At 41.2% G+C, this 140,714-nt stretch overlaps 14 protein-coding genes, 1 non-coding gene and 1 pseudogene across 21 annotated transcripts in view; 10 read left to right on the forward strand and 6 right to left on the reverse strand.

Annotated features, from left to right (window-relative positions):
* The first annotated feature begins 15,362 nt into the window (after positions 1-15,362).
* Positions 15,363-17,533, forward strand: LOC115677245 (L-type lectin-domain containing receptor kinase IX.1-like; annotated as a pseudogene).
* A 10,098-nt stretch (positions 17,534-27,631) lies between these two features.
* On the forward strand, positions 27,632-31,109 carry LOC115665239 (G-type lectin S-receptor-like serine/threonine-protein kinase At1g61370). The gene is made up of 7 exons (XM_030587114.2): positions 27,632-29,121; positions 29,197-29,304; positions 29,415-29,626; positions 29,709-29,919; positions 30,016-30,253; positions 30,417-30,564; positions 30,636-31,109. The coding sequence occupies exons 1-7, from the start codon at positions 27,822-27,824 to the stop codon at positions 30,936-30,938; spliced, it is 2,520 nt and encodes an 839-aa protein (XP_030442974.1). The 5' UTR covers positions 27,632-27,821; the 3' UTR covers positions 30,939-31,109.
* A 12,401-nt stretch (positions 31,110-43,510) lies between these two features.
* On the forward strand, positions 43,511-45,505 carry LOC115676995 (polygalacturonase-like). Its single transcript, XM_030600043.1, has 4 exons — positions 43,511-43,978; positions 44,292-44,581; positions 44,910-45,135; positions 45,287-45,505. Exons 1-4 carry the CDS (start codon positions 43,511-43,513, stop codon positions 45,503-45,505), a joined length of 1,203 nt encoding a protein of 400 aa, XP_030455903.1.
* Positions 45,506-46,217: 712 nt separating this feature from the next.
* Positions 46,218-64,504, reverse strand: LOC130139532 (type I inositol polyphosphate 5-phosphatase 12-like). 3 transcript variants are annotated; one of them, XM_056316713.1, is made up of 11 exons: positions 64,132-64,504; positions 51,308-51,560; positions 49,854-50,670; positions 49,208-49,332; positions 48,808-48,892; positions 48,486-48,651; positions 48,343-48,383; positions 47,953-48,220; positions 47,667-47,790; positions 47,231-47,591; positions 46,218-46,587 (listed from the first exon to the last, which is right to left on the reverse strand). In XM_056316713.1, exons 1-11 carry the CDS (start codon positions 64,301-64,303, stop codon positions 46,234-46,236), a joined length of 2,766 nt encoding a protein of 921 aa, XP_056172688.1. In that variant the 5' UTR covers positions 64,304-64,504; the 3' UTR covers positions 46,218-46,233. The 3 variants fall into 3 exon arrangements, with proteins under 3 accessions (XP_056172688.1, XP_056172687.1, XP_056172686.1); XM_056316712.1 differs by lacking the exon at positions 64,132-64,504 and adding an exon at positions 52,757-53,631; XM_056316711.1 differs by lacking the exon at positions 64,132-64,504 and adding an exon at positions 52,757-53,631 and having other exon boundaries at positions 48,343-48,651.
* On the reverse strand, positions 54,451-60,637 carry LOC130139533 (probable thiol methyltransferase 2). Its single transcript, XM_056316714.1, has 8 exons — positions 60,381-60,637; positions 57,399-57,529; positions 57,214-57,300; positions 56,225-56,325; positions 56,028-56,127; positions 55,558-55,604; positions 55,336-55,414; positions 54,451-54,829 (listed from the first exon to the last, which is right to left on the reverse strand). Exons 1-8 carry the CDS (start codon positions 60,607-60,609, stop codon positions 54,776-54,778), a joined length of 828 nt encoding a protein of 275 aa, XP_056172689.1. The 5' UTR covers positions 60,610-60,637; the 3' UTR covers positions 54,451-54,775.
* Positions 64,505-72,268: 7,764 nt separating the features above from the next.
* On the reverse strand, positions 72,269-78,210 carry LOC130139420 (probable thiol methyltransferase 2). 2 transcript variants are annotated; one of them, XM_056316362.1, is made up of 8 exons: positions 78,053-78,210; positions 75,199-75,329; positions 75,014-75,100; positions 74,025-74,125; positions 73,828-73,927; positions 73,359-73,405; positions 73,137-73,215; positions 72,269-72,630 (listed from the first exon to the last, which is right to left on the reverse strand). In XM_056316362.1, the coding sequence occupies exons 1-8, from the start codon at positions 78,153-78,155 to the stop codon at positions 72,577-72,579; spliced, it is 702 nt and encodes a 233-aa protein (XP_056172337.1). In that variant the 5' UTR covers positions 78,156-78,210; the 3' UTR covers positions 72,269-72,576. The 2 variants fall into 2 exon arrangements, with proteins under 2 accessions (XP_056172337.1, XP_056172338.1); XM_056316363.1 differs by lacking the exon at positions 78,053-78,210 and adding an exon at positions 75,570-75,657.
* Positions 78,211-82,682: 4,472 nt separating this feature from the next.
* Positions 82,683-91,697, reverse strand: LOC130139405 (probable thiol methyltransferase 2). Of its 2 annotated transcripts, none has more exons than XM_056316281.1 (8): positions 91,539-91,697; positions 85,459-85,589; positions 85,275-85,361; positions 84,437-84,537; positions 84,240-84,339; positions 83,770-83,816; positions 83,549-83,627; positions 82,683-83,032 (listed from the first exon to the last, which is right to left on the reverse strand). In XM_056316281.1, the coding sequence occupies exons 1-8, from the start codon at positions 91,639-91,641 to the stop codon at positions 82,979-82,981; spliced, it is 702 nt and encodes a 233-aa protein (XP_056172256.1). In that variant the 5' UTR covers positions 91,642-91,697; the 3' UTR covers positions 82,683-82,978. The 2 variants fall into 2 exon arrangements, with proteins under 2 accessions (XP_056172256.1, XP_056172255.1); XM_056316280.1 differs by lacking the exon at positions 91,539-91,697 and adding an exon at positions 86,644-86,926.
* A 2,188-nt stretch (positions 91,698-93,885) lies between these two features.
* On the forward strand, positions 93,886-101,565 carry LOC115667052 (inositol 1,3,4-trisphosphate 5/6-kinase 4-like). The gene is made up of 12 exons (XM_056316795.1): positions 93,886-94,088; positions 94,475-94,510; positions 95,005-95,203; positions 96,517-96,608; positions 96,724-96,792; positions 97,191-97,393; positions 97,809-97,962; positions 98,178-98,291; positions 99,413-99,475; positions 99,996-100,141; positions 100,264-100,420; positions 101,117-101,565. Exons 1-12 carry the CDS (start codon positions 93,957-93,959, stop codon positions 101,252-101,254), a joined length of 1,503 nt encoding a protein of 500 aa, XP_056172770.1. The 5' UTR covers positions 93,886-93,956; the 3' UTR covers positions 101,255-101,565.
* A 1,163-nt stretch (positions 101,566-102,728) lies between these two features.
* On the forward strand, positions 102,729-102,802 carry TRNAI-AAU (transfer RNA isoleucine (anticodon AAU)). Its single transcript has one exon. It is a non-coding gene; the product is annotated as a tRNA-Ile (tRNA).
* Positions 102,803-103,378: 576 nt separating this feature from the next.
* Positions 103,379-106,785, forward strand: LOC130139577 (outer envelope pore protein 37, chloroplastic-like). Its single transcript, XM_056316812.1, has 6 exons — positions 103,379-103,789; positions 104,056-104,145; positions 104,746-104,916; positions 105,085-105,179; positions 105,867-105,987; positions 106,443-106,785. The coding sequence occupies exons 1-6, from the start codon at positions 103,394-103,396 to the stop codon at positions 106,572-106,574; spliced, it is 1,005 nt and encodes a 334-aa protein (XP_056172787.1). The 5' UTR covers positions 103,379-103,393; the 3' UTR covers positions 106,575-106,785.
* Positions 106,786-113,610: 6,825 nt separating this feature from the next.
* LOC130139550 (uncharacterized) lies at positions 113,611-115,971 on the forward strand. Its single transcript, XM_056316755.1, has one exon. The coding sequence runs from the start codon at positions 113,624-113,626 to the stop codon at positions 115,769-115,771; it is 2,148 nt and encodes a 715-aa protein (XP_056172730.1). The 5' UTR covers positions 113,611-113,623; the 3' UTR covers positions 115,772-115,971.
* Positions 115,972-118,777: 2,806 nt separating this feature from the next.
* Positions 118,778-122,861, reverse strand: LOC130139396 (probable uridine nucleosidase 2). Of its 2 annotated transcripts, XM_056316245.1 has the most exons (10): positions 122,798-122,861; positions 122,568-122,683; positions 122,318-122,377; positions 121,430-121,615; positions 121,216-121,320; positions 120,785-120,881; positions 120,111-120,218; positions 119,885-120,020; positions 119,267-119,350; positions 118,778-119,140 (listed from the first exon to the last, which is right to left on the reverse strand). In XM_056316245.1, the coding sequence occupies exons 1-9, from the start codon at positions 122,844-122,846 to the stop codon at positions 119,287-119,289; spliced, it is 921 nt and encodes a 306-aa protein (XP_056172220.1). In that variant the 5' UTR covers positions 122,847-122,861; the 3' UTR covers positions 118,778-119,140; positions 119,267-119,286. The 2 variants fall into 2 exon arrangements, with proteins under 2 accessions (XP_056172220.1, XP_056172219.1); XM_056316244.1 differs by lacking the exon at positions 119,267-119,350.
* Positions 122,862-125,995: 3,134 nt separating this feature from the next.
* Positions 125,996-128,514, forward strand: LOC130139576 (uncharacterized). Its single transcript, XM_056316808.1, has one exon. It carries the CDS (start codon positions 126,029-126,031, stop codon positions 128,096-128,098), a length of 2,070 nt encoding a protein of 689 aa, XP_056172783.1. The 5' UTR covers positions 125,996-126,028; the 3' UTR covers positions 128,099-128,514.
* A 5,424-nt stretch (positions 128,515-133,938) lies between these two features.
* Positions 133,939-134,708, forward strand: LOC130139418 (uncharacterized). The gene has a single exon (XM_056316351.1). The coding sequence runs from the start codon at positions 134,205-134,207 to the stop codon at positions 134,556-134,558; it is 354 nt and encodes a 117-aa protein (XP_056172326.1). The 5' UTR covers positions 133,939-134,204; the 3' UTR covers positions 134,559-134,708.
* Positions 134,709-136,377: 1,669 nt separating this feature from the next.
* On the forward strand, positions 136,378-137,439 carry LOC130139539 (uncharacterized). The gene is made up of 2 exons (XM_056316732.1): positions 136,378-136,859; positions 137,051-137,439. Exons 1-2 carry the CDS (start codon positions 136,525-136,527, stop codon positions 137,385-137,387), a joined length of 672 nt encoding a protein of 223 aa, XP_056172707.1. The 5' UTR covers positions 136,378-136,524; the 3' UTR covers positions 137,388-137,439.
* A 1,913-nt stretch (positions 137,440-139,352) lies between these two features.
* The window catches only part of LOC130134381 (thioredoxin-like fold domain-containing protein MRL7L, chloroplastic), a 2,963-nt gene continuing 1,601 nt past the window's right edge, over positions 139,353-140,714 (reverse strand). Inside the window, exons 3-7 of one of the 2 annotated variants that reach the window (XM_056316729.1) lie at positions 140,713-140,714; positions 139,947-140,028; positions 139,719-139,830; positions 139,544-139,634; positions 139,353-139,453 (exon numbers count right to left, since the gene is read on the reverse strand). The exon at positions 140,713-140,714 is cut by the window's right edge and continues 540 nt beyond it. In XM_056316729.1, coding sequence (XP_056172704.1) covers positions 139,417-139,453; positions 139,544-139,634; positions 139,719-139,830; positions 139,947-140,028; positions 140,713-140,714 — 324 coding nt within the window. In that variant the 3' untranslated portion in view covers positions 139,353-139,416. Of the gene's footprint in view, positions 139,635-139,718; positions 139,831-139,946; positions 140,029-140,712 lie in introns of both variants that reach the window. The other variant, XM_056316730.1, reaches the window with a different exon arrangement.

The following is a 140,714-nucleotide window of genomic DNA, read 5'->3' on the forward strand; positions in this document are numbered from 1 at the left end:
AGTGTGGTTGGTGTTTGAGCGGTTGTGATGTGCTATTTAATTACTATTATTGTATTATCACGTTGTGACTAACGTGTAGAGTTGGCATGGGCTTGATGACGAGGTAAGTACAATGATGCGAATTTTATATATTATGGGGTAGATTGCGTGTGCGACTTGTCTGGGTACGCATTGGCCTACGTGGGGTATAGGGGGTTGCTTATTGAGACTCGTTCTCACGGTTATTATATAACCATTTCAGATCCGCGACCGTGATCGATTCGGAGATGCCGCCAGAGCTCCACAGGAATTGAAAGATAGATCATTTACCCTGTCTTTTGAGTACCTTTTGTAGAGGAGATAAGTTTGTTAACCACCGCCCCCTTTTGAAAATTGTGGCTTTAAATTTGGTAGACTGGGTTATTGTTTTGTAATAGTGACTGATTTATGATGTATGCAATTACTGTTGCGTGCTATCCCTTTGTTATTGTTTATTGTCTGGGTTAATTAATTTCGCTTCCGTTTGCCTTTATTGTTGGGTATTTCGTTTGGGTCGGCGACGCGTCCTGGGACGTCGCGTTCAATACGACCGTGGAAGGGGTGTCGCGAGCCCGTTGGGGTTCGGGGCGTGACACTTACTCAGGGTGTCGATGTGGAGTTAGGTCGAATGGCCTTGTACGCTTTGTACAAGGGCCTAACTGACGCACAATCTTCATTATTTAGTGCGCATCCTGACCCTTTCATTGGTCCGCTGTGGATATTGCACGGTTGGATTCGATCATATTTTCCTCATCTATTCACATCTTATGGTTCTACACCCGTCGACTGGTATGATGCACATAAGCAGCCCATTGAAACTGTTTTTGGACCTTGGAAGTTCTGCAGCATTTTCTCCAGACAATTGGAGGACTTCCGATCTTAGAATACTTTATGGGTATTCTGCTTACCCTGAAGGACTTTACTTTTCATAAGTTTGGCGTGAACTTCGTGTGTGATCCATCGACCGTGGAACATGATACCTCGATATTTTGGGCGAGCATCCTTGTTCCTACCGATCTTCCACTGGAATTCACTTTTGGGGGAAAATTTTCCATTGGCTTTGAGGCATACAACCCTCATTACTGTGCCCGTCAATTTGGATTGGTGCAGGGTATTCCCATGCTAATTGTCTACTCGATGAACTTCCCTTATCTTCCGTCTCCTCAGAATGATGCTCTGTTATGCTACCATGAGGTCGCCAAATATATCCTGGGACAGTTCAAGCTTGTCGACAATTTTGGCACTCCGTATGGTTCGATATCATTTAATCAATGGTGGGATGAATACAAGATCTTGATTTTTCCTGAAGACTTAGATTCTGCCTTGTCGAGGATAACCCTGCTCCCAGTGGGGTTGCTTCATCCTTTCAGGAGGTTTCCTACGTCAGATATACCCTTATCTCCGAGCACGCCATCATTATCTTTTTCCGACGTGGATGAATTTCTAGGCGAATCGATGGATGAAGTGAGCTCTACTATGGATCATTCTTCCTTTAAAACTCCTCAAGTTAACAATATTAAAGTCATTGGAGGTAAACGTTTGGTAAGCAACTCTTTTCCCCTTGCCAATCATGATGAAGTCCGCTCGAAGGGGGCTCAACTTTGTGAGCTCCTAAAGGAAGGGTATGACGTCATTTGCGACGTCCCGAAGGTAGAAAGCAAAGTCAGGTCCTTGCTTGACTATCTGACTACTTTACCATACCCTTTACCTTGTAGAGCTTTAGATTTCGCACTCCATGAATTATCTAATTCACTTGATATGACTATAAAGGCTTTTAAGGCAGGGCTTGAATACATTAATCTCATCGAGGGCAAAGAGAAAACCTTGAGTCTTTAAGAAGAAGAACTAGTCGAGGCCCGCAAGGTCTTTGAAGCACTCCGTGTCAATGAAAATATTTCTCTGTCGACGCTCTTTGACCGAAGCAGGGCGATATTAGGCCTCGAAGCGACCATAAAGCAGCTGAGCACTGAGGTGGAGGACAGTCAAGCCAGAAAGAATGAAATTCTAGAATTAAACTGTGATCGAGAAGTCCAACTTCACGGCTTTGTTCTAGGCCTTGAACAACATTTCACTTAGTTTTCGACTAGTGTCACCTGTTGCTTTCCTTTCCCATGTCATTAATGCCGAGAATGGCCTTGATGTAAATATCTTTATTGCTCAGCTTTTCCTCTCCTCTTATCCGAATAATCATAGTCTGCACATGCTTTGATGATCTGTATGGCACTATTGACCAAACTACCCTCTCTTTATATCTTTGAAAAGACGTCTGTGCACAATCTTCTGTACTTGCATTCAATGAATCAGTACAATACGTAATCACTTTATATCGGTGTGATTTGCTTCCGCCGTCGTATGGATATCCGTCTGAGTAGTATTTAAATCCCATCGGTACACGTGTAAATCATCGGACGGCTACGAGTAATTATCGGCACGTTTTTCCTCGAATCTTGCTTCGTAATTTTCAAAGAGTAAATACCCATTACTCACAACGTTCCAATCCCTATATCTTGAACTGATCAATCGGATACGATCGTGTCCTCCGAGATATTCGTCACGTCAGTCTATCTTCTCGTACCGATTCGTGATGATTTCGGGGTTCGAGTTGCGGGCTATAAATAACGCGCCTATTGTGATCAGGACTTCACCATTCGACTTTGAATTTCAACCCCTTAGCCTTTAGAAAAATCTCCTTTCTTTCATCGTGCCGATCATCGATGGAATCCAATGCCTCGTCACCAAGCTTGAGTGCTCGGAATTTCAAGGCCTTATGGAAGGAGATCATCTCCTACCTGAGCCTAACCTATGCCGCTCTGGTGGTCAAACCCCAGGCGGTAACCAAGGTCGAGAAGCTGCTTCGCAAGGGGAGACCCAATGACCTGCCCCCTGATCATCCTTTCCTGATTGACTATGACGAGTTCGTCACTGTCTTCGAGCACGGGGTGTCCCAGTTCCAGGACAACGGGAGGGCCATCCGTACGTACCTTATTATGGACCGCTTGTCTGAGAGCATCAAGGAGGAAGCTCAGCATGTCGATGTGGTATACAACACACTTTGTGACGCGCAGGGCCAACTTCACTCCTCCCATGAACATCTTAACAAATACCGGGAGCCGTTTGTTGAGCGGATCCGAGGAGCGGAGAAAAAACTGAGGCAAGGAATTCCCAGCCCTAAAAAGGATGAACTCGAGATGGACGTCTCGATGGACTCTCGTTGCGAAACCTTTATCACCTCCGCTTCCACATCCCTGGGCCGAATGGCCGAAAATTCAGATGAACTGGTGGAGTCCCACCTTGAAGTTATCCGAAAGCTCAACAAACGGCTGTCGAACCTGGATGAGATGCTCCCCAAACTCAAGGAGGCCAAAGAGCGGGCCGAAGTGGCGAATCAGCGCTTAGAGGAGCGGATGCAGTACTTCGTGGTCCGTTTTAGAGAGCACGTCGGTCTCGACTTGGGAGAATGAGGATGGCTAGCAGGTCTGGGTTCGGAAGGAAAAAAGGAGAGAAGGGAGGAAGGAAAAGAAGAAGAAGGAAGAAGAAGAAGAAGAAGAGGAAGAAGGAAGAAGAAGGAGAAAAAGAAGGAAGAAAGAGAGGGAGAAGGAAATGGACGCAGGGTTTTTTTTTTTTTAAATATGTTTTTGGCTTATGAATGAAACCTACTCAGAGTTTTCGGTCTCCTCTTCCTTCATATCTCGCATTTCCCACATAGTGGGATAATACTTCTTCAAATACTTGCCATTAATAGTACGAGGAAATTCCTTTCCGTCGATATGCATTAGTCGATATGCATTTCCAACAAATGCTTCGGTGACCATAAATGGCCCTTCCCAAGTTGGTGACCATTTACCAAACTTTTCGTTGTCCAAACTCATCGATAGAATGGTCTTCCATACTAAGTCGCCAATTTCAAACTGTTTACACTTTACATGTTTATTATATACTTTAGCGACCCTATCTTTCTGGAGGATTAGCTTTTCTAAGGCAATCGCTCTGTTTTCCCCCAATTCATCGACGTTGGCAAACATTAACTCGTCATACTCCTCCTTGGCTAAGTCATTCTGAAGACTGAATCGTAATTTCGACAGGGAGAACTGCTTCTTGTCCATAAGTAAGCATATATGGGCTAGTTCTGGTAGCAGTCTTCTTAGACGTTCTATAAGCCCATAATACAGTCGACAACAACACATCCCACTCTTTGGGATTATCCTCCAAATGTCGTTTAATTAATGCAATGATAGCTTTGTTGGAGGCTTCAGCTTGACCACTGGCTTGGGCATAATAAGGAGTTGAATGAATCATTTTAATGCCTCTAGACTTGGCGAAACTAATCACCTCCTGCCCAGTAAAAACCATGCCTTGGTCCGTAGTTATGGACTCTAAAATGCCAAATCGATGAATAATATGCTCCTCGATGAACTCTTTCACTGTTTTTTGTGTTATATTCTTATACGAGACCGCTTCAACCCATTTGATGAAATAATCAGTAGCAACCAGAATGAAGCTATGTTTTCTTGATGAAGGGGGGTAGATTTTTCCTATTATATCCATAGCCCAGTCCCTAAGCGACCAAGGTTTGATAATAGGTTTCATTACGACTGCAGGAACATGTTGAATAGGTCCATACCTTTGGCAAGTTTCACACCCCTTAGCATAACTTATGCAATCTCGAGTAATAGTTGGCCAAAAATAACCATGCCGACAGAGTAACCACTTCATTTTTATCCCTGATTGATGGGCCCCACATATGCCTTCATGAACCTCAGCCATTGCTATCACAGTTTCTTGTCGTCCCAAACACTTGAGCAATAGCCCATCCGTAGTCTTACGATACAACTCGTCTCCAATCATTAAATAATTGAAGGCTTTTCTTTTAAAATTTCTATCAGTAGAGACTGGGTTTTTGAGATACTCTATAAATGGGGTTCTCCAATCTTGGATTACCATTTTGTCGACAGTTATGTCGTCGACAAGAATTTCTGTCGACTGTGTAAACATGACTCTATTGTCCATTGATGGCAAGACCTTGGTTTGAGTAATCATGTGGTCAACAAGCTCTTTTGATATTTTATAACCGGAAGCCATTTGTGCCAAATCATTGGCCTCCGTGTTATGTTCTCTTTTAATATGGATCAGCTCAAAATCGTCAAAGTGATTTAGGAGCTCTTTGGCCAGTGAATAATAAGATATGATATTCTCATTAAGACACTGGTACTCCCCAGATAATTGCTTTATCACCAATTGAGAATTCCCTATAACTTTGACGAAACGTATTTTCATATCGGCCAATATATTAAGCCGACAATTAAGGCTTCATATTCGACCTGGTTATTGGAGCATTCAAAATTCATTTTGAACATAAGTTTTGTTTTCTGTCCATGATGGGATATTATCATGATCCCAGCTCCAGCAGATCCAGGGGTACTGGATCCATTGAAGTAAAGCTTCCATGGGACCACGTGAACGTCTCCCTCCCAACTTTCATTTCGAGCTCCGGGGTATTCCGTAATAAAGTCTGCTATGGCTTGTCCTTTTATTGCTTTAAGTGGCATATAGACCACATTTATTTCGGTCAAAGCAAATGCCCACTTGGCAATTTGGTCTTTAACAATAGGCCGAGTTAACATGTACTTAATCACGTCTGTTTTACATATCACATGTACCGTAGTCGGCAGCATATAATGACGTAATTTTGTACATGCATAAAACAATGACAAGCATAGCTTCTCAATCGTAGTGTAACTTGTTTCAGGATCATTCAACATCCGACTCAAATAATACACCGCTTGTTCTTTGCCTTCACCATTCTCCTGTGCCAGCATACATCCGATGGTAGTATCGGTGGCGGCCAGGTACAATTTCAATGGTTGACCTGCTCTTGGCGGCATCAAGACTGGCGGATTAACCAAGTACCGTTTCACTTGATCAAAAGCATATTGATGTTTGTCTTCCCATACAAACTCTTCATGACTTTTCAACTTCAACAATGGGGAAAACACCTCAATTTTTCCTGACAGGTTAGCGATGAATCGACGCAAAAAATTTATCTTCCCTAAAATTATTTGAAGTTGCTTTTTGGTCGTGGGGGGTGGCAGTTCTAAGATAGCCTTAGCTTTATTCCTATCGATTTCAATCCCTCTCTGATTAACCAGGAACCCTAAGAAGTTGCCAGCCCTTACTCCAAAAGCACATTTTAATGAATTCATTTTCAGGTCGAATTTTTGCATCCTAATAAAAGCTTGCTCTAAATAGTTTAAATGACATACCTGGTATGATTTGACAATGATGTCATCGATGTAGACTTCCATAAATTCTCCAATCATGTCATGAAAAATAAAATTCATGGCCCTTTGATAAGTTGCTCCTGCGTTCTTTAATCCAAATGGCATAACGAGCCATTCAAAGTACCAATAGCCCCAGGACACCTAAACACAGTTTTATGGGCGTCCTCTTTAGCAATGAATATTTGATTGTAGCCTGAATGACCATCCATTAATGACATAACTTCGTTTCCAGAAGTTGAATCAACTAGCATATCCGCCATTGGCATCTGAGACTCATCCTTGGGAGTAGCTGCATTTAAGTCTTTGAAATCAATGCAGACACGCAGCTTTCCATTCTTTTTCTTTACCGGGACTATGTTAGACAACCATTCCACGTACCAGGTCGTCCTAATGAAACCTGCTACCAGCAATCGCTCGACTTCGTCTTTTACTTTAAGGATTACTTCCGGGGCGAATCGCTTGGGCGGCTGTTTATGAGGCCTGAACCCCTTTTTTATGGGTAGTCGGTGTTCGACGACATCTCTGCTTAATCCTGACATTTCTTTATAATCCCAGGCGAAACAGTCCTTATACTTCTTCAAGAGTCTTATCAACTGAGCTTTGAAGTTGTCATCAATCAATGAACTTATGTAAATAGGACGGTGTTCGTTACCTATCCCAATATTGACTTCTTGCAACGGGTCTTGAGCTTCAATCGATTTTTCACTTTCTTTTATGGGTGACTCTTCAAATTCAAGGATCCCGTCAACAACTTCTGCGAATTACTCTGCAAGTTCGGCCCGATAGGCCGAGTACCTCTCAATGAGGTCTTTTGATAATATAAGGTTCTCCATAGACAACCTCATTTAATTGTGCTGCCAGTTGACTTTTTGGGACCCACTCAACGATCCCTTTGTCGAAACAGCAGAACGCAATACTATTGGGGTCAACGAGAGGTGGCTTGTTGATGGATATACTGTCTTCCTGTGCTGATTGACGAATTGGAGATGCATAAGTTACCTGTGATTTGGTGTTCGCTTTGACGTACTCTACCTTATCCCCATTCCAGAATGCTAGCATCTGATGGAGGGTCGAGGGTACGCATTGATTACCATGGATCCAATTTCGGCCCAATAGTAAATTGTAAGATCCATCTGCATCAACTACGCAAAAAGACGTCCTAGAAGTTTTGGTACCCACAGTCAAGTCAGCTATGAAAATACCTTAAACTTCAGAGATTTCTCTAGTAAAGTCGGACAATTGAATGTTTGACGGGATAATCTCTTCATCTCGTCTTCCTAGTTTCTTGTAGAAACGATATGGGATGAGGTTCAGTGTAGATCCCCTCTCTACCAATACTCTAGACACCGGTCGACCACTAACTTTTGCGTTGATATTGAGAGCCCTTAAATGATTTGAATCCTTGGGTGGAGGTTTTTCAAATTCCACTACCTCCTCAATGTCAAAGTGGAATTCTGCTTTTTCTTTTTCTTTCATGGTACCCTCTGGCAGATGATCTGATTCCATTGTCATTACTCGAAGGTTCGATAGAAGACATACTCGAACCATACAAGAACTCAATGATGACATTGATCTTGACAATTGCTGAGGTTCGTACCGTGCAGACTCACTATCTTGTTCTGGTGAAGGTTGCTGACAAGATATCGACGCTTGAATTCCTGATTTTCGTTTCCAGACTAGATTTCCCTGCTTAGGATTTTTTGGCCTGGCTTTTTGCTCGGCAATCAAGATTGGTTTCACCTGCTTGATATGAACTTGATTTACTTGCTGTTGGAGCTGATATTCTTTTCTTTTCTGCAACATTCTCCTTTTTTGAGTCCGCGTTAGGTTTGAACTGTGATTTCGAGTTTGGGTGGCCTCATACCATTGACCTACAAGTAGGTCTCTTGGCACCTTCAGAGTTCGTCGATATGGTGGGTGAGAGTCTTTGCGAAGATCTTCCCGATCAAGGAAATCAGGACCCCATCCACTTGGCTCGATCTTCGCATTGTATGAAGGTGGTTGAGCATAGCTTACATAATAGTCATATTTACCACTGGGCTCTCCCAAGGTACCAATAGTTGGATCACCTTCCTCGTACCTTTGCTTAAATGACTTAATGACCTTATTACGGGCTCGACGAGCTCTATGATGATTAGCACCCTTAGAAAGTATTCGTCCATCATACGAATCAATGAGTGTCATATCACGAAATTCGTCGACAATCTTACTAGGCGGACCTTTTTGACTTCTGGAGCAATGTTTCTCTTGTTCCAAAAATCGTTCACACCTTTCGCAAAAACGGCGTGGCTGATGCCCCTTGGTCTTGGTTCTTAATGATACCATTCCTGCCATTACGGGAAAAGGATCGACATCAACTTCCATTGGGGACTTGCCTTTATCTTCAGAGAATTTTATCTTCCCTTGTTTAATAGCTTCTTGGACGTTTCTTTTAAATACAAGACAGTCGTTGGTGGCATGGCTCCACGAATGATGCCATTTGCAATACTTCTTTCCCACTAATTCCTCTTTGGTGGGTAAAACCTGACCCTCTGTCAGCCTGATCTGTCCATCAGCTAATAATAAGTCGAATATTTCCTCTGTTTTGTTGATATCGAAAGAATAAAAAATGGGTTCCTTAGCCTTTGACATGAGGTTAGATTTTTCTCTAACTCTTGCTGGTTTTAGAGCTTTGCAGATGTACGGCTTATCAATCACCATTTTCGCGAGAGCCATATCCGCTATATCTATTGATTCGGTTTCATCCTCACTCTCATCAGCATCGGCCCAACGAATTTCACCCCATCGACCATACCTTTTGTCTTTTTCCTGGAGGAGACTTTCATGCTTAGTAGCTATGGTTGACAACTGGAACAGATCCGAATATGGTTGTCCAACCAATCTTTCTCGGATTTCAAACTTTAATCCATTAAAAGCAAGGTCCGCAAAAGTCTTTTCGGGTAAAGGGACTAAACACTTATTCCTTGCCCTCTTAAATTTGGAAATGAACTGATCGACAGACTCATTAGCTAATTGTTTCATGGTTGAGAGGTCAGCTACAGATAAATTCGGCACGGCCCTTTGAAATTAACAATGAAATAACCGTTTCATTTGTTCCCATGACGTAACCGAATTCGCAGGTAAAGCAGTATACCATGTAAAAGCGGTTTTTGACAAGGACAAAGGAAATAACCTCAATTTCCAATAATCAGCATGAGCCGCATCACCACATTGAGCCAGAAAACGATTAACATGTTCAAAAGTGGACTGGTCTTCCTCTCCAGTGAACAATATAAATTCTGGCATTTTAAAACCTCTTGGATATGGTATTGTATCCATCCAATCAGGATATGGTTTTCTATAAATGTTTTGGAGGTATCCCACATCATAGCCATATCCCCTCATTACAGGGTCCACTATCAATTGATTTCGTACTGGACCAGCGACGGGAGCAGGAGCTACCACATAATTGGGTTGCAATGGCTGATTTAGATTTTGATAAGGTAATTGGTAGAGCGGCTGCTGTGGTAACTGTGGCTGCTGTTGGGGTGGTACGTTATGAGCGACCAGAGGTGGGTTAACTGGTAGGTTTAACTGTACTGGCAATGGTTGCTGGACTTGAACATTTAGACCCATAGGGGTGGAAAATGCTTATTCGCGTTAGGCACCACAGGTTGGGGCGCCTGACGTTGTGGTTGGATGTTTATCTGTTGAATTTGTTCTTGGCCCCTAGGGAATGGCGCTATAAGGTTCTAAGCATCTAGGACTACAGGTAAAGGACTTACCTGGATAGCAGATGGGCCTTGTGTCTGAGCAACCTGATGTCCTCTTTGGAGGTTTTCGTCTATCACCGACTGTCGAGCAATTACTCCATTCGGGTATGCACTAGCGTGCAATAATCCTTCGCTGGTTGCTATTGGCAAAGTTTCACCTCTTGGTAATATACGAACGGGTGGGATTGTAGAAGTAGTTTGCATCACCGTTCCGAACTGTATAGCAGGACCCCCAATGCTGATGGGGACCCTGTTCTCAGTTGGATTGGTGCAATGGACCCTCCATGTTGACCTTGTGTGCATTCATGATAAGTGTTAATGATCAAAGGCCTAACCACTTCAGTCATACGCCTTACCACATAATCAGCAAGCTCGTTCTGAGTTTCCTCAATAGTTCGCCTCATGGTAGAAAGCGCAACTGGTATGAGCTCGGTTTGCCTTCTTTCGTCAACACGCTGCCTCGGTATGTCGGCGACCTCTTCTCGAGACTGGTTTGCCACCTCGGTATGAAGAAATTGAGCAGATGATGTCTCAGCACGGTTATTATCTTCCGCCATCGATACAGCGTGCTCGTCAGTAGCATTATCCGAGTTGGTTCTACTCCGGGTGCATGGCATAGCACTCTCTCGACTTAACTCAATAGTGGTCCCACCAGGCGTGCCAAAAAGATGTTTCGCCGGTTTGTTACTCCGTCAAAAAATCTTTCACCGAACGCAGCGTTTCGGATTTTATTAGAGGAGACTAGGGTCTTGAGTTAAGCTTGGACAGAGAATGTCAAATGCGTTTATTAATCCCAATGTAGATCTTACACCCTGACTCGATATGATGTCGAACTCGACGTGAAACGAATGTTGAAATTAAGCTATGTCGGAATTTAATCAACGACACAACTTCAAAGTACGTCAGAATTTAATCAATGACGTAACCTGGATGAATACGGCTGGAATCTAATCAATAGCTATACCCCAAGCACAGCGCCGGAATTTAATCAACGACACTGAGCTAATGGCTCAACACTGGAATTTAATCAACAATGCTGAACCTGATAAAGACCCTCGTCGGAATTGAATCTACGACGCAGAATCTGAAGATTATGACTAATGCTACTCTTAATGTGCTTAAAGATAAATGCTAAATAAATGATGTGTTGTATTGTTGAAGAAGTCCCTTCTACGTTGGAAGTCCTTGAGTATTTATAGAGCAGCTTGGCAACCGTTCCTTGAAAGTCGTTTTGCACTTCCTTACGTTTCGTGCTTTAACTGTTTCCTGACTTGTCGATATTGCTTACGCTCCTTGGGCTTCACGTAATAGCTAATTTTCTTCCACGTGTCACTTTACTTCTTGTCATTCTTGATGCCCACGGTCGTGTCTTTACCTTTTGACACGTGTAAATGAATGTATTACCATGATTTTGCACAAAACTCGCGATTCCGAACTTTGTCGACATTACGTGCAAAGCTCGTGATCTGGGATTCGTCGACGTCACGTGCAAGGCTTAGATTTGTCGACATCACGTGCAAAGCTCGTGATTTTAAACTTGTCGACACCTTTATGACGTGTCCTGTCGACAACTGCCTCTAGGCCTGACTTGCGGCCTTTCTAATATTTTTCCCATGTGGGCCGTAATTTATATCTTCTGTAACTTGTGGATGACCCATTTCCACCAGGGGTAATTTTGGGTGTCAACAAAATATTTTTCATAAAATAAAAGGGTGAGTAGGGGCGAATAACGTACCCCGCTGGGGGTTTACTATAAGGGTTTCGTCTCCCGTTATAGAATGTTTAAATTGAGTCAAGACTACTGACTTCATCCATAGGTGTGCGAGCCACCGTAGCACCACCGCATGCTATTTGTATAAGATTGTGATTGACAATCGCGGCATGCATTTACAATTTTGACTTTGACAGTCATATACAATCCGTTGAGGTAGCGTTTGAAGAAAAGACTAGAATTTGTGGATTAGCCGCACGCAAAGGTCTGATGTCACACACCTCCAAGTGCAAATTATCCATGATTTAGGCCATCCAACCGGACTTTGAGTTATGCCTTATCGACTCTATGAGGTTAATGCAATATTTTATCGACTCGGGATTTACGCTGCCTAACTTGGGCTTTTAACTCCTATGCTCTTGTCATAAATAATACTGGATCTTGTTTTCTTTTGGATTTTAGTGCAAGTTATGTTATCTTTGTATTACACTTTTCAGTAAATGTAAATCACGCAAGTTTGGAGTAGCATGCAAATGATTTTTTCCCTGCAGTTCTTAAAACACATAACGATATGTTTTGATAATGTATACCTACATATATTTTTTGTTAAAATAAGTGTAGCTTCCGCTTCATTAAAAGGATAATCAAAGACGTGCATAACATTATATGCTAGAGAAGCAAAGAAAAAGAACCGAGAAAAATGAGAAACATAAGAAGGCAATTGGCTTTTAACACCTCGCAGAAAAGAAGAGTGAAATGGGGATGCGATCTTATTCATGTTTACTATAAGAAGAATTGATAATGGAAATTGAGAATGAAAAACTCTTCATTACCATGTTTTTATTAAAGGTTAATACCACGAAAAATCTCAAATTGGTACACTTGTGATCAATTCACTCCACACTAAGTTTTTTATCACGAAAAATTTCAAATTGGTACATCGGTGACAAATTTATCTTCCGTTAGTTTTCATTAAATTTTACTTTCAAATTACTAAATTAGATGAAACATGGGAGTTGACGGGTGAACTAATTTAGGGTTTTACCTTTCATTTGTCAAGGGTGTATCGGTTTGTAGTCTTTCGTGGTATAAATCTAATTTAACAGAAATTAACGGAGGGTAAATTTCTCACAAAGGTACTAGTTTGGGATTTTTGGCTGCCAAAAAATTAGTTTTGGTTATATTTATCACAAGAGTACCAGTTTGGGATTTTTTGTGGTATTAACCATTTCACTAAAGTGTGGGAGCATGGGAATGAATAAGAAGGATTGTCTATGACTTAACAAAAATGGATTTTTTTTGTTATAAATTGAAGAATAGTTACAATAAGAAAACAACAAAATCAAGAAATATGGCACAATTGTTTTTTTTTGTGGGGTCGAAATGGCACAATAGTTCTCTCGTTCCTTTTTTCACTTTCTTCTTTGGCAACTTTTGAGATAAAATTCGCACGGGATACGGTATGCCTTCCTAAAGAAGAAGGAGGTCTTGGGATCCGCAGACTTACTGAATATAATAGAGCTATGATGCTCAAACACATATGGCTTCTTTTCACCGATAAGGAGTCCATGTGGTGCAAGTGGATACACTCGAACTTCATAAAAAGCTCTAATTTCTGGATTGTTTCTAAGCCCACTTTTTGTTCCTGGACGTGGAAGAAAATCCTTGACCTACGAGACTCTGCTCGGACTATTTTTCGATGGAAAATTGGTCATGGTCGGTCGGTCTCATGGTGGTTTGATTGGTGGCACGACAAAGGCCCCCTATACCTTCTGTTCAGTGATGCGGACATTTATCAGTCTCGTATTCCCCGGGACACGTCTGTTCGGGCCTTTTATGACTCAGTATGGCAGCAGTCACATACTTTGGATACTATATTGAATTGGACGGAACCTCCACCTATTTTTGAGGATGACATTGAAGATGAGCTGATCTGGGCTCCTCAACCATCCTCTACCTTCTCGGTGGCGATAGCTTGGAACCATATAAGAAGAAAGGGACTCCCCGCTCAGTGGCATTCCTTCATATGGGATCATCATTTTGCTCCACGCCACTCCTTTCTTCTATGGATAGTTTCCCTTGGTAGATTGCCTACACAGACTGCGCTTATTCATAATAGCAGGATTGATTCCGCTCTATGTGCGTTTTGTGGTACTACTCCGGACTCAATCAACCACCTCTTCTTTCAGTGCTCCATTACAAGAAGCTTGGCGTTTTTTTTGGGCAACTAAATGCTATCTTCCATGGCGTAACCGGCCATGGCATGAGCATATAACATGGGCAATGAAGGTTTGTGGAGGATCATCATTTGCTCATCGTCTCTCCAGGTTCTCATTTGGAGCCCTTTGTCATATAATATGGACTGAAAGAAACAACTCTATTTTCCGAAACAAGAGTACTTTCATCCCTGGTATACGCAATCATATGATCAAAGTGGTGAAGGATAAAGCCTCAACCCTTGGAAGAGTTGCAGACACACCATTGAATAGGAGATTACAAAGGAGTTGGGGGCTCTCACCATCCATTTTTTCTTAAATGGGCTGGGTTGGCCCTTTGTATAGCTTTCCCTTGTTTCCTTTGTGTTTTTGTGGTTGAGCTTTCCGTGTTCCTTTGGCTTGTACCTGCTTTGTTGTTTGTAGGTCTTTTGGTTAGCCTTGTTGGGTGGCCTTCTTCCCTCTTGTTCATTCGGGGCCCTGGGGTGTCCTTCGCCTTGTATAGTCTTGCTTTGGACCTCTCTTGACCCTATATGGACGGGTTATGTCCTAATAGGGTCGAGGACTTGGTTTGAACTTTAGCTTGTATTTGGTGTTTGAGAAAGTTATATATACACTTACCTTTACCAAAAAAAAAACTTTTGAGATAAATTTCTATTGACTTGCTTGTTGTTATTGTAAATTGAAATCATATTTCAAATCACAAAAACCTTATCGATTATGGTAATTCTAATTTTATTTATCAGTCCGACTACTTGGCATTACTCCAATTCGTTTAAATTTAATTTTATTCCGATTAACCGAATGTGGGGGTACAAACAAAAAGAAAAGGCCAGAACTTAATAAAAGAATGAAAAATAAAAAGAAAGGAACACAAAGGGAAAATTTTTCTTTGACCTTGGCAATCACCCAAGCAATGGTAATGCTGAGTTTAGATTAGATCAGATAGTGACATACATATGTTTCATAGTAGATCAAAGTCAAATTGACTTTGCATCTCCGCGGCCTTCGTCTCCAATCCATGGTCTGCCGACTCATTGAACTCGGGTTGGTCGGCTTTCGTCTCGACGGTCCTGTAATATCCCTCAAGAGAGAGACATTGACAAGATGACAGTAATAACTTTCGTAGGACGGCCCTAAGCATAATGTAGTTAGCATAATGTAGTTATGAGAAAATGACAGAGACCATGTTGATATAAAAAACTATCTTGTTGGATAAATAATTAAGAAGGTCTCCCTTGTCCACAAAGAATCTTCAGCGGAAACAGCGAAGAAGCCGTCATCGATCTGTCCACCTTGTCGAAGCGGCTGTTCCGAACATTTGGTCCGCTATAAAGCACCCCGGTAATGCGCCGATCTCAAACCAGTTCAGCAACTGAGTGCGGACCTCGTCCTCGCACTTGCATAAACCATGTGTAGCATGCAGCGTGCGACCTGTTGTTCTCTTTCTCGTCATGCTCGCTTCATTGTCTTCTTCCTTGTCTGCTACCCTATTATCCCCTTTGTCAGTCCCGTTCAGTTCAATATAAGTAGTTTTGACTGCAACTCAAACGACATAATCTACGAAGGAGTTGCGGAAGCGCATGGAATTGTTGACCTAACACCCCAGGGAGACGATCCACAGCTGTTTCAGGTAGGCCGCATTAAGTATTCCAAACCAATCCATATAGGGGATTCTGTAACTGGGAGACAAGCAGACTTCTCTACCCATTTTTCTTTCACCATCGAACCTTTCCATTCCAAAAATTACAGTGACGGCTTGGCCTTTTTTCTTGCTCCTACTGGCTTCACATTCCCACCCAACTCGGCTGGTGGGTACCTCGGATTGTTCAATTCCAGCATAGTCAATGATGGGCCTTGGAACCAAATCGTGATGGTTGAGTTCCATACTTTTGTGAACCAGTATTTTGGCCCTCCGGGGCGGCACACAGGAATCAACATAAACTCGCTCTCTTCACTTGTTCATTCCAGTTGGGATCCCGAACCACACGGAGGTAATGCAACTAATGTTGCGGTGACCTATAATTCTACTAGCAAGAATCTTAGCGTGTTCTGGTCGTTTGATGGCGAGCTGGTTTCTTCGGACAAGCAAAGCCCCTCGCTTGATCTCACCGACTCAACCTTGCTAAAGTTCTTCCTGAATCGGTAGTAATTGGGATTTCAGCTTCTTGTGGCATCCATGGGAATAGACACATCATCAATTCGTAGGGGTTTACTTCGGACTTGGATGTTGTACGCCCCCCATCGACCAATTCCGAGAAGGTTGTGGGCCCTACAGGATCTGAATGGGCCAAACTCCAGGAACTATAGGTTGTGGGCAAACTACAGGATCTATAGGTTGTTCACATTTATCACGGCTCCTATAGCAACTCTAATGCTGATTATTTCAACAGGTTCTTGCCTATATATGATCAAAATGAGGAAAAAATATGAGCTTTGAGCTCTGACCGACATTGAGAAAGAGATTAGAGCATTGCCGCTCAAATTCTCTTATCGAGAGTTGGTTGTAGCGACAAGTGGCTTCTCACAGGATCGAAGACTCGGCCAAGGAGGGTTTTGCCATGTCTATAAAGGACTTGTGAACAGTTTAGATTGCCAAGTTGGTGTCAAGAGAATCTTCATGGAATCCAAACATTCCGAGAAGGTCTTCATCAACGAAGTGAAGATATTAAGCCGTGCGATACATCGAAATCTGGTGCAATTCATTGGATGGTGTCAAGAGGAAGGTGAATTTTTGCTCGTTTATGAATACATGCCAAATGGTAGCCTTGATAATCATCTCTTCAGAGCTCGAAAAGTTCTTCCTTGGGATGTAAGGAACAAGATAGCTCTAGGCCTGGCATTGGCCCTTAATTATCTCCATGAAGAACTAGAGCAATGCATTCTTCACAGAGATATAAAAGTGGCCAATGTATTGCTAGACACGAATTTCAACACTAAGCTCGGCGACTTCGGTGTATCTAAGCTCATCGACCCCCGATTCAGGACTCAAACGACGGATGTGGTGGGGACATACGGTTATCTGGCACCAGAATATCTTGATGGACGAAAGGCTACTAGAGAGTCTGACACGTTCAGCTTTGGGGTCGTGGTTCTAGAAATTGCTTGCGGTAGGAAGACCTATCAGGATGGAGAATTTCATGCCCCACTATACAAGTGGGTTTGGCAGCTTTAACTTGCTGGAAATATGCTTGAAGCAGCGGACGAGAAGCTGGGCTCGAGCTTCGATAGAAAGGAAATGGAATGCTTGATGACGGTGGGACTGTGGTGTGCGCATCCAGATCCCAAGAGAAAGCCAAAAGCAGGACAAGTTATCAGGTTTCTTCAGCTAGAAGTCCCGGCGCCAGAGCTTCCACTCGCCGCATTCGAGGCTCCCACATTATTCCAGCCACCCGCGCTAAGAATAGGATCTTCTTCTTCTAGTCAAGAAATAGTTGTGTTAAGCAAGATAGACCGTGGCTCCTAAAGCCACACGACAACACATGTTGGATTTGTGGATGGAGGAGGACTAACCTGAGAGCCAGTGAAATGGTTCCTCCTGCACAGTCCTTTTACCCGTAAATAAGACTCGGGGCATTGACCATTTCTACTCGTTCATTGTTCATTTTCTCCGGTCGTTTGTCTTATAAATGCGTTGTTAGCCCGTCTCCTCGTTGAAAAGCTTTTGGGCGAATATGGTTTGTCTTAACACCTGCTATATATATTTTCTACCCAATTCGTGGCTAGAAATTGATGAAATAGACACATCCGTAAGATTGGACAACTGTTTCGTCGGAATTTCTCCCGCGACGAAATATCTTTTACCGAAAGTCGTTCTTCGGCTTCTAAATAAAGGAAACAGGTCCCGTGACAATTCCGGATAGGAAATATCTAAGCAAATTAGGGGATCAACAATTTCACTTCAAAGTGAACTGTAGGCACGCAAGCCGTGCCATAATTTAATCGACAAGAAGGCTTAGAAAGTTAAGTAATTACAAATGTAAACAAAATATATTGGAATTTAATCGATGATAAAACCTTAATACACTATGATATCATGCCGAAATTTAATCAACAACGTAACACCCGGGCTAAAAATACACGCCGGAATTTAATCGACGACATGAATCTAAAAACTATAGCTAGGGGCAATTTAAAGTACAATGTAGGAAAGCCAAAGATAATTGAAAGATAACATTTTGTTTGATTTGTGCAAGGGACTCTTCTGATGGACGATTGGTGGTATTTAAAATGGTTCTAAAGTAGCTGCCTGGTTTCCTGCGGTTGCATTTCCTTGAGTAACTTCCGTCAGTTGCCTCCACGTTCCTATATCTCCACAAGTCTCCTTCATATGTTTTCAAATGGTTGTCCTGCCGTATGTGAACTGCTCCATGATCTTCTTTTCTTGTAACGATGGTTGTCCCACGAACCTGCTTTTAAGCGATAACCATTCCCACCAAAAATGTGTGCCCTTGACCTCAACTGTCTTGCCGATTTTAAGTTTCAAAACGGCGTTTCAATGTCCTTCCAATAATCATTCATCGCCATTGCTTACATTAGTGGCTACTGACTATCCGTCATCGCATTTAGATAACTAGATACGTGTCATTGATGAAATCCGATGTCAATCAACACATGTTAATCTCTATGTCTGTCGATAAGCTAGCATATGTGCAATAACACTCATGTACCATGCACGTGATTGTCCATATTCGTGAGCTATTCGAGTGTTTGTTCTCATTCACGTGATAGGCATGTGCTTATCGATGACTGGATTATTTTTTGTGTCAACAACAATAGAATACCTGCATAAATATGAACGGACATTCTCAATTTTTTAATATTTAAGGTATTGGTTACTATAATAATCTTGTAATGTAATCCTTCAAAGTTAATTCACTTTGTCTGCATAGGCATGAACGGGCCCGGTTCCCGCCTAGTGCTTAATAATTATCCGGTAACAAACGTCAGAAAATGGTTTCCATATTATTTGTAAAGTATTGCCAAATGTAGACGTTTTCCTTTCAAATAAGTTCTTTTAAAAATACATTCTAACAAAGTTCATATTTTGTAAAACAAACGGAATATAAAATTCATATAATATTGAAACTTGAAAGCGCGCCTACAACAACAACAACAACAAATGCACACCAATAAAAAACACTAATAAGCAATTATAATATTTTCCTCTAACCATGCCTCTGTTTAGTGGGTCATAGGTTATGCACATTACCCATATATAGATTTATAATAACCCATTACCAATATTGTCCACAGTCCACTTTTTTTATTATCATAGGCATTTTTATTTGAGAAATATTTTTTTAATTAAGATTGGTCTACAAAAGTAGTATACTAAGTTATATGTCATACTGCTCTTAGTTATTGTTTAAAGGTCCACCCACAATCTGACAGATCATTCAGTTAATTGATTTTGCATATCGATGTAAGAAAACCTCTCATTGTCCTTGTTACTTTCATCAATTTTGTTATACTCGTCAAGTTTGCCATATGATCCAAAAATCTTTCATATGGAGCAAGAATATGTTTAGGTCAACTCTTCATGAGTAAGCCCATTTTCCCTTTTCATGAAGTGGGCTTGAGTCTTTGGAATATTAAGGACACTTGGCCCAACTTAAATCAAAGAAGAGGTGGGTTAGCCTGTAGCTGAGATCCCGAGATCTACAGTTAAATTTTTTTTTTGGGCAAATCAAGATCCACAGTTCAATTAGTGATTTACCACATTTCACAAAGAGCTCAACTTAAATTAAAAGAAGAGGTTGGAATCTTACTATTCAATGAGGTTCCGCGATTTTAACGGATCGACATTTCAAAATCTTCTAAGATTGGCTGTGGATCCGATCGATGTGCTTACGTCAGCATGATTAGAATAACATCTATAAATTTAAAAAATTTGAAGTAGGGTTAAAATCTAAAATCTGGGGGGAAAAAACTATTTACTCATTTTACCAATAGAATAAGAACAAAAAAGAAATGGTTTAGCACGGGCTAAGAATGGGCTCTTTCTTGCTTTTGCTGAGAGGTGACCCATCATATGTATTTGAGCTATGACTATGAGCCTCATATAAGCCCAAATGAAACCACCGGTCCAACTGAATTAAGTAAAGGGGTTAGCGGGGACGATCAATGTAACCCTTTAAGGGATACTATAAGAGTTCGCCACTCGCACAAAATGTTTGAATTGAGCCGTAACTGCTGAGTCCAGTTGTAGGTGTGCAAATCATCACCGAAGCGCCACCCCAGGCTGTTTGTTTAAGTCAACATTGTGTATTACGACTGTCAAATACAAACTACTGAGGCAACGATTGAGGAAAATACTAGTATTTATGGATTAGGCGCATGGCAAAGGGTTTGATTTCACAAACCTTCAAGGGAAAACAGTTCATGTTTAGGCCATCCAGCCGGACTTTGATTTATGTCTTATCCTAATTTTGAGGTTGATAAGATATTTCATTGCCTCAATTAAACACCCCATTTTAGTTAAAAAGGTCGTATTTTAGGGAAGGAAATCCGTGCGCAGATTGGTTAGCAAATTGGATCATTCGTAGTCATGCGATGTAAATGTCACTCCGGCATTAGATAGGTCACCACTAGATTTGATTCCCCCGTTGATAGGAGATCAGTCCGGTTTAAGCTTTGTTAGACAAGTATTAAAGTATTGCTCGAGCTTTGCCCCTTTTTCTTAAAAAACAAAATGTCTTTTATATGGTGGCTTGTACGGTTGCAAAGATTGGCGCTCCTTTTTCTTCTTCGGAATCTTTTCATGCCTCACATGGCCTTCCTCTACACGGACATGAACGTCTGAATATACAAAAGTGAGCTCATGGGTGTGTGATTCATCATCGAAGGAACACTAGAACATGCGCATTCAATTCCTTGGCGATGTCAAGAAACTCCGATGCTAAGCAACCTCTCACACAGTTGTCTGCCTTGTCTCCAGGACCGGAGATATCAAGTGTCCTCCGTCGTTCTCTGATAACTTCAAACTTTTGAAACGAACCGCCGCGCCACGCACTTGACTCCTGGATGGTACTAGGACAAGCATGTCGAGGTCGATTTCTCGACCCTTCTATCTGTATATGGATACGCTTCTTTCCGTGTCTTTGGTTTCCGCAAATCCTCATATCGAACACATATTGGGTGCATTTCAGGGTTTTGTCCCCCTATCAAGTGCTAGGCGTGAAAGCTTGAAGATATAAAACGTATTCCGCATCGTCCTGTCTAAATGACTTATGATCTGTGACACCTTGTGATCGTTATTCCTGAACAATATGCAAACTTCATCGGCCAATTCCTCTAGGATGTGCTTCTCCGAGTTTGCATCACGTTCTTGCCTTCAACAATCAATGCTCGGTTCGCAAACTTTTGTCTTGGCCATTTTATTTGATACAGCTCACTCACATGGACTTCCTCAAAGCACATATCACATGAACATATATGCAAGAAAAGACAGCCCAGAACCCCCGTACGTCGCATGCAATTACGTCCAGTACGTAATAACGTGAGCGTAGCATCAAATTCACTTGCACTCTACTCATTATATACATGCACCATCGATGGAAATATAAAAATCCATAATAATAGTGCGATATTAGCATTTTAACATGTGAAGACGCATCTTATGACATACCACACCGTGGGTTATAAGTAACCTCCTCCTCTTCTTTTAACTCGTCGTTGACACTTCCCATCAAATCTTCAAGAAAATGGCGACGTCGTCTGTCGCGATTAATAGCTCCACAAACAGTTCATGGCTTCTTCTCCTAGTTTCATTCTCTCATTGTGGCCACGTCTCTAAGACAATCAGAAGCGGCCGTGTATAACGTGCTGAGCTACGGAGCGAAGCCGGACGGGAGGTCCGACTCGACCCAAGCGTTCCAAAGAGCGTGGTCGTCGGCCTGCATGTCGGTCACGCCGGCCACCGTCTACATCCCGCAGGGCAACTTCGTGCTGGGCCCGGTGGTGTTCACCAGGCCGTGCAAGAGTTGGATCTTGTTTCAGATCGCAGGGACTCTGGTAGCGCCATCAAATTACTGGAGTTTGGGGAATTCTGTAACAGCCCGAATTTCGATGTAGTTCCGGGATTAATAAAACTGATATTAATTCGTATTTCATTTTAGTGAGTCTCGCCCGGAGCTGATCACTCCTGAGATACTAACCAATGGGGTATGGCTAACTAGAAAATGGTACGTGGACCAGAGACCCTATCGTGAAACGGACACCGATCACGAGAGACGCTGAGGGAATATTTTGAGTCAACGTGGGCCGATCGTAGGAAAGGGTAATGGATTGGGTTTGGCTAAGGCCTACGATGTACAATAGGGACGCAGGTGATTCTGCAAGACCGAAAGTACACTTGGCCAATCAGTCCTGAACTTGAACCGACAATCGTGACCTCTGGAACTAGTGATAATTTCTCATTCTCTCAATGATCGAGACCATTACGATACGGATAGCCCTAGGTCGATACGCGTAACCTCTAAACTGCCGCCCGTTAGTGAGAGACTCTGAAATTGAAAGTTTAGCGAATTTTATTCACGGAATTGGGCTCGGATTTCGAGGTCGATTTTCAAAGGCTTAAGAGACTATTTTTGGGAATCTGACGTCATATCACGTTGGCCACACACGTTTGGAGTTAGTACGAGTAAAAATTGGAATTTCGATCCGAGGGTGAAAAATTACGATTTTGCCCCTCGGGACGCCAGCGTTGCTTTTCGAGGCCAAATGAGGTTATTTTTCGAGGCCGACGCCATTTTTGGGTGGCCACACATACCAGGAGTCGTTATGGCCAAAAATTGGAATTTCGACAAAAATTGGAAAAATAATATTATTTTATTCCCAGAACTTGGCAGTCGATTTTCAAGGGCTTAAGAAGCTATTTTCGCAATTCCGACGCCATATTATGTTGGCCACACTCATTTGGGGTTGATCTAGCCAAAAATTGGAATTTCGCCCCGGGACCGGAAAAATGACCATTTTGCCCCTGGGCTATTTTTGGTCCGAATTTTTGGAAAATTATTTGGGATAATTAAAGTTAATTATCAGCTGAATTATTGGCCCTATTTACCACTTTGCCCTCAATTATTGGATAGGATTAATCGAGGACCGTCGGATTAGGGGTATTTTGGTCAAATCTCCCGGATCGGCGACACGCGGCGCCCTTGGTTCACCATATTTGACTGCTTGGACCAGCCCACTCTCTCTCCTCCTCATTCTGGCCGGTTCACTCTCTCTCTCTCCTCCCGAAATCTCTCTCTCCCTCTCTTGTTCTCTCTCGGCCAAGCTTGGCCGGAGCTCACCACCGGCCACCGGAGCACCGCAGCCGGCCACCGTACCTCACCGCCGACCACCTCAGCCCCCAACCTCAGCCTCACCCTTGTCCGGCCCCTTTCTCTCTCTCCCTCTCTCTCTTTCTTTTCCTTTTTCCCTCCCGAAACATCACCGCCGCCGCGTCGGAGCCTTGCCGCCGCCGCGCCGGAGCTCGAATCGCCATTTCGTCGCCACCTAGCCGTCCAGCCACGCTGTACGACGCGCGACCGTACCTGTCCCGTACAGCATCCCCGTACGGTCGGTACTGTAGCATCTGTACGGTCCGCCGTCCGTACGGCCGTCGCGTGGGCCACCGTCCCCCGCTCGTCCGTACAGTGTCCCGTACGAGGGTGTCTGTACAGGTCCGTACCGTCGCCCGTCCGTACGCCGTGTCCGTACACCGCCGGTCGCCGTCCATACCGTCGCCGCCGGGAACGCCGCCGCCGGTTCCACTGTTCACCAGTGATCGGCCGCCGTTCCTTGTCGTCGTGACCTTGGATTAAGTGAGTATACCTCCTAAACCCGGATTAGGACTGATAGTGCATTTTTCCGGACTGGTTCAGGTATTATCTGTGTATAATTCGGACTGGATTGAGGACTGATTGGTGGAAATAAAATCCGAGGAATTTAGTGGGATTATTATAGATAATTATTGGGTCCAGATTGAGAAAATAGCGGCTGTCCATATTTTTGAGGAATGTACCGAATTATAATGGACAGCAAGAATTATTAGCTGAATGGCCGGGATTACCTAAAATGATTGGCTGTTGATTGATTGGTGATCAATTGTGTTTAATTGTGAAATGCCATATTGCGTGCTTGTGTGGCTGAATCGTGCGGAGTGTGATTGGCCAATTGATGGCTTGAATTGTGTATTTGGAATTAGGCCGCACGGTATTAATAGGCCAAGTAAGCACGTGGCTTGTGAATTAGGCACTGTGGAATGACTCTGATTGAACTGTGTGCCTGTGCCTATGTTATGTGGATGCTTATGTTGCATTTCATGGCACGCATTATGAATACCGAGAATGAGGCTTGTGATGAAATTGTGTGAGACTGCGTGCCTGTCATGAGCATGTGATCACCTAAAATACCTTGATGCGTGTTACGCGGGGTTCAGATAATACTGGGTTGTGTGATCACCTAAGGGCCTTCGGGTCGTGACCTTCGGGTCGATACCGTCCTCATGCACTTTGAAGCAGGACGATGCCCGGTACGTCCGGAAGACGACCATCCTCATGCACTTTGAAGCAAGCTCTGGTTCGTAAGGAGATCAGTGTTGCGCCTCATGCACTTTGAAGCAGGCTAGAGACACTGGGCCAGATCGATTGCTGCGCCTCATGCACTTTGAAGCAAGCTAGACGCACCGGGCCGTGAATGTTGTTGACTCGAGTCGTAATAAATAATAAATTAGGCGATTGCCAGTGTGGGCCAGTGGGCCGGGAAATGCACGTGACATGTCGACGACATTTGCATGCATGAACATGCATAGACTGGCATGCGAGTGTGTGAGACTCGGTGCATGAGCATGTGATTGACGTACGTGTGATAATGTGTGCCACGTACATGCCGTGATTATTATATATTGAACTGCCTAACCTGCAGGGTCAGAATTATTTGATTGTTGTTGCATTATGATTTCAAATATTTGTTTCCGGTCAGGAGATTGCATGCTAGCCTAGCCTAAGTTTAGGGGTTATACTCGCTGAGATTCGTCTCATGGTTGTTATAACCCAACATTTCAGACCCCCAACCGTAGAATGCCGAGGTCACCACCTCTTTTTGGGATACCGCATCACATTCAGCGGTCGTCGAGCGTGCACCCTTGTGGAGACGGAACAGCTTATGTGAGATATTACTCTGTACTGTTTACTAATGTGGGAGAGTCGTACTATCATACCCAAGAATATGTGGCTTGGTGCTACAGAGGAACCGACGGAGTAATCGGACCCCCGCTCAGAACCTTCGATGTCCCGGTGGACGTGGATGATATCATGATCCCGCAGATGGTAAGTGGTGAGATTTCAAATCCTCCAACCCCGCCTGATTGGAGCAGCCAGGGCGAGACCGTGGACGGACCTGCTGCCATGATCGAGGAGGTTGAAGAGCCCGAAGTGCTGTATGCTGATCCAGAACCCTTAGACCATCAAGACGAGATCGAGCCGGAGCCGATGGAATTAGACCCGGAGCAAGACGGAGAAGTGGCGGAGATAGGATCTGATGAGGAGATAGGAACCGAGGACGAGAGAGTAGCAGCAGCAGATATGGAGTCAGAGGAGCAGTCGGATGAATCCTCGGAATCCTCAGATCCTGACTAGAATCCCTAAGAGCACCCTGAGCCATAGCTAGCAGTGGAGGGCATGTGACTTTTTGACTGTAGTCCTCCTTGAGTAGTTGATCTCACCCTAGCCACTTACCCTTTTGACCCAGTGGCTGTTGACTATTGTAAGAAGGGTTTTCTATAGTAATGTAAGTATGTACATATTTTCTGCTGTGATCGTGTTTATTGCTTGGCTATCATTGGCTCGTATTTTATAATAGTCAGGGTTGTTTATTTAATTCCTTCCGCTTGTGCTTTACTCTCTATTTGGGTGTTGGGTCGGCAACGCTTCCTGGGAGCGTTGCACCATAATCGATCAAGGTAGGGATGTTAGCGCTTCGTGGGGTACGGGGCGTGACAAATTCTGGGTATTGGATATTGTTCATTAAGGTGACAAGGGTTCAGGTTTATGGGGGGACTCTCAATGCACAAGGTTCTGGTTACTGGGCTTGCAGGAGCTCTGGCAAGAGTTGCCCTGTGGGAGCTATGGTGAGTTATACTGACTTTTGTGTGGATTAACTCGCGCATGCACGGTACATATATTTATATAGTGATTGATTTTCATTCCGCTTGAGTTTCTATTCTTTGATTATTTGGCTATTGCTCTTGCTAGTTTGTAGTGTGAATGATATATCGGCCTCGTTATTAGCTAATGATCAGCAAATGACAATCGTCATATGGCTAAGTGAATGTAAGCACCTCCTGACTTGCTTGGTGGTTTTCGACATATTGCAGTAATGGTTAATTAGCTGCCCAAATGACACATAATAATCATATTGCTCGTTTCCTTGTCTTTTTGGGCAGTCGATATCGTTCCAATGGTCGAGTGATGTCGTGATCAGTGGCATAACCTCCATGAACAGCCAAATGTTTCACATTGCGATCGCCAACAGCGCAAATGTGCTTATCCTGAACGTGAAGATAAGAGCGCCGGCACAAAGCCCCAATACCGACGGCATCCACATCAGTTCTTCCACTAGAGCAAACCAATTTGTTGCAATTTTTAAAAGTTTTAAGGCTCGATTATACTTTCTTGATAAGTTTTAGAACTTCCAGTACACTTATCCCTAAATAATTATGGAATTTGTTCAAGGGTGGGGTTACTTCCACCCCTTCGTTGACCAAAACACCAGTATTATTATTAATTGACTTACAAATCCCTTTAATTTACAGGTTCGTTTGTTTTGCGGAGAATTCGTGTTTTGGAAAATATTTTCCTAAAAATGATTGTTTGCATTTCTTAAAATAATTATTCAATAAAATATTTTCATTACCTATAAGTTTAAACATTTTCGTGGACGATGAAAATATTTGTCGTTTATACATTTTTATAAGCAGTACAAATGGTCAAGTTTAGAAAAATATTTTTCAAATCATTTATTTTCCATAAAACAAAATGATCCTAAAAGTTTAGTCAATTATCAACTCAACTTACCTCTTCTCTCTTACCTTCTCTCTCCAACTTAATAGTAGTAATCCTACCAAATTTGCTCGATTTTGAAGTCCTTCCTCTACACGACATCTACGAATCGCATGTATCCTCCATCGCCATCGACGGCTTCGGAATCTCGCGCTCCTTCACCCACCGTTGACTATCGTCCAAGCATAATTTTTGCCTCGCATCTACGCCTCTTTATTTCTGATGTCAATGAGACTTCTTTCTAAAATGATGGAAAATTAACGAATCATCTTTCTGCTAATGGTTGCATCAGCGAAAGCTTGGAAGCTGTTGATTTCCTTTTTTTGTAGCAAATTTCTTGAACTTTGAATTCCAAGTTCCTCTCTTCTTGCATGGTCTTCACGCGTAATGCAGCTCTTTTTGTGGAGGAAGAAGATTCAACTGTAGAGGCCAAGTCAAATTTGAAGAGTGGCGAGGAACCATCCCTCGTTGAATCAGTCAATGAAGACATGCTTCTGGAAAAGATTGATTTTTTAGCCACCCTTTTGATTCAAATGATTGTGAGGTCAATCTTGATCTTTTGGGTCATTTTGGGCATGCAGTTGTAATCTGAGACAGGCATTACCGGCGACCAGGATTCTGCTTAGTTTGTGCACGAAATGAACTTTAAACAAACACAGTAAAAGGACTTAAAAGACGTCCTACCTAGAGCACCAAGGGTTGACTCTCAGAAAATCTTCTTCATCAATTCTTGTTCCGGCCAGAAACTGCAGAATCAACCGACCCACAGAACTCGCTAGGGTCGTTCAGTCATTCTTATTATGCCACTTATGATTTGTTGGTGCTCTTGCTTGGTCTTCTTCATCCTACTTCAGGCAAGTCAAATAGCCAGCGGCGTGGTTTACAATATCACGACATCGGAGCCACTCTTCCCGAACCAAACTCTTGTCTCCTCTGGCCACATCTTCGAGCTTGGGTTCTTTACGCCGAATGGCTCAGAAAATCAGTATGTTGGGATATGGTACAAGAACTTCACGCCTTCTAAAGTCGTGTGGGTGGCCAATAGGGATTTGCCGCTCATGTACACGGATCAGTCTGCGAAATTAACGATAGGCAGTGATGGGAACTTGAAGCTCGTGGATGGACAACAAAATATAGTTTGGTCTGCCAATGCCTCTGGTCGGTCTGATTATACGTCAGCAGCGCTATTAGATAGTGGAAATTTTGTACTGCAAGATGCAAATTATAGTGAAATATGGGGAAGCTTCGATGATCCGACAGACACTCTTCTTCCGGGCATGAAGATGGGAGTAAATGCCAGGACTGGGGAGAAACACTATTTAATTTCCTGGAGAAGCGACAGTGATCCGTCCCCTGGAAGTTTCTTGACTGGGATTACATCGGAGACGCCGCCTCAAACTTTCACTTGGAATGGTTCAACCCCTTACTGGAGAGGCGGGCAATGGGACAAATCGAAATTTATCGGCATACAAAACATGGACCAATCGTACTCGAGTGCGGTCAATGTCCAGCAAGATATTCAGCAGGGGACCACTTACCTTTCTATCGATTACAAGAGCTCGTTCTTTGTATACATATTTGTTTCGCCTGGAGGATCTCTGAAGATAATGGAGTGGGATGATGGAGCTAAGGTGTGGTTGACAGATCAGGCAGAACCGAACAATACTTGCGATATTTATGGAACTTGTGGTCCTTTTGGAGTTTGTAACTCAATGAATTTGCCTATTTGCAGATGCTTAAATGGGTTTGTGCCAAAGTCAAATGAAGAATGGAAGAGTGGAAACTGGACCGGAGGATGTGTAAGGGAGACAGAATTGAATTGCCAGAAAGACACAAGCACATTGGCTTCAACAATCGTAAAGAAAGATGCCTTTTGGCAAATGAGCCGGATGAAACTACCTGACTCTGAGGACTATTTATCAGACATTGGAGATCAAGAAGGATGTTTAAGCTGGTGCCTGAGCAACTGTTCTTGCTTGGCTTATTCTTATGTCAGCACCATCGGGTGTATGGTTTGGATTAAAGAAGACTTAATCGATCTTGAGGAATTTTCCACAGCTGGAGAAGATCTATTTGTTCGAGTTGCACATGTAAAAAAAGGTTAGAAATGGTTTCATTGAGATGCGTTTGAGTCAACATCAATCGTCTTTTACATAACTCTCTTTCCCTTTTCAGGAGGATCGCCACAGAAAGCAGTTATCATCAGCCTGAGTACTGTTGCCGGGATTATGTTCTTTGCAGTATTTGTTTTTGGTCTTTGCAAATGGAGAGCTAAGAAAAGAGGTACTATTAAAGAACCACATCAGTGTTTTCAGAGGATTGTGCTTCTATTTTGTTTAATCTTCCATCGCTATGAAGATAGTAAGCTGATTCTTCACCAATAATGAACACAGGAAACTTCAGAAAAACTTCAAGGCCCCTTGACTCTGTAGATAAACCTGAAAAGCCAGGTGAACTGCTACAAGGAAATGCATGGAAAGAGCAGTTGAAGCAAGATGATGCACTGGAATTGACCCTTTTCAGTTTTGATAGCATACTACTTGCTACAAACAAGTTTAGCACGACAAGTAAACTCGGGCAAGGAGGGTTTGGCACTGTTTATAAGGTAAAACCATTCTGCAGGACATTCGTTAAATGAAAATATAGAGATAATTCAAGGTCTAAAAGCTATGTGAATTGCGAAACAGGGAAAGATGGATGATGGGAAAGAGGTAGCTGTGAAAAGACTTTCTAGTAGCTCGGCCCAAGGCGTTCAAGAGTTCAAGAATGAGATCGTCCTAATATCGAAACTCCAACATCGAAATCTTGTTAAACTCATTGGTTGCTGCACTGAAGGAGATGAAAAGATTTTGGTATACGAGTACTTGCCAAACAAAAGCTTGGACACCTTTCTTTTTGGTTAGCTTTTTCTCTCCGAATAACTATTTTTTGGTAATGTAATTTTCGAAATAGCACTAACACTTGAAAATTGTTCTTGTTTGTCATGTTTGTTAGATTCAAGAAAGAAGGCAGAACTCAACTGGGGCAAACGATTCCAAATTATTGAGGGAATTGCAAGGGGACTTCTCTACCTCCATCGAGATTCTTGTCTTAGGGTCATACACCGTGACTTAAAAGTGAGCAATATTCTCCTAGATGAAAAGATGAACCCGAAAATTTCGGATTTTGGGCTGGCACGGATGTTCGAGGGCACTCAAGTTTTGGTGAACACTCACAAAATTGTTGGAACACTGTAAGTTCTCTAGTCCTACTTGAATTATCAATCCTTTGAGTCAATCTTTTGAAGTAGACAGAAATGATTGATTTACCACAATGACTCTGTCACTTTATATATGTTTCATCCCATTGTCCTTCAATACAATTAAAGAGTACAAAATCTGTTCAACTCAATGCAGTGGCTATATGTCTCCTGAGTATGCCATGGGCGGGATATTTTCCGAGAGGTCTGATGTCTATAGCTTTGGAGTGTTGCTACTGGAGATCATTAGTGGCAGAAAGAACACGACCCTGTATGACCAGGGTTATCTCAATCTCCTTTCCTATGTAAGTGCCAAATTCCAACCTTAATCGATATTGTAAGTTCCCTGCAATAGTATGACAGTGTTCTCTTGTAGGCATGGCAATTATGGAGTGAAGGCAAAGCATTGGACCTAATGGATGAAGCAATTGCTGTTAGCTTTCCATTGGAGGTAACAAGATGCATCCACGTCGGGCTTCTCTGTGTTCAGGACCATACCATGGATAGACCAAACATGACCAATGTGGTTCTGATGCTAAGTGGTGAATCAGATCCCCCTCAGCCGAGACAGCCTATATTCACTTTCCAAACTGAAATGCCAAATCGTTCTATTCCATCGCAGCAAGAAAGCATCTGGTCTGTTAACACTGTCACTAATACAATGTTCGAAGGAAGATGATGGCTTTCTTATTTTTTATTTTCCTTTGTCGGCAGATGATTTTGTTGTTATTTTCCAAGGCATTAGTGTTTATTCGATTCAAGAATGGCTTTAGTCTGCTCTATGCAAAAGGTTGAATGAACTGCTCCACTTTTACATGGATTTTAGGCTGTAAATCAGGGGCTTGGAATAGCCGGAACTGTTGGTATTATGAAGGAGATACAACAAGTAATCACCTTCAGGTCTCATCACAGTTGCGTTATGAAGATTTTTATGTTATGGCTTTTCAGATGAAAGACGTCATTATCAAAGCTAGACTAAAGTTCCCAATAAGAATCCTTAGTATTGGCACAGCAAAAGTATTTCCAGTTTCAGTATTGTTAGAAATATGATAAGGAGGGTAGAATTGTAATATTGTGTTCAGAGGGTTTCACGTTATGTTAAGCATATATATTGTAATTCCTTCATTGAATAGAAACTAGAAACAATTTATTATCCTCTCAAATATGGTATCAGAGCTTCGCTCTTAACCCTAGTCCACTTGCCACCGTCGTCTAGCCGCCGGAACCGTCGGCCATCGTCGCCGCCGCCACCGCGGCGGGCTCCACCTTCACGCGACCCTCGTGCGCATGATCCTCGCGCTCTGCTTGTGCGAACCTCATGCTCGCGCGTGCTCTTCTTCTGCTCGCGCGTTGCTCGTGCGACACTACTCGTTGTCTCTGCTTGCACTGCCTCGCCATCACTGACCATGGTTGCTGGATTCTTCGTCTCCCCATGAATTAATCTGATCCATCTGTCACCAAGTCTGTAATCTTTTGGCCAACACATGAATACCTGAAGTCGCTTTTGTTAAAGTATTGCACTGGATGTCACTGGATGTTGTGGGTGTCGGATGTTGTGGTGCACTGAGGAAACTTGTCGGCAATGATAGAGTTTGGAATTAAGAGGGTTTCCTCCTCTCTTTTTGAGATTCATGGGTATTGCGTTGAAGTGAATTTTAGGTAATGGTTGGTCTTTTAATCGGTGGTGTTTGTGGGTCGTGGAGAATTACAATTGCATTGGGTTATTGGTCGGTCGGCATTCCTCCACCGAGTATTGTGTTCAAGTTCGATGAAGGCGCCCGTTTTGGTCGTGCGGCTACCGTGAACAGTAGCTAGGTTTTTCCGAAAAAAAAAAAAACAGAACAGGAGCTATATTATCCAATGCAGCGATGACCACAGTCCAGTAGCTACAGTACCTCGGAATATTCAGTCCTCTCTTATGAAAGTGGTTACTCTTCAACATTGACTCGATGGTTATATGATTTTTCCATGAATTGTCATGACTAGTTGTGATTCGATTGAACCCTCATATTGGTGATTACGTTTAGCTGATTGTGTTTTGGAGACTGTTATTGGAGTTGAAGTCTTAGTTGTTGTGACATTGTTTGTGGGTTCAATCATATATTTAGCTTATTAATGGCTACTGTTGGATTACCACATTTACAATTGACTTCAGTCAAGTTAGATGGTAACAATTATGCATCCTGGTCTAAAGCTGTTGAGGTTTACCTTACTGCTACCAAACAACATGATTATCTTACGTCTGAGGCCCCATCAGATCAGAGTAAGGTTGCTGATTGGATTGCTGGTGATGTCTTGATACGTACATTGTTATGGAATAGTATGGACTCGAAGATTCGTCCTCATTTTATTCAATGTAACACAGCTAAGGAGGTTTGGGATAAATGTGCCTTACTGTATTCTGGACAAAATAACATGACACGAGTTTGTGATACATGGGAGGCACTCTTTGATCTTAAGCATAGAGATCAGTCATTATCTGAATATTATGCTCGTTTCACGACTTTATATAGACAGTTGGACACTTATCTTCCAGCTTCAGACAATGCCGCCACTCTTACCAAAAGACAAGAGGATCTTCGGGTAATACTATTTCTCAAGGCTTTGGGACCTGAATATTCTTCATTACGTCAACAAATTACTTCTCAGAGCTCTCTTCCTACAGTAGATGAGGTTTTCTCTCGGGCTCTTCGTTCGACGCCTACTGAGAAGATTTCAACCTCAGCTTTGGAGACTAGTGCTATGGTTTCTCATGGCACTATTGGACGTGGAACCTGAGGTCACGGTTATAGGGGTCGTGGACGAGGTTTTGCTATGATTGCTGGTCGTGGTGGTCGTGATGGTAGTATTGGTGGTCGTGGCTCTCGCTATTGCACCCATTGTCAAAGAATAGACCATACAGAGGCTTATTGTTACAATCTTCATCCTGAGCTCTGACCTACTGTTGCTGCATATGTTGATTCTCCAGCATTAGCATCACCAGAACCTCCTACTATGCATGGTACATGTGACACCATCACATTGTCGCGAGCTGAATATGATGCATGGGTTCGCTCTCAACAGGTGACAGGCTCTTCAGCTCCCACTGCAACTCTGGCACAGACTTCCCAAGGTAGTTCATCTTGTTTAATGTCTACATTGTCAGACTCCTGGTCATAGACTCTGGAGCTACTCATCATATTATGGGTAACCCTAAGCTACTGTCTTCTTTTCATTCTACATCTCCTAGTGTGTCTAATTCTGTTACATTAGCCGATGGTTCCCAATCTCATGTTAATGGTACTGGAGTTGCTCAATTAAGTCCTTCTCTCTCTCTTTGTCATCTGTCTTACACCTCAAATCTCCATATAACCTGATTTCTGTTAGCTCATTGACCAAGGAACTGAATTGTTCAGTAACCTTCTCCGCGTCTCGTTGTGTTTTTCAGGATCTGAGGACTGGACAGATGATTGGTAGGGGACATGAATCAAATGGCATGTACTATCTTGATAAACAGATGGTTGCTGCTGCAGTTGGAAAGCGAACATTATCTGATGTGTATCGCATGCATTGTCGAGCTGGTCATCCACCACCGAACATTCTTCGACGTTTATTTCCAGAGTCTATGTCTGTGAGTTCATTTCAATGTGAAGCTTGTCAGTTCGGTAAACATCATAGGGCATCTTTTCCTTCTCGTTTTCAGAGTCGTGTTTCTAGTCCATTTGAGTTAGTTCACTCAGATGTGTGGGGTCCGTGTCGTATTTTTGATACTTTTGGTTTTAGATACTTTGTTACATTCGTGGATAATTTTTCCCGAATGACTTGGTTATTTTTAATAAAAGATCGTACTGAGATTTTTCATTGCTTTTGCCTATTCTATTCTGAAGTATTGAATCAGTATAATATCTCTGTTAAAACTTTACGATCAGATAATGCAAAAGAATATCTTGCCTCCACTACTGGTTTTAAATCCTTCCTTGATTCTCATGGTATTATTCATCAAACATCATGTTCAAACACTCCACAACAAAATGGTGTAGCCGAACGCAAAAATCGTCATCTCCTTGATGTTGCTCGATGTCTTATGTTTCATATGCATCTCCCTAAACATTTTTGCGGTCATGCTGTACTTACAGCTTGTTACTTAATTAATCGCCTTCCAACTTCTGTTCTTCAGGGGGAGACACCATTTTCTATCTTACATCCGGATCATCCCCCCTTTGCGTTACCTTTGCGTGTCTTTGGTTGTGTTTGCTTTGTTCATCGTCTTACTCCTGGCTTAGATAAGTTAGATTCTCGTGCCGAGAAATGTGTCTTTGTAGGATATTCTCGTACTCAAAAGGGCTATAAATGTTATAGTCCTACTCGTCGTCGTCTTTTTGTGTCAACTGATGTAACTTTCTTTGAGGATCAGGCTTATTATGATACTAGATCTGTACCTATGGTGGCTACTGAGGGTAGTGAGTGTGTCCTCCCTGCACTTCCTCCACTCTCTGTACCTCCAGCACCATCAACAGGATTTCAGTTTGCTGAGCGCACATATCATCGGCGTAATGCAGTTCCTACCATGATGGTATAGGTCCCACAAACATGTGATTCATCTGTTCCTCCACCAGTTGTCGCACCATCCTCCGATCCTGATCAACCCATTGCTCTTCGAAAAGGTACAAGATCTTGTGTTGGTCGTCCTAGGGATCGCTATGCTCACTATTCTGATCTTTCTTCCTGTCTTCGTACTCATCATCCCATGTCCAATTTCATATCATATGATCGTTTGTTTCCTACCTTTTCTACCTTTGTCTCTTCTTTGTCCTCTATCTCTGTGCCTAGCAGTGTTGCTGAAGCTCTTGCTCATCCTAGATGGCGGCACGCCATGGAAGATGAAATGAAGGCACTTCTTGAGAATCGTACTTGGCAACTCACTCCCTTACCTAATGGGAAACAACCTGTTGGTTGTCGTTGGGTTTTTACTGTTAAGATTCACCCTAATGGTACCCTTGATCGATTGAAAGCTAGGTTGGTTGCCAAAGGATATACTCAAACATATGGTATTGATTATGATGATACTTTCTCACCTGTTGCCAAAATTCCGTCTCTTCGTGTTTTTATATCCCTAGCAGCACACTTTGGTTGGCATCTTCATCAATTAGACGTCAAAAATGCCTTTTTACATGGCGATTTAGCTGAAGAAGTCTATATGGAGCAACCACCTGGGTTTGTTGCTCAGGGGGAGAATCTGGTATGTCGTTTACATTGTTAAGGAAAATTCCCAATAGATTTTGAAGTTGACAAAACTGTCCATGAGTGTTTTGTAAGTCTGATAAATGCTTTGAAGTATTTTGATTCAGGAAGTTATTTTTGGAAAAAAGCATATGTCAATCTTGATCTAGTTCGTGTTCAGATTGTGAAAGAACTTCAAGCAAAAGAGATTCAGACTCAGAACGAGAAAGTTCAAACTCAGAATGAGAAGTTCAGACTTTACCGAAGACCCACACTAATCTAAGTTCTGAAACAGACGTAGACGCAGAAGTTATGCAGACGCAAACGCAGAAGTCTTTCAAACGCAGAAGCAAAACTCATTCAGAACGAAACATAACAGCTAGTGATCTGGTATGGATTTCACAGAAGGAAAGTTTTGATTGTTTCAATCTAAGGCTATAATTGATTGACAATCAAATACTATGACAAGTATGCATTACAACGGATAAAGCTCTACTTATGGAAACCAAGATTCTGATTGTATGGGCGACCAGAATCAGCGGGATTCAAATTTTATCAACCAACGGCTACTCAATCCATTTTATACAAATCTGTCCAAAGGTGAATATTGGAAGATGATCCTCTGAAGACTGTCCAACAGCTAGTTTGGAAGTTGAGGAGTATAAAAGGAGATCAACGAGGAGCAGAAGAGAAAAATCGAAATCAAGAATCAACAAGTCCAAAGTCTGAGCATACTCCGATTCAATCTCTTGTCTTTCGTGAGCTTAAACGTATAATCATTTGAGAGGTATAGACAGTGTTATAAGTGTGTGCTTAGGTGTGAGATAGCGTGATATATCGGCTTGGTATAAGCAGCACCAGCTTCGGGGAGAAGTGCTTGGGTTTAAGCGGCACAACTTGCTATAACTTCTCATTGATTTGATTAGTGGAATCCAGCCAGTAGGCTGTTAGCGTGGGAGAGTGGACGTAGGCTTACTATAAGCCGAACCACTATAAACTTGTGTGCAGTTTTCTCTATCTCTAATATCTTATTATATTGTTGATACTGCTCACAAGAAAATTTGTCACAAAGTCTGATCAGAATCTGCTTGTTGTTCAGATTTTGTTCTTGATCTTTTACTTCCGCTTTAAATTGGTAAAGAATTTATTTAGATCACCTATTCACCTCCCCCTCTAGGTGATCCTTGCTAGCTACATCAATTGGTATCAGAGCAGGTTACTCGTTTATTGAAATGTTTTACTGCTGAGCTAACGATCTATATGGCTAGCATGAGTGCTCCAGGTCTCATTGAAGGACAAAGCAATTCCAGGCCACCATATTTCGATGGCAAAAAATATAGCGTCTGGAAAAACAAGATGAAGGCATTCATCAAATCAATTGATCACATGTAATGGGATGTTGTCATCAGAGGAGTCAATCCAAAACATTCCGTATATGCTTCAAAAGAGAAGCAAGATGAAAGCAAATCAACAAATCCTTCATTATCTCAAACTGAGATAACAAAAAGAGAAGCTTTAGATTCAAAAGCAATTTATTCATTTTATTGTGCTTTATCACCTGTTGAGTATAAGAAAATTGCTTCTTGTGAATCAGCAAAGAACATCTGGGACACCCTCTACACCACATATGAAGGAACAGATCGAGCGAAGGAAACACAGATCAATCTGTTGCTTGGACAATATGAATCCTTCAGAATGAAGACAGGAGAATCAGTTGCTGATATGTATGACAGATTTGCTGACATAGTAAACGGTCTTGCATATCAAGGACAACCAGTCTCAGATGCGATGAAAGTCAACAAACTTTTGAGAGAACTGTCAAAGCAGTGGGACAACATCAAAACCTCACTTCGAGAGACTCAAAGGATCATGCCACTATCAGTGAATGAACTAATTGGAACTCTTCAATCATATGAAGTAGAACGTATACATGAAGAAGATCCAGAATGTAAGAAGTTAGTTGCCTTAAAATCTAACATTGATTCTGATGAAACAGATTTTGAAGGAGATGAAGAAGACGACGATGAGGAGATGAAGTTGCTGATCAAAAGATTTCAACACCTTATGAGAAAGAGAAGAAACCCCAAAGAGAAGAAGCCAACAAAGAAATCTGGAGAAAGACAATATTTTAAGAACAGAGACGACAATGAAGGTAAGGATATAATATGTTTTGAGTGCAGGAAAATGGGTCACATAAAACCCAATTGTCCTTTATTCAAGAAAAGGAAAGGGACATTCGAAAAGGAGAAGAAAGCTCTAAAGGCCGAAACATGGAACGACACAGAGTCTGAATCCAGCGATGATGAAATCTATGAGCAAGGAAATCTATGCTTAATGGCGGACATTGAATCCGAAGAAGATGAGGTGATTTGTTCAGATCCTATTCTCGATGATGATGATCTTTTTGAAGAGTTATGCGCGGAACATGAGAATGCGTTGAAGAAGATCTCCGAGTCGAAAAAGGAAGTCTCTAAATTGAAGCAACAAAATATTACGAATGAGAAAAGGATCATTGAGCTTGAAAAGGAGAATTCCTCTATCAAGGAAGAGAAGGATAATTTGCAAAAAGAAGTTGATTCCTATAAGGAAGAAATTTCGAAGATTTGCAAAAAATTTGCTCTTGGCTCAAAGACATTGGAGCATGTTCTATCCACTCAAGTCCCCTATTACAACAAATCCGGCCTCGGTTTCGAAAATGAAAATGAGATCAAGAATGACTTTCCAAAGGTTAAGGAGAGATTAAAGCGTAGACCTTCAATCCAGCATTATAGAAATCATTTTGGTAAGCAATTTGTCAAGCCTATTGGATTTCAATATTATAATTGCTCGAACTCGAGTGATCCTAATCATTATAAGCAACAATGTCCAACTGATTGGAAGAAATCCAAGACAATCAATTGGAGATTTGATGCTTCTTCTAACCAAAAAGGACCCAAGCATATTTGGGTACCAAAGAATAGATGAGATTGCTCTTTTTGCAAGGAATAAGAAAAAGAGAAAGAAAAATGGGTAAGTAAAGTGCAGGCAAGTTTACAAAGGAATCGTAATTGTAAACCTACGCAGATCTTGATGCAATCAAAGAAGGATCTTAAGTGAGGAATTCTTTTCTAAAAAGGAAAGGTATATTCTGCACATGCATATTGGGATATGAATCAGTAATTTCTATTGCCATGTGTGTAAGATGTTGCATAAATTTAATGCTTGAAATATCTACATTCCTTTTGCGAAATTCGTTAATGTCATATAATCTTTATGCTTATGAGATTCACGCTTAAGGAAAATTCCTACAATCTTGAATCACTTGCTATATTCTTAGAAGATTTTTTTAAATAGCAAGTTTGATCCGCAAATCAGAGCAAGGTATGTACGTGACATTCTCTATATTTTGCAAAGATTATTATCTCTCTTACAAGTATTTGTAGGATGTAAAAGAATCTTTCCTTGTGAAGTTTGGAAAGCTTGATCCCAAAATCGTGGAGATTTTGCAATATTTTCGAAGGATAAAGAAAATTCCACTTTGTGCAATATTCTGACAAATTATTGGAGACATGTCAAAACACGATGAGCAAACGCTTAATGCGTCGTACGAAAGGATAAGTTGCTTCAGGTTTAAATATTTGATATTATTTTAATTGCTAAAGAAAATGCATTACATATTATGTGAGATATTATATCTTTAACTGCAAATTTGTGCAAAAGGTTTGTTGAGTTTATGCAGTTTGAATCTGAGACGAGCTTGATGGAAGAAAACAAATTTCTTTCTCGAATTTCAAAATGCAAACAAATGTGGCGGATGTTCCTGCTACAAAGAAAATAGAGGAACAACAATTTGTTCAAAGTGCACAAGCTGCAATGAAAGTTATTTGCAAAAGCTGTCTGGATGACAGGGGGAGAAAAACAAAAAGTGGAAAAATGCAAAAGAAAGGGGGAGAATCATCTCAAAATGGTATCAAATTGAGGGGGAGCGTAAATCAAGTATGAAAATCAATTTAATTTCTGCCCACTCTTGATTACTATGAAAGAAAAGGTAATGTATGTTAGAACTTGCTAAGTTCTACACAATCCGGGTTAGTATTTCTTACTTTTTGTCATTAACGAATCTCTTATTTATATTATCGTTTTTTCATGACAAAAAGATTGTGAAATTTATTATGTGCATACGTGTTCGTTGATATATATGATATTTGATTCTTCAGAACATGAGCTATATTGAATATATGTTATGTTCGCGAAAGATGATATTTTTTTAAGGTTGTGTTTCATGTCAAATATTTTTTTGAAGATGAGTTAAATTTATATTCTCTACGTGATACCCTTTCCATTACTATCACTTTTTGATTATGACAAAAAGGGGGAGAGAATGTAAATATGCATATGTGCTTAGTGGTTAATTCTACTTAATTGTTGCATAATATTGAGTTGTGATTATACTTCCATATATTGTCATAATCAATATTGTCATATTGAGTTGTGATTACCTTGCTGGAAATATGCTTGAAGCAGCGGACGAGAAGCTGGGCTCGAGCTTCGATAGGAAGGAAATGGAATGCTTGATGATGGTGGGGCTGTGGTGTGTGCATCCAGATCCCAAGAGAAGGCCAAAAGCAGGACAAATCATCAGGTTTCTTCAGCTAGAAGTCCCTGTGCCAGAGCTTCCACTCGCCGCATTCGAGTCTCCCACTTTATATCAGCCACCAGCACTGGGGATAGGATCTTCTTCTTCTTCTTCTTCTAGTCAAGAATTAGTAGTGTGAAGCAAGATGTACTATGGCTCCTAAAGCCACACGACAACGCATGTTGGATTTGTGGATGGAGGAGGACAAACATGGTTCCTCATGCACCGTCCTTTTACCCGTAAATAAGGCTCGGGGCATTGACCATTTCTGCTCTTCCATTGTTCATTTGGTGCTCCGGTCGTTAGTCTCATGAATTCGTTGTTAGCCCGTCTCCTCGCTGAAAAAGCTTTTGGGGGAAAATGGTTTGTCTAACACCTGCAATATATATATTTTCTGCTCAAGTCGTATCTTAAAGTTGATGATATAGATACATCCGTAGGGTTGTACAACAGAAAGCCTGCATAGATATGTAACGGGCATTCTCAGTTTTCTGATATTTCGGATATTGGCTGTTATAATCATCTTGTAACGTAATCCTACAAAGTTAATTCACTTTGCCTGCATAGGCATGAACGGCCCCGATTCCCCGCCTAGCGTTTAATAATTTTCCTGCAACAAATGTCGGAAAATGATTTCCATATTATTTGTAAGGTATTGCCAAATATAATCATTTTCCTCAAAAAGAAGTTCTTTTCAAAATACTTTCCAACAAAGTCCATTCTTCGTGGAACAAATGGAACCTAAAGTCCATATAATATTGAAGGCACGCCTACAACGACAACCACAAAAGCACACCAACAAAAAATGCTAATAAGCAATTGTAATATTTTCCTCTAACCATACCTCTGTTTAGTGGGTCATAAGTTAGAGGCATTACCCACATATAGATTAATAATAAGCCATTAGCAGTATTCTCCACAGTCCACGTTATTTTTTTATCATAGGCGTTCTTATTTGAGAAATTTTTTTTTTATTATGATTGGTCTACAAAAGTTGTATACTAAGTGACGTGTCATACTTCTCTTGGTTATTGTTTAAAGGTTCGCCCACAACCCGACACATCATTTAGTAAATTGATTTTGCATATCGATGTTACAAAACCTCTCATTGTCCTTTTTACTTTCATCAATTTTGTTATCCTCGTCAAGTTTGCCATATGATCCAAAATCCTTCATTTGGAGCAAGACTATGTTTAGGTCAACTCTTCGTGAGTAAGCCCATTTTCCCTTTTCATGAAGTGGGCTCGAGTCTTTGGAGTATTAAGGATACTTTGCCCAACTTAAATCAAAGAAGAGGTGGGTTAGCCCGTAGCTGAGATCTCAAGATCTACAGTCCAACTAGTGATTTACCACTTTTGGCAGAAAGCTCAACTTAAATCAAAAGAAGAGGTTGGAATTTTACGATTCAATACGGTTCCATGGTCTTAACGGATTGACATTTCAATATCTTCTAAGTTTGGCTGTGGATCCGGTCGATGTGCTTACGTCAGCATGATTAGAAAACCATCTAAAAGTTCTAAAAAATTTGAAGATTTAGGGTTAAAATCTAAAATCTAGGGGGAGAAAAACTATTAACTCATTGAACCAACAGAACAAGAACAAAGAAGAAATGGTTTCGCTGAGAAGTGGCCCATCGTATGTATTTGAGCTATGACCATGAGCCTCATAGAAACCCAAAATGAAACCAAACACCGGTCCAACTGAATTTAATTCGGTCTAGACCAATTGTTTTGATGGGTTTGACTGGATTATTTTAGAACGACCGGTTCAATCTAGTTGAACCGGCTGGTCCATCCGGGTTCAGACACATTGGCTGTTTGATTAAAATCTTGTTTGATAAAGTAAAAGCGTGAGTAGGGACGATCAATGTATCCCTTTAAGGGTTAATATAAGGGCTCGTCACTCGTTACAGAATGTTAGAATTGAGCCATAATTACTAATTTTAGCCGTAGGTGTATAAACCATCATCGCAGCGCCACTGCAAGATGTTTGTTTAAGTCAAAATTGTGTATTGCGACTGTCAAATACAATATATTGAGGTAGTAGTTGAGGAAAAGACTAGTATTTATGGATTAGGCGCATGACAAAGGATTTGATTTCACACACCCCCGAGTGTAAACAATTCATGTTTAGGCCATCGAGCCGAACTTTGACTCATGTCTTATCCTATATTCGAGGTTGATAAGATATTTCGTCACCTTGGTTAAACACTCCATTTTAGTTAAAAAGGGTTGTCTTTTATGGAAAGAAATCCGTGTGCAGATTGGTTAACAAATTGGATCATTCAGTCATGTGATGTAAATGTTATTCCAGCATTAGATAGGTCATCGCTAGGTTTGCTTCCCCTATAGATAGGAGATCAGTCCGGTTTAAGCTTTGTTAGACAAGTATTAACGTATTACTCGAGCTTTGCCCCTTTTTCTTTAAAAAAAATGTCTTTTATATGGTGGCTTGTACGGTTGCAAAGATTGGCGCCCCTTTTTCTTCTCCGGAATCTTTTCGTGTCTCACATGGCCTTCCTCTACGTGGACTTGAACGTCTGACTACACGAAAGTGAGCTCATGCGTGTGTGATCCATCATCGAAGGAACACTAGAACATGCGCATTAAATTCCTTGGCGATGTCAAGAGACTCCGATGCTAAGCAACCTCTCACACAGTTGTCTACCTTGTCTCCAGGACCAGAGATATCACGTGTCCACCGTCGTTCTTTGATAACTTCAAACTTTCTAAACGAACCGCCGCGCCACGCACTTGACTCCTGGATGGTACTAGGACAAGCATGTCGAGGTCGATTTCTCGACCCTTCTATCTGTATATCTTCTTTTGGTGTCTTTGGTTTCCGCAAATCCTCATATCGAACATGTATCAGGTGCATTTTAAGGTTTTGTCCCCCTATCAAGTGCTAGGCGTGGAAGCTTGAAGATATAAAACGTATTCCGCATCGTCCTGTCTAAATGGCTTATGATCTGTGACACCTTGTGATCGTTATTCCTGAACAATATGCAAACTTCATCGGCCGACTCCTCCAGGATGTGCTTCTCCGAGTTTGCATCACGTTCTTGCCTTCAACCATCGATGCTCGGTTCGCAAACTTTCATCTTGGCCATGTTATTTGATACAGCTCACTCACATGGACTTCCTCAAAGCACATATCACATGAACATATATGCAAGAAAAGACAGCCCAGAACCCCCGCACGTCGCATGCAATTACGTCCAGTAAGTAATAACGTGAGCGTAGCATCAAATTCACTTGCACTCTACTCATTATATACATGCACCATCAATGGAAATATAAAAATCCATAATAATAATGCGATATTAGCATATTAACATGTGAAGACGCATCTTATGACATACCACACCGTGGGTTATAAGTAGCCTCCTCCTCTTCTTTTAACTCGTCGTTGACACTTCCCATCAAATCTTCAAGAAAATGGCGAAGTCGTTCGTCGCGATTAATAGCTCCACAAACAGTTCATGGCTTCTCCTGGTTTCATTCTTTCTCATTGTGGCCACGTCTCTAAGACAATCAGAAGCGGCCGTGTATAACGTGCTGAGCTATGGAGCGAAGCCGGACGGGAGGTCCGACTCGACCCAAGCGTTCCAAAGAGCGTGGTCGTCGGCCTGCACGTCGGCCGCGCCGGCCACTGTCTACGTCCCGCAGGGCAACTTCGTGCTGGGCCCGGTGGTGTTCACCGGGCCATGCAAGAGTAGGATCTTGTTTCAGATCGCAGGGACCCTGGTAGCGCCATCAAATTACTGGAGTTTGGGGAATTCTGGGTATTGGATATTGTTCATTAAGGTGACAAGGGTTCAGGTTTATGGAGGGACTCTCAATGCACAAGGTTCTGGTTACTGGGCTTGCAGGAGCTCTGGCAAGAGTTGCCCCGTGGGAGCTATGGTGAGTTATACCAACTTTTGTGTGGATTAACTTGCGCATGCATGGTACATATATTATATAGTGATTGATTTTCATTCCGCTTGAGTTTCTATTCTTTGATTATTTGGCTACTGCTCTTGCTAGTTTGTAGTGTGATTGACATATCGGCCTCGTTATTTGCTAATGATCAGCAAATGACAATCGTCATATGGTTAAGCGAATGTAAACACCTCCTGACTTGCTTGGTGGTTTTCGACATATTGCAGTAATGGTTAATTAGCTGCCCAAATGACACATAATAATCATATTGCTTGTTTCCTTGTCTTTTGGGTAGTCGATATCGTTCCAATGGTCGAGTGATGTCGTGATCAGTGGCATAACCTCCATGAACAGCCAAATGTTTCACATCGCGATCGCCAACAGCGCGAATGTGCTTATCCGGAACGTGAAGATAAGAGCGCCGGCACAAAGCCCCAATACCGATGGCATCCATATCAGTTCTTCCACTGGAGTAACCGTTGTCTCCTCCTCCATCATGACCGGCGACGACTGCATCTCCATCGGTCCAGGCTCCAAGAACGTCTGGATCAAGCGTATTGTCTGTGGCCCCGGGCATGGCATCAGGTACACCGAAATAAAATCCTTTACAAAAGAAGAGATCGATATACTTTTGATTCCTGTCAAGTTTTCAGTATGGAGCGGTTTTATTTCTGTTATCATCGATTCGATTTCTCTGTAAAATAGTTTACCTCCAAAAGGACTGAGGGTATCTCTAATTTACTATATTCTGTAGAATGTGGTTCAATATTCTCGTGTTCGCAACATCGGGTAACTGCATACTATCCAATACCGAAATCAGTAGCCCAACTGATCTACTAAATTTCTTGTAATTTTCGTGTTGTTGTACATGAACAAATATTAACGTGTGGAATTCGACAAAAACAAAATGCAGTGTTGGAAGTCTGGGAGTGAATGCGAATGAAGATGGAGTTGAGAATGTGACAGTAACAGGTGCAGTTTTCACAGGAACTCAGAATGGAGTGAGGATCAAATCATGGGCAAGGCCAAGCAATGGATTTGCTAGAACCATTTCTTTCAGGAACATCCTCATGAAAAATGTGTTCAACCCCATCATCATAGATCAAAATTACTGTCCCAGCACAAATTGCCCTAATCAGGTACTTGCTTAACCCTCCAGCAGATCTTAATCGAAGAAGATATTTGTTTGAATTGGATAAAATTTGGTTGACCAGGATTCTAACAAGTTCTCGTCGACCTCACTTGACTTTTTTTCTGTCATTTATTTCACTCGTACTATTCTCTTTGCAGAATTCAGGAGTGAAGATTAGCCGAGTTACGTACAAGAACATCAAAGGAACATCGGCCACACAGGTTGCGATGAATTTCACTTGCAGCCCGACGAATCCATGCTGGGGCATTGCATTACAGAACATAGAACTCACGTATCTTACTAAACAAGCCACTTCTTCCTGTAAGAATGCTGGAGGCAGCAGCAGTGGAATTGTTGTACCGAGAAGTTGTTTCTGAATTTAAAATATGTTCTTTTGGTCGAGGGTTGCATTTTTTTTGTTTCATGCTAGTTTGTATGTAAATAAGCACATTTCATGTTTTCTTTGATTACACCCATCATCCAATTGAAAAAACCACCATTGCAAAACAAAAACACCTATGACTTCCACTGGACTTGAGCAATTTATCGCCTTTGACTTAATCTTTCAGTTAGGTGAACCAATTATAATAGAAAGACAAATTGCGCAGCAGGTAACCGGAATTTTTCTGGCTAAAGCTGAAAATTGCACAATTTACTGATAGAATATGCTCTGTACAGAAAAAAGATACATAATGGAAGCTCAAAAAGTCATTCCTTTCATATACTTGAGGAAAGATTTTGCATCTCTCCAGGAATTATACACAAACAGTATAATCATACACCCAAAATTATCTCCCGATTACTTTCCACATTTCCACCTCTATTATATAAAAGAAAAAAGAGCTATTTTGCCGACAACATTATACAGCCTTGACTAACATGCCATTAGTTAAAGAATTAGAAGACGACCAATCTAGTTGAAGAAATATCTGAAAGCATGGTAAAAGAATTTGAACCTGCTCCTAGAAGCAAGAAGCTGAGTATTTACATCCGGATATTGCCTGCTTCGCATGAATCTGAGGAAACCTTCAGCATCAGAACCGAATGTGCAGTTGGCAAGGGTGCATAAGGTCCCAAACAAATATCCCATTTCCCGCTCAAGCATTTAAGGGTTGTGCAAATTCCGGAAGTCATCAACGTCAGTAGAATTGCTGTGCTGCCGATGTTCAGGCAGGTAAACTGAACCACCTTGACTTTTTCTGGAACTGGTCAACTTTGAGTCCACACGAAGCATCTTAGATGAATAGCAATGATGCACCCGGATCCGGTAGCTCTGTATTTCGGTGGAGCAACTTCCTTGAATTATCAACTTTAACATCACTTCCTTATCCTGGGTATCTTCAGACCACCAGTTCTGTGGTATTCCCTCAACCAAGTCCTCCAGCGTATGCAATTCTTCATGGTGGACCGAAACCTCCACAAATTGTTCCGGTTTTATTATGCCACCAGCTGGCATCACCTGTATTGCGATACAACCAAGATTACCTCAACTTGGGATGGTAGATATGTATCTACAGGAAAGATATTCATGAATACTAGCGGAAAAGTAAGAATTTGCTAGGAATACGAACACATATTCTCCTAATAACCTGAATCACTTATAGTGTTCCTCCTCCATCAGAAACCAAATGGATCCCTTAAGAAGAAAGACCCATAGAATGAGTTTGCCGATGTCTTAAAGCATGCTTGCATAATTTTTTAGATTGATACACTAAGACATTATTGTAGATATACCTGGCTAAAATAATGTCTTACAAAACTTTAGTTGATATAGATACAAGGTACTTTAAGCTGAGCGCACAATTTGAAGGGACCACATCCATTGAGGCAATGATACAACCCAATTCTCCAGGATATGACAGGGGAGACCATGGGAAGTGTTGGAATCAACTATCAGACGAATGTTACTAGATGGCAATAATCTAGTGAAATTGGAACACCTCCTACCGCTGGACCAAATGTGGATCCACTGAAGGTCAGGCTGCTACCAAACGTAGTTAAGTTAATTAGATGGCTAATCCTTGGCTTAATCGGGAAGAGGCTTCTCGATATTGATATCTAATTGTTGGTCTTTTCATTCGGCCAACGCAGAGAAAAAATACCTCAAGCCATCGTGGGAAGCCGAAGGAACCTCTTGGACGTTGATCTGATGAATGAGCATCCTCCTTCATAGCAGACTGACCTTCACAGATAAATCTAAACACGGCTTTGTCATCGACACATCTGTTGGTGATCCTTAAAACATAAGTGTCCTGGTTCTTCAGAAGTATGCTGTCAGTGCTCACAACAGTTTCAGGAACACGACGCATTTCTGCTAGCATGGTCCTGATGTTTTCATTTGATTTCACTATATTCCCAAACTCTTGTCTCCTAACTGATCGATCAACATGAGCAATTTCAGCACTGAACTTACAGCGTACAGGTTTGTGATCACTGTCGGTCACATCCATACAAGCCTCATACCTTCAAAAAAGAAACAACATTAATTTTACACTGAATTCCCCAATTGTAAGTAGGCACAGATGAGGTGGAACGTACTGTAATATAGATGTGACAATGGGACACTCCAAGCTGCATTCTGACACTGAAGAGGACCGGTTGTCATGATAGAGGATTCTGTCGCACCAAGCAGGAATGCGCTTCTTCTCTCCAGAATCATATCCTGATACATAAAAGCAACTGCCTTCAACACCAATAACAAAACAAGAACTAATAAAAAGCAGGCACAAGAGCTCCATTATGGGGAACCTTCGGTTAGCTATCTGGTTCCATGTACTTTGCAACACTGGCAAGAAGCTATGGTCCTAGTTTATTAATCCTTTACCTCCTAAACCTGCTTGGTGACGTTCAAACTTGTAAGTTGGAGGAAATCTGATGAGTGCCTCACGCATTCCTTGGAATACTTTCCCTGCCTTCATTTCTTCTCTCAGTTGATCCTTTTCTCTAAGCCAATCAAAGCTTCTCTGGGAAACAAAGTCCCTTGCTTCATCATAAGATATACCAAATAGTCTGTAGTTGAAATCACCAAGAAACACCACCATATCTGCCTCTGACAGATCAGGTCTTCCCTCCTCAGAGTTGTGACCCGTGTTCTGTGAAACACCAGTCCTTGTTACTTCAATCTAATAAATCTAAATATATCCATTTGAGTGGCAGGAGGAGTACGAAGGCAAGAAATGCCATTTGAGAGTAAATGATTGAAAGAACTACTCACACTCATACTGCGAGGCATCTGTGCCGAAGAGGAGACACCAGCTGCAACAGAGAGCACAAATGGCAAGCCAGAAGAATAGAGTAGCCAAAATGAATATATGCACAAGGCAAGATAGCAAGACAAAATCAGGTATGGGACCATACCAGCTGCAGCATTGAGTACATTATATGATCGGCTGAATGCCATAGTTCGGTAGATGTGATCAAAATCAGCATTCCGCCGATTGACAGCTTCCAAATGTGCTGCCAAGTGACAGTTCACAAAGCATATAATCCGATCATAGACACGGATTCTCAAACCTACACCACCCTGATCAACCAGACATGGTCATATCAGTGAATGTCATGTAGGAGGCTATCGAGAGTACACAAACTCCGAGTTTAAAATTATCTAAGTCTGCTTCTGCAAACATGATAAACTCTAACTTCAAATAAACTAGGAGGTTTATGGAGGAATGGGACAAACCTTATTACCAATTGCACGACCAAAGCCACATGCAACTGCTGCCACATCAACATCTCCAACGTGTGTTCTGAGATTCTTTCTAACCCTGTACCAAGTACAGAAAAAAAGGAGGTCAGAGACCCTAGGATGTATTGGGAAAATATCTGGGGTTAGGGATATTGAATGTTGACCATTTGGAAGTTAAAAAGTAAGACCAAATTAAGCTGCATTCGCAAAATACTAACATAATAAAACCAGAGATACGGCATAAGGGCTAACAAACTAAAGGACATCAACGAAGGTGAAGTCAGATTTGTAGTACCATGGATTGGCAAATAGAGCTTGGGTATTCCGAATTGGAAAAATGCCCTAATCATTGACCCGTTAACATCGCATTTACAGTTATCCTGCAAGGACTTACCAGAGAGCTATGAGCAACCCAGCCAACTGCCTAGACCCCATACGCTCGAACGTATTTCCTTCATCCAAAGTCTTCCCAATAGTATCCAGCCACCAATGTCCAATTGAACTCCCTTCAAGCCCTACCTAAAATGGGCAGACTATGTGAGAACTCATTTTAAGAAAAACTCCAACAAGTATGCATCAAACACATGCTTGAACAGGCATGCGCCCAAGTGCCAAGCAGCAAGTGGATGAGGAAGGAAAAGATGGAGCAAAGAGAAAACATATCTTCAAAGTTAACTAGAGGTTCATATGATTGAGAGGGACCATCTTAGAAATTGACTCAGGAGTTTCATCAAAGACTAGAGGATCATATGAATGGAAAAACTGCAACAACTATTTTGCTAAGAAATATCTGCAGAAAAGAAAGAAAAGATATTTCCGTTAAGGGATTTGATCAAATTCGTTAATTGGCTGATGGTGTCAGCAATCACCAAGTGTTCTCTGTCAAATGATGGAGTGACTTATTGGGTAACCAGAAGGATAAGTCCTAGAGAATGAGGACTTGTCTATTTTTCACATTTGCTATCAATAAACAAAAGAACCTTGAAGCATAGCCCAATTGACCCATAGTCAATCATCAATAGAAGTCAAAGAAATCATACAGTTTCTTTTGCGGCTGACATCGCAAGAAACCCGGCACCCATCTCCACTTCTTGGCACCCAATAACAACAATTCCAACATCTGAGGCAGCAGAACCTAACCACAATGAAAGCGACTCCTGAGAAGCTCTTCCCTGGCCAACATTCCACGTGCCAACCAATATTTTGACATTGTTTTGTCTTGTGTATATTTCTTCTTTTGCAGCCAATTCTGACCGTATAATGTTGTCAATAGGTCCTGGGGATGTTATATTCCACCCACGTATGCCACCATGAGTGGCTAAGCTATATATATAATTTCTTCCAACTGCCAGTTTTATCACCGGGCTGCTGTGAGCAATCCACCCTGCAACTACATTTCCCTCGAGGTCCAAGACCTGGATTAATCCACTGATATAGCCTACATAAATTCGTGTTCCAAGAGTACAGAAGCATAGAACTGCACAAGCATGGTGATTAAAATCTTGCAAACGGGTTCCCCGTGTATCCCACTGCACCAGTAAACCATTTGAGCATCCAGTCCAAATCATTCCATCGGCAGTTTGAACAAGTGCTTCTGTTTTCTTGGTATTTTCTTCCGTAAATGCCCCAGCACCCTTTGTAGCCACTCGGCGAACTGCATCAGCAGCTCCCATTATGGCATTACGAGACCGCTGCAAAAAACTAGTGCTCTGAGATTTCTCCTTTTTCGATGTAGAGACAAATTTAACTTTCATTTCATCTTCCACCGCTTGATCTGGTACTGAAGCAACATCAACCCGGTTCTCGATCTGACCCTCTATGTTAAAACATTTCAAAAGCTCTTTAGTGCGAGCATTCCTGCAAACAATTACCATGTTGAAACTAAATATCTTCAAAAGCAAGATGATTGTCCATGAAATGATTTTTATACCGAATCATTTCTACATTATCTCTTGAAGATGTTATTAGTCTTCATATGCTAGAATGCTCAAACTACATATATCCCTGTTTTAGTTTTCTAACCATTCTTAAATTCCTTCATCTGAAACCTCTGACTGCATATATCCAGAAGCCCCAAAAATATATATTGGGAATTTGAAGCTAGCTAGCATCAAATTCAACTTTTTAAATCAATAGCTACCAAATAAAATATCTACATATTTACGAGCATAAAGCAATATTTTTTTCAACATAAGATCCAAATAAAAGCTAAGCTAGCTAGCCTTGAAATCAGATTTCCCGCCAATTCATCTTGCAGTTAAACAACACACAATTGGAAAGATACTAACATCATCCACAGAAAAGTACTTCCAGAAAGCCTAATAATAATTGAACAGCATGCAATCTAGAATCGGTAACTAAGTTTGACAATTGACTACTACCTTTTCTCTTTGAGCCATTTCATGTAAATTATCCTTGTCAACTAGTTATCCCAGAGATTTTCATGAGAAGACACAAGGCCAGTCCCAAAGAAGAGATGTCTCAAGACACATACCATTTTGAAAACGAGAGTGCTCCGACAGCCCAAACTTTTCCTCTAACATTATCTGCTAATAAGCACTTCACGTCCGAAGAAGAAATGCTACAAACACCGTTGACGGTGACTTGGCTCTTTAGGTCAATGAATGATCTCTCCACCAGTAGAGCAGCCATGTGTTTTTCCTCTGGTGATAGAGAGAGAGATTTTTCAATGGTTTCCCAAGGCCATATTTTAATAACGCCACCTTCGAATCCAGTCCAAAGATCACCTGTATGAATTAACATTAATAGGTCAGCACGCAAGTTTCAAATTCTAATGCATCATAACAGTAAAAAATGCAGATGCAGGCAGAAATCTTTACAACAGCAAACTGTCCATTCCTGGTCATGTAGACTGTCCTTCAAGAGCAAGATAACTCCGAAAGAACAACAGGACAGTAAAAGCAGTAGAGCTTCACAATTGATGCAGTTGACTGATACAACCATTTCTATTTTTAACATTACAAAAAATTCGGATTGGGCACATGCTGCAGTCACTTGGGACTGGAATCATAGATGATTACAACTGACAAAACAAGCCTTCAACTTGGCAGTTGAACATGACCCTCACATTGACCTACTTTCATCTCCATGTCACCAGCAAGTTCCGTCAATCATGCCTGCTCTAGTTCACTGAAAATAGTTCCCTGGAAATTAACATACTTGTTCACAAAATCAAGTACGGAAACTGTTTAAATGTCTAAATCGAAGACTTAAGCTGATGGGTGGAGGGAGACTACATGAATATAAGGCATATTGAAACCCCATAGACAAGCAATGTGGGATATTAAGGCTTTCTTCCTAGTGCAAACTAGACTAAGAAGGAGACGTGGAAATGACAATCGGGGAGCCTCACAAGGAGTAAATCTACAGAATTTGATACTAATATCATGTTAGAAAGGACCTAAAGGCTTAAACTGGTAGAGGAGGACCACATGAATATAACACCATGGGACCCCCATAGACAAGTGATGTGGGATATTTTCGTACAAACAACTAACTTGAATTGCCAGAGATGCGCCACATGCACAATATGGATAATAACCGAGAAAATGAATATTCACCATCGTCCAGATGCTGCATAACTACAGTGTCAACCTTTATGAGCGACCACTTTGGCCCGGAAATTAATCAAGCACATCCAAAACTGAACTGGAAAATCGCGAGGCCAAAAGAATATATAGGGTGACCATTACGCTCTCTCTGTCTTGATTACAAGGGGGGTTGGGCAGATATCCGAGTGAACTCCTAATGTCCTATATTAGCTAGTGAAATGTGAATATCAAGCACCGAGTCAGAACCAAAGAGCACATTATTAATTGGCAAGTTTTCTCTAGGCCAAACTAAAAGCATGCAAAACTAAGACAACAAGCAGTGTCACAAAGAACAAGTACGCTGGTCGAATCATTCAATCACACTCTCTTACCATAAGAAGTCATGACCATCGAAAGCACTGGACCGCGATGCGCCTGCCACGACAAGCCTTCCTTGAAAGGAGCATCCTGCTCAAATGGCTGGTCCATCTTCCAGGATCTGATCTTCCCATCCTTATGACCAGTCCACACCAGCCTATTCCCAGAATCAACTATCAAACACATTGCGGGTGACGTTGTCACCGACTCATGGAACGGCGCGGCATCCTCATCGCCTCTCCGGGTCCTACCCCCGAGCCCTGACCCGACCTCAGACACCTTCGTGAGATCCCAAACCCTCACTCCGCTCTCCTGGCCAGCCCAAAGCTGAGTATCCGTACAAGCAATGTTCCTGAGGAACTTACCCACCTGAGTCTCCTTCAGGGGATGCGGCCTCAGCTCCAGACACGGAGGCCGGCTCGGATGCACGGCCGAGCGCGGCGGCACACGGAAGATCCCTGCTCCGCCGCCACTCGCGACGAACTCCGGCATTGGATGGAGATCCTCCCTGGCGGGGGCGTCGCCGGCAGCCGCCTTGTGAGAAGCGTAATCAGAGTCGTCACCGCTGGCGGAGGCGGTGGAGGAGTAAGGGAAGAAGTCATCGGCGTCGTCATCAGAGGAGGAGCGATTGGTGTAGAACTGGTCGATGCTGGAAGGGATGCGGTCATCGTCGAGGCTGTGCTTGCGGATCTGGTGGCGCTTCTTGTGGGAGGAGGAGGGGGTGCGGAGCTGCTGGCTGTAGGAGTGGATCTTGCGCGGCGGAGGGACGGAGCTCAGGGAAGCGATCGCGTCCCTGTCGCCGTCTTCCATTCTCTCGCCCTCCATTTCATGTGATTTTTTTCCGCAGAGGGATTCGTTTGCGCTGATAGAAGAGAGAGAGAGAGAGAGAGAGAGAGAGAGGTGGAGATCGGAGAAAGTTTCAGAGAGAGAGAGAGAGAGAGAGAGGAGAGAGAGAAGCGAAGGATGGGAATGGGAGTGAAGAGCGAGAAGAGAGGCGAGGTTGACGGAAGCGAGGGGACAAGAATGAAGACGAAGCAGAGGGAGCGAGACAGAGAGAGAGAGACAGAAACAGACAGTTTCAAGTTCGTTGGTAGTTGTCGTGGCCACACACGTGTGGCGTCGCTCGTGTGGCTTTTCCCGCGAAAATTTGTCAAAATGACAATGCCAGTTCAATATCTCTCCCTTCACTTCCCCAAGACAGGACTCGCGCACATCGTGCTGGAAATTTCCACGAGGTGGTTCACCGAAATGAGAAAAATAAGGGGAAAATTTCACAAAGTCAATTCGATTGTCAAGCATGGAAAAAAGAACAAAAAAAAAAAAAAACAGTCAGCTATCCGTGGTTCAAATCCTGGACAACTCGAGCCTCCTATCCTGAAAATTACTGATCGGCGATGTCATGAGATCATCGCCTTATGAGATTACCCCGAATCTCTAAAAGGTCCGAAAGTATGACAATCGTAACAGCAGAAAGTCAATCGTCCAACTCCTTTCAATTTCGACGGGCATATCTTTCTCTCTCAGCATAGCATGATATAAGACATTGACTGATTAGGATGAGCATTTGGCAGCTTGAACAATGGCTTCAACAATAAAACCTTGCTCGATGCTGTTGTTGGGAATCGGTAAAAACTTAAAACTTACGTGAACAATTGCATTGATGGAATTTGTGGTGGTAGGTAGAACTGTAAAAGTTTCGAAGTTAGAGGATGCAATCAGGTCTTGCTCCTTCTTTTTAATCAAACTTTGGAAAGTGCTTTTCTTACTCAACAACAAGCTCACACCCTTCTAGCAAAAAAAAAAACACAAGCTCACACCCGAGCACCCAGCTCATTTTTCAAGCTGAATCAGTCAGCATGCTCGGTAATCAAGTCCAGAGTATTTGTACATATAGAAGTACCAAAAACCATAAAGACTGAAGGAGAAATGAGGGGAAAGAGGGAAAGCAAATTGCCTCCCAACTTTTACTTCTTGCTTGTAGTTTCTCGGATTGATGTACGATGAGATTGGAGGATTGAGAATGTTGCAAGATATCACACCGTGGAGTTCTTTATTATCTTCTTCCACCTTCCAATCTTTTCCTTTCCCTGGAAAACAGAAAAGTCATGTTAGAGCCCTTTTATATATGAGCGCGCATCCTGACACACGTAATGAGACAGCAACCTTTTCACTCTTCTGTATGCAACAGGAAGAGAAGTGTTGCATACACTGCCGACAAATCTTTGCATTTAACAGTTTCGGTAAAGCTTCATCAACTAATCAAAGTCTAGACGATAAACCAGCGAGAAAGGATATCACCACCAACAACGCTACTACACTGCTTGTCCCACCTTGAACAGCTTAACGAGATCGACCCAGCCTATTTGGAGACTAGAGTTCTCAAATAGCGGTATAGAGTTTTTGTCCCTATTCGTCTTTGGTATGCCTTTTCAATATGAACTTTTCCAATTCTATCAAGTATCAATCAAGTGAATCGACTTAGAATGTCTCACAACATTACAAAGGCAGGAACACAACAAATACCAAAGGTTCATCTAATAGAATCAACAACCATAAGTTCATGTCAAGAATAGAAGCAACCATCTAGACATACCTTGCGGGGTCCAACAGCCAGTTCATTATCCATAATGGAGATAGCCTTGAAGCCCAAGGGACACAATACCTCCTCATAACTGTACAAATACAAGTTAGCCTATTTTGCAGCCATAAAGCTAATGGCATGGCATTTGCTATTAGCTTATATTACGCAGCATTCTGCTCATGACGCACTTATAAACTACACTGGTATCTAGACCACTGAAAAATGAGTGCTTACTCTGATATTGATACTTTATAAGGAGGTCCATCAATGAGATCACCGATCTGCACAACCAACCAAGAACCATAAGATACATAGATATAGCCTGACATACACTTCAACAATCAATTATATCCATTGGATTTTCCAAGACCTATCATGGAGCATCCTACAATCAGTAGAAAACTAGAGATTAATATCAGAAACCTTGTCAATTATAGAAAAAGCTGAAAACTTCTTTCTATGAGAGAAGGAAAAAGAAAAGAGAGGAAAAAGGCGACAAAGACAAGAAACAAGCAAAGTGAAATGTCCTATTATTCTTTCACATCCTTCAGCCGTCATAAGAATGTGGACCTTAATAGCATTCGCCAATTTCCCAAGTCCATTCAGAGACTGATTTACAGAGTCAAAGTATTTCTGTTCGATTGCGAAAAGAAGCATCGATAGAAAGGAAAAAGAAAAGCATATTAGACAGTTAAAATTAGAACCGGAAACATCAGGGTGATGAGCTCGCCATCTGGTCCCAATAATTCACTCATTCGCTCTGCCCATGCTGCTCTTATTTCTGGCTCAATTGCACAAAAGAACCTGCTCGTTGGGGGGAAAGGAAAAATTTGATCACCATTGATTTCCTCACAGAAATGGAAGAAGATGAAAAGAACACAAATGGCTTAATTTGACTTACGTATAATCAAAAATAAGATCAAAGAGCTCTGTTGGATTCCAAGTGAAGAAATCCTCCTTCAGGAAGATGAAATGATTTGCATTTGGTGATGAAGAGAATAGCTGCCTCATGCATAAGATGTTGAATGAGACTTTGGAAAAGAGAATCAGCTAAACAAACATCTCACTACGGAACACGAACTCAAGTACCAGACCACATCAGCCTTTTTAAGCGCATGAAACACACTAACTGGAGAGAAAAACCATACAAAGCATGTTCTGGCACGAGAGCTTCACTTTGGAATTTAAAGGCATCCTTCACCAATCTCAAGAATAAAATAGAAGTTAGCATGCTATATGATTGCCTAATTAATGAACCAACCGAGCACAAAAGAGCTAATCCGCTATTATAAATGGATAATACAATAAACTAAATGGTACTCTGGTACCAAATCTTATGTGAAAACATAGAAGAGATATCCTCCACTCAAATGGCTCTCTGTTAATGTCTATCTACAGCTAAAGTGACATCACTAGCAAGCAGCAAAGCGACGATCTCTTGGTTCTTAGCATGTCACGGTAGTCTAACAGTCATAATTATGTGACAAAATTATGCAGCTGACATGCCCCGTGATACTAAAGAAGGAAATGCGTCATTTCTAGTCCCTAGCATTTTTCGTTGATAGCAGCCACAGAAATTTATAGTCCCACAAGGGCAACTTGGAGCAAAAGGAAAAGGAAGGTGTCATATCATCACCTTCATGGGATACTGAAATGAGTTGCTACATACAGGAAAGCAGAGGAAAACACAGTACATACTTATAATCAAAGAAATTGTGCTTGAATAACTTCTACCACTTCAAATTATTTTGGATTGGCACGTTGTCAGCTGTTGCGGAGCCTGTATGTGCTATATACAGAAGAAGAGATAATCCACCCCCAGAGAAAGCAAGTATGCAACGCCCAGTCATCAGCATGATGCATAAATTCAAGCCCAAGAAGTGTTATTACCTGTATTGCTCTCTTTATGGCACCTTCTGATATGTCTATTCCCACAACATAGCGTTCGGGACAGGCAATAGATGCCACATCATAGCCCTGTCACATGCAGGGAACTTCGTGAGGGCCAAAAACAGCAGTATTTGCTTTGGATCTCAAAGGTAAGCTCAAATAATGGAAGAGATGGTACCACTTACAGAGCCACATCCTGGAACAAGAGCCCTGCCTTTTGGAAGAGCACCCATCTGGTGAAGCTGCTGAAGTATTGGGGTCGGTTGTCCTAAATCCCAGGGGGTCAACCCTTGCTCCCAGCACTTCTTCCAACCATCTAGTAAGAAGCCAGGGACTCGAGTTATTATAGTACCATACCGATTGTAATTCGCAAGTTTGACAGCCCAACATAACCCTCTAGCGCCCACCACCCCGCATAGACATAGGCGTACGAAGCAACAAAACGGCGGCTTCAACTCGGCCGACCCAACACAGTCAACGCGCGGAAGAAGCAGAATCACCGGAAGAAACGAAGCAAACGCGCGCACGGAAATCGAGAGAGAGCTCCGAGGAGTACCGGCCGACTCTCCGTGGACGAGTTGCTTGATCCGATCGACGTGGGTGGCGAGCTTGGACTTGGAGGCGGCGGCGACGCCGTCGCCCCCCTCCCCGCCGCTCGCGGCCATCCCCCGGGTGGCGCCGCCGGCGCCGGCGGAGGCGGCCTCCTCCGCCCTCGCGCTCGCGGCGGAGGCCGCTGTACGGAGACGGTGGAAACGGAATCGCCCGCCGCAGAGCTCGGATCGACGGCGCCACAACGGAAGCTCGGGTCGGGTATTAAGCCCGAAATTCTTTTTACCCGAGCCCGTTCGCGATTTTGAACAATATTAATTATTTATTTGGACTCTCTTAGTAGGTCCCTCGTCCATGTAAGATAACTTTTCTCTTGACTCATATTACTTTTACGAGCGAGGCTCGGCGGTCGGCCAAAAGGCAGAAGAAAGTTAAAAGAATTAAAAGAAAATTAGAAGAATTGTTTCAAAAATCGACAAAAATGTATTAAATTTTATTAAGAATTATCCCCGTCAACGTCAGAGGTATTACGTAGATCGGTCGATGTTTACATTAATAATATCCTATTAAAATTGACTGAAAAAACTGAATTGATGTAAAAAAAAAGATTTGAAACTTAATTAGTATAAAAAAAATTTAAGATTAAATTGGTATTAATGTAAAATATTTAAGATTTTTTTGATATATTTTTCTATAAATAAAGGGGTATGATGGAACTTCCTCGTAAGCCGGGAAGAAGGGGAGATTTGATGGGCTAAGTCCGCGTCATGGGACCAGCGCATCATAAACTTAATTAAAAAAAACGGCAAAAAGAAAGAAAAAAGGGTTTGAACGTTAAGAGAGAGAGAGAGTATGTTCGCTAAAGAAACGAAAAAAGAAATAGATGCAGACAGGGAGAGTGCACCTTTAAAGAGGAGAGGGGATCACATTCAACGATAAAAATCTTGTCGAATTGGTTGGAATTTTAGTAAGTTGTTCGTGAGATCGAGATCTACAAGTTGATCGTTTCTGTTTGTTAAAGTCCTTCTCCAAATTGTCTCCAATTTTTACCTTTAAAGAGGAGAGGCGATCAGATTCAACGATAAAAACCTTGTCGAATTGGTTGGAATTTTAGTAAGTTGTTCGTGAGATCGAGATCTACAAGTTGATCATTTCTGTTTGTTGAAGTCCTTCTCCAAATTGTCTCCAATTTTTACCTTTAAAGAGGAGAGGCGATCAAATTCAACCATAAAAACCTTGTCGAATTGGTTGAAGATCGAGATCTACAAGTTGATCGTTTCTGTTCGTTGAAGTTCTTCTCCAAATTGTCTCCAATTTTTACCTTTAAAGAGGAGAGGCGATCAGATTCAACCATAAAAACCTTGTCGAATTGGTTGAAATTTTAATAAGTTGTTCGTGAGATCGAGATCTGCAAGTTGATCGTTTCTGTTTGTTGAAGTCCTTCTCCAAATTGTCTCCAATTTTTACCTTTAAAGAGGAGAGGCGATCAAATTCAACCATAAAAACCTTGTCGAATTGGTTGGAATTTTAGTAAGTTGTTCGTGAGATCGAGATCTACAAGTTGATTGTTTCTGTTTGTTGAAGTCCTTCTCCAAATTGTCTCCAATTTTTCTGGCCGTACCTAGATCTTCTTGCTTCTTTGTATTAATCTACCTTTGTGGTAATGAAATACTGTTGTGTTGTTGATGTGTTGTGTATCAACTCAATCCGACAAGGGCGGGGACTATTTATCGAGACCAGAGGGTTCGAACAAGAAGCGACTCTTAACAAGTTTTTATAATAGTGAAGGGAATGAGAATGAACCGAATTGCGCACCGAATAGAGGGAGGGCGTTGTTGGGATATACATATGAAATTGGAATTAACTCACAAGAGGCGCCTTTTGATGTAATGACAATGTTTAGAATTTAAATTTCAATCTTAATTGTGCTCAAGTGAGAGCACTACTAGAATGAGTGACCCTCTTGGAAAAGTGCCCACCAATACGTCAAAGGACAAAGCCATGAGTCTCGCCATACGACGGGTTAAAGCGAACAATGCCTCGAGAGAGTCAATATAAAGGTGTCACAACATGACATTAAAGCGGAGCCTTCTCCAATAGGTGTGTGGTTTGGGGATGAAAAGCTGATAGGTTTTGTAAAGACCCAATCTGACAAACGTTAAGAGTCTTCACTGAGGTTGAAATACCGTTCCAGCGGTTGCTGGTAGCCTTTTATGAAAATTCTAATTCTTTTGAGTTAAATGAGAATTAGCCCTTCACCGTTTAGGACACCATAATCGTCACTACACAGCGATAACTTCCCGACACACAAATTCCCAAAAAATATATATATGGGTCGAGTACCGACGTTCCTTGGCCCAGGTGGTAAGGAGCCTACCTAGGTTCCCTTAAGCAAGGTCTCGAGTTCGAGCCTTTGTGTATGGAGCAAACGGCGCTGGGAGAGCCACCCCCTTGCGGGTCCGACAGTGCTCAATTCCGGATTTAGTCGGGAATACCACGGATACCGGAAGGTCATAGACAAAAAAAAAAGGAAAGAAAGAAAAGAAAAGAAGAAGAACAAAGGGGTGACTCTTACCAAAGGTTTTTACACAACCGGAGAGCAAAGGGGATTAACGTACCTTCACGGAAGCTGTGGATTAGCTCTTGGAAGGCTGATAAATTCGGATATATCGGTGTCGCCTCGGTCTGCTCTGTTTCTCCTTGCACTAGTTCGGTCGCCATCTTTCGGAACCCGCTGCGAACACACAAGGAAATGCCTGTGAATGTGGGATGTGAATGCCGAAGGGCCGGCGTACATATAAACGGACTTGAGCGAGAGGGGGGGCCCCTTGATGAGCCAAAATTCATGGACCATGTCGCCCCGCGGTCTTACGAATTGTATAATGGCATTGCCCGTGGTATTACGAATTGTGTAATGGTATGGTTAGACTTATATGTTGAGAGGCGTACGAAGGAAGAGGGGACCGCTTGATGAGCGATTGCGAATTGTGTAATGGTATGGTTAGACTTATATGTTGAGAGGCTTACGAAGGAAGAGGGGACCGCTTGATGAGCAAGCCAAAATTCAAGGACCGTATCGCCCGTGGTGTTACGAATTGTATATAATCGTAGAGTTGGACAGTGGACTAATATGTTGGGAGGCGTACAAAGGAGCGTCGCGTGGTTGACAGCGCCCCAATCCACTTGCCAACGGCGACACTCTATCCACTTCCGAACGGACAGGACCACTCGGATCAGACTATCGGACTAGACAGGACTACTCACTACTTCGGATTAGGAATCGGATGGACAGGACCACTCCAATCAGAGCGCCTCCTTTTTTTTTTTTTTTAAAGCAAACCCTAATTAGTAAATTATATTTTTTTTGTTTTACTGTTGGGACTCCTATACTTGCAAGGAACAGAAGAACAAAAGAAGAAGAAGAAATCACCAGTTCCACAAAAAATTGTGAACCAATCTTGCCCAGTCCGGTTCCACGAAGGGAACCCATCACACCTAGGATGTAATAATTCCACACCGTCCAGATTATGCTCGATTCGTCGTTCGAGCAGCACGACGAATTCAAGGATATAGCTCAAAATGGCTGCATTGAAACATTGACCGATATAGCTCAGAGACATGTCGACATTTCGTAAGGAGCCAGAATTCAAGGACCGTTTATCGATTTTCGAACACGAGAAACACGGGAACGAAGGCAACTTGCGATATTTAGAGCGCCCCCTTGGATCATCACCACAAACACAGCTATCCGACCGAAAACCTTCATTGGAATCATCTTCTCTGTTAGCCTATGTTGATGTTCATGTGCTGTGGCTATCTGATCCGGAAATGGTCTGCGTCTTGTAATGGTCCCGGAAGTCCAACCGGTCCCTTTTCAGCACTAATGCACCGGAAAATCGTCCGTCGAGCTCACGTAGAAACAAGAAATGTTCAGAAGAAATGCTTCGTCGAAATTTCGTGCCCCGTGGAATAATTTCATTCGAGATCGAGTCGAGTCCAGAAGACCACGTTCAGGTGGGATAGAGAGTCCTATCTGCGGGCTGTTCTCGTGCTAACAAATTTCTCTTTTCTGGAGATTATGCTCGTCGTTGTCGCGAAACTGGAGCAATGTTATCACACAGCGGACGATGAAGGTTGCCGAGACGCATGATTTGAGCGCACGGGAATCGACGTCGGCTGTTCCGGCAGCTGAGTTTTTTGGTCCTAACAGTGTAACGAGTGTTAGAGCTAGTATGCTCTCGTCTCGTCTGCAGTTCCAATACAGTTTCGACTCTCGCATTATATGATCGAGCGACCCTGACATCGCTTTTGATTTATGAAACTTGGGTTGTGACTCGGATGTGGAACCAGATCGACAAGGCGGAATTCAAGTAAGGCGGCCGCGAATGAATCGGAGATGGGAGCAGACACTGAAGCACAAGAAAGAAATCGAGCCGGCACGTACGTCCGACGAAACCGGGGAGAGCGGCGACCGATCGAGCCTTATGTTATCCGTTTTCGCTTTTCTTCATGCGATGTGTACGCACGATGAGATCGCGGTTCGTGAAAAGCGCGTCGCTCCGCACATCGAGTCCGGGAAGTCGATGCTTCCTTTGAGCAGTCGACACAGGATAAAAAAAAAAAAAGCGATTGCAGCGTTAGCGAAGGCCGCGAAAATGAAAGACGTAGCTCCGGTCGGGAATGTACGGCGGTCGCTTCTGTGCGGAGTGTCGAATATCTAAATTCGATCCTATCAACGATGCAAGAAAAGTAATGAAAATTCGCACAACACAAGAATTTACGTGGTTCAGCAGGGAAGATGTTCCGTCTACTTACGTCCGCGGGTAGAAGAGATCCGTTTCACTAATAACGTAGAAAAGTGTACAGCCATTCTTTCTCACCCCCTACCTCTATTCTAGAGACCCATTTCGCCCTAAAATATATAGCAAAACCCTACATGGCACAAATTACAAAATTGCCCACATAACCTAAAATATTTAGCTTTCCCATAGAGATCCTTCTATGACTGAACATAAAACTAGAGATCCTTCTATGACTGAACATAAAACGCCTCTGACGGCCCGGGGGCGCTGCCCCCACGACCCCCGCCGGGGAGGCCCCCAGACCCCCGCCTGCTCACCGGGGAGTGGGACCCCATGCTGTCCAGTCATCAGGGGGCCTTTCGGAATCGCCTCAGGATCTCTTGGATAACAGAATACAAGACATCAACCTCAACACGGAGCACCTCGTAAATGAAACCGAGTTTGGCCGATGCTAAACTCAACGCATCCTCCGTAGATCCCTTGCGAAAATTTGAGTTCAGCAATGAGCTCGTGATTTAACCATAGAGGCAGGAAACCTATCTTTCTAGCGAACGTTCTTTGGACAATCGATTAAATGACACTTTTGAATAGTTAAAAAGATTATTTTCTCTCAATATTACAAAAAAGTAATAATCGATTTAATATAAAATGTCGTCATATAATTACGATAATTAAGGATGTTTCTAGCCGTTTTCTTTCTATGTTATATATAAATGCATAATATCAATTAAGAATCACACCTTCATTTTGTTCAAAAAAGAAAAATTTACATGAAATAGGATACAATTATCGACCAAAAAAACCAACAATTATCGATCAAGTACGGAAACTGTTTAAATGTCTAAATCGAAGACTTAAGCTAATGGGTGGAGGGAGACTAGATGAATATAAGGCATATTGAAACCTCACAAACAAGCAATGTGGGATATTAAGGCTTTCTTCCTAGTGCAAACTAGACTAAGAAGGAGACGTGGAAATGACAATCGGGGAGCCTCACAAGGAGTGAATCTACAGAATCTAATACTAATATAATGTTAGAAAAGACCTAAAGGCTTAAACTGGTAGAGGAGGACCACGTGAATATAACGTCATGGGACCCCAATAGACAAGTGATGTGGGATATTTTCGTACAAACAACTAACTTGAATTGCCATAGATACGCCACATGCACAATATGGATAATAACCGAGAAAATGAATATTCACCATCGTCCAGATGCAGCATAACTACAGTGTCAACCTTTATGAGTGACCACTTTGGCCTGGAAATTAATCAAGCACATCCAAAACTGAACTGGAAAATCGCGAGGCCAAAAGAAAATGAAGGGTGACCACTACGCTCTCTCTGTCTTGATTGCAAGGGGGGTTGGGCAGATATCCGAGTGAACTCCTAATGTCCTATATTAGCTAGTGAAATGTGAATATCAAGCACCGACTCAGAACCAAAGAGCACATTACTAATTGGTAAGTTTTCTCTAGGCCAAACTAAAAGCATGTAAAACCAAGACAACTAGCAGTGCCACAAAGAACAAGTACGCTGGTCGAATCATTCAATCACACTCTCTTACCATAAGAAGTCATGACCATGGAAAGCACTGGACCGCGATGCGCCTGCCACGACAAGCCTTCCTTGAAAGGAGCATCCTGCTCAAATGGCTGGTCCATCTTCCAGGATCTGATCTTCCCATCCTTATGACCAGTCCACACCAGCCTATTCCCAGAATCAACTATCAAACACATTGTGGGTGACGTTGTCACCGACTCATGGAACGGCGCGGCATCCTCATCGCCTCTCCGGGTCCTACCCCCGAGCCCTGACCCGACCTCAGACACCTTCGTGAGATCCCAAACCCTCACTCCGCTCTCCTGGCCAGCCCAAAGCTGAGTATCCGTACAAGCGATGTTCCTGAGGAACTTACCCACCTGAGTCTCCTTCAGGGGATGCGGCCTCAGCTGTTGGGATTTTGGAACCAAAATCCCATAGAATTGAATGAGAAGTGTGTGGGTGAAAGTGTCCCACATAGGGTAGAAGAGAGATGGGAGATGGGTTCAAATAGTTGAGCCTCACAAATGGGTTTGGGCCCCAAGGGGTACCCCCACCTCCCGCGCGCGCCGCCGCCGCCGTCCGTCCGGCCGGCTCGGCTCGGCTCGGTTCGGTTCCGGGTCCACTCTCTATCGGTTTTTTATTTTTTTCGAACAGACACGTTGTTTAGAATTTATTTATTTATTTATTTATTTTTGGACAAAAAAAAAACATGTTTGTTCGTGAGGTTCGGTTCGCCCGAACAGAAAATCGAAGCCCTTCTCGCGACTGTTCATGAACCGAACCGGTTCAAGCGAACCTTCGCTACTATTCACGAAAACTCGCGACTCTTCATTTTTCGTCACTTGAATAAGACCGAACAGTTTAGTTCGGAATAGAAATATCACTTCGTGGCATTCATTTTTCCTAGACGCACTCTACGCATATTCACTTCATCATTGTCATTTGGTGCGATTGTTACGCAAAATTGCGTTCGTTGGAGTCCTCCGAATACGTACCGCCGGAGGAACGAGATCCGTTCTATCCTGGGAGACGATTGTCCAATATCCTCGGTGCGATTGAGGGGCCAAATTCGTCTTAAGGACACGACGTTAATTCGTTGGGCTCGGATCAACATTCTGCTTATTTGGTTGTACTGCTTTCAGGTCAGTTTTCCTAACGCTTGATTTTAATTTCTGATATATACGAACTTAGCCGAACAACAATCTTAAGACGAATTTTGCTTCGGTTCTGTTCGTATATTCTTATGCGTTGTTCATATCAAATATCATATTGCCGTTTCTTTAATTCGAACTTTTGTATAGTTCGTATGTTCCTTGTCATATCGTATAGAATACGATTCTATTTGCACATTCTGTTCGTTAACGAATTTTTCGAATATTGTTCATATTAGAAATTTTCAATTCTGTTCGTGAATATGGTATGTGTTTATATTTCAGAAATGGCTTCGACTTCGGTTAATCCTGTTCCGAATCACGGAGAAAAGCCAGAAAAGTTCAATGGTACGGATTTCAAGAGATGGCAACAAAAGATGTTGTTCTATCTCACGACCTTGAACTTGGCTAGATTCCTCAATGAGGATGGTCCTAAATTGGACGTTGGAGAGACAAATAAAGAAAAGCTTGCTGCTTGTGGACGCATGGAATCATTCGACTTCTGTGTCGCAACTATGTCCTCAACGGTCCGGACAATACTCTCTATAACGTATATAGTCCGCTAAAACGGCTAAAGAGTTATGGGATAGTCTGGACAAGAAATACAAAACCGAAGATGCCGGATTGAAGAAATTCATTGTCGGTAAATTTCTGGACTTCAAGATGGTTGATTCAAAGACCGTCTTAAGTCAGGTTCAAGAGCTTCAAGTGATTATGCATGATATTCATGCTGAAGGAATGACTCTAAGTGAGACATTTCAAGTAGCTGCATTCATTGAAAAATTGCCACCATCCTGGAGAGATTTCAAGAATTATCTCAAACACAAGAGAAAGGAGTTGTCACTTGAAGACTTGATTGTTCGGTTGAGGATAGAGGAAGACAATAGAAATTCCGAAAAGAAAGTTGGCAGCAATTTGGCGGTCTCAAGGGTCAATGTTGTTGAAGAAGGATCAAAACCCAACAAGAAGAGAAAAATGACTAGCAAGTCTGGAGAGGGATTCACCCAAGGCCTGAAGAAGTTCGTTGGCAAGTGCTTCAACTGTGGCAAGTCTGGACATCGAGCCAAAGACTGCAGAGCCAAGAAAAGACAGAAAACCCAGGCTAATGTGGTGGAAGAAATTTCCAATGGTGTTGATGATATCAATCTAACTGCCATGATATCCGAGTGTAATATGGTGGGAAATCCCAAGGAGTGGTGGATTGATACTGGAGCAACTCGTCATATTTGCGCCAATAAATCAATGTTCTCATCTTACATGCCTATGGAAGGTGATGAAAAACTCTACATGGGTAATTCATCGACCTCTAAGGTTGAAGGTGTTGGAAAGGTTGCTCTAAAGATGACATCTGGGAAAGTTGTGACACTAAATAATGTGCTACATGTGCCAGACATACGCAAGAATTTAGTGTCCGGATCTCTTCTTAGCAAGAATGGCTTCAAGTTGGTTTTTGTATCCGATAAGTTTGTACTCTCCAAGAATGAGATGTATGTAGGAAAGGGTTACCTCGGTGATGGTCTTTTCAAGTTAAATGTAATGATTTGTTGTACCCAATGTTGTTATGAATAAAGCTGTTTCTGCTTATGTGCTTGAGTCTCCTAATTTATGGCATGATAGATTAGGACACGTTAACTATAAGTCGATAAAGAAATTAATGAACATGGGATTATTGCCAAAATTCGAATGTTCTAGTGAGAAATGCCAAGTGTGTGTTGAATCTAAATTTTCTAAGCCTCCTTTTCATTCTGTAGACAATAGAGTCTCAGAACCTTTAGATTTAATACACACAGATATATGCGATATGAAATCAATACCGTCAAGAGGTGGTAATAAGTATTTTATCACATTTATAGATGACTGCTCGAGGTATTGTTATGTTTATTTGCTTAGTAGCAAAGATGAGGCTGTGAATGCTTTTAGAATTTATAAGTCCGAAGTTGAAACTCAGTTGAATAAGAAAGTTAAAATGATAAGAAGTGACAGAGGAGGTGAATATGAATTTCCTTTTGAGGAAATTTGTACTGAGTTTGGTATCGTTCACCAAATGACTCCTCCTTATACGCCGCAATCTAATGGAGTGGCAGAAAGGAAAAACCGGTCTTTAAAGGAAACAATGAATGCATTGTTGAATAGTTCCGGTTTACCACAGAATTTGTGGGGGGAAGCTGTTTTGACGGCGAATTTTATTTTAAATCGAGTGCCCCACAGAAAAACACAACAAACTCCCTATGAGAAATGGAAAGGCAGAATGCCTAACTTGAATTATCTCAAAGTGTGGGGGGTGTTTGGCTAAGGTTGCGGTTCCTAAGCCTAAAAAGGTTAAGATAGGACCAAAGACTGTTGATTGTGTTTTTATCGGATATGCTCAGAATAGCAATGCATATCGTTTTCTTGTTCACAAGTCAGAGATCCCAGATATACATGTTAATACGATAATTGAATCAAGGGACGCTTCGTTCTTTGAAAATATATTTCCGTATAACATAGTATATGAGCCAATTGATAATAATAAGAGGTCTCGAGATACTATATCTAGAAATGATCCAATTGAGGATGAACCTAGACGTAGTAAAAGACAAAGGACTTCCACGTCTTTTGGACCTGATTTCTTAACGTATCTGTTAGAGAATGAGCCTCGGACATTCAAAGAAGCTGTGACTTCGCCAGAAGCCCCGTTCTGGAAAGAAGCTATCAATAGTGAAGTTGAATCCATCTTGTCAAACCATACATGGGAATTGGTTGACCTTCCTCCTGGTAATAAACCACTACAGTGTAAGTGGATTTTCAAGAGGAAAAATGAAAGCGGATGGTGCTATTGATAAATATAAGGCTAGGCTTGTAGTAAAAGGATACAAGCAACGAGAAGGTCTTGATTATTTTGATACTTATTCACCTGTTACTAGAATTACATCCATAAGGATGCTAATTGCCATAGCAGCGGTGTATAAGCTTGAAATCCATCAAATGGATGTTAAGACGGCCTTCTTAAACGGGGATTTGGAAGAAGAAATATATTTGGAACAACCCGAAGGGTTCATTGTTCCAAGTCAAGAGAAGAAAGTATGTCGGCTTATCAAGTCACTCTATGGATTGAAACAAGCACCGAAACAATGGCATGCTAAATTCGACCAAGTCATGTTGTCGAATGGTTTCAAGATCAATGAGTGTGATAAATGTGTATATGTTAAGAACACTCATAATGGTTTTGCCATTTTGTGCTTATATGTAGATGACATGCTTATAATGGGCAGCGATAGTGAGGTTGTTAAGGCGACCAAACGCATGCTCACAAGTAAATTTGATATGAAAGATATGGGGGTTGCAGATGTTATTTTAGGAGTTAAAATCCATAAAACATATGGAGGATTAACTCTATCACAATCCCATTATATTGAGACGATTCTTGGAAAGTGCAAGAATCTAGATATTGTACTCGGTAAAGACTCCTATAGATGTTAATTTACATCTTTCGAAGAATACTTGGTGAAAGTAAGGCTCAAAATGAGTATGCTAGTATACTAGGCGAGTTTAATGTATGTCATGAAGCTGTACTAGGCCGGACATAGCTTGTGCGGTTAGCAAGCTAAGTCGATTTACTGATTAGTCCAAATGAAAATCATTGGAAAGCAATGAAACGTTTATTGGGCTACTTAAAGCATACTCAAGATTATGCTTTGCATTACACAGAATATCCAGCGGTACTTGAAGGATACTGTGATGCAAATTGGATAACCGGCACTAAAGACACAAAATCGACAAGTGGATATGTATTCACACTTGGGGGAGCGGCAGTGTCTTGGAAATCATCCAAACAAACTTGTATTGCTAGATCCACTATGGAATCAGAATTTATTGCTTTGGATAAAGCCGGTGAAGAAGCAGAGTGGCTTCGAAATTTCTTGGAAGATATTCCTAATTGGCCTAAACCAGTGCCTGCTGTATGTATACATTGTGACAGTCAAGCGGCAATAGGAAGAGCAAGGAATGTCATGTATAACGGTAAGTCTCGACACATACGTCGAAGACATGACACAGTAAGACAACTTCTCTCTAGTGGAATTATCACCATTGACTATGTGAAGTCAAAAGATAATATTGCGGATCCATTGACAAAAGGCCTAACTGGAGAGATGGTTGCAAAAACATCAAGGGGAATGGGTTTAAGGCCTATAAACAAGTCATCATAGCGGAAACCCTACCTAGTTGACTGGAGATCCCAAGATCTAGGTTCAAAGGGACAACTAAGTTATGAAGACAGTGTAGAGTACTGTTAAATTTTTACTCATTCCCGGATGAAGACAGTACTAATATGTGAAGGTTAAGCAAAAGCTTTTAATGATTCTGAATTGAGTATGTGATATACTATATGTTCAGAAATCACCTATGTGAGTGTGAAGTGAGGGCCGCTTCTGTGAGAATTGAAAAGGCCGAATTCTCTAAAACACTCATGAGACCAGGCGGTGTTCATGGCCAAAACGAACACAACAGTGAGAACCAATTTTGTTCGAGAAACAGTTGTGTGATTTCTATTGTCTAGGCTTACACCAAAGGTCGACAGTTCAAAGACATCAAGTCTACTGATTGACTGAGTAAATCCGATAGGTTTCACTAAGGAAAGTTCAAGGTCTCAGACTACTTATCCTGATGCAACGTTTTCTCATGGAATAATCGCACATTGCATCTCATGCATACACAAAGAGTCATGATATCTGAACTTCTCATTCATGTGGGGGATTGTTGGGATTTTGGAACCAAAATCCCATAGAATTGAATGAGAAGTGTGTGGGTGAAAGTGTCCCACATAGGGTAGAAGAGAGATGGGAGATGGGTTCAAATAGTTGAGCCTCACAAATGGGTTTGGGCCCCAAGGGGTACCCCACTTTTGTGGAAGAGAGAGGACCTACGTCAAGCTAGGTCGGTCCACCTCCCGCGCGCGCGCCGCCGCCGCCGTCCGTCCGGCCGGCTCGGCTCGGTTCGGTTCCGGGTCCACTCTCTATCGGTTTTTTATTTTTTTCGAACAGACACGTTGTTTAGAATTTATTTATTTATTTATTTATTTTTGGACAAAAAAAAAAACATGTTTGTTCGTGAGGTTCGGTTCGCCCGAACAGAAAATCGAAGCCCTTCTCGCGACTGTTCATGAACCGAACCGGTTCAAGCGAACCTTCGCTACTATTCACGAAAACTCGCGACTCTTCATTTTTCGTCACTTGAATAAGACCGAACAGTTTAGTTCGGAATAGAAATATCACTTCGTGGCATTCATTTTTCCTAGACGCACTCTACGCATATTCACTTCATCATTGTCATTTGGTGCGATTGTTCTGCAAAATTGCGTTCGTTGGAGTCCTCCGAATACGTACCGCTTCGGAGGAACGAGATCCGTTCTATCCTGGGAGACGATTGTCCAATATCCTCGGGTACTGATTGAGGGGCCAAATTCGTCTTAAGGACACGACGTTAATTCGTTGGGCTCGGATCAACATTCTGCTTATTTGGTTGTACTGCTTTCAGGTCAGTTTTCCTAACGCTTGATTTTAATTTCTGATATATACGAACTTAGTCGAACAACATCAGCTCCAGACACGGAGGCCGGCTCGGATGCACGGCCGAGCGCGGCGGCACACGGAAGATCCCTGCTCCGCCGCCACTCGCGACGAACTCCGGCATTGGATGGAGATCCTCCCTGGCGGGGGCGTCGCCGGCAGCCGCCTTGTGGGAAGCGTAATCAGAGTCGTCACAGCTGGCGGAGGCGGTGGAGGAGTAAGGGAAGAAGTCGTCGGCGTCGTCATCGGAGGAGGAGCGATTGGTGTAGAACTGGTCGATGCTGGAAGGGATGCGGTCGTCGTCGAGGCTGTGCTTGCGGATCTGGTGGCGCTTCTTGTGGGAGGAGGAGGGGGTGCGGAGCTGCTGGCTGTAGGAGTGGATCTTGCGCGGCGGAGGGACGGAGCTCAGGGAAGCGATCGCGTCCCTGTCGTCGTCTTCCATTCTCTCGCCCTCCATTTCATGTGATTTTTTTCCGCAGAGGGATTCGGTTGCGCTGATAGAAGAGAGACAGAGAGAGAGAGAGACAGAGAGAGAGGTGGAGATCAGAGAAAGTTTCAGAGAGAGAGAGAGAGAGAGAGAGAGAGAGAGAGAGAGAGAGAGAGAGAGAGAGGAGAGAGAGAAGCGAAGGATGGGAATGGGAGTGAAGAGCGAGAAGAGAGGCGAGGTTGATGGAAGCGAAGGGACAAGAATGAAGACGAAGCAGAGGGAGCGAGACAGAGAGAGAGAGAGAGAGAGAGAGAGAGAGAGAGAGAGACAGAAACAGACAGTTTCAAGTTCGTTGGTAGTTGTCGTGGCCACACACGTGTGACGTCGCTCGTGTGGCTTTTCCCGCGGAAATTTGTCAAAATGACAATGCCAGTTCAATACCTCTCCCTTCACTTCCCCAGGACAGGACTCGCGCACATCGTGCTGGAAATTTCCGCGAGGTGGTTCACCGAAATGAGAAAAATAAGGGGAAAATTTCACAAAGTCAATTCGATTGTCAAGCATGGAAAAAAGAAAAAAAAAACAGTCAGCTATCCGAGGTTCAAATCCTGGATAACTCGAGCCTCCTATCCTGAAAATTACTGATCGGCGATGTCATGAGATCATCGCCTTATGAGATTACCCCGAATCTCTAAAAGGTCCCAAAATATGACAATCGTAACAGCAGGAGATTACCCGGAATCTCTAAAAGGTCCGAAAATATGACAATCGTAACAGCAGAAAGTCAATCGTCCAACTCCTTTCAATTTCGACGGGCATATCTTTCTCTCTCCGCATAGCATGATATAAGACATTGACTGATTAGGATGAGCATTTGGCAGCTTGAACAATGGCTTCAACAATAAAACCTTGCTCGATGCTGTTGTTGGGAATCGGTAAAAACTTCAAACTTACGTGAACAATTGCATTGATGGAATTTGTGGTGGTAGGTAGAACTGTAAAAGTTTCGAAGTTAGAGGATGCAATCAGGTCTTGCTCCTCCTTTTTAATCAAACTTTGGAAAGTGCTTTTCTTACTCAACAACAAGCTCACACCCTTCTAGCAAAAAAAAAAACACAAGCTCACACCCGAGCACCCAGCTCATTTTTCAAGCTGAATCAGTCAGCATGCTCGGTAATCAAGTCCAGAGTATTTGTACATATAGAAGTACCAAAAACCATAAAGACTGAAGGAGAAATGAGGGGAAAGAGGGAAAGCAAATTGCCTCCCAACTTTTACTTCTTGCTTGTAGTTTCTCCGATTGATGTACGATGAGATTGGAGGATTGAGAATGTTGCAAGATATCACACCGTGGAGTTCTTTATTATCTTCTTCCACCTTCCAATCTTTTCCTTTCCCTGGAAAACAGAAAAGTCATGTTAGAGCCCTTTTATATATGAGCGCGCATCCTGACACACGTAATGAGACAGCAACCTTTTCACTCTTCTGTATGCAACAGGAAAAGAAGTGTTGCATACACTGCCGACAAATCTTTGCATTTAACAGTTTCGGTAAAGCTTCATCAACTAATCAAAGTCTAGACGATAAACCAGCGAGAAAGGATATCACCACCAACAACGCTACTACACTGCTTGTCCCACCTTGAACAGCTTAACGAGATCGACCCAGCCTATTTGGAGACTAGAGTTCTCAAATAGCGGTGTAGAGTTTTTGTCCCTATTCGTCTTTGGTATGCCTTTTCAATATGAACTTTTCCAATTCTATCAAGTATCAATCAAGTGAATCGACTTAGAATGTCTCACAACATTACAAAGGCAGGAACACAATAAATACCAAAGGTTCATCTAATAGAATCAACAACCATAAGTTCATGTCAAGAATAGAAGCAACCATCTAGACATACCTTGCGGGGTCCAACAGCCAGTTCATTATCCATAATGGAGATAGCCTTGAAGCCCAAGGGACACAATACCTCCTCATAACTGTACAAATACAAGTTAGCCTATTTTGCAGCCATAAAGCTAATGGCATGGCATTTGCTATTAGCTTATATTACGCAGCATTCTGCTCCTGACGCACTTATAAACTACACTGGTATCTAGACCACTGAAAAATGAGTGCTTACTCTGATATTGATACTTTATAAGGAGGTCCATCAATGAGATCACCGATCTGCACAACCAACCAAGAACCATAAGATACATACATATAGCCTGACATACACTTCAACAATCAATTATATCCATTGGATTTTCCAAGACCTATCATGGAGCATCCTACAATCAGTAGAAAACTAGAGATTAATATCAGAAACCTTGTCAATTATAGAAAAAGCTGAAAACTTCTTTCTATGAGAGAAGGAAAAGAAAAGAGAGGAAAAAGGCGACAAAGACAAGAAACAAGCAAAGTGAAATGTCCTATTATTCTTTCACATCCTTCAGCCGTCATAAGAATGTGAACCTTAATAGCATTCGCCAATTTCCCAAGTCCATTCAGAGACTGATTTACAGAGTCAAAGTATTTCTGTTCGATTGCGAAAAGAAGCATCGATAGAAAGGAAAAAGAAAAGCATATTAGACAGTTAAAATTAGAACCGGAAACATCAGGGTGATGAGCTCGCCATCTGGTCCCAATAATTCACTCATTCGCTCTGCCCATGCTGCTCTTATTTCTGGCTCAATTGCACAAAAGAACCTGCTCGTTGGGGGGAAAGGAAAAATTTGATCACCATTGATTTCCTCACAGAAATGGAAGAAGATGAAAAGAACACAAATGGCTTAATTTGACTTACGTATAATCAAAAATAAGATCAAAGAGCTCTGTTGGATTCCAAGTGAAGAAATCCTCCTTCAGGAAGATGAAATGATTTGCATTTGGTGATGAAGAGAATAGCTGCCTCATGCATAAGATGTTGAATGAGACTTTGGAAAAGAGAATCAGCTAAACAAACATCTCACTACGGAACACGAACTCAAGTACCAGACCACATCAGCCTTTTTAAGCGCATGAAACACACTAACTGGAGAGAAAAACCATACAAAGCATGTTCTGGCACGAGAGCTTCACTTTGGAATTTAAAGGCATCCTTCACCAATCTCAAGAATAAAATAGAAGTTAGCATGCTATATGATTGCCTAATTAATGAACCAACCGAGCACAAAAGAGCTAATCCGCTATTATAAATGGATAATACAATAAACTAAATGGTACTCTGGTACCAAATCTTATGTGAAAACATAGAAGAGATATCCTCCACTCAAATGGCTCTCTGTTAATGTCTATCTACAGGTAAAGTGACATCACTAGCAAGCAGCAAAGCGACGATCTCTTGGTTCTTAGCATGTCACGGTAGTCTAACAGTCATAATTATGTGACAAAATTATGCAGCTGACATGCCCCGTGATACTAAAGAAGGAAATGCGTCATTTCTAGTCCCTAGCATTTTTCGTTGATAGCAGCCACAGAAATTTATAGTCCCACAAGGGCAACTTGGAGCAAAAGGAAAAGGAAGGTGTCATATCATCACCTTCATGGGATACTGAAATGAGTTGCTACATACAGGAAAGCAGAGGAAAACACAGTACATACTTATAATCAAAGAAATTGTGCTTGGATAACTTCTACCACTTCAAATTATTTTGGATTGGCACGTTGTCAGCTGTTGCGGAGCCTGTATGTGCTATATACAGAAGAAGAGATAATCCACCCCCAGAGAAAGCAAGTATGCAACGCCCAGTCATCAGCATGATGCATAAATTCAAGCCCAAGAAGTGTTATTACCTGTATTGCTCTCTTTATGGCACCTTCTGATATGTCTATTCCCACAACATAGCGTTCGGGACAGGCAACAGATGCCACATCATAGCCCTGTCACATGCAGGGAACTTCGTGAGGGCCAAAAACAGCAGTATTTGCTTTGGATCTCAAAGGTAAGCTCAAATAATGGAAGAGATGGTACCACTTACAGAGCCACATCCTGGAACAAGAGCCCTGCCTTTTGGAAGAGCACCCATCTGGTGAAGCTGCTGAAGTATTGGGGTCGGTTGTCCTAAATCCCAGGGGGTCAACCCTTGCTCCCAGCACTTCTTCCAACCATCTAGTAAGAAGCCAGGGACTCGAGTTATTATAGTACCATACCGATTGTAATTCGCAAGTTTGACAGCCCAACATAACCCTCTAGCGCCCACCACCCCGCATAGACATAGGCGTACGAAGCAACAAAACGGCGGCTTCAACTCGGCCGACCCAACACAGTCAACGCGCGGAAGAAGCAGAATCACCGGAAGAAACGAAGCAAACGCGCGCACGGAAATCGAGAGAGAGCTCCGAGGAGTACCGGCCGACTCTCCGTGGACGAGTTGCTTGATCCGATCGACGTGGGTGGCGAGCTTGGACTTGGAGGCGGCGGCGACGCCGTCGCCCCCCCCCCCGCCGCTCGCGGCCATCCCCCGGGTGGCGCCGCCGGCGCCGGCGGAGGCGGCCTCCTCCGCCCTCGCGCTCGCGGCGGAGGCCGCTGTACGGAGACGGCGGAAACGGAATCGCCCGCCGCAGAGCTCGGATCGACGGCGCCACAACGGAAGCTCGGGTCGGGTATTAAGCCCGAAATTCTTTTTACCCGAGCCCGTTCGCGATTTTGAACAATATTAATTATTTATTTGGACTCTCTTAGTAGGTCCCTCGTCCATGTAAGATAACTTTTCTCTTGACTCATATTACTTTTACGAGCGAGGCTCGGCGGTCGGCCAAAAGGCAGAAGAAAGTTAAAAGAATTAAAAGAAAATTAGAAGAATTGTTTCAAAAATCGACAAAAATGTATTAAATTTTATAAAGAATTATCCCCGTCAACGTCAGCGGCATTACGTAGATCGGTCGATGTTTACATCAATAATATCCTATTAAAATTGACTGAAAGAACTGAATTGATGTAAAATAAAAAGATTTAAAACTTAATTATTATAAAAAAAATTTAAGATTAAATTCATATTAATATAAAATATTTAAGATTTTTTTGATATATTTTTCTATAAATAAAGGGGTATGGTGGAACTTCCTCGCAAGCCGGGAAGAAGGGGAGATTTGATGGGCTAAGTCCGCGTCATGGGACCAGCGCATCATAAACTTAATTAAAAAAAACGGCAAAAAGAAAGAAAAAAGGGTTTGAACGTTAAGAGAGAGAGAGAGTATGTTCGCTAAAGAAACGAAAAAAGAAATAGATGCAGACAGGGAGAGTGCACCTTTAAAGAGGAGAGGCGATCAGATTCAACCATAAAAATCCTGTCGAATTGGTTGAAATTTTAGTAAGTTGTTCGTGAGATCGAGATATGCAAGTTGATCGTTTCTGTTTGTTGAAGTCCTTCTCCAAATTGTCTCCAATTTTTACCTTTAAAGAGGAGAGGCGATCAAATTCAACCATAAAAACCTTGTCGAATTGATTGGAATTTTAGTAAGTTGTTCGTGAGATCGAGATCTGCAAGTTGATTGTTTCTGTTTGTTGAAGTCCTTCTCCAAATTGTCTCCAATTTTTACCTTTAAAGAGGAGAGGCGATCAGATTCAACCATAAAAACCTTGTCGAATTGGTTGAAATTTTAATAAGTTGTTCGTGAGATCGAGATATGCAAGTTGATCGTTTCTGTTCGTTGAAGTCTTTCTCCAAATTGTCTCCAATTTTTACCTTTAAAGAGGAGAGGCGATCAGATTCAACCATAAAAACCTTGTCGAATTGGTTGGAATTTAGTAAGTTGTTCGTGAGATCGAGATCTACAAGTTGATTGTTTCTGTTTGTTGAAGTCCTTCTCCAAATTGTCTCCAATTTTTCTGGCCGTACCTAGATCTTCTTGCTTCTTTGTATTAATCTACCTTTGTGGTGATGAAATACTGTTGTGTTGTTGATGTGTTGTGTATCAACTCAATCCGATAAGGGCGGGGACTATTTATCGAGACCAGAGGATTCGAACAAGGAGCGACTCTTAACAGGTTTTTAGAATAGTGATGGAAATGAGAATAAATTGAATTGCGCACCGAACAAAGGGAGGGCATTCTTGGGATATACATATGAAATTGGAATTAACTCACAAGATGCGCCTTTTGATAAAACGACAACACTTAGAATTTAAATTTCAATATTAACTGTGCTCAAGTGAGAGCACTACTAGAATGAGTGACCCTCTTGGAAAAGTATCCACCAATACGTCAAAGGACAAAGCCATGAGTCTCGCCATACGACGGGTTAAAGCGAACAATACCTCGAGAGAGTTAATATAAAGGTGTCACAACATGACATTAAAGCGGGCCTTCTCCAATAGGTGTGTGGTTTGGGGATGAAAAGCTTATGGGTTTTGTAAAGACCCGATCTGACAAAGATTAGGAGTGTTCGCTGAGGTCGAAATACCGTTCCAGCGGTTGCTGGCAGGCTTTCATGAAAATTTCTAATTCTTTTGAGTTAAATGAGAATTAGCCCTTCACCGTTTAGGACACCATAATTGTCACTACATAGCGATAACTTCCCGACACACAAATTCTAAAAAAAAAAAAATATATATATATGGGTCGAGTACCGACGTTCGTTGGTCCAAGTGGTAAGGAGCCTGCCTAGGTTCCCTTAAGCAAGGTCTCGAGTTCGAGCCTTTGTGTATGGAGCAAACGGCGCTGGGAGAGCCACCCCCTTGCGGGTCCGACAGTGCTCAATTCCGGATTTAGTCGGGAATACCACGGATACCGGAAGGTCATAGACAAAAAAAAAAGGAAAAGAAAAGAAGAACAGAGGGGTGACTCGTACCAAAGGTTTTTACACAACCGGAGAGCAAAGGGGATTAACGTACCTTCACGGAAGCTGTGGATCAGCTCTTGGAAGGCTGACAAATTCGGATATATCGGTGTCGCCTCGGTCTGCTTTGTTTCTCCTTGCACTTGTTCGGTCGCCATCTTTTGGAACCCGCTACGAACACACAAGGAAATGCCTGTGAATGTGGGATGTGAATGCCGAAGGGCCGACGTACATATAAACAGACTTGAGCGAGAGGGGGGTCCCTTGATGAGCCAAAATTCATGGACCATGTTGCCCCGCGGTCTTACGAATTGTATAATGGCATTGCCCGTGGTATTACGAATTGTGTAACGTTATGGTTAGACTTATATGTTGAGAGGTGTACGAAGGAAGAGGGGACCGCTTGGTGAGCGATTACGAATTGTGTAATGGTATGGTTAGACTTATATGTTGAGAGGCGTACGAAGGAAGAGGGGACCGCTTGATGAGCGAGCCAAAATTCAGGGACCGTATCGCCCGTGGTGCTACGAATTGTATATAATCGTATAGTTGGACAGTGGACTAATATGTTGGGAGGCGTACATAGGAGTGTCGCGTGGTTGACAGCGACCCAATCCACTTGCCGACAACGACGCTCCATCCACTTCCGAATTCTTGATTAGGAATTGGACGGATAGGACCACTCGGATCACATTGTCGGACCGGACAGGACTACTTCGGATTAGGAATCGGATGGACAGGACCACTCCAATCAGAGCGCCTCCTTTTTTTTTTTTTTAAAGCAAACCCTAATTAGTAAAATATATTTTTTTGTTTAACTGTTGGGACTCCTACTTGCAAGGAACAGAAGAACAAAAGAAGAAGAAGAAATCGCCAGTTCCACAAAAAATTGTGAACCAATCTTGCCCAGTCCGGTTCCGGGGAGGGAACCGATCACACCTAGGATGTAATAATTCCACACCGTCCAGATTATGCTCGATTCGTCGTTCGAGCAAATGAAGAATGGCTGCATTGAAACATTGGCTGATATAACTCAGAGACATGTCGACATTCCGTAAGGAGCCAGAATTCAAGGACTGTTTGTCGATTTTCGAACACGAGAAACACGGGAACGAAGGCAACTTGCGATATTTAGAGCGCCCCCTTGGATCATCACCACAAACACAGCTATCCAACCGAAAATCTTCATTGGAATCATCTTCTCTGTTAGCCTATGTTGATGTTCATGTGCTGTGGCTATCTGATCCGGAAATGGTCTGCGTCTTGTAATGGTCCCGGAAGTACAACCGGTCCCTTTTCAGCACTAATGCACCAGAAAATCGTCCGTCGAGCTCACGTAGAAACAAGAAATGTTCAGAAGAAATGCTTCGTCGAAATTTCGTGCCCCGTGGAATAATTTCATCCGAGATCGAGTCGAGTCCAGAAGACCACGTTCAGGTGAGATAAAGAGTCCTATCTGCGGGCTGTTCTCGTGCTAACAAATTTCTCTTTTCTGGAGATTATGCTCGTCGTTGTCGCGAAACTGGAGCAATGTTATCACACAGCGGACGATGAAGGTTGCCGAGACGCATGATTTGAGCGCACGGGAATCGACATCGGCTGTTCCGGCAGCTGAGTTTTTTTGGTCCTAACAATGCAACGAGTGTTAGAGCTAGTATGCTCGCGTCTCGTCTGCAGTTCCAATACAGTTTCGATTCTTGCATTATATGATCGAGCGACCCTTACATCGCTTTTGATTTATGAAACTTGGGTTGTGACTCGGATGTGGAACCAGATCGACGAGGCGGAATTCAAGTAAGGCGGCCGCGAATGAATCTGAGATGGGAGCAGACATTGAAGCACGAGAAAGAAATCGAACCGGCACGTACATCCGACGAAACCGGGGAGAGCGGCGACCGATCGAGCCTTATGTTATCCGTTTTCGCTTTTCTCCATGCGATGTGTACGCATGATGAGATCGCGGTCCGTGAAAGCGCATCTCTTCGCACATTGAGTCCGGGAAGTCGATGCTTTCTTCAAGCAGTCGAACAGGATATAAAAAAAAAAAAGCGATTGCAGCGTCGGCGAAGGTCGCGAAATGAAAGACGTAGCTCCGGTCGGGAATGTACGGCGGTCGCTTCTGTGCGGAGTGTCGAATATATAAATTCAATCCTATCAAGGATGCAAGAAAAGTAATGGAAATTCGCATAACACAAGAATTTACGTGGTTCAGCAAGGGAGATGTTCCGCCTATCTACGTCCACGGGGAGAAGAGATCCGTTTCACTAATAACGTAGAAAAGTGTACAGCCACTCTTTCTCACCCCCTGCCTCTTTTCTAGAGACCCGATTCGCCCTAAAATATATAGCGAAACCCTACATGGCACAAATTACAAAATTGTCCACATAGCCTAAAATATTTAACTTTCCCATAGAGATCCTTCTATGACTAAACATAAAACGCCTCTGGCGGCCCGGGACCCCCGTGCTGTGACTGAACATAAAACACCTCTGGCGGCCCGGGACCCCCGTGCTGTCCAGTCGTCAGGGGGCCTTTCGGAATCGCCTCAGGATCTCTTGGATAACAGAATACAAGACATCAACCTCAACATAGAGCACCTCGTAAATGAAACCGAGTTTGGCCGATGCTAAACTCAACGCATCCTCCGTAGATCCCTTGCGAAAATTTGAATTCTGCAATGAGCTCGTGATTTAACCATAGAGGCAGGAAACCTATCTTTCTAGCTAACGTTCTTTGGACAATCGATTAAATGACACTTTTGAATAGTTAAAAAGATTATTTTCTCTCAATATTACAATAAAGTAATAATCAATTTAATATAAAATGTCGTCATATAATTACGATAATTAAGGATGTTTCTAGCCGTTTTCTTTGTATGTTATATATAAATGCATGATATCAATTAAGAATCACATCTTCATTTTGTTCAAAAAAGGAAAAATTTACATGAAATAGGATACAATTATCGACCAAATAAACCAACAATTATCGATCAAGTATGGAAACTGTTTAAATGTCTAAATCGAAGACTTAAGCTGATCGGTGGAGGGAGACTACATGAATATAAGGCATATTGAAACCTCACAAACAAGCAATGTGGGATGTTAAGGCTTTCTTCCTAGTGCAAACTAGATTAAGAAGGAGACGTGGAAATGACAATCGGGGAGCCTCACAAGGAGTAAATCTACAGAATTTGATACTAATATAATGTTAGAAAGGACCTAAAGGCTTAAACTGGTACAGGAGGACCACGTGAATATAACATCATGGGACCCCCATAGACAAGTGACGTGGGATATTTTCGTACAAACAACTAACTTGAATTGCCATAGATACGCCACATGCACAATATGGATAATAACCGAGAAAATGAATATTCACCATCGTCCAGATGCTGCATAACTACAGTGTCAACCTTTATGAGCGACCACTTTGGCCCGGAAATTAATCAAGCACATCCAAAACTGAACTGGAAAATCGCGAGGCCAAAAGAATATATAGGGTGACCATTACGCTCTCTCTGTCTTGATTGCAAGGGGGGTTGGGCAGATATCCGAGTGAACTCCTAATGTCCTATATTGGCTAGTGAAATGTGAATATCAAGCACGGAGTCAGAACCAAAGAGCACATTATTAATTGGCAAGTTTTCTCTAGGCCAAACTAAAAGCATGCAAAACCAAGACAACAAGCAGTGCCACAAAGAACAAGTACGCTGGTCGAATCATTCAATCACACTCTCTTACCATAAGAAGTCATGACCATGGAAAGCACTGGACCGCGATGCGCCTGCCACGACAAGCCTTCCTTGAAAGGAGCATCCTGCTCAAATGGCTGGTCCATCTTCCAGGATCTGATCTTCCCATCCTTATGACCAGTCCACACCAGCCTATTCCCAGAATCAACTATCAAACACATTGTGTGAAGAGCGAAGTGCAGGATGGGAATGGGAGTGAAGAGCGAGAAGAGAGGCGAGGTTGATGGAAGCGAAGGGACAATAATGAAGACGAAGCAGAGAGAGAGAGAGAGAGAGAGAGAGAGAGAGAGAGAGAGAGAGGGAGGGACAGAAACAGACAGTTTCAAGTTCGTTGGTAGTTGTCGTGGCCACACGTGTGACGTCACTCGTGTGGCTTTTCCCGTGAAAATTTGTCAAAATGACAATGCCAGTTCAATATCTCTCCATTCACTTCCCCAAGACAGGACTCGCGCACATCCTGCTGGAAATTTCCGCGAGGTAGTTCACCGAAATGAGAAAAATAAGGGGAAAATTTCACAAAGTCAATTCGATTGTCAAACATGGAAAAAAGAAAGAAAAAAAAAAGTCAGCTATCTGAGGTTCAAATCCCGGACAGCCTCCTATCCTGAAAATTACTGATTGGCGATATCATGAGATCATCGCCTTATGAGATTACCCGGAATCTCTAAAAGGTCCGAAGATATGACAATTGTAACAGCAGAAAGTCAATCGTCCATCTCCTTTCAATTTTGACGGGCATATCTTTCTCTCTCAACATTGCATGATATAAGATATTGACTAATTAGGATGAGCATTTGGCAGCTTGAACAACGGGTTCAACAATACAACCTTGCTCGATGCTGTTGTTGCAAATCGGTAAAAACTTAAACTTACGTGAACAATTGCATTGATTGAATTTGTGATGGTAGGTAGAACTGTAAAAGTTTCGAAGTTAGAGGATACAATCAGGTCTTGCTCCTCCTTTTAATCAACTTTGGAAAGTGCTTTTCTTACTCAACAACAAGCTTGCACCCGAGCACCCAGCTCATTTTTCGAGCTGAATCAGTCGGCATGCTCAGTAATCAAGTCCAGAGTATCTGTACATATAGAAGTACCAAAAATTATAAAGACTGAAGGAGAAATGAGGGGAAGAGGGAAAGTAAATTTGCCTCTCGACTTTTACTTCTTGCTTGTAGTTTCTCTGATTGATGTACGACGAGATTGGAGGATTGAGAATGTTGTAAGATATCACAGCGAGGAGTTGTTTATTATCTTCTTCCACCTTCCAATCTTTTCCTTTCCCTGGAAAACAGAAAAGTCATGTTAGAGCTCTTTGATATATGAGCGCACATACTGACACACGTGATGAGACAGCAACCTTTTCACTCTTCTGTATGCAACAGGAAGAGGAGTGTTGCATACACTGCTGACAAATCTTTGCTTTCAACAGTTTCGGTAAAGCTTCATCAGTTAATCAAAGTCTAGACGATAAACCAGTGAGAAAGGGTATCACCACCAACAACGCTACTACACTGCTTGTCCCACCTTAAACAGCTTAACGAGATCGACCTAGCCTATTTGGATAGTAGAGTTCTCAAATATCGGGTGTAGAGTTTCGGTCCATTTTGTCCCTTATTCGTCTCGGTATGCCTTTTCAATATGAACTTTTCCAATTCTATCAAGTATCAATCAAGTGAATAATTGACTTAGAATGTCTCACAACATTACAAAGGCAGGAACACAACAACCAAAGGTTCATATAATAGAATCAACAACCAGAAGTTCATGTCAAGAATAGAAGCAACCATCTAAGCATACCTTGCGGGGTCCAACAGCCAGTTCATTATCCATAATGGAGATAGCCTTGAAGCCCATGGGACACAATACCTCCTCGTAACTGTACAAAAAGAAATTAGCCTATTTTGCAGCCATAAAGCTAGTGGCATGGCATTTACTATAGCACATATTATGCAGCATTCCGCTCATGACACACTTATAAACTACACTGGCATCTAGACCACTAAAAAATGAGAGCTTACTCTGATATTGATACTTTATAAGGAGGTCCACCAATGTGATCGCTGATCTGCACAACCAATGAAGAACCATAAGATACATAGATATAACCTGACATATTCTTCAACAATCAATTATAACCATTGAATTTTCCAAGAACTATTATGGAGCATCCTATAATCAGTAGAAAACTAGGGATTAATATCAGAAACCTGGTCAGCTTTAAAAAAAGCTGAAAACTTCTTTCTATGAAAGAAGGAAAGAGAAAAGAGAGGAAAAGGGGATAAAGAAAAAGAAACAAGCAAAGTGAAATGTGCTATAATTTTTTCACATCCTTCAGCCATCATAAGAATGTGGACCTTAATAGTATTCGCCAATTTCCCAAGTCCATTCAGAGACTGATTTACAGAGTCAAAGTAATTCTGTTCGATTGTGAAAAGAAGCATCGATAGAAAGGAATAAGAAAAGCATATTAGACAGTTAAAATTAGAACCGGAAACATCAGGGTGATGAGCTCGCCATCTGGTCTCAATAATTCACTCATTCGCTCTGCCCATGCTCCTCTTATTTCTGGCTCAATTGCACAAAAGAACCTGCTCGTTGGGGGGAAAGGAAAAATCTGATCACCATTGATTTCCTCACAGAAATGGAAGAAGATGAAAAGAACACAAATGGCTTAATTTGACTTACGTGTAATCAAAAATAAGATCAAAGAGCTCTGTTGGATTCCAAGTGAAGAAATCCTCCTTCAGGAAGATGAAATGATTTGCATTTGGTGATGAAGAGAATAGCTGTCTCATGCGTAAGATGCTAAATGAGACTTTGGAAAAGAGAATCAGCTAAACAAACATCTCACTACGGAACACAAACTCAAATTCCAGACCACATCAACTTTTTTAAGCACATGATACACACTAACTGAAGAGAAAAACCATACAAAGCATATTCTGGCACGAGAGCTTCACTTTGGAATTTAAAGGCATTCTTCACTAATCTCAAGAATAAAAATAGATGTTGGCATGCTATATGATTGCCTAATTAATGAACCGACAGAATACAAAAGAGCTAATCCGCTATTATAAATGGATAATACAATAAACTAAATGGTACTCCGGTACCAAATCTTATGTGAAAACATAGAAGAGATATGCTCCACTCAAATCTTATCTACAGGTAAAGTGACATTACTAGCAAGCAGCGAAGCGACAGTCTCTTGGTTCTTAGCATGTCACAGTATTCTAACAGTCATAATTATGTGACAAAATTATGCAGCTGCTATGCCCATGATACTAAAGAAGGAAATGCGTCATTTCTAGTCCCTAGCATTTTCAGTTGATAGTAGCCACAGAAATTTATAGTCCCACAAGGGCAACTTGGAGCAAAAAGAAAAGGAAGATGTCAGATCATCACCTTCATGGGATACTGAAATGAGTTGCTACATACAGGAAAGAAGAGGAAAACACAGTATACACTTATAATCAAAGAAATTGTGCTGATGCATATATTCAAGCCCAAGAAGTGTTCTTACCTGTATTGCTCTCTGTATGGCGATTTCTGATATGTCTATTCCCACAACAGAGCGGTCAGGACAGGCAATAGATACCACATCATAGCCCTGCCCTATCCAAGGAACCTTCGTAAGGGCCAAAACAGCAGTATTTGCTTTGGATCTCATAGGTTACTCGAATAATTGAAGAGATGGTACTGCTTACAGAGCCACATCCAGGAACAAGAGCCCTGCCTTTTGGAAGAGCACCCATCTGGTGAAGCTGCTGAATTATTGGGGTCGGTCGTCCTAAGTCCCAAGGGGTCAATCCTTGCTCCCAGCACTTCTCCCAACCATCTAATAAGTCAGGGACTAGAGTTATTATATTACCATATCAATTGTAATTCGTAAGTTTGACAGCCCAACATACCCCTACAGCCCCCAACCCACCCCCCCCTGGGAAAAAAAAATGATACAAAATAAATAACACACGGAGAATTCTTCCCCTTTGAAACCATCTTCCTAGAAAATGTTAACAAAAGAAGATTTACTTTTAGGCTCTTCAAACGGAGGCCTGGGGACCAGTGAAATTATATCAACCAATGTCTCCAACAACCTCATGGGCCATCTTTTGAAAACTATCTTGCCTAATCAAATTGTATAAAAGACTATTTTTGGATCAAAACCGTTCATATGTCCTTAGAACAATGTTGACAGGACACAAAGCTTGTCGATACTTTCATCTGTCAAGACTTCATGCTTTTTATTATTACAAACGCATCCACCAAGGTGTAACCTCACTACTAAAGATATTTGATCTCTATAAATTCTCTTCCCTTGAAATTTATTTCCAGGGAAAGTACAAAAGGAAATGAACCCATCAGTGATATGGACTAAACTCACGTTGTCAACCTTCGATTTGACCAAACACAATCTTAAATTCATCCTCAGTTGCTATTTCTACGGCTGCATTGGAAGTTCTGTTAGGATTTTGACAGTCTTCCGTCCAAAAGGACGTCTTTTGAACTTCTGCAATAAAATAAAACGCCACTCCACATGTCCCATTTGATGGTTTGGTATTAAAATCTTCCCCCAAAGCACGTTTGCAAAATCAACGTAACTCTACGAGAATTCTCGACCTTACTCTGCTTCTGCAATAACAAAAAACTAGCGTCGAATTTCCTCAAAATTGAGCTGGAGAGATAGCGAAACGTCAATCAATCGCCAACACGCATTCAACAAAACCGTCCGCGCAATCTCGGAGCAAACCCCTCATAGACAAAGGCGTGCAAGGCAACACAGCGGCGACTTCAACCCGGCCGATACAACAGTAAACGCGCGGGAAGAAGCAGAATCACCGGAAGAAACGAAGCAAAGCGCACGGAAATCGAGAGAGAGCTCCGAGGAGTACCAGTCGACTCTCGGTGGACGAGTTGCTTGATCCGATCGACGTGGGTGGCGAGCTTGGACTTGGAGGCGCCGCCGCCGCCGCCGCCCTCCCCGCCGTTCGCGGCGGCCATCCGGGTGGCGCCGGCCTCCGCTCCGCCCCCGCGCCGGCGGCCGCAGTTGCAGTACGTCGACGACGGAAACGGGATCGCCAGTCGCAGAGCTCCGATGGATGATGCTACAAGGGAAGCCGAAGACGAAGAAGGAAGAGTAGCGAAAGAGAGAGTTCGCATTTAGCGCGAGGCGACGTGCTTAACGCCCACTGTTTTGCGCTGATCCTTGTTTAAAATCCGCGAGCCGAGTAACGGCGGAAGACGAGTAGTAGACAACTGTAATTTTGATTTAGAAGGGATAAGGACACAAACAGTTAATAAACTTTGGCTTAATATGTAATGTAATTTTCAAATTTTTAATTTGTTCAATGTAGTTCTCGAACTTTAGATTAATGTTCAATGTAGTCCCTGAATTTTTAATTTGTTTGATGTGATCCCCGAACTTTTTGTACATGTTTAGTGTAGTTCTTGAATGCAGTCCCGGACTTTAATTAATGGAATGACTACATTGAATATTTTCATATAGTTCATGGACTAAATTGAATATGTACCAAAAGTTCAGAGATGATATCGAACAAATTAAAAATTCAGGGACCACATTGCACATTGGGTCAAAGTTCAGGGACCTTATTGAACAGATTAAAAATTCACGGACCACATTGCACATTGGGTCAAAGTTTAGAGATTATTTTTGTCATTTCCCCCGATTTAGAACTGATAAAATGGGCCGGGCCCGAGTTGGGCATTTTACCCGAAAGTCTTTACCCAAGCCTGTTCATGATTTTAGACAACAATATTAATTATTTATTTGGATTTTTGTTTGGTCTATCGTCGGTGTAAGAGATTGCTTTACATGTTCGAGATGTGGTTTTCTTTGAGCGTCAAATCATTGGAGACACTAACGAACCAAGGAGGTCAAAGAATGCAGCTCGGCATTATGTTAATTTCAGCTCAAATCCTCTTATCGTGTTGGGTGGAAATCACCAAGGTGAAGTGCAAGGAAGTTGTGAAAACCTTGAAGCCGATGAGTTTACGAGAAATGTTGATTCCTCGTGAAAATAATTAAGCCAAAACAGTAAGTTGAGCAAGAACAACCCTTTGAGCAAGAACATCCCTTCATGCCTCAAGTAAGAAGACTAGTAAGAAGGCATAGACCTTCACAGAGATATCGGCCCCTGCAAATATGTGTTACTCACGGGTGCAGGAGAGCTAGAAACTTATCAAGAGGCCATGTCATGTGACAAAAAGAATGAGTCATGAAGCCATGTAAGAGGAGCTCTAATTCTCGCATAAGAACCACATATTTGAATGGGTGAAATTGACTAAGGGCAAGAGAACACTAAAAAAAAAGTGGGTGTATAAGTTATAAACAAATGAAAGCCTTAATACAAGGTTAGGCTTGTTGTGAATGGCTTTTATCAAAAGAAGAATTGATTTTGAAGAGTTTTTCTCATGAGTGGTAAGAATGACTTATATCTGAGTTGTTTTTGGTTTGGCAGCTAGGTTTGAATATAAATTGAACAACAAACTTTTTTTCCGTTGAGACTTAGAAAGAGAAATATTTATGGAGCACCCTAAAGGGTTTTAAAGCTGAAGGTAAGGGGCATCTTCTAAGCAGGTTGAGGAAAAGCTTATGTGGCATCAAGTAAGCGTAACACAGTGCTGCATGAAGTTTGAATCATTAATGAAAGGTCATGATTATGGTAAGATAAATTCTGATTCTTGTGTCTTTAATCTTTAGATAATGGGTTTACTATCCTCCTACTATATATGGATGATATATTGACAGTTGGTCATGATGCTGAGATAATCAAAAACTTGAAAAATGAGTTGAGTAAAGTTTTAACAATGAAGATTTATGACTAGCTAAGCAAATCATTGGCATGAAAATTAGTCGTGGCAAAAAGAATAGGATACTTTGGCCAAGAGAAGTATATTTAAAAAGTGTTAGAGAAATTCAACATAAGCAAATATAAATCGGTAAGTACTCAACTTGCTGGCCACTTAAAGTTGAGAAATAAAGAGTGTTTAACAAGTGAGAAAGAGATGATGAAAATTTCTTATGCACTAACCGCAAGTAATTTGATATATGCCATTAATTTGTACAAGAGTGAATAGTTCTCATGCAATTGCTGTTGTGAGCAGGTTTCTCTCAAGGTAATAAAAATTGGACTTTCGTAAAAAAATGGATTTTGAGATATCTTAGAGGCACTTTGAGAGTTTTCTTGTGCTTTGGAATTGAGAAGCCTGAGTTTTTTTTTTTTGCTAGAAGAGAAGCCTGAGTTGAGTAGCTACTCAAATGCATGTTATACCAATGATATTATCTCTCAAAAGTTTACATTATGTTACATGATGACTTTTACTTGTGAAGCGGTTTTATGGCAATCATGAATAAAAAAATGTCACTTCACCAAAGCAAGTAAGGAATTCTTGTGCGTGAAGAAATTCTTACAAAAGTTGAACTTGATGCAAGAAAATTTTGTTTTGTATTGTGATGTACCTTAGTAAAGATGTGGTGTTGCACTCTAGATCGAAACGTATTAATGTAAAATATCATTGGATGCAAGAGCAATCAGAAAAGAAGCTTTTTCTACTTGAGAAAGTTCACACCGATGACAATGGATCCGAAATAATGATCGAAACCTTGCCCATGGTGAAATGTGAGTCTTGTAGAAATAAAGGGAAAAGTATTAGAAAAGTCATAAATATTCTGCAATGATGCCAATTGAGATCTAAATTTTTTGTTTTTATGCTAATTCAGTCCTCCCGGCTAATTTTGATTGGATATTACTGACGTGGACATCGGCCAGTCTACATGGCACCGCCGGTGCTAACATAGACAATTTTTAATAATATTTTTTCGATTTTTTAATTTTTTTTTCTTTTTTTCCTTGTTTTCTTTCTTTTTTTTCTCCTTTCTTCTACCTTTGGCCGGTGACCAAACACCGAACATTGGCCATGGCGGTCGCCTAGCCTCGCCTGGGTGAGGCCGCCGTTGCCTACCATAGGCAAGGCCTGGCCAACCCTCGCCTGAGCGAGGGCAGGCAAGGCTCGGCGAGGGTCGGCCTGACCCAAGCCAAGGCGGTCTCGCCAGATTTGGCGAGGGGAGCCCTCACCAGGGCATGCGGGCAACGGTGGCCTCGTCCCGGCAAGGCTAGGCGGCCAGCCATGGCCACTAGCCGGTGTTCGTCATAGGCCAAAGGTAGAAACAAGGAAAAAGAAAAAAGAAGAAAAAATTCAGAAAAAAAATTTTAAAAATTAATAAAATATTAAAATATTATTCAAAATTATCCATGTCAGCGCTAGCGCCGGCGATGCAACGCAGACCGGCCGACATCTACATCATCAATATCTGATCAAAATTAGCTAGAAGGATTGAATTGACACAAAGGCAAATAGCTTAGGACTCATTTGACACAAAAAAAAAATTTATGACTAAATTGACATCAATACAAAAAGTTTAGGACTTTTTTGGTACGATGAAACTTCCCTCGTAAGCCGGAAGGGGAGATCTGATGGGCGAGGTCTGCCTCATGGGACTAGCTCATCATAAACTAAAAGAAAAGGCAAAAAGAAAATAAGAGGAGTTGAACGTTCATAGAGTGGGGACGTTCACTAAAGAAACGGAAAAGAAATAGATGCAGAGAGAGGGTAGCTTTAGAGAGAAGAGGCGATCAGATTTAATGGTCAAACCTTGTCGGAATCGGTTGGAATTTTAGTATGTTGTTCGTGAGATCAAAATCTACGAGTTGATTGTTTTTGTTTGTTGAAATCCTTTTCCAAATTGTCTCCAATTTCTCTGGCCATACTTAGATCTTCTTGCTTCTTTGTATTATTACACTTTTGTACCGACGAAATATTGTTGTATTGTTCATCTGTTGTGTAGCAACTCAGTCCGATGAGGGTGGGGACTGTTTGTCGGGATCAGAGAGTTCGAACAATAAGCAACTCTCAGCAGGTTTTTAGAATGATGAAGGGAATGAGAATAAACCGAATTACGCATTGAATAGAGCGAGGGCATTCTTGGGATATACATGTAAAATTGGAATTAAATCACAAGAGACGCCTTTTGATGCAACGGCAACGCTTGGTATTAAAATTTCAATATTAACTGTGCATGAGTGGCCTCTTAAAAAAGTGGACACCAATACGCCAAATGACAAAACCATGAGTCTCGTTATATGACGGGTTAAAACGCACAATACCTCGAATGAGTTAATATAGAGATATCACAACATGACATTAAAGGGGGACCTCCTCCAATAAGTGTGTGGTTCGAGGATGGATCACGAGAAAGCCGATGGGCTTGTAAAGACCCGTTCTGACAAAGGCTAGGAGTGTTCGCTGAGGTCAGAAGACCCGTTCCGGCGGCTGCCGGCAGGCTTTCATGAAAATTTTAATTCTTTTGAGTTAAATGAGAATTAGCCCTTCACCGTTTAGGACACCACAATCGTCATTACACACTAATAACTTCCAGACACACAAATTCCAAAAAAAAATAAAAAAAAAATACGGGTTGAGTACGACAACAGAGGGTTGACTACCAGTGTTCGTTGGCCCAGGTGGTAAGGAGCCTGGGTTCCCTTAAGCAAGGTCTCGAGTTCGAGCCTCATGTAAGGAGCAAACAGCACCGGGAGAGCCACCCCTTGCGGGTCCGACAGTGCTCGATTCCGGATTTAGTCGGGAATACCACGGATACCGGAAGGTCATAGACAAAAAAAGAGAAGAAGAAGAGGAAGAAGAAGAACAGAGGGTTGACTCTTTCAAAGGTTTTACACAACCGGAGAGCAAAGGGGGATTAACGTACCTTCAGGAAAGCTGTGGATCAGCTCCTGGAAGGCTGATAAATTCGGCAATAACGATGTCGCCTCAGTCTCCTCTGTTTCTCCCTGCGGTTGTTCGGTCGCCATCTCTCGGAGCCCGCCGCGAACGAAGAATGAAATGCCGGTGAATGTGGGCTGTGAATGCCGAAGAGCCGACGTACATATAAACAAACTTGAGCAAGAGGGGACCGCTTGATGAGCCAAAATTCAGGGACCATGTCACCCGCAATATTACGAATTGTATAATGGCATCGCCCATGGTGTTACGAATTGTATAATGGTATGGTTAGACATATATGTTCGCCCATGGTGTTACGAATTGTATAATGGTATGGTTAGACTTATATGTTGGGAGGCGTACAAAGGAAGAGGGGACCACGTGATGAGCGAGCCAAAATTCAGGGATTGTATCGCCCGTGATGTTACGAATTTTATATAATCGTATGGTTGGACAGTAACGGAGCATCGGCTGGTTGACATTGCCCCAATCCACTTGCCGACGGCGACGCTCCATCCACTTCCTTCTGTGAAGTAGATTGATAAAAGAATAGGGCATATTAGCTCATTATTTGAAAAAAAAAAATTCAGCTCAGCGGGTGACGGAGGTGTGCATCGGTCTCGGTCCAATCCGTAAACCGAACCGGCCGATTCTGGTTGGTTCCCGAAGAGACCGGTTCAGTTCCTAGTAAGTAGTAACACATAAGGAATCGGACGGACAGGACCACTCGGATCGGATAATGGTTGCCGAGATGTATAATTTGAGCGCATGGGAATCGATATCGGCTGTTCCTGCAGCTGAACTCTTGGTTCTAAGAATGTAACGAGTGTTAGAACTAGTATGCTGAATTCTTGTCTGAAGTTCCAATACAGTTTCGACTCTTGCATTATAGGAGGGACTATTCATGTTGTCTCGAGACTTGTAATCAGTTAAGAACGGCGCGAATGTCTCTCCAACTGTCACGTTACGTATCATAAGATCGCCAGTCGAGCCCTGAAATCGCTTTTGATCGATGAAACTTGTGTTGCTCTTCAGGGTGTTTGTCTTGCTGATGTGCAGCTGTAGGACTCTGCCATTACATGCCATCGATCATTGACTGCCCTGCAAGTATCACAGATCAATCTGAGATGGAAGCTGGCATTGAAAGCACAACAAGAAATCGAGCCGGCACGTACATCTGAAACCGGGTGGAGCGCAACAAAATGGGTTAAGTCTTATGTTCTCGGTTTCGCTTTTTCTCTGCGCGATGTGCGCGCACGATTCGTGAAAGCGTGTCTTGTCGCACATCGAGTTCGGGGAGTCGATGCTTCTTCGAGCGGTCGAACAGGACAAAAGCGATTGCAGCCCCGGCGAAGGCTGCGAAATGAAAGATGCAGCCCCGGTCGGATACGTAAACAAAACCGAGTTCGGCCGATGCTACACCCGATGCATCCTCCGCGGCATCCATGCATATCTCGCGAAGCTACAGGCATGCTTAACCGCGACGCGCTTGGCAAGCTTTGCTTCTTCATCGTTAGATGATGGATCTCCTGGCAAATGGAGTTCTGCAATGAACTCCTGATATAACCATAGAGAGTGAGGAAAGCTATCTGTCTCGCTAACGTTCTTTGACAATCGATTCCCTAAATCTTAGAAGAGTTTAAGATTTTGTTCTCTCAATATTTATAATAAAATAATCGATTTCATATAAAAATTGTGAATATAATTCCGATAATTATAATTTTTTTAGTCGCTATCGTTTGTTTATATTATATAACCGTAAATGCCATAACTTTCTTACGGCGCTCGCCGGAGTACCATAACATTTTTTTTTACCACTTGAGTGCCATAACGTAAAAAAAAAATGCTTATTTGAATGCCATAACTTTTTAAAAATATTCACTCAAGTGCTGGAAATATGACGTAGTATTGCACTTGTCACCGTTTTTAAAAAGTTATGATATTCGAGTGATCAATTGAAAAGAAGTTATGGCATTCAAGCGAGCCCCATGCCAAAAAAAAAATTTGCGACACTCAAGTGGTGATCAATTGAAAAAAAAAAAGTTATGGCACGCTCGGCCCCCCAATCAGAAGGAAATTTTTTCCTTCTCTCTCCTGGTTATGCCCTGCGTTTAACGTCCCGGAGTCGAGACAAGCCAGTTTAAGGACTTACTTAGGTCCAAACTATAGCCTCGTTTTTGTTAAAAAGGAAAAAAAAATTTGATGAAATGGGATACAATTTCACGAATAATTTATAAATAGAGTACATATTAATTTTTGCATATTCATAATAAAGTTACATACTAGAATAGAAGAATCTGATTCCCGGCTTGCCACTTCCACTACTATTGCTTCCTTCTTCAACCTCCGTGGCCCTCGGTGCGCACCTAGCAAAAACGTATTCTACAGAGAGAGAGAGAGAGAAATGGCGAGGGCAGTGAGAGGAGTGATTCTGGACGAGTCGGTGCTGTTGGCTGCGCTCGGAGATGGCAGCTCTCTTCTGCAACCGGACGCCGACCCTCTTCTCAGCAGGCTTCGCCACTCGCGGATCCCCACGGTTCTCTCTCGTTCCTTCTCTCTCTCTCTCTCCCCTTCCTTCCTCTTCTCAGGCCGCCATTTGCGCGTGTGGCATTGGTCGTGGGCTCGCATCTCGCGCGCCCGCGCAGTTCTCGCCGTTTCGGCCCCATCGTCGTCGTCCCCATTCGTCACTTGGGTCCTCCTCAAATTGGAGACTTGCCGAGTGATTTTGGAAAATTTTGACTGCTGCTCCGTTGTTCCCTTTCCCTTTTTATTCCTCACACTTTATTTTCCATGGAAGGCCGTGGGGGTCCCTCTTCGTCTTCCCTCGCCTTTGATTCTGACCGTGGATCTTGCAGCGTCCGCGGGCTCTTTTTAGCTGGTTTTAAGGGGTCATTGTATTGAGCTGTTCGTTTATCTTCGCAGGGAATCTTGAACGAGGACAACGCGTCGGCTGAGAAGGTTGTTTTGTTGTGCCTGTCTGTTTTTCAAGATCTGAATTACTGGGGAAAATTGAAAATTCGAAAGCTTAGCCTTTTCACTTTGGCGTTGATATTTTCGTTTTCATAGAAAGAACGAAATGCCTTTGCATGCTATGCTCTCGCTGCACCTGGTGTGAATCTCGGATTCTCAAATGGATTTTTCATGCAGCTTACAGAGTAATCTGATTTTGATCATTATATTGCATCCGGAAGTGTATGTTGGAAGTACATGGAAATTCACTCCACCGAGCAATTTAGGGATGAATTGTTAACTTCTGCTACCTTTAGCTTTACTGCTTGTGCGTCCCTTATCTCGATTACAGATCTATTTTCTGATTGTATGTGCTTGTCTTTGCATACCCATTGTGTAAGGTTGCAAGTTCATGCTCTGCCTCTTGCCATTGTCCATGCATTAATATGTGTGCATCAACTCTATCTTAATTATAACGATTTTGTCTGCTTGATGTAGTGTAGGTGGGTCTTTTGAAAAAGCTGGCAACAACATACTCCTTAGATTACTTTACCTTCAATCCTTACTCCATAGATGATGCCACACGTGATATTCGTGAAGCATGGGGGGAAACTGAAGGGCATATTCTGTACGTGGTCTCTGAGACGAAGAAGGAAGCCTGCGTTAGATTGAGAAGCTGCAGTTGGTTGACTACTGTTGTCAGTAAGTGGCATGATATTTGCTTTCTTGCTAGCTTTTCCGTATGTTGTAGGAGACAGGTGGAGTTAGGCAAAGGACATAAAACTTTGGTTTACAGCACAAAAAATCATGTCATGCATTATGTAAGAAGTGGATGGCATGCTTCACAGTATTATGTAGATCTCTCTGATCGAAGTAACTTGTGCAATCTAGATCTTGATCTCATTTTCCTTCTTGGCAACCTTCTAAAATTTGAAATGCCTGTTACCTAACTTAGTAGTTCTTCGATATTACTGGGTGATGGCCATAAAACTAAGGCATTGAGAATGAATATATGAGAGTACTAGTGCATGCTGGAAGCATCATTTTCGTGAGTAACATTGCATACCACATGCTTCTTTTACAAAATGACTTGAGGGACCACTTGCTAATTTGTTTGTAAATGTATAATCATACATTCTTGTTATATACAAACACACATATTTACATACATGTATCAATTATGAAACATATAAACTTTACTGCTTGATTAGGCTTGCGAGCCGTGCCTGTCTTAATTATTGTGAATCTCCCCTTGATTGGATTGATAGTTTTGCCACTTGCACTTGATAGGATGGAGTTGAGCTCGAGCAATTTGATTGTTGAGTTTTGGCGGGTAGACTAGTTTAATCACAGGTCACTATCAAACAATGGCTTCTGGTTTTCTTTCTGCCATATGCGTTCATGTTGCATGAGTAGCTATTAATCAATTAAAGCTAAAAGAGATCTTCAATCTTATCAGACTATCTATCCTTTTTGCTTGTATTTATATTTGGGCAAAATCCACCAAAAACCCTAAACTGTGCCCATTGCCCTAAACTTTTTTCTGTGACACCAAACATCCCGAACTTGTACCTGTTTGAAATATTTACCCTCCGTCAAAGTTCTGGTAATGAGAACCATTAAAAATCTACCTACATGGACGCCGGAAAGCAAATAGTGACATGGCGCCCACATGATTTCAATAAAATAAAAATGGTGTTGTTTTGACTAAAAAAGTATCTAACGGAACCTTGACGGAGGGTAAATGTGTCACATAGGTACAAGTTTGAGGTTTTTTATATCACAAATTTTTTTTAAGGTAAATATGTTACAATGGACATAGTTTGGGGTTTTTAATGTCACAAAAAAAGTTCAAGCTAAATGTGTCACAGTGGGCATAGTTTGGGATTTTTTATGGCTTTTTCCCTTTATATTGCAATACTGGCAAATATGCCGATTCAGTTTGGTCAGGGAGTTAGCTAGTCAACATTGTTATTGTTCTTTTTGTCTAAACTGCTAATAGTTTTCCAATTCAGAACTCAACAGCAGCAATAAGTGTGAGAATTGGGGCTTGCATATTAACATGCTTGGAGAACTCCCTTTGACTATATGCAACTTAATTAAAAAGGTAGTTTATTTCTACTCTGCCGTTTCATAAAGTGATAGCTCTTCCTATCTTCTTGTCACTTTAAGTGCATTCCTAATTACGTGATACTATTTCCTGTTCTTAATGCACATTGAAGGAAAGTGGGAATGATGTCCTGAAAATTGGTTACGTTATGAAGCCATCACGTGAAGAAGACTTTGCTAAGGTGAGCACCAATGGTGGAGGTAAGTTAGAATCATTAATAAAAGGAATTCTAGGTGCTACTTAGAAAACTTACACCAGCCATGACATTATCTTTATCAAAAGATAAAATCATGGAGTAGGATACTTTTTCTAGGGTGTAATACTTCATGGAATGTCTGATTCTCTGTATGTTACTTGGCCCTGAAGATCCTTGGCTCTCCAGCACCTTCATTTAGTTTGTGAAACTCATGAAATAAAAAACATAGAAATTCCAATTCTTGTTATCATCTGAAACAGCTGAAAGTGCTTCTAATGGTGCTGTCATATATCTATTGATTCTTTTCTGCTGCTCATCCTTATGCTGAAGTCTCCAGACTTTGGGGGTAACTTTTACAAAGATGGTTTTGGTAACTGTTGCAGAGAGGGGCATTCCCAATGTATCCTACTCAAAATGGGCTGTGTTTTGTGCCTCTCATCTTCAAACTCCCACTGGCTTCTCAATTACAAGGGGTGGACTTGGTTCTTCATAAAGCTACTGATGAAATAGTATCCTTCAACTTGAACAGCTTTTCAGAACTAACTGAAAGAGTTACTTTCAGTGAAGGCATGCAAGAACTGAAAAGGTTACTTCTACTACTATTGGCAATTTGCATATAAATGTTTTATCTCATTGTATAAACTGCTGCAACACATATTTACGAGTTGTTTGAATTTTTCTGTTTTCTCATTTGATTTTGATGACAAAATTTCAATTAGTATGATCTATATTTTATTTAATATGCTTAGTTTATCAAGTGCGAGATGCTGTTACTTAACTCATAATGCAAGTGAGCTTCATCACGAGGTGCTTTGCTGGCATATGGTTGACCAAATGCAATAAAAATCTCATACAAGGAATGCTATTCTTGCACATCTTAGCGTTTCTGTTCCAATTGTTATCAAACTAGACAACTAGAGACAAAAGGACCAGTGAAACTCTGTGGTGTTAGAGAAATGAAAGGTTAATCCATGTTGCTATTCATGTTTTTCCCTTGGCAGGTACTTGGAACATAATCCACAGTGTTGTGTCATTGATCCATTTGATAAAGTTTACCCTGTATTGGATCGACTGGAGATTCAAAATATACTATGTGGACTACAGGATCTCAGCATGAAGGACAGTTGCAAAATCAGGGGTCCCCATCATCTCAAGGTACTTTGTTGATGGTGTCTGTTTTTGGCAAGCATATATTGTTAACATAGCCTGGTGATCTCTTTTTTGGACAACACTTCCTTAAACTGCATCCATGAGTATTGTAGATAAATGTTCCAATTTTAGGCACTTTAAGTCTAATTGGCTGTTTCTGAATTTTTTGTAGAATTTGTAGAGATCAGCTCTAGATCGATCTGAAGTTTATATGTGTGCAGGTTGATACTTTCAACGAGCCTGAATTAATAACAAGACTTTCAGAAGCGAAGCTCTCTCCTCCCTTTATAGTAAAACCACAAGTTGCCTGTGGAGTAGCTGATGCTCATAGTATGGTACTGATATTCATTTCTTTTTTGTCCTTGATTATGCAACTTCAACTTCAGTTTCATTTCAAATGAAGTTTTAGTCCTAGAGTAGCTATTCTATATCCGTTGTTCCTACTCTATTCTATTTGCACTACTTATTGCTTGATTTTCATTGAAGAGTTTTAAGTTTTCTTTAATAGACAAAATAAGGTGACTTTATATTCTTGAAATCCATCGTTGTCGCAAAAGATGCTTCTCTTTTTTTCCATCCTTACCTTTCATGAAATCTGTAGTCGAAATATGATGACTTCCATTCATATTTTGCTTTTGCCATGCTTAGCAATACCTTCTTTTGATGGGACATTGCAATGCAAATACGCTCCACAAGCACTCTCTGCTTTGGCTACGTATTGGCAGCGTGGTCCATCGAACTGAGTTTTCGCTTTTTCTTTTTGGTGAATTCGTCCTACTGATTTGAAGGATAGATGAATACTAGAATGCAAAATAGGTTAGTCCACCACCACCTCCAACACCAGCCACCAAAGGAAAAGAGGGGGCTCGGTGGAGAAAGAAAGTAGAACATAGAAAAGGACTTGTGAGAAGGAAGATGGTAGAAAATATTTTGGACTGTGATAGATTATGTCTCCTCGAAGGTTCTCCTATTCTTGTCTGCAGCAAGTTATCGGGGACCTCTATATCTTACTATATAAACAACAACAATGACAAAGCCTTAGCCTACTAAGTGGGGTTAGCAGTATGAATCCTTTATGTCCTTGCAGTCGATCTTCATTAGATCCTTATAGGTTCTAACTATTGCGTATCTTTCCTTAATGTCTTCTCGCACATCCTTGTATGTTTTTAGGTGGCCCTCCTTACTAAAGCGTCTCCACATCCTTGTGTGGTAAAACTTCTCTTAATTCATGAAGACCGTCCCACTGTCAGCATAACTAGCTGACCTGTTAATGTAGGAAGTTGCAAATTCAACTTGTCTCTTTGCTATTACAGTAAACTAGTTATATGGACCTTTGTTTGGCATAAAATAGTGCATCTTTGTCTCGGCATGTATTATGCGCAAGTTTATCATCACTTTATAGCAGTGAATTTCTAGCTTGCGAATGTATGATGATTCCTTTTGAACAATGTACCAGGCCATTGTGTTCAAAGTTGAGGATTTCAAAGATTTGAAAGTTCCAGTTCCAGCAATTATTCAGGTACCTTCGCAAAACAATTGTGTGGCAAATCTATTGTTGATTTTACATGATTGATGTAGCGTTAGTTGGTTTAGTTATGCATATTCTAGTAATGTCACTTACTTACAAATTGGATGATCTTGACATCCAATCGTGGACTCTCTGTTATTGCTAAAAATATAATCTGGGAGAACTACTATATGAACATCTGTTGGTGTTGGGTTAATAGTTCTCTGGAAAATATTTGTATGTCAGTCTTATTTGGGAAAGGTTTTATAGTATGATGGGCTCAAAAATATTTCGTCCTTTGTCTTTGCATACAATTCCATCTCTAAGTTTTAAAGAAAATTTGCACATTGAGAGCGAGACAACAAGAGGATTGTTTGCTGAGCTCTGTCGGTTCCCGCTCATGGTCTGTGTCTTTTTGACTTTTGATGCTGCTTCACAGTCAAAATTTTTAGCATGGGTGTCGCAATGAATTGGTTATGATATCTTGATATTTTTTATTGGTAATTGTTTTTGATGATCCCTCATATTACAGGAGTACGTTGATCATTCTTCTACCTTATATAAATTTTATGTCCTGGGAGATAAAGTTTTCCATGCTGTAAAAAAATCTATCCCAAATGGTGATGCGCTGATGAAATTACCTGAGACAAACGGACGACAACCTCTTGTCTTTGACAGGTCTTTCTTGCATTTCTTCTGTTTGAATTGATACATACAGGGCACGTACATTTCTTCTTGTATATAGAGGTGTCTTTAGAAATAATTGGTATTAGCTTTTGACAGAAGAATTTCGTTTACAGTTTGAAATCTCTACCTACTGTCACGAACTCTCAGTCCAGTGGAGATGAATCTATTGCCAAGACTTCTGCCGGGTCTCTCAATCTTGATCTGGTCACTGATGCTGCAAAGTGGCTTTCTGAAAGGCTTGACCTGACCATCTTTGGCTTTGATGTTGTCGTAAGTTACCATTTGTATCATCTTGGAATCTCGAATGTTATCAGTTCAAAAGTTCCTAGGTTCAGGGAGATGAGAGTATGCATTATTATACTTCTAGAGGAGAGAAATGAAGTGCTAAGCTACTACTAATTTATGTGACTTTAGAAAGATACTGAGGATGGTGGGTCCTCAGTAAGACCAACAACTTGTCATGAATAATAGTTGACATTTGTTCCCCTCCAGCCTCTAATACAGATTTTCCATATCTTAGGACAACCAGAATTGCATTTTTGTGTCGAACTTAAAGAAGCCGAATAGTGGAATCACAGATTGTACAACAACCTGCTTAGTCAGCTCTGGTTGAGGTCACGTACTTATTTTACTTTTCACAGATACATTAGTGTTTTGAATAAAATAATCATGCTTATTCATGTGGTTAAAAGTTTTTTCTTCAGATAATGAAAACCGCTTTGTTGAGAATGAATTACTTAGGAAAAGAAAAATATCAACAAAAGTACAGTATGGGACAAACTCTTTTTTTATTCTGATGGACTGAATGTTATAGTGAAGGTAAATAAAGAGTGGTGAGGAACTGGCATAATACTTTGCCGGTTGACCCTTTCGGGTGTTTAACTTGTCACCACTGCGATAAACTGAACTTCGAGAGTTTTCTGACTTTTCGTATTCATCATCTATTGCTGGTCTGTGGAATTTCAGGTTCAGGATGGAACTCGGGATCATGTAATTGTAGATCTGAACTATCTCCCGTCGTTCAAGGAGGTGCCTGATGACATCGCAATACCTGCATTTTGGCATGCTATCAGAAGGAGGTATGAACTGAGGAGGACGAACTGATAAGAAGGTGGTTCGCCATTTTGATTTCCATCTGCAAATTTTTTGATCTCAACTAACTTTATAGAAGGGGTCTAAAGTGGATAACTTTGGAGATGAGGCACTTCATATGGCATTCTCTTTTGTTTTCGTGCGTAGTCTCCATGATTAGTATGCATCTGCCTGTCCTCCCAATTGGCTTCTCAGAAATTTATTTAAAGGCACAATGATAGAAGTGTGACTTCTATAAGGATAAGTGATCATCGACTTCTCATGGGTGTAACTACAGTTTTACAGTTTGGGCATGCCTGAGAAAGATGCCACATTTTTAAGCTCGATGTTGGGTTGGATATTCTAGAGATTCGGTTGAAAGATATGCTCGGTTACATAGTCCTTTCGAATTGTTCGGCTGGTGGGGCATGACGGCCAATCTTAAATCGTCTTGAGAGGATTCTTCAATTTGGATCATATCCTCGTTTCGGCCTACTGAACAACTTGTCAACAACTGGACTCAACACATTTGAGTCATTTTCTAATAGGTAACAAGAGGTGAGTTCTCGGGGAAAAATTTTGTTGGTTTAAAGATGAGATGAGGCCTTTTGTTAAGCATGTGATAGATGATGGAATCAAACCTTCCTTGTCATACAATGGTTTCTCTTTACAAGTCTGAAGTTATTTCTCAAAGTTTTATAGTCACTAGTGGAGCTGATGGACGAAGTAGCAGTGTCAATCTGCTGAGCATCATTCATAGTGAATTGCCCAGCAAACAAGCATGCTTTGGGAAAAGACTGCTGAATTGTGGAAGCTCAGGAGATCCTTTAATCCATGGCATGATTTGCTCGAAGCAACTGTCATCGGTCCGAAAAATAAACCCGGAAAAACTGCACGTTACGTTGTATGTTTCGTGTTTCTAGATTGTTTTAGTCCTTATCGCGTGGACTGGAGAACCGAAACTGTTTCTTTAGAGAATGTATTTCGCGTATTAGATGCACCGAGCATCGACTTTATTACAAACAAATCTCGGCTTCGCAAGCGGGCGAAGGGGATAAAGAGAAGGATGTCGCATTGGTGGATTGAACGAACTTCTGTGTGGCAAAGAAAAGAGACAAGGACGTTCTACATTATGATTAATATGGTTTGAAACATGATAGCTAAATTGTCAAATGTGTTATAATGATAGGATTTCCTCGATGACCATCTCTCTCTCTCTCGTGTAATTGCCAGGTAACTAATTAAGATTAACAGATTTACGAGCAGTCATTATTTTGGCAAATGAATAATCTCAAATTAAGTGCACTCAATAAATGCTTTGACGGCACTTATCAATCCATTGAGACCACGTATCTGTACCAAAGCCGCTTATGGTTTTAATACGACGCTTTGTACTAGTACCGTATTTGATGAACTACCGTTTACTAGTGAAAAAGTAGACTGAAATCTGCGCGGTCCTTGCTTGTGAAATATTATACCCTTTTTCTGAGAAAATGCACAGCAAAATGGCCTATTAGCTCAGTTGGTTAGAGCGTCGTGCTAATAACGCGAAGGTCGCAGGTTCGAGACCTGCATGGGCCATCATTTTTGTTATCTTTTTTTGGCAAATAAAGAACCTCGAAATTAAAAGCTTGTTTGTGTCATAAAGGAAATATTCTCTGGATTTCTATAATAAGACAAATAAAAAATGTCCCCTTTTTTTTCGACAAATGAATTTTTAACTTATTCAATATGATTCCTGAATTTTGCTCTAATGTTCAATGTAATTCATGAACTTTTTGTACATTTTTAATTTAGTTCTTAAACTACAAGAAAATGTTTAATGTAATTCTTTCATTAATCCAAGTTTATGGACTATATTGATTATTTTTATAAAAGTTCAGGGATCACATTACACATTTTATTAAAATTTAGGGATTATTTGTGTTATTCTGCAAAAAAAAATATACATTAGAAAAAATCAAACTCCCCTAGAAATATTAAATCGATTTTGAATTTTGAAGTCCCCGCTGGCACGAGCCATCCAAAAAAAAAAATCAAATCCATTTTCCGCTCAATTTAGAAAAAGAAAAAAAAGGCTGTACACACACACCGAGCGCTTGAACTCAGCCAAACTCTCTCTCTCTCTCTCTCTCTCTCTACTCTCTCTCTCTCTCTAACACGGCGGCATCAATGGCTGACCCCTCCTCGTCGCCACCGCCACCGCCACCGCCTGCGAACCCTCACCGCCTGCTCCCCCCGCCGCCGCCAGGCTCCGAACCGCCGCCGCCGCAGCAGCCCCGGATCCTCTTCTCGTTCCCGAAGAGGCCGGCCCTCCGGGTCACCTCCGAGTACGACAGCGACAGCTCCGTCTTCCTCCACAAGGTCTCCTGCAAGCTCCTCGACGGCCTCGCCAAGCTCAAGCTCTCCTTCGGCAACGACAAGAGGGGCGAGATCACCCAGCCCCAGCTGGCCTTCGTCTCCAAGCACCTCTCCATACACTACGACGTCGAGGAGCAGAACGCGCTCGTCAAGTCCTCGTTCGACGTCGGGCCGAGGTTGCATCTCAAGGCCGCGCGCGACGTCAAGGTCTGTCGATCCTTCCTTGACCTCGATTCGACTCCAATTTGATTGAATTTGAAAATTGCTAGGTTGGGAAATTTGGAGTGTTATTTTAAAAATGCTAACTTTGAGCTCGATTGCTGTCCGTCAGATGGAGGATATATAGCGATGTGCTGTTTATGCGAGCTTGTATTTCAGTAAAAAGCGTGTGGGTCTTGAATTGTTGCCTTATCTGCTGAGCTTGCGATTTGTGGCCATTGATTGCTTTTTGATGAGTCTTTTTGCTTGATCAGGCACAAGAAGGAGAGGTGTCCCTGGTTGCGGACCTTGCCGAACCCGGTTATGCGCTCGAGCTGTCGTCTCCTGTACCTACCGTGGGATTGGTTAGTAGATCCCTTTGCAAAGTTGTTGAAGTATCTTTAATCTGTGTTTATGTAACCCCGGGTTTATAGCAACGAGTGGTGTACTCCTGATGCCGCCTGTTTGAGGTGCTTTTTCGTCACTGACAGCTTCTGATGGCTCATCGCTGAATATGAAATAGTTAGCCATTATCGATATGCTTGTGAGGCTAGTATGTCGACATGAGTTGAAAACAGGGGAAAACAGAAGGGTACAGGTGCTAAACAATGGGCCAAAAAGCCTCAATTGAGTTTGAGAGGACGCCCATGAGATCTAGTTTTTGACTGTTCTACCGAGCATCTGCAATTTTCTTGATGGATTTTCTTTCCACTTCTCTTGCAGTTCAGAAATGTGTATGTTCTGATCCTCAAATTCTTTTCAATTTATGAAATAACATCCAATTTGTGAGAAGATTAGAAGTTTCATGCTGTTGAGGCATTATTGTTAAAGATTTATCTCCACGACATTTCAAATCCATTCCTCAAGGAGGAGATTGTCCATCACCCTTATGCTGAATTATTTATGATCATATATTTTAGCACTGCCTAATCATTCTCGTATTGACTTGCTATCCTTATTTATAGCCAAGGGCAACACTAAAGTTCCCTCTTGGTGAAGTCTCACTGGAAGAAAGAGAAGAGGAGGAAGTGAAGAGAACGTTGTCAGTAAGTGGGATTCTTAAAAGTCAAATCTGGAATGGAGTGTGCACTGCCCAATATGCAGAGGAAGAACTGAAACTAAGATATTGTTTTAAGGTGGTTCTTCTTTGCTTTTGTGTTTTTTGAACTTGTGGGGCTTCTTTTTTTCTTTTATTGGCTAATTCTTTTCTCCTAGTCCAGGGATTTACTGCTCGATATGGTTTCATTTCATTCTGCGTGAGCATATTCCATGCCCTTAATTGGAGAGCATTATGTTAACTGCAGGATGAGGAGATGTCATTTATCCCAACCATTACTCTGCCTTCAAATTCTCTGTCGGTTGCGCTCAAGCGTAGATTTAGTCCTTCTAGCAAGTTGAGGTTAGAATACTCCGTTATGCCTTTTTCAATACCACCTATTAGTCACTTAGTCTGATTACGATATCTAGCAATTCAATGATGAATTTGGCAATGGATGTTGCTTATGGCCCATCAGCTATATTATTTACTTTTTGCTGATGAAGCAACTGGTGTTGTGACCGTAACTGAAAAATGATTAGCTAGATATTCGTTTTTTTCCCAGAGTTCCTGGCTTGACTTCTCTGTTTGGTTCATGTTCAAATTCTCCAATGACATAACAAGCTCTGTCACAGACTCACAGTCAATTTGGTTAGCTATGATTAGTTTTTGGACATGTTACGTGTGATGATTTGTATTAAAATCTGCCTTTGAAGCAATGCTTTTGTCATCGATTCCCAAACTGGCATACAATTCTTGATGACGAATATGCATTTAGAGTATGAAGTTTCATAAACAGAGGCAGTGAGGTGGTATTAACCATCGATTTACATTTGCATGCTGGTCTTTAACTGGAGATCATAACAGGTTCTCCATTACTTAATCTGTGTTCACCCATTTTGTTTTGTCACCTAGGCATTTTTAACCATGTCACTAAACTTAGTACACTTACCTGCGCTCGTTTTTTTATTTTTTTTCAGTAGTTCATATCAGCTTGATTTTTCTAATTGAGGGACAGGTTATGATTAATCTTATTTGTTCAATGGTTAGCTACTGGTACAATTTCGATTCCAATTACTGGAGTGCAGTTTACAAGCAAACTTATGGCAAGGATTTCAAGTTTAAGGCTGGGTACGATTCGGAGGTCCGCCTAGGTTGGGCATCTCTTTGGGTAAGTGCTATATTTGTAGGCATTTCCACATTGAGGCCTCAAGAATATCTTGATATGAGTAAAGCACTACTACAAGGATATTCAAAGCCTTATCCCACTTGATGGGGTCAGTTCTTGAGGAAATAACAAATCTAGTACCCAATATGGGAACAAGTCTCTGTTGTGGTCTTAAAGAGTTGCTATGCTCAATTGCACATTTCTCTCCACTTTCTGTAGTTGAATTAGGTTAGTCGAATGTGAATAGCCTTGTCATTTGCACGAAGTTAAGTATCTAAATATTTCCACATGAAAGAAAAAAACTACTTCCCAGTGCCTGGTAAGTTAAGGTTAGGGATTTTTTATTTGCCTTAACACTGTTCCTCCTTTGATTTAAAGGACTTATTGCTTAAAAATCACTTTTACAAGTTCCTTAGAGTTGGCGGTGAATTTTGACTTCAAAGAGCTTCCTGATCTAGGTTGGAGATGAAGACGGCAAAGCGAAGACAGCGCCAATGAAGATGAAAGTTCAGTTCATGCTCCAAGTGCCACAAGACGACATTAACTCATCAGTCCTGATGTTCCGTGTTAAAAAGAGGTGGGATATATGATCAGCTGTGTTGGACGAGAGGGTGTCGCAGTGCAAGAATGCGCCACTGCCATGCGTGTTCCGTAAGGTAGTGCAATTTATGTATCACCTGCTGTCATGTCCATATTTCCTAAATGAAAGAGGTTTACTGTTATCCAATCTCGTGTATCTTACATCAAATTAGCCATCCGTTGACATAAATCTGGTGGTTGCAGCAATTTAATCATTTAAAGTGTCCTTCCCAGGCTACGACGGATAAATCTTTGGCAGCTAGAGTTGCGAAGTGTTTCTGTTAGAAATATGTAGATGTGGCCAACTTTTTAGAAATTAAAGGTGGAAAAAGAACAGATTGGAGTTCCGTGACTTTCTCTCGGTAACTCTATTTGGACTTGCATGACTTTCCACATCTTTCTTGAGCTTGCAAGAAAATGACTGGGTGAAAATCACATCAGCTAGCCTGCTGGGAGAAATGGAGGGAACTTTGTTTTTGCCAAGCAACTAGCCTTCCAAAAGATAGTCCCTAGCTCTTCTATAGGTGGGATATACCTCTCTTACCTGTCAGCAAGAGGGACAATGACGTTAATGATCCTTGAATTTTTATCTGTTGTGCCATTGTTGATACTTAGTTTTTCGATTAAGTGTGAGGGTTATATTAGTCAATTTTTCAATTTGAAGGGCATTTTGGTCATTTTCCAAGTTTATCTATTTGAAAATGTTTGAGAGGGAATATGAGTCAATTTATGGTTAATTTTATATGTTTGAAGATGTTTTCAAAATAAGAAGAAAGAGGTAGTGATGATGAATGGGGAGTTAGTTTAATCTAGCATAGGAAAGTCCCTAAACCCGAATATCGGGTTCGGACTCTAAGGTGGCCTTTCACATCTTATTGGGTTTCTATCCGTTCTAGAACAAGTTACTGGCAAATCTATCATAATAATGATTTACTTCAAAGAACGTGTGTAATTGGTAGGATTTACGAGGGTCCGTGCAAAGGGAAAAATTGAATAAGCTATTAATTCAAGTGCTCTATAAGATTTATCTTCTCTACTGGTGGTGGAATAATTGACCAATGTAAAGGAACTTGCCAACAGAAATCTAATCACCAAATCTCGGATGAAGAGCCAAGAGTCGTGCATCAACCCTGGGACCTGAACGTGACTCTCATATTCCTTCAAAACATTTTAATAAAGAAAACGTGACTAACGAATCAAATAATTTCTTGCAAGTTAGGAACATTGCGCGAGGACCGTGAAGAAAAAAAGGGAAAAAGAAGAACTTAAATGGGTCTAAATTACAGACGAGAGAAGGAAAAAAAGAAGAAGAGGAACATGAAGTGGGTCCAAGTTAAAGAGTCGGGTTCAGGATTGTAGCATCGCTTTGCTTTTTCTTTTTGTTGGTCAAAGAGAACTTTTGTTCAATTCCGAAGGTAATGAGACGCAGGATCCCATAAAAGGAGCATCAAAAACTGAGCAAATTTCAAAGAGCTTGAGGGGGATGTGCTACCCAATGTGGTGGAAGATTGTTTTTGTTTATGGACCTTAACTACTCAATCCGCTGCTCGATTGGTTTCTCTTTCACAATGGGCTAATAAAACATTTGAGAGTTGGCCCAATAGGTCACGGGCCTACACGATAAGTACTTTTACTTCCCACATAAACTGATAGGTGCTATTCAATGCTTGAACTAAAGCCAAACGGTTAGAGTGTACTTCAACTTGGAGACGTTTGTGTCTTCTTGAGAGGAGGTATTGCAGAGCTTGAAGAAGTGCTCGGGTTTCAGCTTGAATGGCCAAGGAGATCCGGCCAATTTTCAACGCAACTCGTTAACATGACCTGAAAAGGACACGTGATCGTTAGTGCATTCAGATTGAGTTTAAACGGATTAATACAAATAATAAACGTGTCCTTTGCTATTCGATCCTTTTTTAATATGTTTATGACACGTTTAGACACGACCGGTTCAATACGTTAATCTATCTTGGATTGATGTAAATTCACTAGATATATTGAAAAGAGTAACCTATATATAACTATAATTTGAACCATCTTATTTGTCGAGTGGTTGATACTGGAAAGGGTGAGGAGAAACAACTAGTGTGATTACCTCCTTTGAATGTAACCCATACATAATTATAAATATGGCCTGTTAGGTTCTCAATTTTAAATTTTTTTAAGAGGATTTTATTTTCTTGATATGGAGGATGACCTACTTATCTTATGCAAGTACACTTATATGACTTGTTAGATAGTATCTTATTCATCAAGAATCTCAAGTGTCTTGTTATATATGGTATCACCAAACATTTCACTAAACTAATGATCGATACTAAAGTTTTATAGTTAGAAACTCGGGCAGTTATGGTGGATGTGCAAATAGAATTGAGCTCGGACCGGTTTGACAACAAAACACCAAATCGATACAAAAGCAATAAAAATCATCCATGCATGGGATACTTTTCTTCTTCCATTTAATGCATGAGGCAACTTACTTCTGTTCATTTGCGAAAATGGTTGGTTCACTATTCTTTTGCCTTCTTAGGGTTTTGAATGGATACTGTCTTTTGACAAACAAGTAAGGAGCCATCTCAACTATATATATAAACTCACACACACATTCCCCATTATCCCTCCTATACATTTTGCTATAACCGAAATTATATTAGAGAGGAGCGATGACATTCAAACTAAGCAAAAACATGGCATTCGGCTCCATTTCAGATCTGTGAAACAAATGGAACATGTAAGGGGCTTGGCCATACCGAGCCTCTGGCTTCGGGCCTGTATTCTCAATTGGCTTGTTAGGTTTCACTAGATTGATCTTGATGTACCTTATTAGAAAGAGGTGGGATCCATGATAAGGCTGTGTTGGACGAGAGGGGTCATAGCGTGAGAATGCTCCACTGCGGTGCTTGTACCTGCTAACATATCAATATTTCATATCGAATTTGCTATTCTTTGACAAAAAATCTGGTGGTCCAGCAATTTAATCATTTAAAGCGTCCTTCACGGGCTATATGTGATGGGTAAATCTTGGGCAGCTAGAGTTTCGAAGGGTTTCAATTAGGACACTATATAAATGCTAGTGAACTTTTTAGGAAATTAAAGGTGAACAGAGACCAGATTGAAGTTTTCGCGACTTTCTCTTGGTAACTCTATTTGGCCTTTGCATGGCTATTTCTCCATCTGGATTGCAAGCAAATCACTGGGTTGATAATCTCATCAGCTAGCTTGCAAGGAGAAGTAGGAGGAAACTGACGTTGTTTTTAACAAACAACTAGCCTTCCAAAGACCATTATTGCATATTCTTAAGAAATTGCAATCTATTTTCTACAAAAGAAAAGGAAGAAAGAAAGATTTTTAATGATGAATTGCCTTTCATGTTTCGAGGTACAAGCAATATAGTTTTGCATAAAGTTGAATTTAGGGGTATTTTGGTAATTATCCGAAGTTTGAGAGGGCATATTAGTCAATTAGTGGTCAATTTCATGCTTGAAAATGTTTTCGTGTAAAGAAAAGAGGTATCGATGAACGGGAATTTGTTCAATTTAGCAAGTCCTTGAACCTGAATATCTTATTTGTAAGGTAAGGCGACCTTCCGCATTTTGCCGGACTCTTAACCAGTTTAGAATAGGTTGGTGGCGAATTTAGCATAATAATGATTTACTCCAAAGAACATGAGAAATCAAGTTACGATCAATAAGATTTGAGAAAATGCGTGTAAAGAGTAAACATTATTCGAACCGATGGCTAAACAATTGGATTAAATTTGACAAGTGAGTTTCATAAATGTAGTTATTCACTTGAACTACAAAAAAAATAAAAAATAAAAAGTGAATGCATACCATTTCCACATGTAGTAGTCACTTTCGACAGATTTTGTTCTTCATTTTTTTTTCGTTCAGTTACTTTAAACAGAATTTTCATGCACGTAATCATAGCTATTATTTAAATTATTTCACAAGTTTATTTTCTCTACCGTCGGTAGAATAATTGACAAATGTAAAGGAGCTCACCAACGCGAATCAAATCAGTAGATTTCGAACAAAGAGCCAGAAGTTGTGCATCAATCAATTATAGGACCCCAACGTGACTCACGAATTCCTGCCAAAATCTTTAAAAAAAGAAAAAAACGCGAATCACGAATTACGTAATTTCTTGCAAGTTAAAGAACATTGCGTGGGGACCGTAAGAAAAAAGGGAAAAGAAAAAGAACACGAATGGATCTAAGTTAAAGACAAAGAAAGGACAATAAAACAACATGAAGCGGGTCCAAGTTAAAGAAAAAGAGTCGATTGTAGCATCGCTTCGTTGGACAACTAATTTTCGACACAACTCGTTAACATGACATGAAAAGGACACATGATTGTAAAAGTTTAAACGGATTAATCTTTTTATACACAAATAATGTACATGACCTTTGGTAATTGACCTTTTCAATTTATTTATAAAACGCTTAGACATGACTAGTTAAATGATTCAACACATTACCCGTGTCATAAAGATCTGATTAGATACACTAGGCATGGTACTACACCCATTTATATCTTAAATGTATAATGTTGTGCAACTTGTTTAACAAAGTTGTTGTGCTTGGTTTTCAAAGATATGAGACGATTAATAAACGAGTTGAATATGTACTAGACGCTTAAGAGTTATGCAAGGGAATGATGTCGAATACGTGGAAGAGTTCAAAGTGAATGCTCATGCAAAAGACATTCACATGCCAATGAAACAAGCTTAAAAATTGACCAGTGATATGATGAAGGTTTGCTTGCTCAACGAGAAAAGTGACCGCTGATTGCTCTTTTGGTTTTACTTTTGGCGGGGGGAAGTTTTGATTGCCAAGTCCATCAGCGCCATATGGACAAAATCCGCAATTTGAAGCTTCGCATCTTTGTTTAGGAGAAGCAACGGCGAAATGAACAAATGATGACGATACCATGCATCTTTGAATTATGTGGATCCCAAATGGAATTCATGCTTCGATGGCTGAGATTGACTAGGCTCATGTACACCCGATTCATGAAAGTATCGCTCCAACGTGATTCACAGACTCTGGCAAAAGAATTCAAAAGAAGAAAAGAACGCAACTCATGAGTCATGTACAAGTTAAGAACATTTAGTGAGATGTTCGAGAGAAAAAAACACAAAAAAAAGGAATATCACCTCTGGTCCAAGTTAAAACAAAAAAAGTCAAAATACCAAAAACATACCTTAACCTTCATCAAGTGACCACTTATAGACCTACTTTTGAAAATACCAAAAATTTACTAGAGTTTTACCAATGAAAGCCACTTTACATCTTCACATGAATTATCTTAGTGTCCCTATTTACGAAAAAATAATTTTCTTCAAAAAAAAGCCAATTCCTAAATCCTAAATTCTCACAACCACCTAAAATTCTAAAAAAAATCAATCAAAAACTAAACCATCCATACCCTAAGCAAGATGCTAAAATGAGTTTGTAAAAAGGGGTAATTTGGTCTTTTCAATGTAGGATTTTTCTTAGAGGGATGTGAATGGTACTTGCATAAATAGAAATTGTAAGTAGTCATTGGTCAACAATACGATGTGTTTTTGGTATTTTCCCGAGAAGAAAAGGACCCACTCTAAGATCATTATAAGCACTACTTACAAAATTGAACAACAAATGAGACACTAATATATAGAAGAAACGACGCAACAAACTGTGATTAGCTACTTGAACAACTGAGTCATGTTCAAATATTCAATAAAGATGTATCCTATTATTTACAACTCGGTTTTATAAATCGGTTTAGTATTTCTTTTATTAATATAAAGAAAAGATTACCAAATTTAGTCCTTGAACTCTTAGTTAATGTTCAATTTGGTATGTAAACTTTAATTTTGGTTAATTTGATCCTTGCGCTCTTTGATTCCAATCTATTTGGTTTTTTCTATGGTTCTGTAAATAAGGAATAGCTCCTATTGACTAATCTCATTAAACAATACCGATCCATTCTCCAGCAAATATATATGGTTTTATCCGATAACGTGAATTTCCGATTTTTCGGCACAATATACCATTGTGGATGCATGCAAACTGCCTTATGCATGTGTATTAATTATATAGTATAAGACATCACCTATAAAATGGCGAGTACAATCTTTCGATTATTCCAAGTGAGAAACATTGGGATCCAAATATTACTTCATCGTATCTTAACCAAACGTGTAACTATTAAACTAATTTGTTGGGTATTAAATGATTTTGTTAATTCTCGATTTTAATGTTTATATGATATTTTGCAGAATTGTTGAGTTTTTTAACTGGGATGATCTATCTTGGATTGATGTAAAGTTACTGGATATATAAAAAAGAGTAACCTCTATATAACAATAAATTTGAAGTGTCTTAATCGTCTAGTTTTTGATACTCACAAGGATGAGACACAACTGGCATGATTACATCCCTTGAACATAAACCATACATAATTATAAGTTTGGCCGGTCAGGTTCTCAATTTTAAGTTGGTTTGAGAGGTTTTTATTTTCCTAATATGGAAGATAACCTACTTATCCTATGCAAGCACACCCATATGACTTGTTAGATATGTTCTTATCCATCAATAATATCAAGTGTCATGTTAGATGTGGTATCACCTATCATGGACGTGCAAGTAATTGAGAAAGGACCGATTCGACGATAAAACACCAACCCGACACAAAGCAATAAGCATCACCCTTGCATGAGTCTGCCATTTAATGCATGAGATACATTGCTTGCATTTATTCATGGAATGGATGGATGAATAGTAGAACTGATAAAGGACTAATTCGACGATAAAGCATCAACTTGGCATAAAGCAATAAACATCATCCATAAATGAGATACTTTTCTTCTTACATTTAATGCATGAGATACTTTGCTTGTGTTTATTTGCTAAATAAATCGATTACTTTACCACTTTGGATTTTTTAATAGATGTTGTCTCCTGACAAACAAGTAAGGAATCATCTCAACATGTATGTTCCCCAAATTCCTCCTATACTTTTTGTTGTAACCAAAATTATATGAGAGAGGAGCGATAACATTCAAACTAAGCAAAAACATGGCATTAAACTCCATTTGGGATATGTGGAACAAATGGAACATCCAAGGCTTTGTTATACTGAACATCTCGCTTCAGATCTTTCTCATTCTATTTGCACCCCTTAGAAAGAAAATAGCAAACCGCCTCCTTAATTTCCTCTTGTGGTTGTCCTATTTGATGGCTGACTGGGTTGCGGCATTTGGGATCGGGCTCATCTCTCACAACAAAGGCAATTCGGCAACTTGTGCAGCTAAAGTAGATGGAGTTCTTCAAGCATTTTGGGCCTCATTTCTCTTGTTACATCTTGGCGGTCCGGACACCATCACAGCCTTCTCCCTAGAGGATAGTTCGCTTTGGCAACGGCACCTGCTCAATCTTGTCTTTCAAGTCTGCGCTGCCATTTATGTCTTCGTGCAGATATTTCCAAGCGATAAGTCGTTGATGATCCCAACGATACTGGTGTTTCTTGCCGGGGTCATAAAAAGTGTGGAGAGAACACTGGCGCTTTATTTATCAAGCCTTCCAAGGCTCAAGGAATGGGTGCACCCATATGGGAGGGCTTTTGTTGGCATACATGCAGATTTGGTTGAAGAACTCAATAATATAGGGAATCAATATTTTGATCAAAACAAAGCAGACCTTGCCGAGAGCATTGTGGTGAAACATGCTTACATGTTCTTTGACATCAATAAGGTCTTACTCGGAGATGTCTTCTTTGATTCCGACCAACGCGAAATGAGCCGCAACTATTTCCACGAAGTTTCTGCTTTGGATGCCTTGAGGGTGATATCAATCGAACTCCAATTCATGTACGAGATGCTCCACACAAAAGCGTTGGCAATAAGGTCCAAGTGGAGCTACATTTTCCGCTTCATAGCCTTCACTAACGTTGTGATAGCCTTTATCCTGTTCAATCACTTGAAGAAGCATCGGCTCTCCAAACTCGATGTGGAAATTACTTATTCCCTTCTTTTTGGAGGGATTCTTCTTGATGTGATAGCTCTGTTTATGCTCATTTCATCCGATTGGACTCTTGCCAGAATCATGTGGTGCAACCGAGGATCACTTAAACTAAATTTGATTTTTCGCAAGTTAGTATCCGTCATGGTTCGACTGAGGAAGCACCGATTCGCCCCATGTGAAGTAGAGCCTAGCGCCAGTGTTGCTTACGAAGTCTTAGATACACGTTTAATATTTAGAAGATGGTCAGAATCGATTTCTGCTTGCAACCTCTTATCCCTGAGTTTTTCAGAGAGTCCGAGAAAGATTTATAAGCATGATCGGGGCTGGAGCAACATCGCTTTTTCTAAAATCTGCAGTTTCTCATTGAAGAACATCGATTTAATTCTTCAAGTTGGTAAGGCAATTGCCAGAGGAGATGCTCCTGATGTGAGAGTAGCGGATACGATGTTCGTGTCCAAGAATCCCTTCGTTAAGGAGTTATGGATCTTTATTTTTGAGGAGGTGAAACGTAAATCCGAGAAATTGAGTGATCCGACAGAGGTCACGAGGGAGATACTTGAGACTAGAAGTGGTATGTTTCTCAAGAGTAGACTGGAAGGGATCGATTGCGAAAATCTTTTGGTGTATATCACCAAGCTTAGTTGTGGCGACAGTATTATACTGTGGCATGTTGCTACGGAAATATGGTACAACAAAGAGAAACAATGCGCGAGAGCTGACAAAAGGGAATTCAGCAAGATCCTATCCGACTACATGTTGTATCTTTTATTTAATCAGTCTAATGTGGTGTCCGCCGTGGCGGGCGTTGCCCAAATTACATCAGAAAATATTTTAGGGGAGCTAGTCGTCATGGGAGCCAACGATTTAGAGAGGCTATGCACGACATTGTACGAGAGAAACTCGTCAAGACGAGGCCCGCTCGACGCGGGGATCCGTTTGGCCCACGAGATAGAAAGGCTTGGGGAAATGAAGTGGGAGGTGATGAGCGTAGTGTGGGTTGAGATGTTGTCATATGCAGCAAGTCATATTAAGGGAGAGGCACATGTGCAAGTGCTGAGCAAAGGTGGAGAGCTTCTTGCCTTTGTTTGGCTAGTGATGGCTCATTTCGGTTGTCTCTACAATCCTGAATGGGGCTTATTTTATAGATTCCGGGATGTGAGATTTTCAGAGTTATTATCAGATGCACAACCGCCATCTTTGTGAATTCATCACGAGATGCCGAGTAATGGATAATTATCTAGACGGCAAGCCTTCGCTTAGCGAATTTACGATTCGTTGCAACGCTATCGATTCAATCGGTTTCACATTTCTTGTGTGATTGTGTGTAAATTAATGTAGATTCTTGTTGTATTTTGTGATGGAAGCTTTATTTCGATTGCTATAGAATAATCGATACGAGATTTAGGACTATATGCGATTTTATATTTGTGATTTATGTTTTCATGTAATCCCTGTGTGAATAAAATAATGGATGGCATGTCAGAATGCGGTGGATATTGCGCGATGGATGAAGATTGCGTCGAGATGTTAAAGCACAGGCAAAGTAAGTGGTGTCGGGTCAGAACAAGATAGAAAACACATACAACTAGATTCATTGATTTCTATTAGACAACCGGTTGTTTATATTCCTATGAACCTAATGAAAGTTGCTCAATTCACCGTGGTATAGCACCGGAAAGGATCAATTCACCAGAGAGTTTTGTAGTTAAAGTCGCAAAAGCTTTCGACCCAAAAAAAAAAGAGTCTGCACAAGTTATGTACTTGAAGTTGAAATTGAGAGAATATTTTTGTTTTGTCCTTACCACGTCGCGCTTGAGTTCACACACGTCATTGTTCATCGTACACAAGCAACAACGAGCTTTAACTTATTTGTCATCCCCGAACTGTTATCTCATATTGCATTGAAACGGGTCAAGAGAGAATATCTTCCAAAAATACTCCTAAAAATTATGTAACCGATATTTTCTTGACCGCTTGTGCAACTTATACTGAAACAAATTCTAATAATAAACTCGACGGCGAGTTCGGCCTCGCCGCGGCTGGGCCTCGCCTCGCCCAGCAGCCGCGACCCGGCGACGGCGAGGTCGGCCTCGCCGCGGGCGGGCCTCGCCTCTCCCGGCATCGGCGAGGCCTCGCCTCGCCCGGGCGACGGCGAGGTCGGCCTCGCCGTCGCGAACCAGGCGACGGCGAGGCTGGCGAGGTCGACCTCGCCGGCCCTCCCCTCTGGCCGGCCGCCGGTCGCCGGACCGGCCAGAGGAAGAAAAAAGAAAAAAAAAAGAAAAAAAAAAAGAAAAAAAGATTAAAAAATTGAAAAAAATTAATTAAAAATTGCCACGTCAGCGTTGACCGGACGGCCGGCGCCGGCCGGCGGCCACGTCAGCGCCGGCCGGCCAAAATTGACCGGAAGGACTGAATTGGCAAGAATTAGAAAGGTTTAGGACTGAATTGGCAAAATTAAAAGGTTTAGGACTGAATTGGCCGCCGTACAATAGGTTTAGGACTGATTTGACAATTTTCCCTAAATACATTTCACTGGAGTTACTAAAAAAATGCAAAATATGTATCTCATTATTATTTTAAATTTCAAGTACAGCTTATTCGATTAAGTGAATAATGAATAACGAACTTAATAATCACGTTCCTAATGGAAAATATTCGCTAATATAAAATAAAAAACTAGCGAAGAGAGATATGTTATTAAATCAAAATGGAAAGAAGACGATATAAAAAATATATTGCTACTGAATAGTTAGTTAAAACTTAAAGTATTACTTGTCTAAATAAGTGAATAAATTGCACCAAGGAAAGAAATTTACTTAGTTTTAACAAATAATAAAGCTAATGATTTAGAATATTATGAAAGTTTATGTTACTTTATGTTTTATAATTCATATTGAATCAGTTGTGTATAATTTAAAACGAAATTGAAAGAATTATAGCGATGTAGAAAAAAAAATCTTACGATGATTACATATAAGTGTATCCAGTTACTTTGATTTTCTACCTAATTTGGAAGAGCATATTACTGTGTTCATACATATCAAGAATCCTCATGGAGCTCATGGATACGCTATAAGAGCAAATCAGTCCAATCAATATATAGAGTTTAAAAAAATGTGAAAGTATCATTTTCAAAATATATATATATATATATAGACACACACACACGAATTTTGTAAATAAATGAAATCTTTCAATTTCAAGTGTGGAATTATTTCTTCCTTTTTTGCATGAGGTTGAATACCTAAAGTCACCCTTATACTTTCGAAAACCTTACGCACAATTGCTTTGTTTATTTCGCAAAAAAATAATAATTTGAAAATGAGTTATCTAAAATTATATCCATTATCGACAATATACTTTAAGTATAGATTGTCGTTGATGATGGAAGTATTTATTATCGATTCATTTTCCTAAATAATAAGACCGGGCAAAGGTTGAAACATATTTTCCGATATGCTGGCTTTCCACGGCCATCCCTAATCTCCAAATCTTCCTCTCTGCTCTCTTCCTTGCCTCGGCAACACTAAACACCGCCGCCGCCGTTCGCCGTAGCATCATTTCTCGCTCTTGCATCGCCATCCTGAAGGGCCTTTTTCCTCCTCTCCCCCGAAAAACGTTAATTGTTCTCAGCCACTCAAGGAGGTCACAGGGCTTACGTGACCTCAAATCACAACAAAGAGAGAAGGGAGGGAGAGAAGGGGCCTGGCAACGCCTGAAGTGGCGATCGATGGTGGCCGCCGGCGACGGCGCTTTGTTCACAGAGCCATCAGTCCAAGGAAGAAGGAGAAAGAGGGAAATATGAAAACGGAAAAAGAAAATAAGAAGACGATGCATATTAACCACTGAAATTTGATATGCTAATGTGTTTTTTCCGTCGAATGAATTATTTGTGCAAGCAAATTCATCTTAAAAAGAATCTCAATCCTCACTTCTTTTTCCTAAGATTTGCTATTTGTTGGTTTTAAATTCTGTCCATCGTGACATGCACATTTTAGTGAAGAGGCCACGGGGCAAAGTGGAGGAAAAAAGGTTCAATCTTCCAAATTACATCTTCCTTTCTTCCTTCGTAAGTTAGATGAACTCCAAGTAGCTTACCACACAGGCCTATTCCCGAGACGATCCCAGAGACATTTGCTAAGCCTTTAGGTAGCCAATAAGGGGAAGGTTTCGTTTCAAGCGACATGTCAAATTATGACAGTTAATTCAGACTCAGAAATGGGACATACTTATTGCAAGAAGCACACGGTCAGTTCAACATGTTACCAGAAAACCAAATCAGATGATTGAGTTGTGGCAACGAGCATGGACCTAGGCATTTCTGAATCCGCCCTTGGCAACGAACATTTTGATTCCACTCATCTAAGTTAATCATCTGGCACTGTGACCTTCGAACAAAGCCTTCATTGGTTTACAGAAGCTTCATCCGATTCATTCGATCAATTACCTGGGGCCATCTCAAGTCATGACTCCATGAGTCGATCCAGGACTAATTTCACAACAGAGGGAGCATCAACAGTCACCGCCACCTTCACTGTCGGTTTGTCGGACCATTCTGTGTGTTCACCGAACCTATTTAACGAAGTGGGTATAGCTGAGTGGTTAGAACAAGCATACTCAAGAGAAGGAACTTTCTACAAGCATCACATATGAGGACGATCCAACCTCCTACAGTTTAATTTAGAAACACTACCTCACCTCGATAGTTCTATTCTTTGTTATTCAGCAACAATAGAAGAGAAAAATATTTCTGTCCCTTTGAAGGGTACTTGTGATGCAAATCTGGTTAGTCAATAATAAGGGCAACAAGAAGAAGCATAAGGCTACGACTGGAACCAGAACACTACCAAATTCGACAAATGGTGATGCTGTTTCCGTTTGTTTTTTTTTTTTTTTTTTTTTTTTTTTGATAACCGAGGTGTCCGCGCGGCCGGCGAGCTAGGGCTCAAACCAGCGGTGATGCCCGACTAGTCCTCGAGGGGGGCTAGCGCAGCATCCCACCGCCACGACCCCCCACTTAAATCACCGATGGGCGAGTTTGTGCTGTTTCCGTTTGTTGCATCTTCGCAAAATCAAAACTTTTGGGAAATGACTCTTTGAGGTTCCAGACTTTAAGCAGATTTTCAAATCCAGAAATGTGCCCTTCACAAAATAGTAGATCCTGGACTTTTTATCAGGTTCAACTAATATCAAGAAGCCTTGTTTCATGACATGATGCCACCATCAGCAGTCAGCACTCATAAGAAGATTATGTTATATTTGTAGAACAAGTGATCTGAAAGGGCCCAGATAATTGAGTTGCGGGATTCTACCTACCTTTTCTGTCTATTATATAGTATAGTGAGCCCTCTTGTGATACCAGTTGTTTGCACTCTAACCACACCTTCAGTGGAAGTTACAAGTGAAGGGATGATAGCTGCAAGTATTGCTGTTGGATCGTGGAGGTAAACTCCTGCAACAAAATGACATATAAGTGTTAAATATAAACAATGATCAGAAAATAAAAACCATATCCTCAATCAAGATGTTTCAGAAGGCATACCTTTTGTGAAGTATGCTTCACGATGATAGGAAAAGTACACTTCCATGATTCTAGAGAGGTACTGAGCAAATCTTCCATTTGATTGAACCAACTTATCTCTATCTGCATCTGTAGTGTCTCAAAACAGTTCGGATGAAACCCGGCAATCCAAATCTTGTTATAGTTTAACCAATCATATATAATTGATAATATAAAGGATCATCGAACATTTTATATCTTCCATTAAATGGATTAAGTTTCTGGTTGTTGACTGGCCTCGGACTTTTGGTGTCACTACTGTTAAGCCAGAAAACACTTCAAACAGTAAGAAGCTGCATATTTGTAATTTGTCGCACATAATCAATGAAAAAATATGGCTTTGTAATCCGTAGCGCATTCTTTAGCCAAAAAAAAAATCCATATGGTAAGTCACGAAAGTACACTTCCAAAACTATGCTGAAAAACAGTTCCAGCCCTTAAGTAAAATCTACACTTCGGTTAAATCATCAGAAGGAAAAATATTAGTGTAAGTGTCTCCAAAAATAGGCAGATAGGTAGCTTTTTACTTATAACTAGAATGTCTAAAGCATCACTAGAAATTCACTAGCATTATCTATGTGTGCTCTGTGCTAAATCCCTTTAAGTCTATTAAAACATTAGTATTATCAGCAAATTTTAACTCTAGCCGACTTTACCTGTCAAAACAACTTGATGGGTGACATTTATTCCTACAGCCAGAATATCAGCTCCACTGGTAAAAACAATGTCTGCAGCATCTGGGTCGCCAAAAATCTGGTCAGCCAGTCAAAGATATACAAGAATAAGAAGGAGAGTTATAAATCTGGACCTGAGCCATTTGAATAACTTCAGGTTCGACTGGTAACTCTGTCCACAACCCAAAAAATAAACAGACATTTCGAAGTTATTTCAGATAGAACCAGGTATGTCCAACCCAACATACACCAGCATTATTATAGGACAATTAGAAAGCAAAGTTGGGCCACACAGACTTTTCAGTAATAAATTAGAGAAAGAGAGCCTCTAAGCAAACATCTAGCAGCTGTTCAGGTATTACATTGCAAATTTTTCATGGCTTGGGAGAAAAGGAAGAAAATTGACAACTTACATTGGCTTCAGCTGCTGGATTCACATTGCCATTCACAGAAAAAGCTCCACCAAGAAGCACGATCTGCCCAATCTTTCTGGAAAAGGTTGGATCTTGGTGAAGAGCCTGGATTACACATCCATTTGACAACTTATGAAAAAGCCATTGCCATACAAGCCCTTTTTTTTTTTCTCGACTGAGTGAAACAAGCATGACAAAAGTTCAAATATCTGACCAGTGCTATATTTGTGAGTGGGCCCAATGCAACCACAGTAACTTCCCCGGGATAAAGGTTTGCTTGCTCAATGAGAAAAGTGGCTGCTGACTGTTCTATTGGTTTTCCTTTTGGTGGTGGGAAGTTTTGATTGCCAAGACCATCAGTGCCATGGACAAAATCCGCAATTCGAAGCTTTGTACCTTTCTTTAGGAGAAACAACGATGAAATCAAACAACTGCTGATGTTTCTTTAAAGTAAATAATTGGGCTTTAAGTCATTTAGAAAGTGCATGAGAATCAGCTCACAGTCAGAACGCCATCCCAATTTATCAAACTTAAGTATGAGATCTGCAAAGTTACGGTTCAAGAACATCACAAATATGATGTAAGGCATCCAAGAGTTCCCAGTAATTATTATGAAGAACCAAGAGGTAGCCCTGCGGTGTTTTCTTGCTTTACAATATAAACTTGCTATGGTGATAACAAGAGATTCTGTTGCTTAGTGAGCAATGACAAATGAGAGCTGCCCACACTGAGAAATAAAACGAGAGGACTCGCAAGCCTCTTCTATCCTAGGAAACCCATTACATGTTGAATGCACCCATGTACCAGGACAAAGACACACACAGTAACCGAAATGAGTACAAAATCAAGGTCCCTCACATGTGCTGGTGTTGACACTACCACTACTACCACCACCTGGTTATATCTACAGATTAAGATCCTATCAATTACTTGACTATGTTTATCCCTTCACTTCAACAGCATATGCATCTCAACACCCGTCTTTTTGTCAAGGTAACGAGTCATGATTTGAAAAGCCTATATCGAGTCTAAGCGATCAATCGGATCCCCAGAATCCTATATGGGCAAACCACGACAAGCACGCAAGTAGGAAAGTGCGTACGGTGATTGTCACATGGGACCCTTCAGCCACAGGGATGTCGGTCCGTCCTGCAACCTCCAGCTGCACCACAAAAAAAAAAACAAACACACACACACAAGAAAGTAAGGCCAAAACGTTTGAGCCACAAAAAATGTCAAATTACATCGAGATCGATTCTACAACCAACACCAGAAAAGTTCAACGTGAGTACATGAAATCCCGGAAAACCTCCCGCAATAAACTGTCACCCACTACCACCAAGTACACATACCAAATGCAAGGCGTTTCTGGTGGCCAGAGTCGTGTAGACGTTCCCGTATATGGTGGTGAGCCCAATCACCTCCACCTCCGGCGACTGCAGCGCGACGAAGATAGCCATGGCATCGTCTGAAACGCGTCGAACCGAGTCATGACCGTCGAGAATCGAGACACACCCACGATCCAAAATCGGGCGATTCGACGGAAAATATCGAAGCTTTACGGGTGTCGAATTCTACGTACCGATGCCGGGGTCCGTGTCGATGATGATCTTCTTCTTCTTCGCGGCCATGCCTTTCGCCTTGACCAAACAGCGCCGTGCTTGTTCTCTATGGCAATATGACTCGGCCGGATCGAGAGGATGTCCGCCGGGAAGGCGGGTCCACGATGAACTCGACTTCTTACCCGATCCACGTGCAAAACGGGAGGAACTTTTTTATTCTTCTTAAGCAATCATCATTTAGGCCGATAGGAATACTACTGATAAGAGAGATTAAAGAATGCTAGTATTATAGGCGTGGAGTTCGACTTCTGCGTTCTGCAAGATACGCGGCAAAAGCTAGAAAATGAGAAGAGTTATAAATAAGATAAATAAAAAAGAAGCAAACTTCAATCATTTATGATCATGTTCTTCGTGAAATCATTAAGAATATTCATAAATAAAATATAGGATTAATACCATGAAAAAGCTTAAATTAATACATTTGTGATAATTTTACCAAAAACTAATTTTTTAACCACAAAAAATCCCTAAATTGATACACCCATAATAATTTTACCCATCGCTAATTTCCGTTAAATTTTACCGTCAAATTACTAAATTGGATAATGCGTGGCAGTTGACGAGTGTACCGGTTTGGAATTTTATGGTCACATGTATACAGTTTGTGGTTTTTTGTAGTATTAATCTAATTTAACGAAAGATAAAGTTGTCATAAATGCACTAATTTGAGATTTTGGGTAGTCAAAAAATTAATTTATGGTAAATTTATGGATTAAATATCTACATTATATATGTTTCATATGAATTCGTAACAAAAAACAACTTGACATTGAAATGGTTCAATATCTATATTACTTACCGGAGATATCTCCTCCTATTGATATCAATATCCCTAGGAAATTCAAAATCCAAAATCATCCAATTACATATTTTAGTCCAGCAATCAACATATATGCTAATTACATGATGGATAGCGTTGTCGATAACATGTTATTAGATATTATATGTATATCCATAAGGTATTGTTATATAATTAGCTATTTATTCATTTATTTGTATAGTTAATATAACATAAGCTACGTATATACATATATATTACAATATGGTACAAAGTTTCTATAGCAATTAGTCATTAATTATTCATGATTGTACAACATGCAATTATGAACATAATTTATGTATTATTAGCAACAATTATAATTATTATAGTTTTAAAGCAATTGCCTCACTTTAGTATCCAATTTATTTTAGAAATTTATATTATAACAATTTGAGTTAATTTATAAGTATTATAATTATTAAAAAAAAAAAATTTGAATAACCCAGGAACCCCCCGCACGACTGACAGCCGGAGGAGTAAACCTGGGGTGACGCTAGCGGAGGACCCACCACCACGGCGCCACACTTAAGAATCCCTAACGACTACGCTGGGGTTCGAACTCCGATCCCTTCGTGGGGGGATAAGAGCGCAAGTCAACGCAGCCGCTGCGGGCGGTGGTATTAAAAATTATTTTATTATACACAATTTTCAAAACTTGAGAGAATTTTTTTATGCTATCAAAAAGACATGTTTTTAGATTTTTTTTTCTTACTCGATTGAGATATTGAAAATAAGAAATAATAAACAAATGCTCACATGACATAAAGTGCTCTCATTAGATAAATAAGATTGAAATTATCACTTTCTTAGAAAAAAAAAAGAAAGAAAAACACGTGGATTTGGGAAAAGAAACTCCCACTCCTTCACTCACGTATCAATTTAGCATTCACTACGTGTATGTAGCCTGCATTTAGTAAGACTTTTGGAGAAAGTCTTTGAGAAAATGCAAAGAACTTTAGGTGAAAGGGTTTTTAACAGGACAAAAAAAAATTCGGGTCAAAATTATCCCCCGACCTAAAATTAGTATATTTTTATGGGACAAAAAAAAATTAGAATTAGAATTGTCTCTCGATCTAAAGTTGATAATTTTTTTTTTGGGTTAATATCACGAAAAACCCTAAACTGGTACACTTATGACACATTTACCCCAAATTATTTTTTTTATCATAAAAAATCCCAAACTGGTACACCTGTGACAATTTTACCTCGAACTATTTTTTTGACCATCAAAAACCCCAAACTGGTACATATGTGACAATTTTACCCTGAATTAAAATTTTAATATTTTTATTTTTATTTTTTTCGAATTTTTATTTATTTTATTTATTTTTTTCCTTTTATTTTTTTTTTCTTTATCTTCAACCTCTGGCCGGTCGCCGGTCCGGCGACCGGCCAGAGGCGGAAGCCGACGAGGGCGGCCCTTGCCGGCGTCGGGCGAGGGCCGGCGTCGGGCGAGGGGCCGCCGCCCGCATCGGGCGAGGGTCGCCCTCGCCGGGCATCGGGCGAGGGTCGCCCTCGCCGGCGTCGGGCGAGGGTCGTCCTCGCTCGCCTAGGGCAAGGGCGATCCTCGCCCGACTTAGGCGGTTGCCGAGGGCGACCCTCACTTGCGTCGGGCGAGGGTTGCCCTCGCCGGTGTCGGGCGAGGGCCGTCCTCGCCAGCCCAGGCAAGGGCGACCCTCGGCCGACTTAGGCTAGGGTGACCCTCGCCTGTGTCGGGTGAGGGCTGCCCTCGCCGACTTCGGGCGAGGCAGCCCTCGCTAGATCCTGCGAGGGTCGCCCTTGCCAAGTCGAGCGAGGGCGGCCCTCGCCGGCTTCCGCCTCTGGCCGGTCGCCGGACCGACGGCCGGCCAGAGGTTGAAGTGAAGAAAAAAAAAAGAAAAGAAAAAATAAAAAATTCAAAAAATAAAAAAATTCAAAAAATAATATTAAAAATTAGTTTGGGTAAAATTGTCACATGTGTACCAGTTTGGGATTTTTTGTAATATGTTCGAGGTAAAATTGTCACAGGTGTACCAATTTGAGGTTTTTTATGGTCAAAAAAATAGTTTGGGCTAAATATGTCACAAGTGTACCACTTTAGAATTTTTGGTGGTATTAATCTTTTTTTTTTTTGTGTGGAATTAGGCCTACATACTTGCTCTCAGGAACACCTGGCAATTTCCCATTGGGCCACCGCCGTGCTCCCTCCCACCCGTTAACCGTTTGTTACTTTTTCTTCGTCGTCACGCGGCATCTCGTAATTTCGGATGGATTTCGAGGGTGAAAATGTCCAGAAAAGTGACCCCACATTTTCAAATCAAATCACACACTATCGGGCCTCACTGAGATCCATCCCCCTCTCTCTCTGTCTCTCTCTCTACTGTCTCCGACCATGAAACGGCCGTCGTACTCCTCGTCGTCGTCCGACGGCCAGCGGAAACGCGCTCCAGCTCCGCCGCCCGCGGCGGCGGTTCCGGGGAGGGCGAAGGACCAGGCCGGCCGGAGCCCGCTGCGGCACCTCAACGGCATGGTCTGCCACGGCCGAAGCAGCAACGCCTCCTCCTCCTCCTCCTCTTGCTCTTCTTCTTCCACCGCCGCCTCCATCGAGGCTCCGAGAGGCTGCCTCAGGTTCTTCCTCTCTCACTCTTCTTCGACTAAGAACGGTCCCGGTAGAACTTGTGCTGCGATTAGGACGCCCAAATCGGCTCCTGCAAAGCCGGCGAAACGCGATCTCCAGCGCGATCGCGCTGCGAAGATGGCCAATCTGGAGGTACCTAGAGCAGTCAAACAGCCGAAGCTCAAGAGGAACCCTCCCTGTCTATACCAGTGGCAATCTGCTAAAACTGCCACTTCTAGGAATGGCAAGAAGTGCGGTAGTTCCTCTGTTTCTGAAGCTGATGGCAATGTCGCTGCTGAGTTTCCATCCGGTTTCGAAGCGTTGAAGCAGGAACGGATTGAGCTTGATTCTGCTGGAAATGGTCATGCTACTTCTACTCCAATTAATAAGAGATCTGGCGGAGTAGAGACACCATGTCTAAGTGATGGAAATGTGGGGGAGAACTCTAGTAATAGCAAAATCAAGACTCCTCCTATCCAGGCTTCCGTGTCTCCGGAGATACAAGGCGGGTCAGGTTTGATGAACTATTCCGGAACGATCACGTCAACGGGAGGCACGCATCCTTGTTTCGGTGCTGGCTATGTTGTTTCGGGAGTGGCCGATAGAAGAAAATGCAGGCCTAGGGGGATCCTTAGTGTTAGAGAGAACGAGTCGGAATTCAGCGTTAGTGGTAGTCACGGCAATGATGATGATAGTAGGGTTGCTGACAAACCTAGCATCTCGCCAGTACCTTTACTATGCGAAGCATCCGTGCATTGGTTGTTGTCTCCATGTAATGAGGAGGACGAGGAGCAAAAAGATTGTTCTGAAAATGAGTCATGCCCATTTGAGAGGTTTGAAGAGGAAGGGTCTGCTCTCTGTTCTCTTACTTCACCCTCGTCTGGTCCTGTGTTTTCTTCAGATGCTGGTAATAAGAGTAATATGACATGTACAACGACAGGTACGGATGGCAGTAGTAGGGGAAGGGATCCTGAGGTGACTTCTTCAAGAGGACTCCTTGAATTTGATGGATTCTTGCAGCCTTCACAGTGTAATGGTGATGTTTACTCTCCAACAGAGGTGACCCCTATTTGGAAGGATTTTTCTTCGAAGGAAGAAAGGAAATTGAGTTACGATGTTGATCGACTGGATGACCCATTAACTGCTGACTCCCTGGGCAGTGGAAATGTTATTCGAACCCCAAACTCAGACTCAAGTTCAAACGGATATTTCCGCCTGTTGTGGGTTAATGCTCAGCATGGGGGGAAGGATCAAATAGATTCCGAGATAGATCTACTGACTCAATCTTTTAGTAATGCCACTCTATCTCCAGACTACTCTAGGTCTACATGGGATTCAACAAATCTGAATTTCCAGTTAGATTGTCTAGCGATGCCATCCAACTCCATTGATTTGGCACAAGTTCAAAATGTTCTTGATAGCAAAGTATATTGGGCTTCCAATTCCAGCATAGACAATTTATCACAATCCAATTTGAGGATATCTTGGAGAGATGGTTTAGTTAATAGGATCTTTGAGATGGATGAGAATGATTTTTGCAAATGCTTGTCTGATGATGAGGATGCCACTGGCAGCCATATTGATCTAAAGTTGCATGAAAGTCCCACACATAATGTAAATACTCAGAATGTCGCTGCTGAAAATGTTAACGATAACATTACCTTAGGCTCAAATCATTTTGTGGATGAGAAGCATGAAACTGGTCAGAAAGTCGAAGACATGCATTCCCCTCAAAAACAATTCGAATCAGTTGAGTCCATAAGCTTTGATGGAGGTGGCCTTCTTGCTTCAACTTCAAGTGATTCAGACTGGAATCTATGCTACAAGAACAGCTTATTCAAGTAGAAGCATCGGGATCATTTATGTAGTCTTGACCAAGGTTAAGTACTTGAAATATAACATGAGGGAGGTTTTCCTTCGGTGCAATCTAAAGATTACCACTTCAAGATCACTGGTGAATTCTTTTCTTTCTTCATTCCAATATGCATTTGCTTTCTGTAACTGCTGAAATGTAGTTCAAATTTGTCAGCATTCAAGACGGCAAAAAACATGCATTTGACAGATTAGTGTGTTAGAATTTTTATGGGCAAAATAATTAGATATTAATCTGGAATGTTGGGGTTGAGAACACCGCTCTTGGTATCCTCGTGCAACTATGGTTTTGTAATCTAATTGTGCTTTTGGCCATGTAACTTACCTGGTGTACTAGGATTGTTTCACTTCTTTCTTTGTTCTATGAAATCATTATTAATTATAGAAAATGGTGCTTTTGGTTTTTAGATGAAGGATAAAGCATTGAGTTTTATTAATGAAACTATAATGAATAAGGAATAGCCAAATTGACATACTATTGCTTGATCTTACTCATAGTTTGGGACCTCTTTTTGGGATTCGGGCGAGTGAGGGAGAAGGCTACAACTGACACTTAATTGAATGGTTACTTATATTGATGGTTCAATGGCAGTCTGACAAAAATATGTGGAAAATACTTCTCAGCATGATCCCATCTTGTCCTTCCATCCAATGGTAGTGAGGAATAGGAACAATTAAGGAAACGATAACTAAAAGAACTTAATGGTGATTTGTTGAGCACAATCTTGAACCCTATGATCCAAGGAATTTCTAAGTATCTTACATATGAAAATTTATCCGGAGTCCCTTAAACCTATACAAGAAAGAGATTAACCAAAATGGTAGAAAGAGATTATCCAGTGCTCTGAGAATGATTACCCATATGTATGACCAACAGCAAGTTAAAGATGCGATTAGTAGATGAAGAGAATGGGAGCATGAACTAACATGCTGAAGTAACGCTTGTACAGGATAAAATATTCATCAAACTGTTTCAGAGTATATATTTTCTGGGGTTTTGTTAAGGAGTGCCTCGATAGCACTTGTTAAGCAGCTAAAGAAAGAAAGTTGCACCTTTCCTATGCAGTAATCTACTCATGTTATGTGTAATTAGTGGTTTGAAGATCGAAACATTTCTTATTAAGTATTAAAAAACTGCCCTAGGGGCACTTGTTAATAACAACCATTTTTCTGAGCTCATTTTCTCATTCTCCTGCCACCCTTCATCTTTTGATGCATAGGCTAGCACAGAAAACGTACAACAACTGCAACATAACTTCGAAATATATTAACTGATTCTGTAGGTAATCTAATATTGTTGTTATGGGACTCTACTCCTTACCAACATCATGCATAATGAAATGCCCCCTGATAGTAGCAACACGATATTTCTTCCGGAATCTCTCTTGGTTAAGGTGTCTGGATTTTGCCATATGGAATTTGAATCAGAACTTGTCTCCTCTTTTTGACTTGTTATGTTTGCTAAACGCTTGTGCTGCTAGATGTGCTTCCTTGTTTAGTAATAGTTGCTTTGAGTTATATGTTCTAATCATGAAAATACACTGCTAAAAGATGAAGTGATGCATGCTGTTCATCTGCTCAATGCTGCAGATTCAACTATTTAAGTGGGTGGTAGTGACATTATGCATTGCCTGATAGATAGAAATTTTTTCAGCCAATGAGGTTGGCTCATTCATTGCTTTAATCTTAGTCTGTGTGCAATTTAGTTGTACATGCCTTTTCCTTATCTCACTGAAGATCCAAAAACTCCTGCATCTTTCATACCGCTGCTTCTACAGATTGTATAGTTGCTCCAATTGTTTTTGGTCTTTTGAGATGCTTTGTTTGAAAACTTCATTAGGTTAATGTTGTAATTAGTGTCATATATGTCATGCTGTCTAAGAAATACGCTCGCATACATTGTCGGGATTTGAACTTTTCATATCTGGAGAAGTTTAACTTGCATTGTTGATTTATTGTCCTTAATAAGGGATGCTAGTTGTACTTGCCTCATGGTGGAAAGCTAATTAAGAAGATAGGCTGGTCGGTACTACTTTTCACCCCAGATTGTCTTCTGATTCACTGAAGTGTGCTTGTGGTTGATAAATGAGTCAAATGCCAGATGATAATTCCTCGAATCTTCTCTCAGACATGATGACCTAATTTTCTAGCTTTATATTGAACCGGTGGTGCTTTAATACACTTCATCAATGATGCTGTGGGATTAACTTGTGGAGTTTCTGAAATAAGAAGGATTAGTTACGTCTAATGTTGAAGGTCCATCCCAGTAACTATGTAATGGGACTACTTTCATGTAGAAATGAGGCGTTCCTTCAATTGAGAAGATTCGTTATGGAATTCTATCTCATGGCACATCTGTTTTAAGATGTGGTTGGGAGCTGAGCATTTCTTTTTAACGTGAACACATTTGTGCCCCACCAAAACTAATTTTTGCACAACCCAGAACACATTAAACACATGTACATAGTATGCAGTTTCACTCATTATTCATGTCTGAAATCTCATGGTTTTGAGCATTAAACACGTTGATATGCATTTACACAAGAACGTTGCTGATTAGTTCCTTATTAGAAAAATGCTGATTAGCTATTTTGTGTTGCATCTTGCAATCTGTATATAGTGATCAGCTTGTATTCATGCATTGAAATCGTGTCATGGTAGATCACCGAGCTGTGTTCTAGTTAGAATCCGTGTAATATGTCTAATTTATCATGACACAATTACGATTAGTAACTTGAATTGTCAACTCATATGGTGTTGATTTTCCCAGAATATCTAGGACAGGACAGAAAAAGATCACGGAGGAACAAACTCCAAATGATCACTTTCGAGGTTGCAAAGTTACGGAAGGCGAGTTAAACGCGTCGGTCGAGTTCGCGAGAAAAGAGGACAGGCAGTTAGCATCGGATTTTCCTTTGGCAAAAGTTATCAAAAAGGCATATACTCTTCATCCAATCACTTACCCTGTCTTGCCCAGTGACACAAAACTTCGGAGACCATCGTACGTTCCAAGTTGGCCAAGGAAAGATTACCAAAGCACATTGAAAAGTTCCACAAGCCAGAACACTTGATAATAATGAAACTTGTTAGGTATGATACAGCCAATAGGATGACATAAGCAAGAGACGGTCCCCTTAACCATCTAATTAAATAAGAGGAATAAAGAAATAAAGAAGCAAAGCAGATACTTGAAAAGGGCTCTCGTCGTTGAAGTATTGTGCTAGTCGTGGAATGCTTCAAAGGGATATCTGAAGAAACGTGACATCAGAAATTTGATAATGTAGAAAACTCAATTGTGCTCGAGTGATTCGTCGTGTTATTGATGAACTGATATGGACTCCTTTTGTTTAGTGTATCCTCTGATCATTCCCAACTTCACTCGGTTGTCTTGTTTGTGCTTATCCCTAATTTCGTTGTCGAGTCCTAAAATGTAAGAAAAAGAAGTAATGTGCTAGTTGTGGAATGCTTCAAAGGCCACGGAGCCTTGTGAGATATGTGAAGAAACGTGACATCGGAATTTGATAATTTAGAAAACTCAATTGTGCTTGAGTGATTTGTCATGCGATTGACGAACTGATATGGACTCTTTTTTGTTTAGTGCATCATCTCATCATTCCCAACTTCACTCGGTTGTCTTGTTTGTGCTTGCCCCTAATTTCGTTGTCGAGTCCTAAAACGCAAGAAAAAGAAGGTTGTGTGGTGTAATTAATAAACCGATTCTAGACAGAGAGAATGGAAAACAAATTTTGGGGCAAGAAAGCGCACCCGGAAGCTACTTCATCTTCTGAACTGTAGAAAACTTCAATTGGTCAAACCTCTAGAAAGGAGCACAAATGACAGCTAAAAGAGTGGCTGCCCAATATGTTAATCAAATTGGATGCAAACATTGACTTTGTCAAATGTGTCTCATTGTCTTCATTGGCCTTATCTAATGAGCATATGCCAATGCCAATCAGGAATACGATGAAGGTTGAAAAACCCAGAAAATGCCTCCCTCCATTTGCCTCTTTTTATAACATTGATTCAAGCTAAGTCAGCAGCATTTGGTATCACAGGTCATTGCATTCTTCTGAGTCCATCCATGGTGGTGATGGTGATGCCAACACTTATCAGATGAAGAGCCTCCAAAGCAGTATTCAACAAGCAGACCATGGGCTATATGTTAAACGAAGCACCAAATTCAGCTGACTTAGCTAATTGACTAATGTTCTAACGATATCAAATCAACCATAGCTCGAAGATAGAATCAAGCTCCGGAATAAAATGTATTGCTTCGGCCAAATTTCTTACTTTCTATGCGTGAATCCCGTGCCGATAGTTTTTTAGAAGCGTCGGCAAATTGCAAATCCTACCAGTAACTAAATGCTGATCGGCAACTTATTTAGCTTGGAATTTGTTGGTAAGTTGCCAGCATAATTATAGACGTACATATTGTTATTTAGTCTGAATTGTGTGAGTAAGTTACCAACTATAGTTACTTTGATTATTTCAAATTACCAACAAATTATTGAAGTAGTTGGTAATTTGAAAAGTGTCGGTACTCTCGTAATTATTGAAATAGTTGGTTAGTCTTGGAACTCTCGCAATAGCATTAGTAACTTTTCAATGTGTTACAGACTAAACAAGTTGCGGGTCAAAATATCGTCACCAGCACCGGACAATGTTCCGATTTCTACCATGTGCTTCGAAAGATCGTCCATACGTTCGGCCCGAGTAAGAAGCAACTGCGGAGGATGACGGCCGGTGCTAACCACACGCACACGGATTTTGGATGATTTATATTTCGGAATCTGGACAACTTAAATTAATATAGACAGGCTGAGTGCACACATAATTTACAGAAGTGTTTGGAAGGCATCAACCGGCAAATATCTATTGAGAACAAGTATGCATTGATCATAACTAGTGGAATTTCTACTGAAGCACCTGATTGAGGACTTAAAACCTGGTCCAAAACCCTCTTCAGCAATTCTATTCCTGTTGAATTATGGATATCTGAGTTGCCTTTTTGATTGCTTTTGCTGTCAACTTGGCCCTTTTGTGCATGTGCATTGCAATCAGATCAGATTCTTCTCTTGGACATAATTTATTATATTTTCAGAACTCAGAAATATAAAACAGTTTGATGATCACTTGATCTCGTGTTCATCAATTAATGTAATGTAAAAGGAATCTTGACAAACCCTTCTTCGCTCTGATCGATTCACTTCCCCGGCGCCGTGGCTGCCGTGGCTGCACTTGTGCTGATATTCTATTATACCAGTGCTATATCGCAGTAAACGGGAGTCGCTGTTGCTTGGTGGACATCATCACATCTCCATGATCAAGTCTTGCACACTTGGTTTTCGGTTTTTTTTTAGATTACCTTTTTCACTTTTCGTAAACGAGTGTAACAAGAGGACCCCATAAAAGAAATTAAATAACACAACAGAAGCAAAGGTATGAGCCTGTAGGAAGATGAAAGGGACATGGCTGTGAAGCTGAAGCCTGGAAGGATAAGTACATTTGTTTGAAACTTGAGAGGAACGGGAACACATGATTTGACCGGATGAATATGCGCTGTGTCATCGATTTTAACATGCTCCTTTTCTTTAAATTATCATCGGCCCTTTCGTGGATGGAGGGCGAAAAGCTTACCCGGACCCGCGAAAAATTATTAAATGATTTAAATCTCCGGTAGAAGTAATCTGGTTTTCAGCCTTTAGGATGACGGAACTGACAGGGGTGTGATTGAAAGTTGAAGCCTTGAAGTCTAATATATTAGTTAAGAACAAGGAAGACGAAAGGAAGGCCTGTGGTTTTTGGTGGTGGGGCTCTCCTGGCTTCAAGTCAAGAAAATCAAAACAATTGCCGTGTTAGGCTTGTCATAACCCTCGCAGTTTCGCAGTCTATTTATAGATATCAAGGGAAAAGTACCAGGAGTCTCGTGGAATATTTCTTCTCCCATTTCCACCAACCCCAACATTGACAAAACTCTGCCTATTCCATCTGTTCTTCTCTGTTTTCTTCTTCCTTTCCCAGCAACAGCAGCCAGAAATACCCAGAAAAAGGAAGTTAAGAGGGGGGCTGAATTTAGCAAATGGACGGTCTGATTCCAATGATGTACAGGGCAATAAAGAGGAAACGAGTTCGGAGCCGGTACGAGTGCTTGTCGGCCGGTGATGCTCAGGCGTTCAATGCTGCCGACTTCTACATGAATGGTCAGGTTCAGGCTCAGCCCCATTTGTATTTGGGGCCTGCCAGTGACAAGGCGATTCATAATCGGAGCCATCATCGCCGTTACGGCTCGACCGGAGATTATCCATTCGGGCTCACGCCCGGCGGCGACGAGGACGACATGAACGTGCTGAAGGGCGTTGCTGGTCCACATTCGAAGCAGGTGGTGAGGTTCAGACGAAGCCACAGCGTGCTCTCCTGTTTTACCGGTGCCTAGGTAGCTTTTGTTATGAATTTCTCAGTCTCTTGCTCCTCCCTTTTTTGTGGTTTGGTTTAGTTATGTGGTGAAGGTGCTAGCAAACATGAAGTCCCTGTTCAAGTCTGTAAATTTGGGTGCTCCTGAGACAGGGCAAGTCTTTTTTCTTTCTGGTTTCTTTTCCCCTTTTTTTGTTGGCCCTTCATGTATGACAAAGTTGATAAAGGAGAGGAACACCGTGGTGTTTCTCTTCGGGACGGCTTCAAGCAGAAGCTGCAGAATTTGGAAGCAAATGAGGTGAAATCTCATAAGCAATACAAAAGCTTCATTTTAATTGATGATGCAGAGAAGGTGGTCCTGATAATGTCGAATCCATTCAAGTCGATTGTGGTAATTTCTCCATGTGGTAGCAATTTTCTCAAAAGGTGTTAGTAATCTATTGCTAGTAACTTTTCGAGCAGATTAAGCGTGGTCATATGACCTTGGGGGAAGAAACCCTTTGAGCTATTTGTAAGTTCCTCGACCTTCGATTGTAACAACTCAAGATTAGATCGGTTCTAGACGAGGTCGACTTGGCTCGCAGTAGCTTAGGCATTCTGGTTTGAATCTCATCATGCTCTTGCCTTCTGGGTTTTGCCAGTTCAATTTGATGGCTTAAACTTCAAAATGCCTGAAGTTGTATAGAGATTCAGGGTTTCCCAGTTGGTAGGAGTTGTCCCCATCAGTATCCATAGGCTGGGCCTTGTTTTCCCCAACCAGTAACAAAGCATCAAAGAAAGGAGTAATCTTTCTTCTGCTCATATCTCTTGCTCATGCACTTTTGTAAGTTGTGATTGTGAATCATTTGAAACTTCAACATTTTCTTTGACTGGACAATTCATTCTAAATTAGTTCCTCTAAGAAAGAATCAGAAAAGGCAAGGTTTACCTGACGAGCCTTGTAAATTCCTACGATCTATGGCCGCGTTTGACCATTCCAACGTCGACGATCCAGGCACGTTCTAATGGCACATTGTAATAGGGGAAATGAATACTTGCTTGGGCCCGGGTCCAATCAAGAAATTCCAAGACGTAACAAAACAGAATAAACATCCTATGTTCGAGACATATTCCGCATTTAATTTCTCTTCATATTACGATTTCGAGAACAACATTGTGCGAACAAAGATGCAAAAGGAGACAAGAATGGATCTCGCATCAAGTAATTTGAGCATCAAATCGACTCATAAGTGAAGTAATCACAAAAAGTTGCCGTACCCAAATATAGATTCCAACATCTTATAGGACAAGCCAACCCGCCCAATCAACTGTCCAAGAATCTTGAAGTTACATTTACACCTCATTTCATACGCACCTAAATCATATGCAAACAGATTATTTTGTTTATAAATGCTATGCATGCAAAAAGAGTTGGCAAGAGTAAAAGAATGACCTTACTCGCACGCGACATAATTTCATTTTCTTAGCAAAAGTAGAGAAAAAAAGAAATATACGTTTTTCCTCCTATTCTAATTCTTTTTTTAGAGCAACAAAAGATATATATATATATATATATATATATATATATATATATATATATATATATATATATATATATATATATATATATATATATATATAAAAGCATTAGGAGCCAACAGGGTCACCGATCATATAAGTGAGATTCAAGGAACAAGTTTAAGATTATAACCACTAAAATTTCAAGAGAACATTTGGTGTATTTATAACCCAAGATTAAACATGGGGGATGAATTGAGCCTCACGTTCTGTAGCGAAAACCAGATACAGCTGAAAAATTCGTAATTATCAATGCCCAACAATAAAAAAATATTCACATGGAACAAAGTCCAACTTTATTTTGTCCCAATCGATCAAACACGATGGGGGAAAAGAACGAAATCGATTAGTTCAAGAACATAAGAAGTGTATATAATCTGGCAAACTCTATTCGAAAAGAACGACCAGCCAAAGAAAACAATCCAACCATCATGGACAGACACTTCTTTCTGTTCTCTTTATACCTGCTTGCTATGGTGATCTGCGGCTCAGCCGCTGACGGTGCTGGAGATATACTGCTGAAGAGCGAGCTTCTGTGCAGGCAATGCTCCAAATGCGACACGTCGACATGCCCACTGAGTGAAGCCTACCCCCACATGACCGCTTGGGACGACACTCTCATCGCCGGTGCTTTGCAATCCGATTATGTCGCCGCCGACGACAGAGGAGTTTATTCTGTCCCGAATGTTAAGGGTGGCGAGTCTGCCAAATACAATGCGTACTTTGGTTGGCAATCTACTTCTGGTTCGGCTTCTGGTTATCACAGGTAATGAAACAAACATAGCCAGAAGAAAAGGGACATCTGCAGGCGAATTTCTATTAGATTCAATATTAGAGGCGTTAATGTGTATTGCACTTATTTACACTCAATTACTCAATTATTAAGGTTGAACTAAACAAGGAAGTGGTTTGTGTTGTTTCGATTTCCAACAAACTTCCTACTCCAATGCCACACAGATTCAGCAACTACATGGACAAGTGCTCCGGAGGACAGAGTTACCTCACTGGGGACAAGCACGGGAAAGTGGGCCTGCGGTCATTGACTTCGCTAGAAAACATTGCCGATGCGGACTGGAAATCTATTAACCCACCGAAGAAGTACAACCACCGGGAATTTCGATTTTGGGTTTCCGGCAGTACTGGCAAATGCCTCACTGTTTTCAGCGGGAACAGTGAGAAACGAATAGTTGGAGTATCAGACTGCAAGTTTGATGGTTCCAATCCTTTCCAGCTCTTTGCCTTCCGGTTCCATTACCACAAGACCTTCTGCTGCTGTGGCCTTCACAATGAATAAATCGCCTAGGAATTAGTCCAAAACCACAGTGCAGTTTAAGCACAACAGTAGTCATAAGGGCCACATTATGTCAGCCAATATTTTCATCTGATTATGGACAATAATATGATGCAATGTAATTGTGCGTCAAGGCAACTCTCGATGTGTCCTATCACTCTTAAATAATGACTCCGACATCCATGAGTAGCTGTTGGAAGGGTGGAATTTCTTCAGGCATATGACCAGTGCTATGAAATGATGCTCGTGTACTTCAATTCCATTTATAGAATGATGACTACTTGTCATTACTCGAAATGCATGTATCTCCTTGTTTCCCTCCACAGAAACTTCTATTGACAGTGAATCTAAAGAACAGCAGTCTTACGACCTCCCCTAAGCTCTCCCAATAACACAATGTAGACCCACGACACAAGCAGCACAAATGAAAAGAGCTCATGCTATTCAAAGCATATAAATTCCGATGCACATTTAAAAATGAAGAATGGGAGTGATCAAGATGGAACAGTCTACTCAATGGTTTCATTGCTCTTCTTGACCACTTCACAACTTCACAAATTTGCAGTCAAATCAAACGAGCCTGTCATCACAACTATATGGTATGACAGCCCTTCTGTTCTGTTTATTCCAAGTTTCTTCAAAATAAATCCAAGTTATCCATGTCAAAGTCACCAATATACTAGTCATTCTCTCTTTCTTACTCTTTCTTATGGTGATTGGCAGTGCTTGTCTCCCTCAGACAATTCCTTACTCTTCCTCCTCTTCTCCTTCATTTTCTTCCTGAAGCCCTTGTCCTAGTCATTCTAAAGGCTACTTTTTCTCTTCCCACTTCTTTTCCAGCTTGATCTTCCTCTTTACTTACATACCCAAGAATCAGAATCAGATTCGTTACACTTATCCTTCCTCTTGATGATTTCTACTAATCCTCACATTTTCCCAGATCCTTCTGCAATTATTTACTCATTCCTAAATCAAAATAATTGAATGGAGCCCCGCTCATTTCTTCATGTTAGGCTGAGGTGGAGGGTTCAAGCCCCTCCTTTTCACCCTCACTATCGGCTGTATTATTCTGATTATCCTTACTATCTCTTCCTTTCCTTGATCCAGCCAAGGCACATTTCTAAATATGTGGTCTTAAGTCTTAATCACAACCCGACATTTTTCTTAATAGCCATCCTTAACTACAGAAACATCTAAATTAACCAGTCAGATATCCAACATCATCAAACTTCTTGCATGGATCCCGTGGCCGATTAGGTTCTTACTAACATAAGTAAGAGCCAATTCACCATGGAAACTTGCATGTGTTCTCGGCTTTATGATCGGAAAAAAGATTTTTCCTTACCAAGGCAATCAAAACAATTGTTATTGGGAGCAGAGGGCATGCAAACCCTACCTGTTATATAGCTACTATCTTCAAAGAGGAAGATTCTAATTGTACTAGTGAAATAAAAAAAAATCCACTGACATTCTCTAAAGTCTCATCCACCAATTCAGCCTAGATCAAGTAAAGATATGTATGAAAATCCAGAAATCACGTTGAAGGCTCAAACAGTTCATGGTGAAGGAAAACAAGTCACCTGCAACCAAAACTACCTAAATAACCACCAAAACTAGCTACGATAAACAAGATAAGCAGATCAATATAATTTAGAAAATAAACAGCGCATTCACATCAGTGACAGAACTGTTCCTGATACTTTCAACTGTCTGTGGATGCATTACCTGGTTTTGGATAAATGGAAGGAGTGCCAGTATATAGTTGGGAAGAATGAGTGCTATTAGATATTTTTGAGTCTCATATGATCAAAGGTTCCCTTTATGAATTTGGGCCTGCTGCAAAGCAAGAATTTGAATTCTAAAGGTGAAGAGGTAAACACATAAAATGCATTCAGACCAACCCATCCGTGTTCACCAATTTAAATTGTATTCCAAAATTAGTTTTAGTTAGAAACCCAGAACAGGGAATTATGTAATACTTGCTTTCCATCGAAACTGTTCATAAGTAAACCAACAGTAACAGTCGAGTGTGCTACATCAAAATTGTCAGCCTTCTGCAATGACGTGCACTGCAAGAAAAGCTAAGAGTAATAAGAATTACTAAGCTGGACTATGGATGTACTATACAATATATTCAAACAGATGGAATTGTTTCCTGGCTATCTTCACTGCTATTCAAACAAGGTGGCTTGGCTGCTCCATAGTAGAAGAACGCCATAATCTTTGAAAACTCATCTGCAGTTCGAATAGCTGGGTTGACAAGCCAAACAAGGGTCATAACCAGATTTATGTTGCAAGAAACCTTTCAAAAAAATTTGTATGAGCAGAAAGTACCCTTTTCACGATATAAAATCTTGCCAGCTTTAGTGAAGATAATCTCTGGAAAGATGGAAACTTGCAGAGCAGATACCAACTCAGGCTCCTTAATAGCGTCAACTGCAACACACTTTTTAACAAGACAGTAATAACAAGTCAGAAGCCTTTTTTTTTTTTTTTTGGTTGAAATGTCAGAAGCCATTAAAAAGGTGACAGATGATGGGAATTAGGCATAATGCTCCTTACTCTTGGTGAAGGTAGTCTGCAGTTCCAAATTATGTGCACGGCTTTCTCCAATTCATCCCTGATCTTTTCATTCTCTTTTGGCCTAAAAATAATTTCAAAGATCCAATAAGAAGCTTTCTTTCAGCAATGGTACAGTCGTAAACCATATAATCCAGGGTAAACAACCAAGATCTACACATTATCTACCTCCAAGAGCTTCAGCCATTTCAATGACATAAAGTAGCCAAACAAACATATTAAAAGAAAGTAATTTGCCACTTTTCTTTTCTAAACTTATCTAGGAAACAATCAAAAGATGTACATTTACATTTTGCCTTCCGATAATTCAAATGATCACTAGACACAACAGAAACCCAACCAATCACAGCACTGGTAAAAGTGAGTTCAAGATACTAGCATTTTCATGTTTTGCAAGCCAACATACTTAGCTAATGAATTCATAGCTTCCAAAAATGAGTCAGAAAATCATTTAACTGGAAGCAAATCAACTCAAGTGACTTCGTCGCGCAAGAACTACAAAAAGTGACAGACAAGAAACTGCAACTGTGCATGCTACTATCACCTTAAACTATGCTTCCAAAAGGGGAAAAATGTTAAAAAAGTGAGCATCGTGTACTCTCTCAAACAACAAAGAAAGAAAGTGGCAGTGATTTCCCATACGAAAAGACAAGTATGACACCTTTTAAATAGCTTGGAAGGCCTTACATGTATTGACTTGCAAGCAACAGAATTGTGGAAAGATGAACAATGAGAACCAAATACTGACCT

The sequence above is a fragment of the Syzygium oleosum genome, unplaced genomic scaffold (genome assembly GCF_021117445.2).
Source record: "Syzygium oleosum isolate NSW1041296 unplaced genomic scaffold, Sole_v2.1 Sole_v2.12, whole genome shotgun sequence".
Taxonomy (NCBI): Eukaryota; Viridiplantae; Streptophyta; class Magnoliopsida; order Myrtales; family Myrtaceae; genus Syzygium; species Syzygium oleosum.

Coding starts and splice junctions, on each gene's coding strand:
- LOC130139533 (XM_056316714.1), bottom strand. CDS start 60,609: ATGAATTTTGGCTCATCAAGGGGCCCCCCCTCTCGCTCAAGTCCGTTT. Junction 57,301..57,398: donor TTGTTCCAGGATGTGGCTCT/GTAAGTGGTACC, acceptor TGCATGTGACAG/GGCTATGATGTGGCATCTAT. Junction 56,128..56,224: donor GATCTTATTTTTGATTATAC/GTAAGTCAAATT, acceptor CCCAACGAGCAG/GTTCTTTTGTGCAATTGAGC.
- LOC115676995 (XM_030600043.1), top strand. CDS start 43,511: ATGGCGAAGTCGTTCGTCGCGATTAATAGCTCCACAAACAGTTCATGG. Junction 44,582..44,909: donor GGCCCCGGGCATGGCATCAG/GTACACCGAAAT, acceptor AACAAAATGCAG/TGTTGGAAGTCTGGGAGTGA. Junction 45,136..45,286: donor GCACAAATTGCCCTAATCAG/GTACTTGCTTAA, acceptor TTCTCTTTGCAG/AATTCAGGAGTGAAGATTAG.
- LOC130139532 (XM_056316711.1), bottom strand. CDS start 53,567: ATGGAGGGCGAGAGAATGGAAGACGGCGACAGGGACGCGATCGCTTCC. Junction 50,671..51,307: donor GCACTCTCGTTTTCAAAATG/GTATGTGTCTTG, acceptor AATTGTTTGCAG/GAATGCTCGCACTAAAGAGC. Junction 47,791..47,952: donor TCACCAAGCAGGTTTAGGAG/GTAAAGGATTAA, acceptor TTTATGTATCAG/GATATGATTCTGGAGAGAAG.
- LOC115667052 (XM_056316795.1), top strand. CDS start 93,957: ATGGCGAGGGCAGTGAGAGGAGTGATTCTGGACGAGTCGGTGCTGTTG. Junction 94,511..95,004: donor ACAACGCGTCGGCTGAGAAG/GTTGTTTTGTTG, acceptor GATGTAGTGTAG/GTGGGTCTTTTGAAAAAGCT. Junction 96,609..96,723: donor TATGCAACTTAATTAAAAAG/GTAGTTTATTTC, acceptor TGCACATTGAAG/GAAAGTGGGAATGATGTCCT.
- LOC130139420 (XM_056316362.1), bottom strand. CDS start 78,155: ATGGCGACCGAACAAGTGCAAGGAGAAACAAAGCAGACCGAGGCGACA. Junction 74,126..75,013: donor CCATAAAGAGAGCAATACAG/GTAATAACACTT, acceptor TGCATGAGGCAG/CTATTCTCTTCATCACCAAA. Junction 72,631..73,136: donor TGGCTGTTGGACCCCGCAAG/GTATGTCTAGAT, acceptor TCTGTTTTCCAG/GGAAAGGAAAAGATTGGAAG.
- LOC130139576 (XM_056316808.1), top strand. CDS start 126,029: ATGAAACGGCCGTCGTACTCCTCGTCGTCGTCCGACGGCCAGCGGAAA.
- LOC130139405 (XM_056316280.1), bottom strand. CDS start 86,911: ATGCGAACTCTCTCTTTCGCTACTCTTCCTTCTTCGTCTTCGGCTTCC. Junction 84,340..84,436: donor GATCTTATTTTTGATTACAC/GTAAGTCAAATT, acceptor CCCAACGAGCAG/GTTCTTTTGTGCAATTGAGC. Junction 83,817..84,239: donor TCATCACCCTGATGTTTCCG/GTTCTAATTTTA, acceptor TTGGTTGTGCAG/ATCAGCGATCACATTGGTGG.
- LOC115665239 (XM_030587114.2), top strand. CDS start 27,822: ATGCCACTTATGATTTGTTGGTGCTCTTGCTTGGTCTTCTTCATCCTA. Junction 29,305..29,414: donor ATGGAGAGCTAAGAAAAGAG/GTACTATTAAAG, acceptor TAATGAACACAG/GAAACTTCAGAAAAACTTCA. Junction 29,627..29,708: donor GGTTTGGCACTGTTTATAAG/GTAAAACCATTC, acceptor ATTGCGAAACAG/GGAAAGATGGATGATGGGAA.
- LOC130139418 (XM_056316351.1), top strand. CDS start 134,205: ATGGACGGTCTGATTCCAATGATGTACAGGGCAATAAAGAGGAAACGA.
- LOC130139539 (XM_056316732.1), top strand. CDS start 136,525: ATGGACAGACACTTCTTTCTGTTCTCTTTATACCTGCTTGCTATGGTG. Junction 136,860..137,050: donor TCGGCTTCTGGTTATCACAG/GTAATGAAACAA, acceptor AATGCCACACAG/ATTCAGCAACTACATGGACA.
- LOC130139396 (XM_056316244.1), bottom strand. CDS start 122,846: ATGGCCGCGAAGAAGAAGAAGATCATCATCGACACGGACCCCGGCATC. Junction 121,616..122,317: donor GGTCCCATGTGACAATCACC/GTACGCACTTTC, acceptor TTTCTCCTAAAG/AAAGGTACAAAGCTTCGAAT. Junction 120,219..120,784: donor CCATCAAGTTGTTTTGACAG/GTAAAGTCGGCT, acceptor GAGACACTACAG/ATGCAGATAGAGATAAGTTG.
- LOC130139577 (XM_056316812.1), top strand. CDS start 103,394: ATGGCTGACCCCTCCTCGTCGCCACCGCCACCGCCACCGCCTGCGAAC. Junction 103,790..104,055: donor AGGCCGCGCGCGACGTCAAG/GTCTGTCGATCC, acceptor TTGCTTGATCAG/GCACAAGAAGGAGAGGTGTC. Junction 105,988..106,442: donor TAGGTTGGGCATCTCTTTGG/GTAAGTGCTATA, acceptor TTCCTGATCTAG/GTTGGAGATGAAGACGGCAA.
- LOC130139550 (XM_056316755.1), top strand. CDS start 113,624: ATGGCATTAAACTCCATTTGGGATATGTGGAACAAATGGAACATCCAA.